Source organism: Pelodiscus sinensis, chromosome Z, assembly GCF_052426305.1.
Source record: "Pelodiscus sinensis isolate ZL-2025 chromosome Z, ASM5242630v1, whole genome shotgun sequence".
NCBI lineage: Eukaryota > Metazoa > Chordata > Testudines > Trionychidae > Pelodiscus > Pelodiscus sinensis.
This window is the reverse complement of record NC_143085.1, coordinates 12,078,544-12,202,462: the sequence shown is the minus strand read 5'-3', so window position 1 is coordinate 12,202,462 and position 123,919 is coordinate 12,078,544. Positions and strand designations below refer to the sequence as shown.

General features: G+C 48.0%; 1 protein-coding gene across 3 annotated transcripts; it reads left to right on the top strand.

The window, feature by feature from the left end:
* The first annotated feature begins 8,253 nt into the window (after window positions 1–8,253).
* SCARF2 (scavenger receptor class F member 2) lies at window positions 8,254–109,380 on the top strand. Of its 3 annotated transcripts, none has more exons than XM_075898217.2 (11): window positions 8,258–8,511; window positions 32,523–32,581; window positions 36,310–36,411; window positions 39,910–40,429; window positions 44,029–44,247; window positions 47,763–47,891; window positions 63,400–63,503; window positions 68,400–68,517; window positions 84,097–84,218; window positions 105,426–105,578; window positions 107,102–109,380. In XM_075898217.2, the coding sequence occupies exons 1-11, from the start codon at window positions 8,390–8,392 to the stop codon at window positions 108,340–108,342; spliced, it is 2,889 nt and encodes a 962-aa protein (XP_075754332.1). In that variant the 5' UTR covers window positions 8,258–8,389; the 3' UTR covers window positions 108,343–109,380. The 3 variants fall into 3 exon arrangements, with proteins under 3 accessions (XP_075754333.1, XP_075754332.1, XP_089631416.1); XM_089775290.1 differs by lacking the exon at window positions 8,258–8,511 and adding an exon at window positions 33,997–34,231; XM_075898218.2 differs by lacking the exon at window positions 105,426–105,578 and having other exon boundaries at window positions 8,254–8,511.
* The last annotated feature ends 14,539 nt before the right edge of the window (window positions 109,381–123,919 follow it).

Below are 123,919 nucleotides of genomic sequence, written 5' to 3'. Positions count from 1 at the left end.
CTTTGCTTTAAGTTAGGGTAAGAGGAAGCTGCACACCAAATTTGGTGCCCCTAGCTCTTACCATTTAGGAAGAAACTTGAACAGACTCACACACAGACAGATGGATGAACTGTCTAAATTATATATAGAGAGATTTGTTCTTCGTGTAGGTACTTACAGAGCGTGACCAATGGTTTGTTGACATGGTGTTTTAGTTCACACCAGAGGGTTTTAAATTTTAACATGTGACTCACTAGCTGGCCTTTCTGGCCCCTGTTAGCAAGCTCTAAAGTTCCCCCAAGGGCACATTAATACAGACCTACAACAATCCTACATTAACGTGCACTGGGGACCTTTTGATGCACACCAGCAGAGTCCACACAGGCCAGTTAATATGCAACAGGCTAGTGCTAACTAAAATTTGCACCCTCTGACACAAATTAAAGCACAGTATAAATACGTCCAAGCCATATCGTAACTCTTTCTTTGTTAACCTAAATAGTGTTTGTTCCCAGAGTCAATCACTGTACATCAGGTTTTCTAACCCTTTGATCATTCTCATGGCTCTTCTCTGAATCCTCTCCAATTTATTAACCTTCTTCTTCAGAACATAAGAACGGCCAGACTGGGTCAGACCAAAGGTCCATCTAGCTCAGTGTCCTGTCTGCCGACAGCGGCCACTGCCAGATATCACAGAGGGAATGAACAGAATAAGTAATCATCAAATGATCCATCCCTGTCGCCCATTTCCCAGCTTCTGACAGAGGCTAGGGACACTATTCCTACCCGTCCTGGCTAATAGCCATTGATGGACCTAACTTCCATGAATCTATCTAGTTCCTTTTTTAATTCTATTCAAGTCCTGGTCTTCACAATATTCTCTGGCAAGGAGTTCCACAGGATGACTGTGCATTGTGTGAAGAAATTCTTCCTTTTTTTTTTAACCTGCGACCTGTTAATTTCATTGGCTGACCCCTAATTTTTGTGTTATGGGAGCAAGTAAATACATTTCCTTTTTTTACTTTATCCACACCAGTCATGATTTTGTAAACCTATATCATATCTCCCCTTAGTCTCCTCTTTTCTAACGTTTTGTTTGCTTTTTTGACTGCTGCTGCACATTGAGTGGATGTTTTCAGAGAACTATCCACAACAACTCCAAGATCTCTCTCTTGAGTGGTAATAGCTAATTTAGTCCTCATCACATTATATATATAGTTGGGATTACATTTTCCAATATGCATTACTTTTCATTTATCAACTTTAACATTTATCTCCCATTTTGTTGCCCGGTTTTGCAAGAGTTCCTTGAACTATGGGCACCAGAATGGACAGTTTTCCAGCAGCAGTCACACCAGTGTTAAATATAGAGGTAAAATAACCTCTCTGCTCCTTGAAATTCCCATTTATACACCCAAAGATTGCATTAGCGCTTTTGGATACAGCATTGGCCTGTGAGCTCATGTTCAGTTAATTATTACTACAACTCCAAATTTTTTTCAAACTCACTGCTTTCCAGGAGAAGTCCCCCATCCTTTAAGTATGGCTTGCATTCTTTGTTCCAGATGTATATTAATTTGGATTAATTAAAATGCATATTGTTTGTTTACACCCATCTTACCAAACCATCTACATTGGGCATGTCCTCTTTCTTATTTACCATTCCCCTTATCTTTGTGTCATCTGCAAACATCAGTAATGATTTTATGTTTTTTCTAGGTCACTGATAAAAATGTTAAACAGTGTAGGGGCAAGAACTGAATCCTGAAGGATGCAATAGAAATACACCTGCTTGGTAATGATTCCTCATTTACAATTACACCCTGAGACCATCAATTTTTAATCCATGTCTGCCATGTTAATTTTGTATTGTTCTAGGTGTTTTAATCAAAATGTTGTGCAATATCTAGTTAAATCCCTTACAGAGATTTAAGCGGGGGGGGGGGGAGAAAAACTCTAATCTCTGATTGTGACCTCGCAGTCTTAGGCATGTATACACACATCTCCTGTTACCTTCCAGGACACAAGAATCAAATCATAGTCTTAAATATGTGATTTTATTAACAAAACAAAAAGATATCCTTGGTAAAGCAAACTTGGTTGCTAAGTCTTACAAAGCAACTGAGAAAAAATAGATTAAAGCACAGAGGATTGCTTCCCTGGGATTCAGCTTTAGTTACAGCCTATGGGCTTAGCAAAGGAGTTTAACTAAATGACAAAACAAGGAAAATAACCTGATTGTGTCTAATTAAATATTCCCTATCTATTCATATATCTGTACTTCCAAGGTCCAGTCCAGTTCTAGGCACAGCTCTATTCACACAGCTAAATAACAAAGTTGGAGTTTGTAGTAGAACTTTGCTACCTATTTATTTTCACAAATACAGCCACAGTGAGCTTGGAAAATAACTTGGCTACTACATTCTATATTTTCTTGATGACAAACATCCAGAGTCAGATTCTGGCCCAAATGAAGTCAATGTGAGTTCAAGCAAGTCAAGATTTCACCACAAATCTCCAAGCTCAGCATGACCCAATGTTCTTTAGAAACATCCACATGTCACTGGGAACACTGACTATTCTGCCTATAACTACAGCTGTTGGGGGTGTTCTTTTTCCTCCCTTGCTTGCCTGAAAAACTTCTTCTGCACTATAATGATTAAGGACTGCTTGGCCATGTCAGACCTAGGAAAAAAGATAAATTTGAACATGTATTAAACTAACACATATTAAAACTCTAACATCATGGACAAGGCAAACTTTACTGTTAGAACTATAGCTGGTCAAGGGAACCCCTTGTTTAATCTACACTAGGATTTGAACAGGTACTTGAAAACTCACTTTTTTTTCCCCAGGGAAGACAAAATTCATTACTCTGAAGGCCAGAAGGAATCATGATGATTGTCTAATCTGACATGCATAGGAGCAGAACAAGCCAGAGAATCTCACCCAATAAATTCTGCATTAAACCAGGGGTTCTCAAACTTTGTGGTATTGCAACCTCCTAAAATGCTAAATGAATTTGTGTGACTCCACCCTCACTGCTCCATGAGTAAAGCTAATCATTTTATTGGGATTAGGATTGGACAAGAAATAAATATGCCAATAACTTTTGATAACTAAATTTCTATTGGAAATAGACAAAAAAAATCAAATTTGGAATCATATTGTTTAATGTGAAGGATGAGCTTGTTTATTGTTTCATAATTTTTGAAATCTGGTTTTCATTGTTGAGATAGCCACTCTCATTTCTCGTTCCACATTTACTTTTGATCAATATTTGCTTTTTATAGCAGCAACTGCAGAAAACTCTGACTCCGACAAATAAGATGTTGCAAATGGGATCAGTATGTTCATAGCCTTTTCGCTTAATTCTTTGTATTTATTTTGCACACTGATCCAAAATTCAGATAGACATTGTTGAGAATTTTATTTTTAAAGCAGTGTCGGAAGAGATATCAATGATTTGCTCCTTCTCAGTAATAGTGAGTGTACCAGCTATTAATTTAGTGTTGTATGGATTCCTTATCCAATCAAATTTTTCAATATCCATATCTGAGAAATAGTTCTTAAAGTGAAATTTTAAAGAAGAAAGGTGATTTAAAATACATACTTTCAGCAGATAGCATTTTCTGACAAATAACATATTAAGGCTATTCCAGTAACAAAAACACTCATGAAACCAAAAGATATGTAACTTTCATTATACTTTCTTGATTTAGGCCTATTTTTATCCTCAATAACGGTAGATTTGTCATCAGCTTTTCACTTAGCACCCAATAAAAACCTTTCCATGTTGTAAGGCTAAAAATTTAAAATAACAGATAAAAGTGTTTATAAATGTATAATAATTGATAAAATAATGGAACTTCACATACACTCCAAGGACTATTAAAGACGTTGTACTAATAAATATTACACAGAACCGGCAGAGATACTGGAGACACACGAATATTTGCAAAAGAAGCCGAACCCGACCATCTGAGATCATGGGATTAGCATTTAGATCATCAGTGGAGACATTGGAGACACGCGAACATTTGCAAGAGAAGCCAAGCCCAACTATCAGTAATCATGTGATCAGTGTCAATGGATTGCCAGTTGAGATGCCAGAGACACACAAATTTTTGCAAGAGAAAACCTGAATCCAGCTGTGACCCCCTTTTAACTTGCTCATGACCCCCCAAAGGGCTGGGACCCACAGTCTGAGAAACGCAGCATTAAACCAAGATTTAACACACAAAAAAAAAAAGCAAGAGTAAGGAACCTTTTTTGGATCAGGGTTGCCACTGACTCACAGAAATATCAGTCTGGGGCCGCAAACTAGTGAGAAGAAAAAAAAATCCAAACTCCTACTGGTGTGGCCCCCAACTGAAGAGAAAGACACTCCCCACATTCCCCTCACATACCAGAGCCGGGGAGAGAGGGGGTCAGCCTAGTAGATTTTGTGTGCTCCAGCCCAATGGGGGACAGCAGGGGAGCTAGAGAACCAGCATGGGCTTCCCAGCGCGGGGGCGGGGGAGATCCGTGCCTCAAGGGCCAGATCCAGGCAAGCTAGGGGTTGCATCTGGCCCCTGGGCCTTAGGATCCCCACCCCTGTTGTAAAGTGATAAGCTCATTGAGCTCCATGTATTTAGGTTAACTAAGAGAATATTAAGTCATGTCTTGAGTAGTCTCTAAGGGTATGTCTAGACTGCATCCCTCTGTTGGCTTAGGGATGCAGATTAGGCAGGTCGACATTGCAAATGAAGTGGGGATTTAAATATCCCATGCTTAATTTGCATGAAAATTGTGCCGTTTTTGCCAACTCAGCACTTTGTCAGCAAAAAGAGGCAGTCTAGAGGGAGATCTGTTGAGAAAAAAAGCCTTTTTTGACAGATCTTGTAACCCTTCCTGCCGTTAGCTACAACCTGCCCTGTCTCCATATCCCCAGCCAAGTTTTGTCGATGTAATGTTTTGTTGATGGCGGTAAACCTGATTCTACGAGGAATAACACCTTTTGTCAACAGAGTTCTGTCAACAGAAGGTGTTATTTCATCTACACTGTCCATTGCGTCTACACTCTCATGTTGACAAAGCGGCTTGCTTTGTCGACAGAACAGGATGTAGTCTAGACCAGTGGTCCCCAACATGGTGCCCACTGGCGCCATGGCATTTGTGTGCACCCGCCAAATGCTCAGGCTGGCCCTGCCCTGGGCACGTGGCGCATGCGCAGTGCCGGAGCCAGCCCCGGGCGCATGGCTCACAGGGAGCACTGGCCCCGGGAGCGCGGCAAATTGACCGCTTGTGCCCCAGGTGCGCAGTTATGGGGGGCACCAGCCCTGGGAGCGTAGCAAATTGGCATGCCCGCCCCCAGGCATGCAGCTATGGGGCGGGTGCCGGCTTTGGGCACACGGCTATGGGGGGTGCTGGCCCTGGGCGCGCGGCTCTGCAGCACGCTGGCCCCAGGCTTGCTGCAAATGGGCGGCCACATGGCGCATAGGGTTCCTGGCCCCAGGAACGTGGCTCATGGGGGTGTGGCATATGCGCGGCCCCGCCCCTGGGTGCACGAGTGTCCCCACCCTCTGGGGCACGGCAGGTGAACAGCCACACCCCCTGGTGCCCGGTAGCATCAAATGGTTGGGCACCACTGGTCTAGACGCTCTTTGTCGACAGAAGCTTTGTCAACAGTATCTGTCAACAAAGCCTCTGTCAACACAAGCCTGTAGTCTAGATGTTCCCTAAGTGCCTACATAAGGAACAAACATTTAATAATAGGCTCTTTAAAGTAGCTGAGAAAATTATAACATGACCCAATAACTGGCAGCTGACTTTAGACTCATTCAGACTGAAAATAAGGCATACGTTTTTAAAGGTGAAAGTAATTAACCATTGGGACAACTTACCAAGGTTTAGTGGATTCCTCATCACTATTTGGAAATTCAGATTGGTTATATTCTTAAAAGCTCTGTATCACACACACACATGCTTTATGAAAATTGGCTTCTAAATAATTGGCATAACCCAGAAATGCTTTAGACAAAATACCTCATGTAAATATCAATTTTAAAATTACAACCTGCTGAATCTGTGTATCCTATGTTTGTACATTTATCATTCTTGTATGTGAAGTTAGAAATATGACGTGGATATCTGTTTATAATTCTAAATGTGACAATGGGGGCCATTACTGATGCTCCAGAAAATGAATGGCTCAATGATTAAGCCAATCCCCTCTGAATGATTGTATTCTTCCTGGAAACCCAAATGGGCCACCTGATGTTGAATCCCATTTTGGAATTTGTACTTTTCCACTCAAGGTGAGAAATGTTTGAACTGAACACAAAGAATTCCCACACTGAGCAAAAGGAATATGGTGGGGGCAGGAACCAAACAATAGGTGCAGTTGCAAGAGGCAGAAGACCCTCCCCAGCTTATCACCTAAGATGCCTGCTGGAAACATCTAAGACTGAACAGAGGGAAGGATCCGTCCCAAACTAGGAGGCTGCTTAGCTCGCAAAAAAGATGTTTAGAACAATTGCTTAGGGTAAGAACTTTCACAAAACAAGTTTCTTAGTGAATTAGGATGAGCTGGCATTTTTTATTTTAACTTAGTACTCACTTTGATCTGTTTTCACTTGCAACCATTTAAATCCTACTTTTTGTACTTAATAAAATACTTTTGTTTATTATCAAGCCCAGTGTAAATAATTGTTACCTGGCGGGAGTAACCTCTGTGCATAGTGCCCTTTCACTGATAAAGTGTCTGAGCTTAGGAGCTTTCTATGTAAAACTTTTACACAGGATAAGATGGATTTATCTGGGGTCTTGGGGAGCAGCTGGGGTGAGGCGAGGGTGGGAGACATGGCAACAGAGGGGGAAAGGGAGATATTTATAAAATATTTATATTTATCAATAACTTGGTTACCAAAGTGGTCCAGAGCAGAACACACACACATCAATACTGGTGCACAAGCCCAAACTCACTCTGCTCATGGATGGAAAATATTAGACGAAACACTGTTGCTGATCCCTTGGTTCTTTATCTGTGTTGCTCTGTGCCTTGGCAGGGGGATACCAGAACTTCTGGAACAGCAGGGCAGGGTGGTGGGGAGTCCCAGAGGGCAGGAAAGTAGGTGTCAGAGGCTCGATCAGTGCTCCGGAGAACTTTCCCAAGTGGATTTCTGTGATCCAACCCCTCAGGATCAGCTCTAGGAAAGACTGGCCTGCACTAGAGAGGAGGTCAGACTGGGTCAAAAGGTCCTTTCTGCCTTTGGAAACTCTGAGCTTCTTTGATCTCTCACGGCAAGGCAGATTCCCACCCAGGCTCCTGGCATTCATATAGCTCTGTTCTGAGCCCTTTCCAGCTTTTCAACATCTTTTTCTGATGTGTGGACCGGAGAACTGAACGATGATTCCCGGCTTACACATCCAAGGAGGGGATGTTTGCCCTTTTAGCTACAGCACCACAATGGGGGATCCCCTACCCTGCCCCTTAGTCATTTCCAGAGCTTTTGCTTTCCAGGTCCCTCTTGGTATGGCTTAGCTTTGATGCCGAAGCAGACAAAAGTTCCTGCGATTCTCTCTCAGAGAGATGCAGCTAATTTGCTCATTTGCATGTTGTCTTGCGCTCCTCCCACTTTCTGCTGTGGGCAGCGACCTCCCAACTCTGTTCCCGGGGTTCAGGCAGTTGCAGCGCTCCGCGACTAGCCCAATCGCATACACACAAAGCACCTCGTCCCGCTTTCTGAGCACGACCCCCTCCACGGGCTCCCGGGTACGCTCGGGTCCCAGCTCCTTCGGCTTCCCACCCTCGCAGCTACCCGCACAGGCTGTCTCTGCTTAGTCTAGCGCTCTCTCCTCCCCAGGGCTGCAGCGAGAGCCTTCTCCGCAGAAACTGACCGGCAGCCTCCCTGTGTCTCTCCCCGGCAGCTTCGGACATGGGCTGCCAAGGTGCTTTGCCCGCTCTGGGTCACTCTCCAAGGCATTTGGCCCCGGGCACACCCCGCACAACAGCAAAGGCTGCCTAGCGAGCGGGGACCGCTCCTGCCCAGCGACCCTACAATAACATCAGGGGGGCACGTTCCCCGCGCCCCAGGGAAGGGGACAGGGCCGCGGCGGGGCGAGGCGCTGCAGCCTGGCCGGGCACAGCGCGGGGAGGCCCTGGGGCGGGCGGGAGGCGGCGGCTCCGCGTCCCCCAGCGCCTGGCCCGGGATCAGGGGAACCAATGTGGAATTTCCTGGCTGGCCGGGCGCCCTCCCGCTGCTGCCGAGAGGGGCGCGGAGGAGGCGGCGGCGGCGGGGCAGCTCGGCGCTCGCACGCAGCTTCCGGCCGGGACCCCGCAGGCAGCCGCCGCCGGGGAGCCAGGGGCTGCCGCGCTCGAGCCGGAGAGCGGACCGCGCTGGACCCGCTGCGAGCGCGCGAGACGCCGATGGAGGCGCCCGGGGGCCCGGCTGCCGCGCGGCGGCTGCTGCTGCTGCTGCTACTGCTGCTGAGCTGGGGAGCTGCCCAGGAGCTGAGTCCCGGCGGGAGGAATGTGTGCAGAGCGCCCGGGTAGGAGCCGCCCGGGACTCGCTGCCCTGGGGGCGAGCTGCCTCTGGCAGCCTCCTCCCGCCGCAGAGGGGCCCTGCCTTGCGCCCCCTGCCCCCGAGGGGCTGCTGGGGGCAAGGGTGGCCCTGCCCCCCTTCGGGAAGGGGGCTGGTGCCGATCCCCGCTGCTGCAGAGCCCGGTGCTGGGGGCACTGGCAGCGGGGAGCCAGCTCCTCGGATGGAGGTTTTGGGCGGCTGGGGATATGGAGACGGGGCAGGTTGCCGCTCACGGTCTCTGCGGGTCGGAACCGCGCCAGCCGGGCGGACAGGCAGGCAGGCACCTGGCAGGGCGGGCTCTGTGTGCGCCTCCACGTCCGTGCACTGCTGCCCTGGGGCGGGAAGGGGACGCTTCACCGAGAGGGTCACCTGAATCGCCCCCCTGTGCCACGCTCGGACTGGCCGAGCCTTTAACTTTAGTCGCACGTTTCTGGTCCCTGCATGGAGTGCCAGCTCGGAGCTCAATGCCTTTGGCTTCTCCGCTCTCCTTCCAGGGGGCGCCGCTTTCTGGAGAATTAACCCCGTGGTGGGCTAAGCTTCCCGGGATGCTGCAGCTCCCTTCTCCCCCCTCCCTCCCCCCCAGCCAAGCCTCAAGCCCACCAGGAATCCTGCACCGCTGGCCCCAGCTCCAGGGTGGGCATTTCTGGGGCAATTCCATACAACAGGTGTCCCCCCTTCTGCGAGGTTCGGAGGGGGAACACACAGCTCAAGTGTAACCTAAAACCCAGTGGCAAGGAGCGCTCCATCTGCTTTGGATTTAAACTCTTGCAAACAAACCCTCCTAGACAAGAGGACTTTCCAATTCTGTGGAATTTCTTCACAAGGTCCCCCCACCCCCACCCTAGGAAGCGTCTGGTCTGTTTTTCTTGCAAGACAAAGTCATTCTTGTGTGGTACTGTGGGACAGTGGGGTCTGACAGCACCATGCTCTGGTAGGGGGGCTAATCAAGGCCTGGGGAGGGGGGGGTAGCATGAGGAGCTGGGGTCCATGATACCTAACATACCGTGGAAAGGAAACGGTGGGAGCAATTGTGTGTGTGTTTGTAATTAGGGCTGGAAGGGAACAAGTCCTGACCTCACCTCTGTGCAAGGCGATTGGTGCTGGGCCTGGGAAGGGGCAGTATGAGAGGCATTATCATCTCTGGGCAGTTTGTGGGCAGCAGCAATATAGAATCAGGAAGAGTTTAATTTTGGTTCCAAATGTCCTGGCTCTCCTAGTCACCAAATGAGCTGCCGTTTTAATCTTCCACAGCCACTGCCTTGCCAGAGTCTCTGACTCCACTAGCAGGGCTCAGGAACTCCAGGGAGTTGCTAGTGTCCCTGCCTCACACTCCAAACAGCTGCTTAGAGGCCACCACTTCCTCCCATTTGAATGTATGCCTGACACTGCAGATTTGTTTTCACAAGCTCAACTGCTCCACAGCACTGGATCTGGAGCAACATCTCGTTTTCAGCATGGCTGGAGTGGGAGGAGGGAAGGGGGGTCAGAAGAACTGCCAACAAACCCAACATTCAAAGCAGCTAGTTGGTCTGTGGAGCTGAAGCCGAGACCTGCTCTCTGCGGGAGGCAAGAGCCCCTCTCTCTTTTAGGCCCCTGCCTGTGCTAAGGGTGGGCTCCTACTTGAGGACAGTGCATATATTCACCTTTTGTATCACAACTTGTGAGGTCAAGTGAGTCCACAGGCTGCAGGAACAACACACACCTTTCATGGGCTCTGGAGGGGCTTGGATAATGAGCTCATTGAGCAAAACTTGTGAGCTCTAGTGCCCTCTCCTCAAATTACAGGCTGCCTTTTCTAATGAGACAGTTTATGAACCTGAACGGGCTTCAGAATCCCAGCCATATGCTCACTTAGAGGCTGGCATTCTTGCTGCAGGGGGGGAATGGAGAGATTCATATTTGCTGTTCAGAGGGGAAACCTGCCATTTTCTGCAAAATCTACCAACTAGCCCCCACCTTCATTCTCAAAAAGCAGTGAGAGCCAGCAGAGAGACCACATACAGGCTGCCTCCCACCCCCATTGTGTTTTCCAGATGCACTCAAAAGGAGGAACTTGCCTGGAGCCTGGCTCTAGGTGCAGCAATAGAATCATAGAACTGGAAGGGACCTTAAGGGGTGGTCATGTCCAGTCCCTTGCACTTGTGGCAGGACCAAGTACTATCTAGAGCAGTGATCTCCAACCCTTTAACAACAAGCTTACTTTTTCAATTTAAGTGCAATGTAAGATCTACCTCAAACCCAAATACCCCTGTGCCACTTCCTTCTTGCCCCTTCTTTGAGGCCCTGCATCTGTTCCCCCCACTTCTCTGAAGCCTCACCCTGCTCACTCCATCTCCTTTCCTCCCCCATCCTCACTCACTTTCACCAGGCTGGGGTAGGGAGTTGGGATGCAAGCTCTGGTCCTGGACCAAGGGGTTTGGTGTGTGGGCAGGGCTCCAAGCTTAGCCCAGGGTTGGGGATTGGGGTCCAGGAGGGGTTTCAGGGCGCAAGGTCTGGGGAAGAGTTTGGGTGCAGGGGGACTCGTGTGGGGCAGGAGGTTGGGTGCAGGAGAAATTTCAGGGCTGGAACAGGGTTCAGGATGCAGGCTCTGGCACCATTTAACTGAGCACCATTTAACTGAGATGGCTTCTGAGTGGTTGGGCAGTGGGGTTAAGGCAAGTTTACTCCTGCCCTGGTCCTGCACCACTCCTGAAAGCAGCTGGTATGTACAGCAATGGCTCCATGGCGCCATGTGCTGCCCCTCATCTACAGGCACTGAGCCCACAGCTTCTACTGGCCACGATTCCCCGTTATTAATCAATGGGAGCTGCAGAAGTGGTGTCTCAGGCAAGAACAGCGTGTGGAGCCCCACTGCTCTGCCTCTTTCAGGGCTGCAGGAACACGCCAGCCACTTCCAAGAGCAGCAGTTCGCACAGGGATAATTACTGTAGCCACGACAGGTTCAGCATTTTAGAACTGACTGCTCAAAGAATTAAATGTAAGCATAAGAGAGAAATGAAAATTATGACGTGCACAGACTAGTCAAAAACCAAAACCAACCCCCTCTTCAAGCAGTGACAGAAGTAACATACATGGGGGGTTGTTGTGTTGGGTCAGGAGATGAGAATGAAGGACAGTGTGTGTGTTTATGAGAGTGACAGAGATTTGCATTGCCAACCTCTCTCCTCCTTCTCTCTGTGTGGAGATGGGGTACAGAAATGGGGAAAAGAGGAACACCCTAACATCAGCACCCCCCTTTCTCCTCCCACACCCATTAAGCCTGTTGCTATTCTCAGAGGCCAAGGAGAATAATTTTTCTTCCTCCTTGTAACACCCTTTTAGGTACTTGAAAACTTCTATCATGTCCCCCCTCAGTGTTCTCTTTTCCAGTCTAAACAAACCCAGTTATTTCAATTTTCCCACATGGATCATGTTTTCTAGACCTTTAATAATTGTTGTTGCTCTTCTCTGGATGTTTTCCAGTTTCTCCACATCTTTCTTGAAATGTGGTACCCAGAACTGGACGCAATACTCCAACTGCACCCTAATCAGTGCAGAGTAGAGCGGAAGAGTTACTACTTGTGTCTTGCTCACAACACTCCTGTTAATGCCTCCTAGAATCATGTTTGCTTTTTGTGCAACAGTGTCACACTGTTGACTCCTATTTAACTTGTGGTCCTCTAGTCTGTTTCACACATACAGAATGGGAAGCAGCTGTCTAGGAAGAAGTACTCAGAAAGGGGTCTAGGAGTCATAGTGGACTACCAGCTAAATATGAGGTTCTTTTAGATGGTTGTCCTTGTGGGTGCTTCACTAACCCTTCTTCCTCTCCTTTGTCTTGAAACCATCCATTTCTGGGGCTGTGCACTCCTATGCTAGTATAAGTGGTCTGGCTGACCCCACGTCCTCTCAGTTCGTTCTTACCACCGGCGATAGTCATTGGAACTGTTCTTGTTTTACCTGTACTCGGTGGTCTTCATTTTACTCATTTTTTTCTGTTTTCATTCTACCCCAGTTGTTTATTTCTGACTTGGACAATTGTTAGTTTGTTATACACGGCTGCTTGGTGCTTCTTGCTGTGTTAGTGGGGTTTCATCTGCTCCCAGTACTGGGGCATGCCTCAGTCTCTGGGCTTCAAGCCCCATGCCTCCAGTAGCAAGGCTATGCCTGTGGCTGACCTGCTTTCTAGTTGCCTCTGGTGCTTGGGTAAAACTACTGTGGGAGATCATTGTCCGCTCCACTATCAATTCAAATTGTGGGGCCTGGAGGCCAAGGTGAAGTTCATCCTGATGGAGGTGGGGATCCAACCCTCTTCAGAGCCAAGCCAGTTGGACTCAGCACTGAGTCCCTTGGAGTCAGTGCTCTTCCCACTGTGGCAGACTCTAACCACCATTCCCTTTCACCCATGCAGAGCAAGAGACAGAAACAGCAGATGGTCAAGAGGAAGGCCAAGCATGGGGAGCTTCGTCTGGGTAGTACTATTGACTCTGTCCTATATACAGGCTCCATTGAGTCCAGTCCCCATCATTAACATTGGAGGGGCAGATCAGCATCAGTATAATTGTGGCACTGTGCACCCCAGAGGTGTTTGTTGCAGCCTGAGACTTGCTGGTGCTTTTGGCACCACCATTGCTGTGATGGTGGTGCTGGTTTTGCACAAAGTATTTTCAGCTCTGGGAGCTCCGAACAAGTGAGTGGATCACTTTTGCAGCACTTTTCCATGAGTGGTCCCTCTAGACTAATGCACTAAGGGTAATTTTCCAGCAGGCTGGGACTCCCCACGTATTTTTGTAACCAAACAGAACAGGAAATGTCACCAACTTTGCTTCTGCAAGGCCACAGCCTGGTCTCACTCATGGATTCTTTTCAGGTCCCTTAGACATGGCACCTGATCTGCGCCTTCCCTCCCATCCCTCTTGTGCATAAGGCTCTGGCAAAAATCAAGCAGGACAAAACACAGACTATTCTCATAGCCCCATCATAGCCACACTAGAACTGGTGCACCACACTGCTAAGTTTTTAAGTAGTGACCCTAATGACACACCCTCACTTCCTGGATCTGATCTCACAGGACCTCATAGTCTCCTAGGGCTGGAAGAGACCTCAGGATGTCATCATGTCCAGCCCCCAGCTCAAATCAAGTCCAACCCCAACAAAATCATCCCATCCAGGGCTTTGTCAAACCAGGACTTAAAAACCTCTAGAGATGGAGATTCCACCACCTCCCTAGGTAACCCATTGCAGTGCTTCACCACCCTCCCAGGGAAATAGTTTTTCCTAATATCCAACCTAGACCTCCCCCCCCCCCCTGAAACTTGAGACTATTGCTCCTCGTTCTGCCATCTGTCACTAATGAGAACAGCCTCTCTCCATCCTCTTTGGAACCCCCCTTCAGGTAGTTGAAGGCTGCTATTAAATCCCTTCCACCTTCACTCTTCTCTTCTGTAGACTAAATAAACCCAAATCCCTCAGCCTCTCCTTGTAAGTCATGTGCTCCAGCCCCAGAATATTTTTTATTGCCCTGAGCTGGACTCTCTCCAGTGCATCCACATCCTTTCTGTAATGGGGTCCTCAGAATTGGACACAGTACTCCCGATGTAGCCTCACCGGTACCAGATAAAAGGGAATAATCACTTCCCTAGCTCTGCAGGCCATGCTCCTCCTAATGCACCCTAATATGCCATTAGCCTTCTTGATTACAAGGGCTCCCTGTTGACTTCTATCCAGCTTCTCGTCCACTGTAATCCCCAGGTCCTTTTCTGCTGAATTGCTACTTAGCCACAGTCAAACCATGGTCAAATGCTCGACCCAGATCTCAGCACCCTGCACTTTAACAGCTTGGAAGCACCAGGGTTAAATCCTCAGGAGCTGGCTTGCTAAAAGCAAGTCTGCCAGGTGCTGCTATATAGCAGGAAGCCCTCTACCACAGCGACAGACCTCTCCAAGTGGAAGCTTTTTTCCATTTGGTCTTCCCAGCAATATCTCTCACCCACCTGGCTAGCGCTGCAGACCACAAAGGCTTGGCAATCCCACCATTTAAAGTGAACCTGGCATTGGTTTTGGCATTCCATACCATGGTGGATGATTGATTGTTTTTCTCACATTACATATCCATTCATTTCATGAAGGGCCTAGAAAGACTATACCCATAGATATGGGATCCCATTGCCCCATGGAACCTAACCTGGTCTTAGCAAAATTCACAGGCTCCTTGTTAGAGCCATTAGCAACATACACCTTGTCTTACCTTTCTTACACTTTTTTGGTGGCTGTTACTTCAGCGAGATGGGTCTCAGAAATCCAGACCCTTACGTTAGAACCCCTGAACCCAATCTTCTTTAAAACTGAGGTACAGCGTTGCCCTCACCCCATGTTCTGCCAAGGTGAGATCACAGTTTCACAGTAATCAGGCTATTTTTCTGTTGATTTTCTTCCCAAAGCCACATGCGAGCCAAAGTGCTGCCAAAGCCACTGACACTTGCCTTCTTGCTCTTTGGGGCTTCTGACCACCCTGTCCTGCTGGGCCAGCTCAGCTAGTTTCCCCCAGCCACGGCATAGAGTTGAGATCCTCCCCCCACCTTGCCCCTCCTGCTCCTGAGGAGCAGTGCAGACACTGAAACTCTTCAGCTCCAAGGAAAATGAAGTTTTAGATCCAGCTTCCTTGGAAACCACTCCCCAAATGGGATCAGAGCCCCAAATGAATTATTTAGGTAAGCCCCCTTTAACAATGAAAGGATGTACACATTGGTTGCTCCCCCATGTACCAATTATTTACACTGGGCTGGATAGTAAATAAAAGTGATTTTATTAAGTACAAGAAGTAGGATTTAAGTGGTTGTAAGTGAGAGCAGGCAGGGCAAAGTAGATTATGAATTTGAAATAACAGAAAACGCTTAGCTAATTCTACCACTGAAACTGCTGTGCAAACTTACTCTAAAACTGTTCTTATTTCAGCTAAACCTCAAGGCCAAGTAAAATCCTTCTCCCTGGGGTCTTTGGTTCATCCTCTTGGGTGTGCCATGCCAGCCAAAGACCCAGAAATTGCTTGCTTCCCATTGTTTTATAGGTTCCCATTTTGGGTAGGAATTCTGTTTTTTGATTTCATCTTTACATGGAAAATCACAGCTGGTCAGAACCTGCCAGTTGGTAGCGGGGCAGGGTGGGCGGGGGCTCACATGACTTCTTAGGCCCAACCAGTGCTAAGACTTAAAGAACAACGAAGGCTGTTTACAGGTCACCTAGACATTGAGGGTAATATCCTTGGTGGCTTTCATTTGCACATATAAAACCATAAAGCATTCCATAATCCATATATTTAACTTTACACACCAGAATACCAAAATAAGATATACAGACCCAGAGGATTAAGACATGAAGACTGATAGTTTACATGAGGTAATTTGTCCAAAGTATCTCTGAGCTATGCATATTTGTGACTATAAGTCCATTTCATAAAGCCGGGGGAGGGGGGGGGAATTCTGTCACATTCGACATGCCCTGCCTTTCTATATTGAGCAGACAAGACCATGTTATAGATCAGTGGTCTCCAACCTTTTTAAGCATGAGATCACTTTTTGAATTGAAGTGCAATCTAAGATCTACCTCCAGTATAAATGCTCTTGCCCCGCCTCCTTCCCTCCCCTTCTCTGAGGCCCCGCCCCTGCTCACTCCCTCCTCCCTTTCTTGCCCATCCTCACTCACTTTCATCAGGCTGGGGCAGAGAGTTTGGGGTGCAGGCTCTGGTCTTGGATTAAGGGATCTGGAGTGTGAGAGGGCTCTGAGCTGCTCTTGGGGCAGGCAGTTGAGATGTAGGAGGGGGTTCTAGGTGAGGCTCTGGGATGGTGTTTGGATGCAGGGGTGCTTTGGGGTGCAGGAGGGGGTTCATGATTGGGGTAGGAGTTTGGGATGTGGGCTGTGCTTTCTTCAGATGGCTCATGGGTGGTAGAGCAGTGGGGCTAAGGCAGGCTCACCCCTGCCCTGGCCCTGACCTACTCCCTAAAGCAGCCAACAAACTCCATCCCAAGTCCTGTTGTGCCCCCGCTCTACTCTGTGGAGAAAGGATACAGAGTGGGAGACTGGGCACCTTGACATCAGCACCCTCCTCCTCCTCCCCTGCCCTGCCCTGCACAGAAAGCAGAAGGCTCCTCATGGGGAGGGGCAGGTCCAAGGCAAAATTCAGGAGATGAGCAGCAGTGAGGGGAGGGGCAGCTGAAATGCTGGCATTTGATAGCCTCTTGGCCAAACCAGTCAGGAGCATCTGTCAGAGGCTCCAACATCTACCAGTAGATCCTGATCGACTGGTTGGTGACCACTGTTGTAGATCCACACAGCTCTTTGTGGGGTTACTGGACAGGATAAGAAGTCCATTTCAGCTTAGAAGATTTCAACCTGGATCACATCGTGCATCCGCGCATATTACAAGCAGCCAGGTAACAGCCCATTTTACAAGAGCACAATCTTCCTCAATGGCCTTCCTGACCCAGGTCCCAATCCATGATTTCTGCAGAGCATCGATTTGGACATTGGTATAAATGGTTTTGTCCCTCTACATCATTACCCAGCAAACTAGAGACGACACTGAGCTTCTGCAATCACCAAGTCCATGAACTCTAATCCTAGTACCTATGGCACTGCTTGGTAGTCACTTAGGGTGTGTCTTAACTACATGGCTCCGTTGATGGAGTCATGTAGATTAGGCTGATCAGCAGAGGGAAATGAAGCGACGCTCCCACGCCGACCTGAAAGCCCTTTATCGACCTCCCCGTTATGCCTCGTAGGATGAGGTTTACCGGGGAGGTCAATAAAGGGCTTTCATGTCGACGGGGGAGCGTCCAGACTGCCCCAATCTGCCAACAAGCAGCTGATCGGCAGAGCAGGGCAGCCATTTAAATTTAAATGAAGCCGCAATGATTTAAATTGCAGCTTCATTTCCCTTTGCCGAACAAACAAATCTACATGGCTCCGTCGACAGAGCCATGTAGTCTAGACGTACCCTTAACGTGGAATGGATATAGGTAAGCACTTGGAGAAGAAAAAATGCTCACTAACCTTTCTGTAACTGCTGGTCAACCAGATGTGTTGTGCGTGTCAATTCCATGACCAACTTTCCTTCCCCTCTGTCGGAGTTGGCTGGCAAGAGGGGTGTGCGTGGATATTGGGTTGGCCAGACAGCTCACACTGGTACATGAGCACACGGTAGCAGAGGGAGCTACAACGAACTTGACGGTTACTACAGAGGGGAAAATTTCTGGTGCTCATGCTTGAGTGCATGCACATCTAATCTGGAATTGACATGTGCAATGCATCTCGAAGAACAAGAGTTACAGAAGGTGAGTAACTGTTGCTTCTAACTGGAGCAGGTGCAGAGAAGAATTACGAGGCTGCTCAGGGGAATGGCGGACTTTTGACAGGAGACTTGAACAAGAACAACTGAGGATCAACAGGCCATGAATAGATTCCAGGCTGGATATTAGAAGAAGGTTTCTCACCACCCGAACAGTGAGGATTGGGAACAGCCCCCAAGAGGAATTGTGTGGGGAGACAACTTAATTAGTTTTAAGATGACAGCTGCACAGATTTATCAGTGAGTTGTAGGATGGGCCTGATGAAGTGGAGAAACTGTGTTTGCTTTCTTCACTTTGTTATGTTGCAAGTGAGTTCTGCTGTCCTGTAGTAACTCTGTGTGTGGGCCTCAGTTTCCCTGGGCACTGCACCGATAGTGAGATGGTGGTGGGCATTTACGAGTGACATCCTTCCCCGTGTACACAAAGGCTGATGCTTTCTATAACCTGAGCCTGAGCGAGGTGTGTGACCAGGCAACACTTTTTGCCACAGAAGCAGAACAAAGGCAGGAAGTGAGGTTGACTGTAGGGGGAGATGTGCTGCTGAGTGTGTGAATGACTTTTGCTTGCTTGGGGGACAGAGATAGGGGACAGGGCTGTGGGCTCCCCCCCCCCCCCCCCAAGATGGATTGTACTGACTGATTCTGGTTCCTGTGCTGACAAGTCTGTTCTACTCTGTGTCCCTGTGAACTAATAAACCTTCAGTTCTAGCTATTGGCTGAGTCTCACACCTGCCTGTGGATGGGAATGCAGGGCCTGGTGGCTTCTCACACCTCGGCGTCATGGGGTTGCTTGTGATGGTGGGGAACAGGGCTCAACAGCCTTGGCGCTCACTTCCAGTGTGTGTCTTGTAATCTTAAAGCTCATGTTTCAGGGCTTCAGTCAGTCCCCTGTAGGGGTCAGGAAGGGAATCTGCCTCCCACATGTATATTGTTTTAATCTCTTTCCTTTGAAGCATCAGGAGTAGCCATAGCTGGACAGGGAGGGGCCACTGGACAGGGAAAGTCAGGGCTGTGAGGTGGTGATACAGAGCATGCTCTTTTTTAGTGTTGCAATGTGCACAGCCATATTCCTCCCTTCCTTTCCTTCTTCCTGGTGACTGTATTTCAGTGGGTAATGTATGTAGTTTGTATTATAGCTTTAGGTTAATGAAATCCTTGGAAGCAGCACACAACATAAATACAAAATGTAATCTTTGTCTACTCCTTATGATTAGAACTCCTTCTCCCATACCTGGATTTTCTGGAACATTTATTTGAAGTGGGTGATTTTACTGTTTTAAGAACAAGTTCTATTTTTCTACTGGCATTAGAGTCCCATTTTCATTATTACAAAATAAGATTAATTTTGAGAAAATGCAGCTAATAATCAGGAGGGGAGAAGGCAGTGGAAATTAATCCTAACCCTCAAATCCTCCATGGGAGGAAGACAGCTGAGTGACTACATGTAGCAAGTTAAGCACCACAGAGCAGGTGCTGTTTTACAAATTAAAGGGGGGCATAACAAGAAGAAGTGGGAAAGAGAGAGTAAATTTAGTCTGATCCTCAGGATAACCCTCTTCTCAGACTGGGATGTTGCCTGCCTGGGGTCATGGTAGGGATCCTGTCCTTGGGAATATTGCAAACTGGATTGATCACAATGGGGTATCCTGTAAGATCGAGTCCCCTATACACCATGGTTTGGCAGTTGAGTTAGTAGAAAGCTTTTCACCTTTTCCTCGCCACACACTCCCGTGAGAGCCCTGCATTCCCCTCACAGCAGGAAATAATCTCTTGTGTTGGGCTATGTCTGCTCCCCTATAATAGAAGAGGGCCAAGTTGTCCAGATCAGTTAGCCTTACTTCACGACAAGGAAAACAGGCTGAAATGATCATTAAAAGTAGAATTACAAAACATCTGCATGACCACGGTATGGCAAGTACAACAAAGCGCCTCCTTAACCTTGGTGGATCCCGTGCTTTCAGGTGGATTACTCATCTCAGTCACTCACAGCAGCTCTCAGTTCAGACACCAGCCTGCTGTTTGTTGAGCTACTCTCATCATTGGCCAGCATGGGAAAAAGAGGGGAAACAAACTTCATAATCTTTGTGGCCCCTCCCAGTGGTAAGAGAAAGCCTTGTACCAAAACCAGTCTCTTTCTAGTACTGAAATGGGGAGCTGGGGGGAGGGAGCAGGAACCCAGACCTACCCTCTACTCTACTTGCCCCTTCTATGGCATGAGGGAGATCCTTGTGCATTTCTACCTTGAGTGCACAAGGTTACAGCCCCTCTAGAAGCTCTTCTCCCCTCACCCATTGATTTATGTGCATCCCATCTGAGGCCCCACAAAGTCCAGGGACCTCCTTGTAAGACTTAGGGATGTAAAATTACAATTATTTTTCTAATCAAATAGTCGACACAATTTGCATCGACTATTCAATTAGTCGATAAGGGTGCTTCTGCCTTTGCAGAGTAGCAACAGCCCCAGGGCTGTTGTTACACTTCAAAGGCAAAAGCGTTGCAGGGCATGCAGGGCTAGTGTGGGACTCAAGTAGTCCTCCACTGGCCCTGTGCTCCTGCACTGTTTCAAAGTGGCAGTGCTGCATGGAGCCTGGGGTAATGAGTCCCCAGCTGATCTGGGCTCTGTGCGGTACTGCCTCATTGAAATGCTGTGGGGAGCCCGGCGTCAGGCTCCACGCGGCGTTTCAAAGCACCAGCACCACGTGGCACCCAGGATCAGCTGACCCTGGGCTCCACATGGTGTTGCTGACCCTGGGCTCCACATGGTGTTGCCGCTTCGACAATGCTGCGTGCAGCCCAGGCTCCCAGCTGGCCTTGGCTCCATGCAGAATTTCAAAGCGGCAGCGCTGCGTGGAGCCCAGGGTCTGGCCCCAGGCTCCATGTGATGCTGCCACTTTGAAGCACCACATTTTCTTCCCTCTCCCTCCCCCCCACTGTCTCTTTCTGATAGCCAGCACTCCTCCATCCCCTCTTAAAGAAACAGAGCTTTTTTGTGTTGCAATGGTTTTGGGGTTTTTTTCTTCTCAACAAATCGCGCCGGGGGCCTTTGCAAATAGCTTCTTTCACACTGACAGGCATGAACACAAAGATTAAGGCAAGACTGCACAACATACAGGCCTCATTTAAGTCAGTTCTGCCGATATTAATAAAATGCAACATTTACACAATTTCCACCCTTATGACAGCACTTTTACTGAGCAAAGACAGCCCAGGAATGTAACTACTAAAACACACATCAACAGAAGACCATTATATTATTGACAACTTTTTTGTTTTAGCTCCCACCTGTGGGCCTCAAACAAGTGGGCTGGGCCGCGTTTTGAGTAGCCCTGTTGTACATTGTCAATGATGCGCTGAAAAGGTTTAAGTTGCGGGCTGTAGGCAATGACATCCTGTTGACATCGAAAGCTAAGTATAGGACACTTCCAACCCACTCAATTCACCTCATTAACACCAGGACTACAATATTTTTCTCCCTTTCCCTGCTTATTTCTGAGAATCCCATTTTTTTTCCTCCACTCAAGATCATCTTATCTGAGGAAGTGGGTTTTGCCCAAAAAAAGCTCATGCTACTAAATATATGTTTGTTAGTCTCTCAGGTGACTGCTCGTTGTTTTACAGGTATTTAGGCTCAGCGTCACAGAGCCTAACTTTTAGGTGCTTAGAAAATCACAGGAACACATTATGATTCACAAAGCCAGTCAGATGCCTGAGCTCATGTACAATGAATTGGGGAGAAAAGTATTTTAGAACTAGAACTGTTGCAGAACATGCCCAGGAATGGGTGATAATGATAATAAGAGTCTGGGGAAAACTTCTGTATGAAAGGAGAGTGAAAAGCAACTACCCTGCTCCAAGCAGGGACTGATCCTGAAAAGGAAGAAGAACTGAAACTCCATGAAATCCATTTGATTCTTTAATTATTGCTGTTCATTTTTAGAGTCTGTGGTGATAAGTATCAGGACCTTAAGAGAGTGACATAAATGATTGTGACTGTGTAGTTAGGAGATGAATAAGAGGGAACATATTAGGGGCATATGAAATGATGAAAATCCAGACAAAGGGAGGTTCAGTGTAATCAAAAGGCATCAAATTTAACACTGGCTATTCATGATTGACCATTGAAACTCACCACCACACGATGCTGCTGAAGCCAGGAGCGGAGCAAGAATCCAAAGTGGATTAACATTAACATTGTTCCTGCAAGCATCCACTGAGATGCTGGACAGACTACAAATAGGGTTACAAACCCTCATCAGCATGAACTAACCACTGTTTCACAGTGATAGGGAGAAAGTTCAGTATTACCCACTAGGGGTTTCTTGCCCTTTCCTCTAGAGCAGCATGTACTGGCGTCTGTCAGAGCTGAGCCACTGTCAGATCCAGTCTGGCAGTGTTCGTATTTCATCTACTGTTACTGTCTTGCCCATCCTATACTTAACTCCTCCAGCAGCATTGAAGGCTTGAGCACCTGCCTCTGTTTCTGCTACACATGGTGCTTTGGCAATTGGAGCAGGTAGGAAGCTGACACAAGTCACTTCAGATTCCTGCTGCTGCTGTAGAGATGTTGGCACCAAGGAGTCCAATCTGATAAGCAAAGTCCATGCAATGTTAATGATGAGATGTAGAGAACAGATGCTAGGCTGCAGCTGGCTTAGTTTTCCCTTCCTGTGCCTTATATGAGGCTTCATACAGATCCAGCCCAGATGGGTCTTTCAGCTGATCCTGAGGTTTTGGTGTGGGCTGGAGAAATTCCTCTTGTCATGAGGAATGCAGTGGTTATGGGAGCTCACTTAGGACCCTGCACTTGTGTATTGTGTTTGGGGGAACAGGGAGCCTGGTGCTTCAGTTACTGCATTTCAAAGAGACCAAATTAGAACTGACTTGACATGTTCTTGTCAACATGTTTTTAACTGAAAAAAAAAAAAAGAAAATTGATGTTTTTGTTAAGATGTTCAGTTTCTGGTAAAATGCTGAGATTTTGGAAACTGGGAATATTTTGAGTTGGGTTTCTGTAGAAAAACTGAGGAAATGTGCATGACGAATTTAGAAAAAATGCATTTAAAAGTCTTTCCTCTGAGAGAAAATTTCAAACCAGCTTGAGATGGGCTCCTGATGCCACTGAAGACTGTGCTTCTTCCCACCTCCAAACCACGGCAAAGGAGGGGAGAGGGAATGCAGACACTTCCCAGTTGTCTCTAACTCAGTAACATATTTCTGTTCTGTATTTGGAGGCTTCTCTTTGACATGCACGATTCTGGCCTTTCACTTTGATGCATGCAGGTGTGCATAAAAAATGTTTGGCATTCCATGTGGGGGAACTCTATGTTAGCCCTTGGCTTGATGGATAAAAAGGAACTGATCACAGAACTAAAAATTTATAGCAGCCTAGGTACAAGTGATCATGACTTGATCATATATTTAGCATGCAAACAGAGTAAAGCCCAGACTAGTAATTTTAATGGTGCTTTAAAAGGACCAATTTCACAAATCTGAAAACAATTATGAGTCAGATCAACTGGGAGGAGGAATTTAATCAGAAAAACATGAATGATATCTGGGAATGGTTTAAGATCAGTTTATTAGATGTCCATGAGCAGGAGAGGGCAATAATTTTAAAGGGGAGCTACTTCACAAATGTTTGAAGTGGCCCTGAGCTGCCCTGGGAGGGGCGGGGCCTTGGGCAGAAGAGGCCGGGCCAGAGCACTTCCATGTAAACCTGCCCATGGAACCTGATTGGCCTGGGGGTGGGAGAGTGTGTGAAGTCTCTCGCTCCCTGCCCCCGCCCTGCAAGGGGCTTATGGCACTTAGATTGAACTGCCAGCTGGTGATTCACTCTAAGCACTGTGCGCCCCAGGCGGCAGAGGAGACTTTGCGCAATCCCCTGTCCTCAGGCCTTACTGGGATGGATCAACCCATTTGGAGGGCTGAATCCAGCGCATGGAGGATCTCTTTCCCCCCCCCCCCCACCCAAGAGCCATAATTGAGGAGGTTCATATTGGTTAAAATACCCTGGTTGAGAGGGGACGTGAAGTGTGTATATGTGAAAGGAACTTAAATTTCTTACTGGTACTGTTGTACCACAGGGGGTGAGGGAGTGTGGTGAGCTGTAAGAAATTTAAAATCTTACCTGTACAAAATTTAAATGTAGGGTGTTCAGGGCATAGGCTTCTGGCGTGGGGGTGCAGGAGTCAAGGTTGGGGTGTGTGAGGAGGGGCTCAGGGCAGGGAGCTGGGATATGTGTGGATGCAGGGGGGCAAGGTTGCTATTTAGGAAGGATAGGGGGAACTCAAGGCCCCTTCCCCTCATACCAGGAGGCTGCTTGCTCTTCCCTTTCATCATTCTCAGGGGGTGAAAGGGGAGCTAATAACGTGGGTCACTCACTTCTCTGCCCCCTCCCCTCCTTTCCCAGCCAGGAGAGGGAGGAATGAACACTTGCTACGCGCTTTGTTCTTGCTCCCAGGTGGGAATGGGAGCAGCAAGCAGCATCTCTGTATAAATCTCAGAGGGTGGAGGCTCTTCTGCCTCCTCTAAATGGTGCCGGGGGGGGGGGGTGTTGGGGCAGCTCCAGACCAGTAGGGAAGTGCATCCCCAGATGGCCCCTTCAACTTACCTGGCTGCTGCTTAATAGGAAGCCCTGGGAGCCCAGCTAGTAGTGCACCCTAACTCCTGCAGCTGAGTGCCCAGCTGGCTCTTTCTTACTGAAAGCACATCGGCTTTTTTTCACCTCTGTGTGTATATATGAACGTGTATGTGTATTTAGAAAAATGGATGGAAGGAAGGGAATGTTGAAGGCAGCTTTCTCTCTTGGGAAGTTGACAGGGAATGAATATAGATCAGAAGCTTGTAGAAAATTGATAAGGGAATACAAAAAGAAATTATGACCAACAGAGTTAAGGACAATAAGAAGTCATTTTAAAAGTATATTAGGAACAAAAAGAATCCTGATGGTACAGGTCTGTTATTAGGTAGAGATAGCAAAATATCAATAATAATACAGAAAATGCAGAAATGTCCATTAAATATTTCTGTTCTGTATTTGGGTGAAAACAGATGATGTAATCATACCATATGATAACACTTTTCCTAATCCACAAATATTTCAGGAGGACGTTAAACAGCAGCTCCTAAATTTAAGAAATCTCAGATCAGTAGGTCCAAGACCAAGTAGGTCCCCATTAACTTACATCCAAGAGTTCTAAAATAGCTCACTGAGGAGCTCAACCATTAACGCTGACTTTTACTAAGTCTTGAAGTGCCAGGGAAGTTAAAGACGACTAAAAGAAAGCTCATGATATGCCATTATTTAAAAGGATAAATGGACCTGAGTATTGAAGGCATGATGGTCTGATGTTGATCCCATGATAAAAAAAATGGCTTGGCTGTTGCAGGACTCAATTAGTGAAAATTTCATGGAGGGCAACATGGGTTTATAGAAAATTGATCCTGTCAAACTATCTTGATATCTTTTTCAATGAGATTACAAGTCTGATTGATAAAGGTAAGAGTGTCAATGTGAAATTCTGACATTTGACTTGGTATCACTTGACGTTCTGATTAAAAATCCAGAAAGATCTAAAATAAGCATGGCACATATTAAACAGGTTAAAATTGAGCTTGACGGGTCTTAAAATGTAACTCTAAATGGGGAATCATTATTGGATGGATATGTTTCTAGTGGGGTCCCTTTTTATGAATGACCAAGAAGACAATCTATTTACTGATAAAGTTTGCAGATGGCATAAAAATTGGGGGAATGGTTAAAAAATAAAGAGGAGAGTTCACTGATACAGTGTGATCTGTATTGCTTGGTGATCTAGGTGCAAGCAAACAGTATGCATTTTAATATGGTTAAATGTAACTGCATACATCTAGGAACTAAGAATGTAGGTGTACTTACAGGTTGGGAGACTCAATCCTGGGAAGCAGTGACTCTGGAAAAGACTTAGGGCTTATGGTGAATATCCAGCTGAACACAAGCACCCAGTGTAATGCTGTGACCAAAAAGGCTAGAGTAATGCTGGGCTGCATGAACATGGAAATCTCTAATATGAGTGTAGAGGCCATTTCGCCTCTGTATTTGGCATTGATGTGACCGCTGCTGGAATCCTGTGCTCAGATCTGGTGTTCAGAGTTTAAGATGGTTGAAAAACTGGAGTGGGTTTTGAGAAGAGTCACAAGAATTAGTAAAAGATTAGAAACCCTACCTTATAGGGACTCAAGAAGTTCCACCTATTTAGCTCAACAAAGAGGTGGGTAAGTGGCGACTTGATTACGTCTGTACCTACATGAACAGGGACGGATGAGAGTTTTGCGGGACCCAGGGCTGCACAATTTCGTGGGGCCCCCCTTTGGAGAAAAAATAGAAAAAAGGCGTCAAATGCGCACATTGAAAGCTATTTTCATATTAAATGTGAATTGGGTAAATTTGATAAAAACTTAATGTAGTTGGATAATTTTTATTTTAATTATATTGTAATTCATTCTTAAACACAATTCTGCATTAATAATTAAAAATTATCATTTGTATTTAAGTCTATTATATCTGTCTAGCTCTTTTGGCAGCACATTCTTCAATGATGTCACTACAGTCCATTTCTTTACACAGGTCGTTTTCAATGGATATAATCGAAAGACCTACAAAACGCTCCTGGGTCACAGTAGATTCTCTTTGGCTGCCCATGGCTGGTATTTGCCAGGCAGCATTGGGTGTTCGGCAGCCAGGCAGCATTGGGACTTGTGGGGGCCAGGTGTAGTGTGGGTGTTGAGACTTGGGGAGGGAAGGGGGCATGTGGGTGTTGAGACTTGTGGGGATGTGGGTGTTGGGACTTGGGGGGGCAGGCGGTGTTGGGGGGAGGCAGCATGTGGCTGTTGGGTGTTGAGGGGCCAGGCAGCATTAGGTGTTGGGATTTGGGGGGCAGGCAGCATATGGGTGTTGGGACTTATGGGGCAAAGCAGCATATGGGTGCTGGGTTTAGGAGGCAGGCAGCAGGTAGGTGTGGGATGGGTAGGCAGGGTGTGGCCACGTGGAGGATGGCGCACAGATGGGCCATAGGGAGGACCAGCAGGCAGGGGTGTCTGACTCATCAGACAGGCCAAAATGACCATTTCAGCCTCTCAAACAGCTCCTGGCTGGGCAGGGGCAGCTGGCTACTCCCCCTGCTCCCAGGGACGTGTGTGTGTGTGGGGGGGGGGAGCTCTGTCTGTGGAGCTGGGTCGCGCTGCGCCCACGAGTGGGGGGAGGTGGGGATTGGCCGGGGGAGACGGGGTCTTCCTGGCGGGCGGGTTGCTCTGCCCCCGGGCATGGTGGGAAAGGGGTCTGCGCTCCCCGTAGGGGAAAGATCGCGCCACCCCCAGCCTCTCTCTGGGCGGGGCAGGAGGGTGGAGGAGCGGGATACCCGGGCGCCATGGCCAGGCGTCGCCCTTCGCCTCCATGGCAATGAGCTGCTGCCGTGCACGCCACTGGCTAACGGAGCCGCTCGTGGACTCGCAGTGAAGGGCAGCAGCAGAGGAGGCTCCAGCAGATAAGGGCAGCAGCGGCAGATATACGGCAGGGCGAGCGGGGCTGGCGCGGGGCCTATTGAAACGTGGGGTCCAGGGCAGCTGCCCCACTCGCCTGCCCTATATCTGCCGATGTACATGGGGAACAAATATTTAAGAGAAACATTCACCATGAACTGTGGTAGATTCTCCATCATTGACAGTTTCTGAGTGACTCTCTTTGGCACAAACTCACGTGCACAAACAATGAAAGCTGTGACTAGGCTGCCAAATATGTCACAGGAGATATCTCACACAGGGTCTGCAGGGTAGAGCTTTGCCTGAGAGCAACACATGAGCAACTGCCCAGCACTTCCCTGTGAGTCTCAGAGGGGGAACCTACAGTTTAGTACTAGCAAGCTGCTTTGAACTGGTCTGATTGAAGGAAGCTGAGCTTGGATTGTTGCAGAAGCTCCCTTTTCAGCTTCTTCATCTTAGATGTCAAGTTTGGGCAAAGGAGGAACCAGGAGATTGTTGGAGGGTCATACTGGGAGACTAGGGACCAGACAGAATAACTGGCTGGCTCAGCTGCTCCCTTGTAGCTGTTTGCAGCTCCCAAGTGCTCTTGTACATGGGCTTGAAGCAGTGAGTTCAGTGCTCCCAGAGCAGTTACTGTAACAGGAAGTGGAAGCTGCAAGTGACATTTGGGCCACAGGTTGTAATAGTTCAGTTTAGTTCAGTGTCATCTTGGTAATGAAGGTCTGGGTCACTATCTTATGGTCTAACCCAGGGCTACCCACCATGTGGCACATGGCCCATTTGTTTACAGTCCATGGTGCAGTTTGGGTTTACACGGGGTTCAACACACATGGCCTACGGGTGGGATCCTTTGAACATGGCCTCCACTAGGAACCCACTCCACAACAGCGAGTCAATATAATGGTCTTCTGTCGATATGTGTTTTAGTAGTTAAATTCCTGGACGGTCATTGCTCATTAAAAGTGCTGTCATATGGGTGGAAATTGGGTAAATATTGCATTTTATTAATATCCGCAGAACTGAAGTAAAGGGGGCCTGCGTGTTGTGTAGTCTTGCCTTAATCTTTGTATTCATGCCCGTCAGTGTGAAGGAAGCTATTTGCATATATTTGAATATATATTTGCATGGATATGCAACCACATTTAAGTTGTGGCCCTCAGCATGTGCTGTGAATATCATTGTGGCTCTGAGGATTTCAAAGTTGAGTAGCCGTGCTCTACCCAAAAGTGACTGTCCCCTCTTATGATGTAGGGATTTAGAGGGCAGATCTACACAGCCATAACACCTACAGATAGCATGGGTCAGCAGACTTGGGTTTGGACTGTGGGGCTATAAAATTGCAGTGAAGACATTTGGGCCCAGGCTGGATCCCAAACACTGAGGGTATGTCTACACTACAAAGTTAGTTCGAACTAACGGACGTTAGTTCGAACTAACTTTCCTAGGCGCTACACTAGCGCTCCATTAGTTCGAACTTAATTCGAACTAACGGAGCGCTTAGTTCGAACTAGGTAAACCTCATTTTACGAGGACTAACGCCTAGTTCAAACTAGCTAGTTCGAACTAAGGGCTGTGTAGCCCTTTAGTTCGAACTAGTGGGAGGCTAGCCCTCCCCAGGTTTCCCTGGTGGCCACTCTGGCCAACACCAGGGAAACTCTATGCCCCCCTCCTGGCCCCGGACCCCATAAAGGGGCACGGGCTGGCTACAGTGCCCGTGCCAGGTGCAAGCCTGCCAGCACCCAGCTAGCAGACCCTGCACCTGGCACGGCACAGAGCCACCCACCCAATGCCCCCCAGCCCACCCCCTCTTGCCGGGACCAGGCTGGCGGCTCCCGGGAGCTTGCCCTGGACCGCAAGAGGCGGGCACCTTCCTGGGCTAGTGCGGACATCGTGGACCTCGTCCACGATCTCCGCACTAGGCACAGGAAAGTGGCCGTCTAGGGCAGGAGAGCTGCCAGCCTGGCCACCCAGGAGCAGGTGTGCATGAAAATCAAGGGGGTCCACTGAGACCCCCGACCCTGAGCCCTGAGCTTACAATGGCCGTCCTGGGTCAGACCAAAGGTCCATCTAGCCCAGTAGCCTGTGTGCCGACAGCGGCCAACCCTAGGGACCCTGGAGGGGATGGACCGAAGACAGTGACCAAGCCATTTGTCTCGTGCCATCCCTCTCCAGCCTTCCACAAACTTTGGGCAGGGACACCACTCCTACCCCCTGGCTAATACCACTCCATGGACCCAACCTCCATGACTTGATCTCACTTCCCTTTCAACTCTGTTCTAGTTGTAGCCTTCACAGCCTCCTGCAGCAAGGAGTTCCGCAGGTTAACTATTTGCTTTGTCAAGAACAACAACTTTCTCTTACTAGTTTGAAGCCTGCTACCCATTCCTTTCCTTTGGTGTCCTCTAGTCCTTCTTTATGGGAACTCAGGAAGAACTTTTCTGAATGCACCCTCTCCACCCAACCCTTGCTTTTAGAGACCTCTATCCTGTCCCCCCTCCGTCTCCTCTTTTCTAAGCTGAAAAGTCCCAGTCCCTTTAGCCTCTCTTCATATGGGACCTGTTCCCAACCCTGATCATTGTAGTTGCCCTTCCCTCTCCCAGCCTCTCTCTTCCCCTCTCCCACCTCCTTTTCCCAGTCTCCCCAAGTTTTGTTCAATAAAGACAGATTCCATTTTTGAACACAATTGTCCTTTATTTTGTACATCAAGAAGAGGGGCTAGGGAAGGGTAAGTGGAAGGAGGTGAGGGAGGAATGGGGTACGAGCCCCCGATGGGGAGGACTAGGCTGGCTCTGCGGGCTTCTGGGGGTGGAAGCTCTCCTGCAGCCCCCCGATTGCCCCCTCTCTCCAGATGGCAGCCTGCGGCAAGTGCAGCCGGGCTGATGGCCGAGTGGTGTGATGTGCCCAGTGTGGGTACTCCGGGCACTCCAAGCCAGAACTTCTTTGCAAGCGGGGCACCCCTTAGAACTGTGTGTCCGGGGTGGGGGTCGGGACCCTTTAAGCGCAGCCCTCGGCTAGCCTGAGACAGCATCTCCATGCTCTAAGTCCTCCTTTTATGCCCTGCCGGCACTGCTTCCGGCCATCCTTAAGCCCTGTTCAGAGTCCACTCAATGTGGACTTGCTAGTTCGAATTAGCAAAACGCTAATTCGAACTAGTTTTTAGTTCTAGACGCGTTAGTTCGAATTAGCTTAGTTCGAATTAACTAATTCGAACTAAGTTAGTTCGAACTAGCGCTGTAGTGTAGCCGTACCCTGAGATCCTGTAAGGTTGAGGGCGGGGGGAGGGGGGGGTCTCAGAGACTGGGTTGCAGCCTAAGCCTCAGGATCTATGCTGCACATTTCTAGCTCCACATCCCAAGCCTTTGAGCCTGAGTCAACTGGTGTGAGACAGCTGCAGGTGTGTTATTGAAATGTAGACCCACCCGAGAGGCTCTCTCCATGGCAGCCAGAGCTCTCGCTTCACAGACAGAAAGGAGGGACCCTTTCCCCTTCCCGCTGGCAGACCAGAGCTGGTCAAGGAACAGGAGCATTGTATGGATCTGGGTGAGGTGAAGACATTTTGGCTCCCTGTGCTGGTATTGGACACCTGGATAGCCCAGTATTTGCGGCATGTGTCTGGTAAAAAACCCCACAGAAAATACCGGACATGTAAAATGTCCAGTATTTTCTGTTTTTCTCCAACGGAAGGCCATTTGGGACATTCTTCCCGTGCCATGTCTGGTGGGGGCAGGAAGAGTGTGTGGGAATTGAAAGGGGTTGTGACTTTTTTTTTTTTTGGTGCATTTTTTTTTTTCCTCAACAACTTCTTTTCCCCCCGTCAACCAATTTTTTCCCCCACTATGTTCGGTATTTTTTGTGAAACTATTTGGCAACCCTAGTTCCACAAAGCACCAATATTTTGGTTTTGTGAAATTCTGGTAGAAATAAATGTATCTCTTTTTCAAAAGCAGGCATGCTGGAAACTAGATGCTTTGGTTTAGAAAGGATGTGATTGAGTTAGCCAATCGGAATGGGCCAGGCAGGAAAATGAGAACTCACTCTGGGTTTTGTTGGGAAAGGCACCAGATGGCATTTCTTCTGAAGGTTCCATTGACTATTTTTCATAATGGACATTTTTGAAGAAACAAAACCGGTATTGTAAATCCATTTTGAAATGGGAATGTGGGGTGATAAAGATTTCCAATGAAGAATGTGGCCCCACTGTCGCTGTGAGCCCCCAACCTTGCAGCACTTCAGACTTGTCTGGATGGGCCCTTTGCCAGCAGATACATGGTGGTGTGTTCCATTCCATTGCACCAGCTGGGTCAGATGAGACTGCAGCATAGGTGTGAGGGATGGTCGCTTATTGAAAGCATCATCTCTTGCTAATCTTCTGACCAGCTTTATAGGCTACATCTACACTGCAAGGAAGTAGCACAGAGCCCAGGTCAAGGGACATAAGGGACAACGTTGGAAGCTCCTTCCCTGGAGATTTTAAAGAGGAGCCTGGACAGCTGGCTGTCTTGGATGTTTTTGACCCAACAAATCCTGCATCTTGACAGGGTGTTTGAAGACTCTTGCAGTCCCTTGTAGACCTGGGCTTGCGAGGCTTGCACTCTAGGGCTAAAATTAGCAATGTGTGTGTTCTTGCTTGGGCTAGAGCCTGTGATCTGAAACCCGGGGAAGGGAATGGTCTTGGAGCCTAGACCCCAACTCAAGCAGAAATGTGCACAGGCTGCTCTTTTTAGCTCATAAGGCAAGCCAAAGTCTGTTGACTCAGACTCTGAGACTCCCTGCGGCTGTGTTCTTTTGTTTGGTTTGTATTGTAGCCATCAGCACCCTGCATTGGACAGTCCTGGAGGAGGAGAATTGCCCCAAAATACTCTCCAAGGTGGGGGAGGGGAGGGGAACAGAACAGCCCAGGAGGGACTGCTCCAGCCCCTGTGAGGGCCAGGACTCGCAGCCAGTGATACTTGAGACATTTGTCTGCCTGCCTACTGGGTTTTAAAGTGGAGCCCTGGACTTTCTGGCTCATTCCAAGCCGTTGGGGTGGAGTGGCTCAGAGCTGTGGAACCCAGTTCTTTCCAGAAGAAGAGGAAGCCTTTGGCAGAGGGACCGAGGCACATGAGAATTGTAAACAGACTTGTGTGTTTTTCTTTGTGCAGCTTCTCTGGGTCTGTGTGCTGCCCAGGATGGAGGCAACAAGGCGTTGAGTGTTTGATAGGTAAGCACCAGCAAACCTTCTTTAGACACTGCTTCTTTCTCCTTCCTCAGAGCCACCTCTCCTCCCATCCCTGAAGGCCGTTCCCAGCACTACTGTATCTGAGTGCAGCTCTCCCAGCACCTGCCTGGCTCAGAACTCCATGTCCAGGTGGTTCCTTTGGGAGGTCCCTGCCTTTCCTTCCGTGGTCAGCGCTAACCCTGGGGCAAGACTGGGACCAGAAAACAGCAGATTTCTGCAGTGCAGTGCAGTGAGAGCACCCAGGGCGGCAGGCATATACCCTGACTCCTGTTGGCCAAGCGGCATTGCAACCAGGCAGGCTGGAGGTCAGTCTGTCCTGTGCTGGGTTCCCCTCAGACAGCTATTCACAGCTGACGTCCCTTCCCATTACAATGCCAGCTGCCTCCGTGAGACAGCAAAGTTCAGACATCAGTTCCAAAAGCAGTGTCTGGCTTTCCCTAGTCCCTGCCCTTCTGCCCTGATTTGGAGGTCTCTTTGCTGTTACTACTGACAGCTGTTTACATCCATAGCAAAGCCTTGTGAAGCTGAGCCAAGAGAGCCACGTACACTCAGGGGAAGAAGTCTACAGCAGTTTTTCCTGCATGAATCATTTTGAAGTGTTCCTCATTTAGGGTCCTTGTCACACACTTGGTTCTTCATTTGGGTCTTGGAGGAAGAATGGGCAGACCATTTACTCTGAATGCAAGTAGTCAGGGGTACTTTGGAGACAGTCCTTTCTGGCCCCGGGCACCTCCCCCGACTCTGGATCCACCATGTTTAGAATGTCATGGGAGTAAATCAAAGGGTTTCAGAGTGTACTTCACAGCCCCCCAGAAAGATGACGTAGCTAACCAGAGAGGCCTCGTCTCTGAGGTGGGGAAGGAAAAGAGAAGTGAAGGAGGGGGCATAGAGTCAGGAGGCGGAGAGAAGGAAAGGCTATGTGGCTGGCAGGTGAAGAGCTTCAATGAATGTAGCTAGAGCTCTAATGCTTGATGTTTGGCCTGACCCTGTCTGCAGCTAGTGGAATTAGCAAGTGATTGGAGTTTGGGGGTCTTACGAAGACCACTGTGGAAGGCAAGATCGTTAACATAAGGCACATTTTAGATACGGCAGGATAACAGTGGGCAATCCAAAGCATGCTCTTCATTACTGCAAAGAGAGCTGTGGCCAGGACTGCTCCAGGGCATAGTCATCGGAAGGTGCAGTTACAATCACCTATGTCAGTGGTTCTGAGCTCCAGGATAAACTCCCCCTGAGGGTTGACGCTTGGCTTTTAGCATCTCATAATAGAGGGCTTTGCCGAGTTCAGTTCTGCAGGAGTGTGTTGGGGATTGAGTGTTCTTGGAGCCTGCATTCCCAGAGTGCGACTGTGAAACGTTTTGGAGGCTATTTTAGGATTCCTGTATAACTTCCCGCAGCTCCAGCTGGCCCCAGTATCCCTGACTTCCTGTTGTGTGGTATGGCTCCTCGCTGCTCAGCGGCTGCGTGTTAGTGCTGGAGGAAAGGCTTCCTGCGTATGTGTGTTCTGTGCACAGCCTCATTCGAACACACCGTTCAGGCTGAGCATGTGTCATACAACTCCAGGGAATTCAGAGGTTACAGTTCCTGCAGGAGAACTGAGTGAGCTCCTTTGCATCTCCTGCATATGCAGAGGTAATGATTGCATAAAAGCCGATACCTCAAAGTTTGCATTTAACACTAATAATAATTATAATAATACTTTGCATGTATTTAGTGCCTTTTTTGATGCTTTTTAAATGCTTCATGCATTGGGGGATTAATTAACCTCTTACTGTCTCCATCTGGAAGTCTCATACCAGCTCAGTGTCAGTCAGGAAGACAATGCAGGTTTCCTCAGCTCCAGGCCTGTTCTCACACTACCTCCTTCAGTGTGGTGTATATAATGCAGCTGTATCTTTGAGGGCTTTCAATAGTATCCATCACCATAGCATTTTGGAGCTTCCCAGTTCTAGAACAACCTGACCTCCAGAATGATTTCCACCCCCAGCCTCCCTACAGCTCTCTTGGGCTTTGCCTGGGACTTGTGAACTGTACTATTTATAGCTATTGATTGTGGGTGCAGATGCTGTTGCTGAGGTAGCTGGAAGCTGGTCTCTTGCTAGCTTTACAGATTGGGACCCAGGCTGTGGACTGGGAGCCAGTGGAAGGAGCTGATGTGTGCATGGCAGCCTAGCCCATTAAAGAGCTGTTACCCTCTGTTCAGGCTGCAACGCCTGCATTGCATCTGCACTCAACCCAATGCACAGCCTGCAGGTTACCACGGCCCGTGCGGGAGAAGGGTGGGGGTGGCTAGTGAGGCATACACAGACTAGAGAGCTCCCTGGTGTCATGCTGCACTGTTCTGCGAGGGTGGCTCAGCTGCTCCTGCACCAGTGAGGTTCTACCCCTATGGGTGAGCTGTGGCAGGGAAAGGGAGGGAGAGCTGCAGCCATGCCGCTGTGGGAGAACAGGAACTAGCACAGCATCAAGCAGGGTTGGGAGAGCACTGAACAGGCTGCCTGTGCTGCTTCCAGCCAGAGCTGTCCTCAGCCTCGGCCTAGCCCCGAGCAGGGCCACTACCTCCTTGTGGAAGGGCAGCCAACACGTTGCTGCTGGCTGTCAGGATGGAGGAGGAGGAGGAGGAGGAGGTTCTCCCCAGAGCAGAAGGATCAGAGTCAGCGTAGGCACGGAGCAGCCACCAGCAAGGGATATGGTTCCAGTTTGGTCCTGAAGAGTCTTTTGCTGACCCTTCCAGTTTTTGCTGGGGCCAAGTGGCAAAGGAGAGGTGCCTGACCCACACCCTGCCCCCTGGGCCATGCTCCAGCAGAGTCCAGGTGGTGTGCTGTTGCCACGGTGATGGGAGCTCCATGAGAGGTGAGGCCTCCTGGAGGTTCATGTCTGTGACAAGGGAATCAGGCATCCTTCCTCTCCTTGGCCTGCAAATGCCCCCAGGAGTCTGAGTGGCTTCTCCCTGTGCTGCCAGCTGCTGTCTTAGCTGTGGCTGCCACAGGCTGCCTGCCTTGAGACGACGGCTGGCTGATTCTCCTTTTGCCATTTAGGTTTGTAACAGGACTGGCCCTTTCTACCTGTAGCTGCCATGTTCCATCCCAGGTTTTGCAGGAGACTTCCTCCCTTATGCTCTTGCAGCAATGCCGCTTACCCAGAGCCAGTGCAGGGCCTCCCTCACAACTTGATATCCTTCCCCGCACCCCCATCCCACAGACCTCCTGCCAGATGGCAGACAGCCATGGCACCCCCTTCTTGCAGGCAGCCAAGCCCTTGCTGTGGGGTTTAGCCATTGTCAGACTCTGTGGCAAGGAGAGGCTAAGGGGGAACAGCCCCCTTCTGTTTGACTGGAACCATACCAGACTGGACTTTTGCCTTCTCCCTCCACGGTGTCCTTCATCTTCTATCCAAAGTACCTGATTAGATGGCCAGAAGGCAGCAGTCCAAGATGCACTAATTGCTGTTCTGCTGCTGTATCCTGGCATTCAGGATCTCTCCCCTCCCCTCTCCACTCCACCAGGCATTTGCATGGATGTCAGTAACTTCCTGAGGGAGCTCTCTTGTTGGGAAGAAGAGCAATGGTGCTGCCTAGTGCCTGTTTTCCCAAAATGCTGGAGGATTTCCTCCCTTCCCTTCGCTAGCAGGCAGTGCTAAGCTCTGGCCTTGCCTTACCTTACCTTACCTTACCCTGCCCCTGGACAATGTCTCTTCCTTTCTCTCCGCAGCTGTGTGTGAGGGGAATTTCACCTGCAAGGAGAATGAGGTGTGCGTGAGACCCAGTGAGTGCCGCTGTCGCCATGGATACTTTGGGGCCAACTGTGACACCAGTGAGTATCAGGCATCTGTTGGAGTTGTGGCGCAGCAGCTCTTTCCTCTGTCCTGGCATCACCCCCTAGCAGTGACACAGTCCTGCCTAGCTCTGGGTCGTTAACCCTGGGTTAGTTCATAAGCAGTAAAGTCAGAGTGCAAAAGCTCTGCTCTGGCAGTGTTTCTGGCAAAAGAATCCAGGGAGCACAGGGTTAACTTACCATGCTGCATACCACACCAGAGATGTGAGTGTTTAATGGGGTGCTGGGCCTTTTGCATGTTGTGCTATGATTCCGAAAGTGCAGTAGGGAGTTTACTTGGAGTAGATACTCACTGACCCCTTTGCTGGGGTTCCAGGCTGAGGTGCTACAGGGTGCTTTTAGGGGGGCTCCGCTGCAAATTGATTGGCTTGCTCCTTGGCTAGAAGATAACATTTCCTATCTGGCTTACATCTTCAAAGAGAAGAGAGAGTGGAGCAGAGAGGTCTCTGTAGACTCTGGGAGCCTGGGGTGGGTTCTGCAAGGACCATGCTGGTGTGTGGGTGATGGTCACACTGCTCCAGCTGCTTAGTTACATGCTTCTCTGAGTTACAAGCATTACGCTGGAGCCTCCACGGAGTCAGGTAGGCAAATTCTGTGCCCATAAGTGATCATCCCTACAAACCCATCCCTGGATCTGTCGGTGGCAGGGCTAGAAGTAGCTATTAGATAAAACTTTACCCTTCAGAATCCTTGCTCCCATTCCAGCAGTGCTGCTTTCCAAGGTGCAGGCTCACAACAGTTTTTGCAAATCTTCAGAACTGTGTTTTTTCCAAAACCAGTCTATTGGACACTTTGCATAGCAGGCTCACCTCCTCCAATGACTGTTCCCCTCCCCTCCCTTCCAATCCCCATCCCCACCTCTCTTCCTGGGCCTGATCTCAGTAGCAGAGAGGCACTGAATACAGAATGAAAACTCTGTTTGGAAATGACAGCATTCTCTAAGTGAACTACAGAGCAGAAGCAAAATATTCCTCGGAGGCAGAAGTGCCTGAGGCCTTCCCCCAAATTCCCTCCCCCCCATCTCCTTCAGGCTGGCACCAGGAATGGAAAGTTTCAAGCCACAAAGGGGATTTCTGGGAAAGCAAACTGAGATGTTGTAGCTGGCTGCGGAATAACAAGCTTCTCTTTTTTCTTGTGCGTACCCCAGATAAAACATGAGAGGAAGACATGACGTGACATTGTTGACCCCCACAGCCTCTTGGGAGGGGGGGTCTTCATTTTATTTACCTGCTTCAGGACTGAGCAAAGCCTGACATGCTGCAGTAAGAGAGAGATGTCTGGCAAACCTTGGGGAAAGGTTGGGGCCAAAACGTTTTTGTTCGTTTAGTGTGGCCAGGAAAGAAATACTAATGGGCCTGTCCTATTCCTCAAATCAGCTTCCATTGGATTCAGTCATGCCAGTGATGTTAAATAGGCTTTGATTCCTCCTTACTCCATTTATCCCTATGGAGCCAGCCTAGCCCAGGCCAGAGAAGAGGCAGCTGGAGTCTGGCAGCTGGCTATGTATTCTAATGTTGATGTACTTACATTGTGCTAGCACAGTTCAGCCTGCAGAGCCAGGAGGGCTGACAAGAATACCCCTTCACACATGACACTTGCATCCCATGGGACTTGCAGCACTTGCATAGACAAATCACGTCCACTGAACAAACTCAGTCTAACCTGGGAGACACAATGAACAGGGCACCTCATAGCCACATTTTTAAAGAGCTGAGAGGGGCCGGTCATTACAGGGTGCATTTATTGCTTTCTGAAAGAGAGGAGAAGGTGTGAATCAGAACCCAGAATCAGGAGAAAAGTCCATGTGTCTCAGAACCATCCCATGCTGACTTGCTCCTGGCGGTGGCTGTAGTTCTTAATCTGTTCTAGGGCGTGGCAGTGCATAGCCCTGGGCTTACCACATCAGTTATGAAAGTAACAAAATTGCACCTCTTTTGTTACAAGGAATAGCGAACACACCAGACTAAGGATGTTGAGTATCGGGTAATTGACTGATTGAATAGTTGATGCATTTTGCATTAACTATTCGATTAGTCAGTAGGGCGCCTCCGCCTATGAAGTGCAGCAAGTGTTGCTACACTTCAAAGGCAAAAGCACCGTGTGGGGCCCAGGATCAGCTGGGGACTCCCCCACTGACGCTGGACTCTGTGTGGCACTGACACTTAAAAATACCATGAGGAATCTGATGCCAGGCTCCCCGTGGTGGCGGTGCACAGAGCCCTGGGACAGGTGGGGAGTCCTCAGCTGATCCTAGGCTCCATGTGGCGCTGCCACTTTGAAATGCCACATGCAGCCTGGGGACACCCCAGTTGGCCTTGAGCTGCATGTGGCTTCTTAAAGCGGCAGTGCTGCATGATGCCCTGGGTCTGGCCCCAGGCTTCAAGCTATCCTGCTGCTTTGAAGTACCTCCACTTCTTCCTCCCTCATTTAGGAAAAGGGCTGAGGCCGCAAGGGGAGAGAAGCAACTAGCTGCCTATCCTGTCGACTATCTGATAAGCATTTGCCACTGGTCCTTCACATGCCTACACCAGATCTCTCTCTCTGCTACCTCCTTATCTAGGCAGGCCATCTCCTCCACACCCCCAGGTAGCTGGAGATCAGACTCCCTCTCAGGCATAGGAGAAGGTGTGCTCAATTGATGGACCAGAGATTGCTTTTATGATGAAGCTACATGTGCAAGATGAAGCAGCTAAGCAGTAAGGAGGATAGAAATCATCCAGCACAACAAACATGTTCTCCTAAAAATAGTAACAAACGTCTACCAAGGGGAAAAGGCCCTTTGCAGTGGGAGAAGGGCAGTGAGAGCGCAGGCTTCGCCTGGAAGCCCTTGAGGTCAGCCAGATGGCTCCAGGAATTGTTGCTTTTGGAATCTGCACCAGGGCTGGGCCTCAGCCCTTTTTCCTGGGGCCTGCCCAGGCCTATGGTTTACAGGGTGCTTTTAGGGTTTTCTGCTGAAAATTGTTTGGCTTTCTCTTTCGTTGGGAGTTTACATAGTTTCCAAACGTACGCAGCTAGAGGTGCTGGCAAGGCTGCAGCTGCTTGTCTTCCTGGCCCCCTCTTCTTAGAATCCCATGTTTAGTGGCAGCCGGTGGGCACTGTAGGCTCTCGTGGGTCACTTAACTTGCTGGGGAAGAGCAATGTGCAGATGCAAAGCCAGTGCGCCATGTGCTGGGGAATTGCGTCTGCCAACAATGCACAGTTGCTGTTACTGACTGACATTCAAATACCCTGCACAACTCTTGGCATTGAACCAGGGCTATATCAGTCAGCATATGAGTGTGCTGGAGGGGGCTCCTTGAAACTTCGGTGGGGTGTGAGTGTGCATGTGTGTGTGCAGTCCTCTAAGGAGTTGCAGCTTGTATTTGAGCTGGGAAGATGGTGGCAGAAGGAGCCTGGTGACTGATCCAGGAACCCCTGCTCTCTCATCTTGGGTTTGGTGGCTGCTCAGCATGTGTTGGCATGTTGCTTGTTTTGCAGAATGTCCCCGCCAGTTCTGGGGTCCCGACTGCAAGGAAATGTGCAGCTGCCACCCCAATGGCCAGTGCGAGGATGTCACAGGCCAGTGCACATGCAACCCCAATCGCTGGGGGCCCAAATGTGAGAACGCCTGTCTCTGCAAGCATGGCAAATGTGACCAGAAGACGGGCAAGTGCACCTGTGAGCCCAATTGGTGGGGTCCCCAGTGCTCCAGCTCTTGCTACTGCAGTCTCAACTCCCAGTGTGACCAGCAGACAGGCACGTGCGTCTGCCAGCCTGGCTGGTGGGGCCGGGGTTGCAACAACCAGTGCTCCTGCAACAATTCGCCGTGTGAGCAGTTCACTGGGCGCTGCCAGTGCCGGGAGCGAATGTTTGGCCCGCGCTGTGACCGCTACTGTCAGTGCTACAAGGGGAAGTGTAACCAGGTGGATGGTACCTGCACCTGTGAGCCGGGCTATCGGGGCAAGTACTGCCGGGAGCCCTGCCCAGCTGGCTTCTATGGACAAGGCTGCAGGAAGCGGTAAGTGTGCAGGGCCTTGGGTAGGTATGGGCCCCCATTCTGCACTTGGCTCTGGCCTTCCAGTGCTCTTGCAAGTTGAATGCAGTCCCTGCTGCACTTGCCTTGTGCAATCATGGCTTGGTCTAAGAGCCAGTGATCCTGATGACAGTGGGATGGAGGAAGGGAGCCAAGACGAGTAAGGCGATGTTCAAATGATGGGTTGTGTCAAATGTTCTGAGTTGGGGGTCAAATTACAAAGCATCAATATAGGCAAATAATGCAAGGATGTAGGGGCAGGATTAGAAAGGCGAACACACAAAACAAGCTCAGTCTAGTTGGATAACTAGCTGGATAACCATTCTGAGAGAGCAGTTATTAATGTTCCACAGTCGTGCTACAAGGGCATAACAAGTGGGGTTCCACAGGGTTCAGTTTTGGGACCGGCTCTGTTCAATAGCTTCATCAATGGTTTAGACATTGGCATAGAGTGAACAAACTGGAGAAATGGTCTGAAGTAAATAAGATGAAGTTTAATAAGGACAAATGCAAAGTATTCCACTTAGGAAGGATCAATCCATTTCACAGATACAGAATGGGAAACAACTGTCAAGGAAGGAGTACTGTAGAAAGGGATCTAGGGGTCACAGTGGACCACAAGCTAAATATGAGTCAATAGTGTGACACTGTTACAAAAAAAGCAAATATTTCTGGGGTGCATTTAACAGGGCTGTTGTGAGCGAGACACAAAAAGTCATTCTTCCACTCTACTCTGCACTGATTAGTCCTCAATTGGAGTATTGTGTCCAGTTTTCGGTACCACATTTCAAGAAAGATGTGGAGAAATTGAAGAAAATCCAGAGAAGAGCAATAAAAATGATTCAAGGTCTAGAAAACTTGACCTATGAGGGAAGGATGAAAGAATTGGGTTTGTTTAGTTTAGAAAACAGAAGACTGAGGGGGGATATGATGGATGTTTAAATATCTAAAAAGGTGTTATAAGGAGGAGAGAGAAAAATTGTTCTCCTTGACCTCTGATGATAGGACAAGGAATGGGCTTAAACTGCAGCAAGGGAGGTTTAGGTTGGACATTAGGAAAAACTTCTACCTGTCAGGGTGGTGAAACACTGGAATAAATTGCCTAGGGAGGTTGTAGAATCTCCATCACTGGAGATATTTAAGAGCAGGTTAGACAGACACTTGTAAGGGATAATTTAGATTAGGGCTACTCAACACGCAGCCTGAGGCCTGTTTATTTGCAGCCCCCGGCCTGTTTATCTGTGGCCCATGGTGCTGTTTGGGTTTACATGGGGCTTAACATGTGGCCCACAGATTGGAGCCAAAACAAAAAAGTAATCAATATAATGGTCTTCTGTTGATGTGCATTTTAGTAGTTAAATTCCTGGACTGTCATTGCTCATTGACGGTATGTCTACACTACAAAGTTAATTCGAACTAACGAATGTTAGTTCGAATTAACTTTGATAGGCGCTACACCAGCGCTCCGCTAGTTCGAACTTAATTCGAACTAGCGGAGCGCTTAGTTCGAACTAGGTAAACCTCATTCTACGAGGACTAAGCCTAGTTCGAACTTACTAGTTCGAATTAAGGGGTGTGTAGCCCCTTAATTCGAACTAGTGGGAGGCTAGCCCTCCCCAGCTTTCCCTGGTGGCCACTCTGGCCAACACCAGGAAAACTCTATTGCCCTCTTCTCGACCCTGGACCCCTTAAAGGGGCACAGGCTGGCTACAGTGCCTGTGCCAGGTGCAAGCCTGCAAGCACCCAGCTAGCAGACCCTGCACCTGGCACGGCTCGAGCCAGCCACCCGATGCCCCCCAGCCCTCCCCCTCTTCCCGGGACCAGGCTGGCAGCTCCCGGGAGCTTGCCTGGGACCGCAAGAGGCGGGCACCCGCCTGGTCTAGTGCGGACATCGTGGACCTCGTCCACGACCTCCGCACTAGGCACAGGAAAGTGGCCGTCTAGGGCAGGAGAGCTGCCAGCCTGGCCACCCAGGAGCAGGTGTGCATGAAAATCAAGGTGGTCCACTGAGACCCCCGACCCTGAGCCCTGAGCTTACAATGGCCGTACTGGGTCAGACCAAAGGTCCATCTAGCCCAGTAGCCTGTCTGCCGACAGCGGCCAACCCTAGGGATCCTGGAGGGGATGGACCGACGACAGTGACCAAGCCATTTGTCCTGTGCCATCCCTCTCCAGCCTTCCACAAACTTTGGGCAGGGACACTACTCCTACCCCCTGGCTAATACCACTCCATGGACCCAACCTCCATCACTTTATCTCACTTCTCTTTAAACTCTGATCTAGTTCTAGCCTTCACAGCCTCCTGCAGCAAGGAGTTCCACAGGTTGACTCTTTGCTTTGTGAAGAACAACTTTCTGTTATTCATTTGAAGCCTGCTACCCATTCCTTTCCTTTGGTGTCCTCTAGTCCTTCTATTATGGGAACTAATGAAGAACTTTTCTTGATGCACCCTCTCCACCCCACTCATGCTTTTATAGACCTCTATCCTATCCCCCCTCAGTCTCCTCTTAAAGTCCCAGTCTGTTTAGCCTCTCTTCATATGGGACCTCTTCCAAACCTCTGATCATATTAGTTGCCCTCCCCTCTCCCACCTTCTCTCTTCCCCTCTCCCACCTCCTTTTCCCAGTCTCCCCGAGTTTTCTTCAATAAAGAGAGTTTCTATTTTTGACCACACGTTTTCTTTATTTTGTACATCAGGAAGGGGAGCTAAAGAAGGGTAAGTGGAAGGAGGTGAGGGAGGAATGGGGAACGAGCCCCCGATGGGGACGACTGAGCTGGCTCTGCGGGATTCTGGGGGTGGAAGCTCTCCTGCAGCCCCCCAATTGCTCCCTCTCCCCAGATGGCAGCCTGCGGCAAGTGCAGCCGCTCTGATGGTCTAGTGCTGTGATGTGCCCATCACTCAGGGCACTCCAAGCCAGGACTGCTTTGCAAGCGGGGCACCCCTGAGAACTGTCTGTCCGGGGTGGGGGTGGGGTCCCTTTAAGCACAGCCCGCGGCTAGCCTGAGGCAGCAGCTCCACGCTCTAAGTCCTCCTCTGATGCCCTGCCGGCACTGCTTCCGGCCATCCTTAACCTCGGTTCAGGGTCCACTCTGTGTGGACATGCTAGTTCGAATTAGCAAAATGCTAATTTGAACTAGTTTTTAAGTCTAGCTGCGCTAATTCGAATTAGCTTAGTTCGAATTAACTAATTTGAACTAAGTTAGTTCAAATTAGCGTTGTAGTGTAGACATACCCTAAAAGTGTTGTCATATGGGTGGAAATGCGGTAAATCTTGCATTTTATTAATATCAGCAGAACTGACTTAAATGGGGCCTCTTTGTTTTGTAGTCTTGCCTTAAACTTTGTATTGATGCCCATCAGGGTGAAAGAAGCTATTTGCATAAATATGCTACCACACTTAAGTTGCGGCCCTCGGCATGTGCTGTGAGCATCATTGTGGCCCCCGGGGCTTCCAAAGTTGAGTAGTCCTGGTCTAGATGGTGTTTGGTTCTACCATGGGGACAGGAGACTGGACTTGATAGTTTCTCAAGGTCCCTTCTAGTGCTCTATGATTGAATTAGTGATTGATTCTATGTGTCTGTAGATGTGGGCAATGCAAAGGGCTGCAGCCCTGCACCATTGTGGATGGCCGCTGCCTGGCCTGTGAAGCTGGCTGGAATGGCACCAAGTGCGATCAGGCTTGCTTGTCGGGCTTCTACGGAGATGGCTGTGAGAAAATCTGCCCCCTGTGCAAAGACGGCCACACCTGCAACCACATCAATGGCAAGTGCTCACACTGCAATCCCGGCTGGATAGGAGACAGGTGAGTGGAGGCTGGGAGGCTGCTTTGTGACAATCCGGACTGCATGCTCTTGTGCTCTTCTGTTGGCCAAAGTGGCGCAGGCTACACAGGACATTTGGGCACTACTTATATTAGACCCATAGTCCCCTGACACCTGTCCTTTGCCTTAACCACTAGGTAATGCTTTCCTCTGAAAGCCCTCTTCTAGGGGCGGCTCTCTCCTCCTCCCAACGGCATCCAACACGCTGGCACCTTCTGTAGCGCTCAGTCAGCATGCCCCAATCCTGTCACGGAGCCACCCTGCTGGAGACTCTGGTCAGTCATACACGGACGTTGTCCTGGCCAGTGTGATTGTTCTGGCCCTCACCAGCTTCTTGCAAGGGCAGGGAGTGCAAAAGGTTTCCTACAGTCCCTGAAAGCCACCAACCTCACCCGTTTGCTCCCCGCTCCCAGGTGTGAGCCCATGGGACACAGAACCCAAGGGAGATGCATGTAGCTCCAAGAGGAGCACACAGCACAGGTTGCAACATCGGAGACCAGTAGAACAGAAACTCCTCACAAAACCATGTCTCTGTTGCCCATAGCATGTTCCTCCTACAATGGAGCCTGGCCTACTTCAGCCTGCAGTGAAACAGAGCCCTAGCGCCCTCAGCCAGACACTCTGATTGACCAAGAGAGAGAATGGCAGCCCCTTCCTCTATGCCCAGAAGTTGCCTGCAGAGGACAGAGCTGTGGCCTCTTGCCTGGCATTGCAGAGGCTGTGGTGAGCATTGCCTAGCTCTGGTGACTCACTACTCCAGGGCAGTGCTCACCCCTGGGGCTGTCCCAGCCTGCTGCAGTGTACCCAGTGCTTGCTGCTATGCTGAAGCAGGTGGCAGCTCTGGGCAGTGATGTGGAGATGGGAGGATGCTCAGACAGACCCTCTTTTTCATCCCGTGTTGTCACTTCTGGAGTTTACCAGGAGTTTGTAAGCCCAGCAAATGGAAGGATTGTTAGCAGGGCAATGAGCTCACCGGATTGTTGTCTGTCCAGATGGATTACTCTCTATCATGTTGGCAGGATATAAGAACATGAGAATGGCCATATAGGGTCAGACCAAAGGTCCATCTACCCGTTGTCCTATCTGCCGGCAGTGGCCAATGCCCGTGCCCCAGAGGGAGTGAACAGAACAGAAAGTCATCAAGTGATCCCTCTCCTTTCACCCATTCCAAACTTCTGGCAAAAGAGGCTAGGGACCCCATTCCTACCCATCCTGGTTAAGAGCCATTGATGGACCTAACCGCCTTGAATTTATCTAGCTCTTGTTTTAACCTGTGGTGTCCTGTCGCAGCTCTAATCCTGGCAGAAAGTGCCATACTAGTAGCTCCTGCTCTATGTTCTGTCCACAGGCATTTATTGCTCATCTTGGGTTCCAGATAGAACCCAGTCTAAAAGCAAAGTGTGGCTAGTGGCCTGTAAAGACTAAGGATGTTAAGAACTAATGGACTAGTCGACTATCCAATAAGCAAGGGTATGTCTACACTACCACCCTAGTTCGAACTAGGGTGGTAGTGTAGGCAACCGGAGTTGCAAATGAAGCCCGGGATTTGAATTTCCCGGGCTTCATTTGCATAAAGCCAGGCGCCGCCATTTTTAAATGTCCGCTAGTGCAGACTCCGTGCCGCGCAGCTACACGCGGCACGGAATCCGCACTAGTGGACATTTAAAATGGCGGCGCCCGGCTTTATGCAAATGAAGCCCGGGAAATTCAAATCCTGGGCTTCATTTGCAACTCCGGTTGCCTACACTACCACCCTAGTTCGAACTAGGGTGGTAGTGTAGACATACCCCAAATGCTTATCGGATAGTCAGTCGAATAGTCAACTAGTTGCTTCCCTCCTCCCTCTTACTGCCGAAGAGGCATTCAAAGGGGCAGTGCCCTGGAGTCCAGGGTCAGCTGGGGACTCCTCAACTGACCCAGGTTCCTTGCAGCACCTCCCCAAAAGGATCCCGGTTTCCACAGCAATGCTTCATGGAGCCTGGGATCAGGTGGGGAGTCCTCAGCTGACTCCGGACTCTCCGGTGCTGTGCCTTTGAAACACTGAGGTGGCATTTCAAACGGGCAGCCACCATACCACTGATCCTGGGATCAGCTGTGCGATGGCTGCCTCTTTGAAACACTGAAGGGATGTTCAAAGAGGCAGTGCCGCACAGCTGATCCACGGATCAGCTGTGCAGCGGCTGCCCCTTTGAAATGCCACCTCAGTGTTTCAAAGAGGCAGCACCGTGGAGCCTCCCCAGCTGATCCCGGGCTCTGTGCGGCATTTCAGTGGAACCCGGGATCAGCTGGGGAGTCCCCAGCTGACCCTGGGTTCTGGGGGAAGTGCTGGGTTCTGGGGGAAGTGCTGGGTCAGTTGGGGAGTCCCCCACTGACCCTGGTCTCCATGGCTTTGAAATACACAAGAGTCCCCACTGGGGACTCTTGAACATTTCAAAGCTGGCACGCACGTGCAGCCCAGAGTCAGCGGGACTTCCCGCTCGCTCCGGGTAGCACATGTAGTTCTGCATTCCTCCTTTGAAATGTACAAGAGCTCCATCAGGGGCTCTTGTACGTTTCAAAGGAGGAATGCAGAGGTGCCTATCGACTAGTCGAGTAGTTGATGGAAATTTAACATCCTTAGTAGGGACATCCCAGGGGCCAGGTCTCAGAGCAAAGCATCCCAGGGTTTGGTCTTGGAGCAGGAGCAAATGGGGATGTTCCAGAGGAAGGGGAGGGGGGCTAGTCTTGAAGCCAAGTTTGTGCAGTGGCCAGTGGAGCTGTCCCAGGGGAGCCAGGCTGATGGTGGAGAAAGATGTCTCAGGTTAGTGAGATGAAAAGAGGAGAATGGACCAGGGTGGTGGCAGAGGCCCTGCTGACTCATGTCTGTGCTTTGGGGGCCACCTGACTTTTGACCATCCTGTCCCGGGGAGGCGGGACTTGAACGCACAACCCTGTCCTCCCCAGGTGAGCACCCTGTCCCCTAGGCCACACAGGATTCTGCCTCACCACCTTACTCTCTGCTGCAAACCCAGTTTCCCCTTGCCAGATATGCTGTAATCCAGTGGCAAGGGTGTCAGTGCAGCACTAACCCTGCCTCTCCAATGGCCACAGTTCCCGCCAGTGATCATGGCATCCGCACTCACGATCTGGAGCTCCCAGAGTGTTTGTGGTGACTCTGTTGTTTGAATCCTCTCTAGGACTGCACCAAGGGCCTAGAAAGGGCTCCATATGCTGTAAGAGGCAGCAGAATTTTTCTTCGTGTTTCCTATGTACCTAGTGGAAAATGGCCTGGCAGCTCCCTGCACCTAAATCCAGTCTTTGTACCTGCTGGCCTCTCCACTTGGGACAGGGAGGGACCACACCAGAGCAGTGGCTTTCCAGCACACAAATATGTTTATATGGTGTGTCCGGCACCCCCACAAAGCTGCCTGATGCTGCCAGAGTAGTTATGCCTGCACCCAGAGAGGGATTTCCTCTTGTCCTCTTCCTGTAACCTGCTCCTTTGGCCTTTTCCTAGGTGTGAAGCGAAATGTCGCAATGGGACGTATGGCGAGAATTGCGCCTTTGTGTGCAGTGACTGCTTCAATGGAGAATGCCACTTTGAGACGGGCAGATGCCTCTGCCGGGCAGGCTCTCACGGCACCTAGTAAGTGACTCTTGTGTCTTGTTCCCTGTGCAGCTGGTACTCCGGTTGCACAGGCTGCTGTGGCCATTGCAGAGCTGTCTGGATACACAAACATGGATTTGGGCACATGGGTAGGATCCCCAAGAGAGGAGGATGGAGGGAAGAGCCCAGAAAAGTAAGGTAATAATCAGAGCTTACTTTGTAATGAAAGAGGAGCCAGAGCTCAAGCAATTTACTTTAATAACTGACATGTCAATCCCAAAGGCGCTAGGTCTCTGAACTGCCACACCTAGAGCCCTGGCATGTCCCAGCAGAAAATAAGCACCGACAGCATCCCCTAAATAATCTCTTTGGAGCCTGAAAGAATGCATAGTGCTTGGAGGTGGAGCCAATTGATTACTGTTTGTTTTTGTCCGAGCTGGGGTTGCAATTGAGGGGGGCTTCACATGTCTCAGATCAAGTGACCGCTCAATTATTAGTGCAAAGTTATCCTTATTTCTTCATTCCTGCCTTCACCTGCATCGACCCTATCAATGAAAATATTGTGGGCATTGGGTCTGTTTCCTACTTTCAGTTGCAGTACTGTCTTTTTGAATTTTCATCAATCACCCCTTTCAGGCTGCCCAGTGTTCATCCAGACTCTCAAGCAGAATTTTCTGAAGAATACACCTGAATTTTGTGAGATATTTTGCTTTTGCTGTTATGCTGGTTTTCACTGTCAGATCCCCAAATAGAGGGACAAGCTGAATAGAATTATTCCTACAAGAGATAATTGCTAGTAAAGCAGTATCTTACTTCTCAGGCCTTTGTCACCATTCCAGAGACAACTCAGTATTGTTGCACATTTATTGCCCTTCACACGCTTTCACACACAAACACTTGTAAATGTACACCAGAAAAGGCCCAGAGTACACCAGTGCCACTTTTGTTCCACTCAGTCGAGAGAGCTTCTTGTGATTTTCACCAATCAAAAACTAGTCAAGAGACAAAACCAACATCACAACCCCACTGAGAAACTCAGGTCAAAACAAATAAACAGACCTCTCAGAAGATTTTTTTTAAATGGAACAGAAAACATATCATGTGTTACTCATATCACATGCCTATTTATCCCTCAAATATCTCATTCAGTGCAAGAAACCTGCAGTGTTGGGAAGAAAGCACAAAAAGCCAGGAATCTGTTGGTGTTCTTGGTTTGTAATTAGATTGAGCCAAATTTCTGCTGACAGTGGTGTCAGGAGTCTTCCAGGTCCCACCTGAAGTACCTTGAATTGCCTAAGGAAACCTCTCTGTAGCATCCCTTCCTGTGGAAAATGTCTGTTGTTGTCTTGCTCAAATTCCTTTTGGTGATAACTGGTTGGTAATATAGAGATATGCTTTTCCTGAGAATTAAACCAAAGGTCACTGAGAATTTTTCTTGTCCAGTTAAGCATCCGGGAGACTGATAGTGATTGCCGAAGAATTCATGAACAACAATGTACTTTAGCAGAGTACTTAGTTTGTTTGTTCGATGCATGGAATTTGATGCATGTTTGTTTGTTTGTTTGTTTGATGAACCTGTGCATTCTGTCATCTCCTTTGTTATATTTCCATTGTCAGCCCTTCTGGTGGATACAATTCCCTTGGGAACAATTCATGGTCACCATCCTTTGCTAATAATAACACACTGTATGTTTGAATTGTAGGCAGTAACCGCTCTAGCCAAGACTCCTAGGGGAGGATTAATTCATTAGTTGAAATTATCTTTTGTAGTTTACCGAGCCTGAAGATTAGTTGGAACTTCAGGTCTCATTTTCAATAAATGTGTATGGTCTGTGACTTGGAGAGGCTTATCTTGTACTCTGGGAATATTCTCTCTTCTTGAATGGGAGCAGATAGTGTTTGGAGGAAGGGTTATGAATTGTTGCATATAACAGAGAGAGGGAGAAAGCCTCTCTATTTCTTGTTGTGTGGGAAAGAAGGATTTAATTGTTATGAAAATGATAAAAAAATTGGGTAAGTGCTAAATAAATGTTGAAGAGGACTGGTCAGTAATGATTGGGATCACTTGGTAAAGTAGGCACAAGCAAACTGTGCATTTTAGTACAGCTATCTACCAATGTATATATCTAGGAACAAAAATGTAGGATAAAATATTTAGAAAACCTGATCTATGAAGAAAGATGACAACAACTGGGCATGTTTAGTCAGAAGTAGACTGAGACTGTACCTGATAAGTCTTCAGACCTATTACTTACAGCAGTGGTCACCAACCCGTAGATCAGGATCTACCAGTAGATCTTGGAGCCTCTGACAGGGAATCCTGACTGGTTTAGCTGGGAAGCTATCAAGTGCTGGCACTTCAGTTGCCCCTCCCTCTACTATCATGCTGCTCCTGCCCCTTGGGAGCCTCCTGCTTGCTGTGCAAGGTGTGGGAGGGAAAAGAGGGAGGTGCTGAAGTCAGGGTGTCTCTCCTCCCTCCACTCCCTCACACAAAGAGAGGAGGATGGATGGAGCTTGACAATGCAAATCTGTCACTCTCACAGTGTGTGTGTCTCTGTCATTCTCACAAACACACACTGTCCTTCCCTCTCATCTCCTGACCCAACACACATGTGGGGTTAGTTACAACTTTTGTTGCTTGCAAAGTGGGTTAATTTTGGTTTTTGACTGGTCTGTGCATTTCATAATTTCCATTTCTCTCTTTTGCTTAAATGTAATTCTTTGAGGAGTGAGTTCTAAAATGCCGAACCTGTCATGGCTGGAGTCATTGTCATTGTGGTAATTGTGCTCCTGGAAGTGGCAGGCATGCCACCTTCAGGGCATCCCTTATCCTGCCTTCCTGCCTGTGTTGGCTGTCTGGCCACTCCCAGGGTGGGTGGAGGGAGAGATTGGACTTGAGGCTACTACCCTGCACTCCGAGGCAAATGCTGTATCCTCTTGGCCACTCCAGAGTCCACCCCACCTCCCTACCCACACTCCGAACCCCTTGGCCCAAGACCAGAGCCTGCACCCCCACACCCTTCCCCAGCCTGGTGAAAGTGAATGAAATTCAGGGAGGAAGGGGGATGGAGGGAGCAGGGAGAGGCCTCAGAGAAGGAGTGGAGCAGGAGCAGGGCCTCAGAGAAGCGGGGAAGGAAGCCAGGCAAGGGTATTTGGGTTTGAGGTAGATTTTACATTGCTCTTAAATTGAAAAAGTGAGCTTGTGTTAAAAACGTTGGATACCACTGCCTTAGGTGTTTATTTTCCTCTAGGATTTTACAAATGATTATTTAATAATTTTCCCAGTATCTTTCCATCTGAAAAACTTTAAGTGACCGGTATATAAATAGAGCCCTGCAAGTCAATGGATATCCTCCTTATATCTGCAGGTATCTGCATCTGTGGATATGGAAATCTGCAGCTCATTTTTGCAGATTGGATATGAATACAAATTTTCTACCTAGAACCCTGCAAATTTGCAGATATCCACTTTATATATCTGTGGGTGTCTATGGATGTCAGTGCGGATATCTGCGACTCATTTTTTGGATACAAATTTTGTATCTACATAGGGCTTTATCCCTAGGATCTCTTTGTTCCCCCTTTTAAAGACAGGGATTAAGTATGCTTTTCTTCAGTCCACTGAGAAATCACCCATTCTCCATGAGTTCTTGAAGGTAGTTGCTAACAGTTTCAACATTGCTTCAGCAAGTTCCTGAATTTCATCAGGCCCTGCTAACTTAAATATATCTAACATATCTAAATATTCTCTAACCTATTTCTTTGCCTATTTTGGCTTGTGTTCCTTATTGTTAATATTGTGTTAAGTATATGTTGAACTTTAACCTTCTTATTGAAGACTGAACCAAAATAGGCATTAAACACTCAGCTGTCTTCATATCATTAGTTCTTAACTCCCCTTCGACACTACGAAGAAAATTTATGTTTTCCTTCGTCTTTCTCGTTTCAGTGTATTAAAAGAACCTCTTCTTATTGCCAGTTATATCCCTTGTAGGTGTAATTTTTTTGTTCCTTTGTCTTTCTTATTTCATTCCTACTTGCTTGTGCTTTTCTTTTGTTCCTTTGCAATTCATCTGTTTCCAGTTTTTGCGGGATTCCTTTTTGATATACATGTTATTAAAGTGATAGAAATGTAGCCGTGTTAGTATTAAAGAGCTCTTGATGGAGCCATATTAGCATATTACTATAAGGATAGTTTGCAGTTACGTGTTTAATATTGTCTCCTTGAGAAACTACCAGCTCTCCTGGACTTTTTTATCCCATGGATTCTCTTCCCACTGGACTTTACTGCTTAGTTTTCTGAGTGTGTTAAGTGGCTTTTTTGAAATCCATTGTTCTTATTCTGCGGCTGTCACTCCATCCTTTCCTTAGAATCATGAAATCTATCATTTCATAATCACTTTCACCCAAAACACCTTCACATTTGAAACCAATTCCTTCCTGTTGGTCAGATTGAAATGTAAAGTGGCTGTCCCCTCTTCCCTCCCTCTCCCCCCCCCCCCCGTTAGTTCCTTCTCTTTCTGGGTCAAAAAATTATTCCCAATACATTCCACATACTGTGAGTGGGTTTATTTTACTTATTTGAAATTCGACACACAAAAAAGTCATCTGAAAATTTCCAGTTTTGAAATATTTATTTCAGGGGTTTTGCTTACTCCCCCAACCACCTGCCATTATAGTTCACATATTGTCTCTGCCTTCCCCCCCTCGGCTTTCCCTCTTTTTCCTTCCTTTTTTCCATTTTCCTGCCGGGAAAGATGACAAAAAGGAAAACAACACACTTAAAAAACAAAACAGTACTGAAAACCCATACTTAATTTTCACCATTCTTCTGGTTTTATCAACAAAGAACATACTTCAAAAATTAAAAACTTTCATGAAAAATGTTATGGAGAGATCATTTATTCATGGAAACTACTTTTTTTGTTCAAAAGATGTCCACCAGCTTCAATCAAACCCTGGAGGGGACTCAGGTGAAAACCTGACAGACTCTGAAAGTTGGGAGAGGCTCCCTTTCAGATCCTCAGGTCCAGGTAGCTGGGGGCTGTTCTGTTTCCAAATGTTGAAAAGATTTTTATGTCTTCAGAAATTGTCCCTCATCTTGACGCCTCAAAGATGCTGTTCACATGATACGAAGTAGCTGCACAAGATGTTTCCTTTCCACCTATGACTAGGGTTGCCACATGGTTTAACCAAAAATATCGAACACCCTCTCCCTCCCCCCCCCAAAAAAAAAACACCAGGAAAAAAATTCTGTTGAGAAAAAAAGGGGGTTGGAGACCAAAGTTTGAGCAAAAAAAAAAAAAATCATCATGGCCCCTTTAAGAAGAGGCTTTTTTGCTGGTGGCCATTTTGTTTTTCTCTTCCAGCCACAAAACAAGCCCCTGTGGAACCACGTAATGGGGGGCGGGGGGAGCTGGTTGCTGAGTGTGTTGTAGAGTTGCCAGGTGTCTAGTATTTTTGCCTCCTGGCAGAGGAAAAAAATCAGAAAATACCGGACATTTTAGGTATTCGGTATTTTCTGATTTTTTTTTACCAGACAGGAGGTGAAAATGCCAGACTGTCTGAGTCAATACTGGACACCTGGCAACCCTGCCTATGACCAGAGATGAAACAATTCCCCCGTCCCTCAGAACCAAACCTGAGCATAGCATCACTTCGGTGCCCTCCTGGCAGAGGTGTTGGAACTCCCTTTGCCTAGCCATGTCTTGATGCTCCCTTTAGTCTGCTTGCATCAGCTGTTCAACTCAACTGCTGAGACAGAGGCCCTCATTGCCCAGGTCTCTGCATAAAACACCAGCTCAAACACAAAAGCTATGCTTGTTTTCAAGGCCCCAGATACCCCAGAGAGCTCCTCTCTTCAGAGCTGTGGCACCGTGAGCTTTCTGGGTGGTTCTCTGAGTGTAGGAGAATAACTTTGGCCATAGCAGAGCCCTTTACTGAGCATGAATCCAGCCATGAGAGTAACCCTGCTAAACATTTGCACAGCTGCCACCAAACCAGCTGGGAGAGAGAAGAAAAGGGAGAGTTGTTGGGAGGAGAGAGATGGAAATACATTTTTGCAAAACCCCAATCCCTTTCATCTCCTCCCTCCATCCAGGGAAGGAGAAGGGCTCATTAGACTACTGGCTTGGCCTCTTGTGAATGTGGTGACTGCTGGTTCAAGGGCCCTGAGACATCAGACAAGGAGCCAGAAGAAAGAGGGAGCCACTTGTTTGCTACAGCTGCTGCTAAGCCTATAGGGGACCTGAAGAAACCCTAGTGAAGTTGGTGACATTCTTGTCAGGGTAACTCTTGGCTCAGACACTGTATTGGGGCCTGAAAGATGGGGCCTGAAACACTTCTTCTGTGGTCTGAGTTTTGGGGAGATTTTAAACAAAGCAAACTCTAATTACTGTAATTCTTAAGGCTGGGACAGCTCCCTGAGCTGCTCAGATTGACACATTCATTAATGTGGGGCTTTTCAGTGAAAAACAAATACAGAGGACAGAAAATCACTGTAATGGGGTAACTTTACATGCATTTGATGTCCTGTATCAAACAAACAGTGAGAGATAGTGGCCCGAAATTGCTTCAGAGGTACAGCCACCAATAATAGAATAGCCTGTTAGTATATTGGATTTTTTTTCCCCTGAGACAGTGTGAGGAATCTGTAGCTAACCTCTACAGAAATATCCATTCTGGTAAAATCAGTCCGACAAAACGATATCAGCTTGAAACAGTGGTTCCCAGCCTTTGTTTTATACCATGGACTGGCAAAGCCATTCACAAGCCTTTGGAGAACTGGTATCATTTCATTAGCATATTTGCATATTCATTATGTGCATTCATTTGCATATTTGCATAACATCAAAACCCTGGCCCCCAAAGCCACCGCAAACAGCCGGCTTCAGCTCCAGCAGCCGCCAGCCACATGCCTGGGGTATACCACAGCCTCGGTCCTGAAGCAGCCGGCAACCAGCAGAGTTTGCCATGGCCTGGCAGCCAGCAGTCCCCGGCCCGGCACCAGTCTTCAGCCTGGCGATTGGGAGCCACTGGCTTGAAATACAAAGCCTTTCAAAAGTGCTCTCCAAGTCTATATGCCAGTTTCTGGGTTGTACCAGTCAGTGTTCCTTCCCCAGTCCTACCTTCACCCACCACCCATGTGTGAAAAGAACAGGCAAAATGTTCTCAGAGAGGAGTGAGCTGTTTCTGTAGGACATGGCACATAATAAAAATTCTTCTGTAGAAAAGCTTTAGTCCAGTGGAGTTAGTTGTGCCTGGCATACTATGTTCAGACATGCTCTCTGGAGTTGTGTAGCTCCAATACAGCACAGTGTGAAAGGGAGCTTACAGCACTTGCCCTGTGGATTGGTACATTTGCTCAGATCCTGGGACAGTTCTCTCCTTCCCTGTCAAAACTGGCCGAGGAAGTGCTTTCCATTCAGTCTAGCTGAGTGAATTTCTTGTGTTTCTTGTGCTCACCCTCTCGAGTGAGTTCTGTCTTGAAATCACAACTCCATCGCTCAGGCTGCAAGCAAAAAAGCCTGGGGCCAGATTAGATTGTTGCACTTTTCCTGGAGATTTTGTTTTAGCAGAAAATGAGCATTCTCATGTGTAAGTCTGTGGCCTTACCTATGTACCGCATAGGTGAGTGTTGTGACAATGTATCTTGCTTATCCATCTCACTGCTTATTCAGCGGTGCCTGTAGTAAAATCACTAGTTTATGTCAACTCTTCATTTTCTAAAAGGCCTATCAGTAATTGATGGAACCTCTGATTTGAGGGCAGTGTTTTCCCCAGGAACTGAAATTAAGGGAAGTGTTCAAATGTACAGTGGGGTGTCAGAGCCAATGAGGGGTGAGACTGTAAGAGTGATGGTGGGCTGCATGATAAATTGTAGATGATTCTCTGAAAATGTCCACTCAAAGGCCGTGTCCAGACTCAGGGTTTTTTTCGGGAAAAGTAGCCTTTTCCCGAAAAAACTTCCCCTGCATCCAGACTCAAGCCGCGTTCTTTCGAAATAATTTCGAAAGAACGCGGCTTTTCTTTCGATGGCGGTAAACCTCAATTTACGAGGAAGAATGCCTTCTTTTGAAAGTTCCTCTTTCGAAAGAAGGCGTTCTTCAATGTAAAGAGGCCGTCTTCGAAAGAGAGCATCCAGACTCGCTGGGTGCTCTCTTTCGAAAAAGCGGATTTCTCTTTCGAAAGATCCGCCTGCAGTCTAGACGCGATCTTTCGAAAGAGGCTCTTTCAAAAGATGCTTTCGAAAGAGCCTCTTTCGAAAGAAGCCTGCAGTCTAGACATAGCCAAAGTGTGCAGCAACGGTCAAAAAAGCTACTAAAATGATTAGGGGCATGAAATAGTAATAGAGATTAAAATGACTCAGATTTTTCAGTTGGGAAAAGAGACAACGAAGTGGGGATATGATAGAGGTCTATAAAATCTTGATTGAAAGTTAATAAGAAAATGTTATTTAATCTATCACATAGCACAAGAATGAGAATGAAATTAATAAGCTGCAGATTTAAAAAATAAACAAACAAAAGGAAGTACTTCTCACAACATGCAGTCAGCCCATGGAATTCTTTGCCAGGGGAATGCTGTGAAGGCCAAAACTATAATAGGGTTAAGAAAAGAACTAGATAATTTCCTGGAGGAAAAGTCCATCAATGGCTATTAGACAGCATGAACAGGGCAACACCATGCTCTCTTTGTTCCTAGCCACTGTCAGAAGTTGGGGCTGGACGACAGGGGATGGATTGCTTGATCATTGCCTATTCTGTTCATTCCCGTTCCTTCTGAAGCACCTAGCACTGGCTACTGCTGGAAGACAGGATACTGAGCTAGATGGACTGTTAGTATGAGCCAGTATGGACATTCTTATGTAAAAAATTACTATAATAATAAAAATGTTTAGTATAGAAACTCCACAAGATAATGGCCTCTCAAAATAGCAACCATGTGAGGTAACGACCTTGGCATTTTAAATATCTTAGCCTACTAGGAAACATGTATTTAGATAAGTTTCCCAGTCACAAGTCGAGCGTTCTGGAGCAGAGTTGCTAAAACATAGTCCAACAAAGAAATGCTCCTTTAACAGGCTCCTGACTTTTCCCTCCACCACACTCCATGCACTGTTGTCCTGGGGTCAGTGGAGACTGAGTTCAGAGATGCTTTCATGTGATTTCACCCCCCAGAAAGGGAGTGGTGGGGGAAAGGCACCTTGCTTAAATTTCCAGCTGCTCACAACTCGCTTTGGCCACTGTTGTTCATTGGGCCACTGTTCACTCCACCACCCTGTTGCCAAAGGCACTGTGTTGTCACCTTCTGCTGCCACCTGCCACTATGACCTCTGCACATTTGTCTCGGAAGGTTCCATGAGAGAGCCAGCTAGTGCATGCTGGGCTGTCTTTTCCATAGAAACTCTATCCCTGAGCAGATCTAAGCATTTAGATCTGAGTATCAGTGATGTCAGCTCTACCAAAACAAAAGACTCTCTGGAATCTTGTCAGCTCTGACTTTAGAAACCGTGCAAAGGGGAGGGTCAAATGATGCTTGAGATTCTGACGAAGACCATCAAGTAAAGCACCTGTCCCCACCCTTTCTCTCTCCTGGGATCTGGTGTGTGAACCCCTTTTTAGCCAGTGCATTTTAATTGAAGAAGACAGGCTAAATACAGTTCTGCTGCTCTTTACTCGTACAATAAAGATAACATTTTGTGATGTCCACATTCAATACTAAAGAGATTTGTAAGCCAACACCAGCCAACATTGATCACAATGGCAGCAGAGCTCTTACTGCTGAATATGTAGGCAGAAGAGGTGACTTCCCATAAATAGATCCAGAAGTGCCCCCCCTCCCGCCCTGGCTCATCACTAGCTATCAATAACATAGGAACAGCCATACTGAGTCAGACCAATGGTCCATCTAGCCCAGTATCTTGTCTGCCAACATTGGCCGATACCAGATGCCCCAGAAGGAGGGAACACAACAGGTAATCCTCAGGTGATCCCTCCCCTGTCACCCATTTCCAGAGAAACAGAGGCTAGGGACACCATTCCTACCCATCCTGGCTAATAGACAATGATGGACCGAATCTCCATGAATCTCTCTAGCTCTTTTTTGAACCCTGTTAAAGTCCTAGCCTTCACCACATCCTCTGGCAAGGAGTTCCACTGTGCACTGAGTGAAGAAAAACTTCCTTTTGTTTGTTTTAAACCTGCTGCCTATTAATTTCATTTGGTGACCCCTAGTTCTTCTATTGTGGGAATAAGTAAATAACTTTTCCTTATTCACTTTTTCTACACCAGTCATGATTTTATAGACGTCTATCATATCCCCTCTTTGTCTTCTCTTTTCTAAGCTGAAAAGTCCAAGTGTTTTTAATCTCTCTTCATATGGGACCTGTTCCAATCCCCTAATCATTTGAGTTGCCCTTTTCTGAACCTTTTCCAATGCCAATATATCTTTTTTGAGATGAGGCAACCACATCTGTACGCAGTGTTCAACATATGGTTGTACCTTGGTTTTATACAGAGACAATAAGATTTTTTTGTCTTATTCTCTATCCCTTTTTTAATGACTCCTAACATTCTATTTGCTTTTTGGACTGCCGTGCACACTGAGTGGATGATTTCAGAGAACTATCCACAATGACTCCAAGATCTCTCTCTTGAGTAGTTGTAGCCAGATTAGCCCCCATCATATTGTATATATAGTTGAGATTATTTTTTCCAATGTGCGTTACTTTACATTTATCAACATTAAACTTCATTTGCCATTTTATAAGAAAGCTAGTCCTTGTTCATATTTTTCAAATCTCTGATACTTTTTCAGGTAGATGTATTTGATCATATTCTGAATATGCTTTTAAAGTGTATATTAATGTTTCAATTTCAATCCAAATTTCCAACCAATGACTATAATTGGCAACATTGCATATAATTTAGTTGACCATTGGTTGGGGGGTGCTGGGGAAATTCAGAATGGGTGGTTACACCTGCATTGGGGGGTGCAGGAAAATCCCTGCTTGGTGGAAATTTGGTCTTTGACTAATCACTGTGTGCTTCACTGCTTTGCTTTGTTTCCTCAAAACTACACATCTGTGATTAATTATGGACAGTCAGGGTTCCTGTGCTAAACAACTCTTGTTGGCCTGTATTAAACAGAGTTGTGCATGCGTCTCCCTCTGAGGATTTTATCAGTCAGGCCTGGAGATTCTGTACCAAACTCAGAAATAGCAGCCAGGACAGAGAGCACCTCTCCTCATCGCAGCAGGTACCAGAGATCGGGGCAGAAACTGAAATACTGTGGATTGCAGCAGTGTCTCATCTCTGAAATGGAGGCTAAGAACTCAGGGCTCTGTCAAGGCTTTAGCCACTTTCCTGGATGGGAATTAGTGGGTGCACTTGCATGCACACCAATGCTGCATCTCCACATCTCCCTTTCTGATTCTCTTGACATTCGAGGTGTATGATCCAGTCTTGGGGCTGGGACCTAGACACTCCTGGCTTTTCATATATCCTGCTGGGATCTGCATCAGGGATGTTAAATATTGGTTAATTGAATAGTCGATTAACCTAATGAATTCTTATTGGTTAGTTGACTAGTCTATAGTTCCCAGGGGCAGGGCTGCAGCCACAGTGTGCTCTGGCCTCACTCCTGAGGAGTCCCCTGTTACTTCACACTGCTGCCTCTGTATCAGAGGCAGATGTCTGGAGCATCATGCAGGAACTGGTCCACGAGGAGAACCAGTTTAAAAACCAGCTCCCCTCACGGACTGGCTGCCTGTCACCCCATGCTGCTGCTTCTCATACAGAGGCAGCAGTGTGGGGTGGCAGCAGCCTCTATCCAGGGAAGGCTGAACTCCTGGACCCAACACAACCTGGAACTGAGCTGGACTGCCTGCCCACCCAGCTTCTAATACATTTTCAATGCAGAGCTGCAGCAGAGGTAGGTACCAGACCTGGCACAAGCCAGGACTGAGACAGGCTGCTGGCCAGTCTGCTAAAAAATTTACTGGCAAGAGGTGTGGGGAAATGTGTGTAGTCTATAGCATTAACCTATAAGCTTTGCTTATCGGTTAATTGGTTAGTCAATTACACTGTTACATCCCTAGTCTGCATTCCCATATGCCGGATGAAAACCAGGCTGGCAGTGGGGGACAGCTAGCTTACACATTGAAGGAGGGCTTTGGTGGTTTCCTTAGGGAGCTGGACAGTAGTTTTGTGATTGACTGGCTGAGTCCAGCCTTTTGCTCCTGCTACTTTGTTCAGTGAAAGAAAAGCAGTGGTGTTTTTATGCCAGTGCCCCCTTCACTGTCACCCACCCCAAAGATTCAGGCCTCCAAAATAATGAAATTGGCTTAAAAAGTGGGAGATTTAAAAACATGTTTTTAGTTTATTTGCCTTCTGGACTTAAGTCTTGAGGATTCACATTTCCTAGATGGAGTTCCGTGATGAAAATCACTCTCTAAGTCAAGAATTAGTTTTCTTGCTGCTGAGTACAGACTCACCTGGGCTCTGGCTCTCACGGACTAAGTTTTCTCTGATGTTACCTGTGGGAGCGTCGGCCTTCTAATTACAGAAGCACTTTAGGTCTGTATTTCTAGTCAGGGGGAGCAGATGTCCTGTGTGCGTGTGTCATGTTCAGGGCTCTGGTATCTGAACTTGACTTCCTAAGAGCTATCCCCTCCAGAAGGCTTTGTCAGCGGTTTAATGCCTGCAGACGAGTGAAACAGAACTTTGGTCAGATGTTACTCATTGCCCCACCTTACAGACAGACTTCTGTGGCATGGCTTTGCTCAGGATAGAAAGCTTTGTGGTCATTTTCCCAAACAGTATGTGGGAATTTCTCCGCAAAGCACCCGGTGACATCAATGAGAAGCAAACCTGCATTTACTGCTGACAGAAGCACCACTAATTACAAGAAGGGAAGGAAGCTGAACAGCTGGAGACTGTTCCACTATCATGATCCCCCAGGAACTGCAAAGCAGAGTCTTTGGGCAAGAGTAATACCAAGCTTACTGCAGGAGGCCTCAATCACATCTGTTTAAGCAGTTCCATGGAGTATAAATAATTCAGCATTGCAGCTGGGGAGTCTAGACTCAGGGTGTCCCATTCGCCATGCAATGCATATACAGTGGGTCACAGAGTCATTTGCTCTCTACGCCAATGAATGTTTAATCCAGAATTAAACAGTTTCAACAGGAGAGAGTGGGGCAGCCCCAGAACAGAGTATCACACGGCCCACTGGCTAGAGGTAGGAGACCCCCCTCTTCAAACTCTTTCCTCCCTCAGATAAAGGGTGGAGTCCCAGGTAAGTACTGTAACTATTGGGCTAAGTTATAAGGAGGACACCATTCCTCAGTCTGAAGACTTTTCAATTTGAAAAGGAGACCACTAAGGAGAGAGAAAATAGAGTTCTATAAAATCATGACTGGAATGGAGAAAGTAAATAAGGAAGTGTTATTTATTCCTTCTCATAATACAAGAACTAGGGATTACCAAATGAAATGAATAAATAGGAGTTTAAACCAATCCTCTCCCGCCCCCCCCCCCCCACACACAATGCAAGTCAGCCTGTTGAATTCCTTGCCAGATAATGTTCTGAAGAACAAGAGAATAACAGGGTTCAAAAAAGAGCTAGGTACATTCATGGTGCAGCAATGGCTATTAGCAGGAATGGTGTCTCTAGCCTCTGTTTGTCAGAGCTGGGAATGAGCAACAGAAGATGAATCACTTGATTAACCTGTTCTGTTCATTCCCTTTGGGACACTCTACATTAGCCACTGTCCGAAGACAAAAAACAGGGCTAGATCAATCTTTGGCCTGAACTAGTTTGGCCATTTTTATGTTCTTATTTTCTTGTACTGTATATGGGTTTGTGTTTTAATGTATCTCAAATTTCACTTCAGCTTCCAGGACTAACTCAGAAAGTAAGTCTGTCTGTCTGTCTGTCTAATCTATCTAATCTATCTATCTCTGTGTGAGTCTGTTCAAAACTCCTCCTAAATGGTAAGAGCTATGCCCATGAAATTTGGTATGCAGCTTCCTCTTACCCTAGCTTAACGCTACATCAGGATTTAGTTGTGGCAGGAAAATGGGAAGTGCCAGGAATGGGACTGCTTTCCAGAACATGGAAAGGGAGGGGGCTGCTGTTCTCACGGACGTGATAAGTGCAGAGTGACCATTGGGGGCGGCAAGCACAGGAGAGAGCTATACTGAAGAGTGACCACTGGGGGCAGCTGCACCAAGAGAGTGTCCAGCAGGGCTGGGGTTTGCCATCTTGCCTGCCACCAGATCAGATAAGTAGCCTCCCTGCCCCAAATCCTTTGCCTCCACTGGCTGTGGGGAGGGAGAGAACCCCACTGGATAGGACTCCTGCCCTGAGCCCTTCCTTAACCCCAACCCTCACTTTCACATGCTCCCAGCCTCTGGCCCTGCCCTGAATCCTGCACTCTCCCCTCCCAGCACCAGTCCCCTCCCCTGAAGGACCCTGGTAATGCTGGGTAAGTTTTCTAGTGTTAATATGAAAGTAATTTTAACTTTATCTTTTGTGCATTTTAAAAAAAATGAATATATATATATATATATATATATATAAAAAGTAGTTGGAATCTGGAATAAATACAGTTCTATTAATTTTCATTGTATTATGATTGATGGCACTGACAAACTTTGAACTTGCTTAAAATACTAAATATTTCAGTAAAACCTTGTGCTCTGTTGATATGGACATATATTGTGGCTTGGGCAACTAAAGTTCAACATTTAATTTTAATCATGTATAACCCACAGTGGTGTACTGTTCCATCTAATGGCACTGAGACCACTTCATGCATCATGCTAGAGATTGATGTTCTGGCATTTGATTTAGCGGGTCTACAATAGAGCCGCTAAATCAAATGCTGAGGGCAGCTCTGGCCAGCATCTGTACTCCTCACAGTAAGGGAAGCCGACTGGGAAAGTTTTCTCTCATCAACCTCCTGCAGTGGGGCAGCACCTAGCTCAGCTTAAGGTTAGCGGATTCCATCTATGTTGCATACCTTAAGCTGACCTTCCAGGTCTCGTGTAGGCCTGGCCATACCGTCTTACAGAGAGAATAATGAGTATGCACTATGGCTTTAGCTACTAGGCAGCTGGCTTTTAGTTCATGAGGTAGGGTGTTACACATGGAAAATGCAGATTTTAATTTTGTTTTAAATCAGAGAATTTGGTTATTGTGGAAAACTAGGATCTCTGTTGATCGTGACCTGGCCTCCTCAGGGATGTGATGACCTAGGACCAAGCATTGGAAACACCCTGAGGAACCACACAGTCCCAGGACCTGGAGAGTGATTCTTTCTCTCTCGTTTCTGGTTTATTGCCCGTGTTTCCCTTCTAGTACCAGCAGCATGGTCCATCAGGGTAAGGGAGTTCCCTCCCAGCTCAGTTCCACCACCAGACAGAGATCCAGGGTAGGTGCTGTGGTTCCAGGGGCTCTGGGGTCTGAATCCACAGAGAGGACTGTGGGGAGTCAGTGAGGTGCTCGAGTCCACTGATGTGAGATTCTCTCTCCTCTCCAGCTGTAACCTGACATGCCCGGTTGGTCAGTACGGAGTCAACTGTGCTAAGTCCTGCAGCTGCCATGACGACACTTGTGACCCCCTGACTGGAGCCTGCCACATGGGTAAGTGCAGCCATTGTGTCTGGGTGTGGAGTAGGATGGGGGGAGGGGAGCAGGGCCCCTTTCTGCTATGTTATTTAGAAAATAGGCGCTATGGAGGGGTGGGGGCTTCCAGCTGTCTGGGTGCTTCTCTCCCCAGGTGCTCCAGCCCCTCCTACCCAGTGCACCCAGTCCTGTTACTAAGAGGAGCCAGGCTCACTTGCCCCTCCCCCAATTGAGATGTTCCCCAGTTCCTCCGGCACTCACTGTCCAGGAGAATCCCCCATGCTTCCCATTGCTGGTTGGCGTAGATCAGGTCCTTGCACCAGATGTGCATCTTAGAGCCACGACTTCCACGCCTACGTTCCGGAATAGCTAGGGAAGCTAGGCATTGCAGAACGCTCTCCAGAGGTCAGCACAACGCTCTTCCATCACCTGATTTACTGCCTGCAAAGCTGCCTCATCATCACAGGGCAGGGAGGAAATCAGAACAAGTTGGAGCATGGGAGCAGTGGCTCTGAGTGAGCCAGAGAGTCACCTCTTGAGCCTAGTACAGTATTTACAATCAGGCAGGCTAGGAAGCAGGTGCAACGATGGATTCCTGAATGTATTTAGTGTGTTAGAATCTCTTTCCCACTGATGCAACTGCTCTGTAAAGGCCAGCAACAGTGAAGATGGACACCGGAGAGTGCAAAGAACTATCGATAGAGCCTTTATATCTATGGCTATGTGTTAGTGTTGGCCCAAGAACAAATGGAGATAAACTGGCTGTGGGTAAACTGAGGCTGGAAATTAGATGAAGGTTTCCAACCATGGCAGGAGTGAGGTTCTGGAACAGCCTCCCATTGGAAGGGATGGAGTAAATAGACTGACTTGGTTTTAAGCTGGGGCTTGATGAGTTAATGAATGGGAGTCTGTGATGGGCTCCTTCCCAGTCTTGCAACCCCAGTCTGCACTGTCCATCACATAGTGGCTAAGTTTTAACTAGGGGGCTCTTCATTTGTGCAATCTGTAGCACTGTGCCTGCCATCAGCACTGAGCCATGAGGAGTGTGATAGGCTGGAGCATCTCTGGCAGGAGGGGACTTCCTGGCCTCTATCCCTCTGCACAGCGAGCTGGGCTGGACTCTCCAGAACCCGCCCTGTGTCAGATTCTAGCACCTTTGGAAAAGACTAACTTGCTGGGGTGGTGACTTCTCTGCTCTGCTTGGCAGATGCTGCAGCTGCACCAAGCTCTGCGCTGTTCCCTTTCATTCTCTCCGGGAAGCAGGATGAGGCATGCAGCCTGCCTGAGCCACCACATCCAGCTGTGAATTCTGTGCACAGTTCTGAGAGATGGGGGCTGCCCGGAGCCAGTAGGCCATGGCTCCTGTTTCAGGACAGCTTGGACAGGGCATGTGTGGGCAAGTGCTGCTGGGCTGTCCTAGAGACTTGCAGATCAGGGCTGAGCTTGGTGTTTGTCTCTACTTTTCCAGAGTCTCCAGGTTCAGTTTAGTGACTCCATTGGCCTTGTAGTTTGTGGGGCCCTGTGCTTCTCTGCAGGGTGTGCAGCAAATGCCCTGCTCACCCCCTCGCTCTCGCTAGCAGATTCACATCTCTTGAGATAGCAGCTCTGTTTACTGACTCTGCCTGGGGACTCTGCGTAGTCCCAGTGGTTCCATCTGGAATTTGCAGAGTGGGTACTTGCACAGGAAAGAACAGGAGGGGAATCTGGAGAATTCTCACTGTTGGTCAGCTGAGCTCTCTGGCTCCAGCTCCTAGCTTTGATCTGCTTTTCTCTCAAGCCCCATGTCAAAGTGCCTTTGAAGCCTGAAAGACACTCCTGTTGGACTGAGCTGTGTTGGGCCAGAATACTCCAGATCTCACATTTTTTCAGTCTGGAGAAAGCAGTGCAGAGACCCCTGGGAATGAGGGTATAGGGATTCTGTGGTGTTCAGACATGAAATGCATGGAAGGCTCCAGTTGAAATCCTGCAGGGTCAGGAATTCCAGTCTGTACAATGAAGACAACAGCTCTAGCCTCACTGCCCAGCAGGAGAACTGCTCCTTCTTGCATTTCTGGTTACACAGATGGTTTAACTGCTACCCTGTCTCCTTTCTGTCTTTAATCTCCAAAGCTCATTGAACCTGCCATCTGCAACTGCTGACTGGAGTTCCTCTCTTCCCATGTCACTAAAGATCCTCTCCATTCCAGCATCTTCTCTCTGTGTGCCACTGAAACAGCTCTCACCAGAGTGTCCTCTCTCTGGCCATACCCAGGGCTCCATCCTCCCCAATTATCCAGCCACCTCCCATGCCATCAACCATGTTGTCCTTCTTGGAATGATATCCCCCCACCTTGGGTTCAGAACCTTTTTCCTCTCTAAGGTCTCCTCCCTTTCTCATCATTCTGTCAGGGTATATCTACACTAACTCCCTAGTTCAAACTAGGGAGGCTAATGTAGGCATTCGAAGTTGCAAATGAAGCCCGGGATTTAAATATCCCGGGCTTCATTTGCATCTTCCTGGGCGCCGCCATTTTTAAATGTCCCTTAGTCCGAACTCCGTGCCCGTGGCTACACGCGGCACGGAGTAAGTACAGGCAGTCCCTGGGTTACATGGATCCGACTTACATCGGATCCCTACTTACAAATGGGGTGAGGCAACCCCGCACTAGCTGCTTTTCCCCCCAGCAGACCAGGGAGACACGAAGCTAGTGCCCCACCCAGCAGACCAGGGAGACGTGGAGCGGCTTTTCTCAGCAGACACCTCAGCTTGAGAATAAAGGACTGAGGGAAGTGAGGTGTGGGAGAATAAAACTGAGCTCTGGAGAAATGTTTGGCTAGAGTTTCCCCTACAATATGTACCAGTTCCGACTTACATACAAATTCAACTTAAGAACAAACCTACAGTCCCTATCTTGTACGTAACCCGGGGACTGCCTGTAGTTTGAATTAGGATCTCTAATTCGAACTACTGGTACACCTCGTTCCACAGGAGTAACGGTAGTTCGAATTAGATATCCTAATTCGAACTACCTACTCCATGCTGCATGTAGCTGCTGGCACAGAGTTCGGACTAAGGGACATTTAAAAATGGCGGCGCCCAGGAAGATGCAAATGAAGCCCGGGATATTTAAATCCAGGGCTTCATTTGTAACTTCGAATGCCTACATTAGCCTCCCTAGTTCGAACTAGGGGGGGTAGTGTAGACATACCCTTAGTGTTTCAGATAGAGGATTCTCTTGTTGCATTCTCTTTTCCCTTTAACTTTGTTTGAACAATCTCATACAAAAACATGTGTTGCCCTTATGTGAACATCCTCCAGATTTTAAGGGCAGCCCTATGAACTCTTGGGGAAGATTGGGCAAGAGCAGGGAGGTGACATCAATCCTGCGCAAAATAATGGAGCAGCTGCCACAGAACTCAATTAATAACAACAAAGGGGTGTAATATAATTAATTAATGCCAATCAAGGTGTATTTATGGAAAATAGATGCTGTCAGGGACTGTGGGTGTTGAACGCTGATCCACAATGCTCTTAAAAGCCAATAAATTCTGATCTGCCACCTTGTGTCCTCCTAACAACCTCAGAACACTGACAGAGTCCAATTCTGGGATTTGCTTGGTGGAACTCCAGCATTTCCATTTGGTCCCCTGCTTCTGTTTAAACCAAGCCGGGGAACAGTAAGTTTTCTGTGCAATGGGGATTCTCCTGCTGAAGATGCCCATTCCCCTGTGTTACTGCCTCCTATTATCTGACTCTAGTCTCCTGATAACATGACCCTGCCTGCCTTGTGACACCTGATTCTCTACCTGCTATCTGGCCTGTCTCAAACTATGATCTCCTGGTATACACCTAGCCTGGCCCTGCCTCAATTGCAACTGTTACCTCAGACTACTCACATGCTGGTCATGACACAAGCTAATTTGAGATTTTCTTTGGATGAGATGACAAGTGTGGTTGATATAGTGTCGGTGTCATATATTTAGGGTTCTGTAAGGTGTTTGACTTGGTGCCCCTAGAAATATGTAAAATTAACATGGCACATATTAGATGGATTAAAAAATGGCTAATTGAATAATCTCAGATTAACTATAAACAGGGAATTGTCATTGAATGGATGTGTATCCAGTGGGGTGCCACAAGGATCAGGTCTTGCCCCTACACTACTTAGCAGCTTTATAAGTTCTCTGGAAGAAAAGTATAAAATCCTCACTGATAAGGTTTGCAAATGGTACCAATTTGGGGAGAGGTAACAAAAAACTGGCCACTGATTCAGAGCAATCTGGATCTGTTGGGAAACTGAGCTAAGCAAACAATATGCATTTTAATGTGGTTAAATGTAAATGTATACGGACAAAGAACATAGGCCATACTTTACAGGATGAAGGACTCGAGGGTAGTGATGGATTTTTTTCTAGAAGCTCTGCTCTGGGCATTATTTTGGGGCAGTTACCTGGCCCATCTGAAACAAGAAATTGGACTAAATGATTGTAAGGGATGCTTGTGGACTCTCTGAACTATCTGTGTGACAAAAGCAGAACAAGATCTCACAGGTGGAAGTTGCAGATGGCACAAATCAGACTAGAAATAAGTGACCTATTTTTAACAGTGAGGATATCTAGAGATGTAGTGGATTATCTATCACTTGGAAACTTTAACTGGGATTTTTCAAAGGATGTCAGTGCCTGAGTTACAGTCGGTACCAGGCATCTAACCTTCTAGATGGATTCTCTGGCGGTCAGGCTAGATGATCACAATGGTCCCCCTTTCCCAGGATTTAAAATGTATTAAATTAATATTTTTTGCATCCACTCAGGATGCAGCTGGCTCATCGCTTTGGCTGTGCTACTCCTCTTTGTGCGTCTTTCCTTGGGAGTGGGATGGGCAACTGGCTCCCCAGGGCAGTGTGTTAATGGGTATCTCATGTCCCTTTTCAGAGGCCAATCAGCGGATGGGAGTGATCGCAGCGGGGGCCCTGCTGGCTTTGCTACTCATCCTCCTCCTCTCGCTACTCTGCTGCTGCTGTGTCTGTCGCAAGAAGGAGGAAGCTCAGGGGTAAGTGTCTGTGCCTTTGCTTCCACACTGAAAGCCCAGCATGTGGCCTTCCTGGGCCACTGTTGTCTAAGCTGCCAGGTGCCTTATCACTTGCCTTAGGCACTGGCCACTCCACCTCAAATGCCAGCTCTGGCTGCCGGGGGAGGCTCTGTCCCATGTGGTCAAAGTGCAGCACTGGGGATCAGGAGTTGCAGGGGCTAAATCTTGGCCCAGTGCTGACTCCATGCCCTTAGACAGGTCTCACCCAGTGCTGGAGTGGGGGAAAAAAAGTGGAGAAATCAGCCTAAACAAAACTCCACTTTCCAAGGAAGATAAGCTGTTTATCCTGGTCTATGCCAGTGGTCTCATTGATGTTCTGTGTCTCAGCATCACCATCTGCAGGCTGGGCGGGGTAGAAGGGGAGTCTGTTCAGGTGGCTGTAAAGGGTTTTGAGATCCTCCCTATACGAGCGCGCTCAGCCTCTGGCTCATGCCCCTAGGTGCGTGGTGCATTTTTTGGAGCAGGAAGGGGAAAATACAGCATTGCCAGCAGAAGCAAGATCCCTTTAACTAGATCAGGTTGTTCCCTGACGTATTGGGAAATGGCACCATTCAAAGTGCCAAGGGAGTGAGTGTGCCTGTTCCTAAACTAACTCTCAAAGCAGCCAGCCATAGAGGGCACAGAACCAGATCAATGAGAAATCTGCATGGGAGGACTGTGCAATGTGCTTGCCAAATGCTCAGAGATCAGTCCCGTGGCCAGTTCGCACAGAGAGAAGGGAGCTGGCATTAATCCGGCAGATAGGGCAGAGTGGGATCTGATGGCTGGTAGCTCATGCTAGGCAAATCCAGAACTGAAACACGGCACAGTGAGGGGAAGTGAACATTGAAACAATTACCCAGTTACGAGGGCCTGTGTGTAACTGGGAGCCCTTCCATCAGGACTGGGGGTTTCTTTCTAAAGATCTGCTGTGGTTCAAACAGAGGTTCTTGGGCTGGACAGAAGAATCCCTGGGTGGGTTCTCTGGCCTATAAACCCAGAAGGCCAGACAGGATGATCAGGATGGGCACTTCTGGCCTTGAAATCTGTGAATCCATGAAAAAAGAATCCTGTTTGAATAGGAGCATGTTCACTCAGCCAGGACGCTAGCCCCTTCACCCCTCCTCTTCCCATCTGCTGCTCAGCCAGGGCCCCCACTTGGCGCATTCCCTCCCACCCATCTCTAAAGCTGTTTAAAATCAATGTAAAATGTTTCCACAGCAGGGGAGTATATTCTTCCTCATTCTCTGCTATGACTGAACTACTTTTGCAGACACTTTCCAAACATTTTCAACCTCAGACACAGACAGCCTGGAAAATTTCAACCAAAAAGGTGAAGACTTCTGAAAACTCTGGGTAATTGCAAACAGGTTTATAATAATGGCCACTTTTAGCAGACTTCACTCCACTGGCTTAGTCCCATCCTCCAGGACTTTTCTGTTTGCCAGTGCATGTGTCCTCCAATTCAGGGTGACTAGGGGCAGGGGGAGAGGAGGTGCAGCCACCTCTGGGCAGAATGTCCCTCTAACAATGCACTGCAAAGAGGCTTGGGAGCCAGGGATAGCACTGCTAAGAGGAAGCGTAGAGCAGTGTTGGGTGAGTGGAAGACTGCGTTCCACATACATCAAATTTGAGTAAGACTCTGGGGTAAAACTCATGCTGTTACAAGATGTGCCATGATGCTCACAAGGGATCAGGCATGAATTTCCCCAAGAGGCATAGCAGCAGAGTGGAGGAAAATGTAAGTACTGGTGCCATTGCACCCTCTGCTTCCCCTAGGGGCCTTTATGATAAAATGCTGATCTCCTGGTTAAATAGCTGCCTGAATCCATGCTCCGGTGGGCAGATAGGCTGATCCTTGGGTAGCTAGCCCCAGCTGCTGCTCAACCTCTACTGCCAAAGTGCTATTTTTAGCATGCTAGCTCACCTCTGTGTACATCTCGCTAAGTGGGGAATCACACCTGCTGTTTGCTGTGTCCTAGACGGTGAGTGTAGAGATGGAGTGAAAGTGTAAAGGACACCGCAGACAGGGAACAAATAGCTCACTAAGAGAAAAATTAAAGAGTGTCTGACTGTTTGGATAAGTTGGGTATGTTGGGCAGTCCAATAAAAGACTGGCCACTTGTACTGAGAGACTACAGTGGCCTATATGTCATGGCAGGACATGGGTGGTCATGCCTAATGGCTAGAGCAGGAGTCATGCCTGGTGGTTGGAGCAGGACTTCAGAGCTAGGAACTCAAGTCGAGGAACTCATAGCTGGAGTAAGGAGCCAGGAGTCACACCGAGGTCAGAGATGGAGTCACAAGGAAGCGGGACTGGAACCAAGTAGAGTTGAACAGGAACAAGGCTGGAGCAAGGTGGGCACAGGCGTGATTGCGGCTGCAGAGATAATCATTGAGTAGCCAGCAATCTGCTGATGCTGAGCTCAGGAGGAGGCCTGTTGGTTCTCTCCAGCCAGCCAATCAGACTGTCCTACCGCATCCCAGCGGAGCTCATTAATCTGCCTGGAGGCTAGGCTGGCTAACCATCAGTGTCAACGGAAGAATCTCAGTCCTGACGGTGCCCTCTGTAGTAAGATGAAGGTCTGTAACATAAAATAACATATCACAGGCCTGAAAATAATGAGCAAAACTTTTGCTCAGTGAAACTGCAAGCAGGAAATAGACCTGGCTAACAGGAAATAGTGCCAACAGGGTCAAGCATAAAGAACGCCAAAGGGTGTCAGGCATTGACTGTAAAACACATTCCATGGGGGTCGTAACAGAATACTTGGTTAAGAAACACTTTGGAACCAACTGCCTCCCCACAAACACCCATCTGGGTTCTGGACAGGGTCTGAATTGACAGCATGATGGATAGTAATTGAGCCCCTCCCCTTGTGTGAGGTGGTAACTAGGCAACAGAGGGCAACAACCTGATACGTCAGGAGTGATGTGTAACATGTTTGTACCTGTGTATAAAAGTGCACCCCAAAGAACTGTCTTTGTCTAGCCAAGGGGACAATACTGGATCCATAGTATTGACTGAGCTATCCCATTGTCACAGGGTGCATATGCCTAAGGGCTTAGCAGTGAGTCTGTTTGCTAACAATTGTGACTGTACTTCACTTGACAATAAACCTTGTCTGATGCCTTTGATCCTTATCTGATTTTGTGGTCTTTTGGGGGCTCTCTTGGAGTCTGTCTTGATCACTAATTGTGTATAGTTAACATGGTAGATGGGGAGCACACACACGTATGCACGCAGCTGAAAGTTTATCATTGACAGAGCAGAACATCTGTCAGGAACCCATCGGGAATGTCTGACTGGTGATACACTCCTTTCAAAGGTTTCTTCCAGAGGCCTAGGTTTCTCTGGATGAATTCAGTGGAATGCCATGGTAGAGCTGGTCACATAGTAGAGATTCTCTACTGGCTCACGGGGTAGTAAGTCCACCTCAGACTGTGCAAAAAATAGTGACCAGGAGATTTGACACTGTTTTAAGTTTTGAGTCATACAGAAATATTCCAAGTTCTTGTGATCAGGAGGGACCTGATCAGGTGACACCCCTCGCCAAAGGCTGCTTTAATTACCAAATGTTGTCATGCCCTTCTGCAGAAGCTGGCTTGTGTGAATAAAAGCACGAGTGGAGTTGATTATGTGACCCATTTGTTGTGACAGCGTGGCTCCAATGGTGAAATCAGATGCCTTGGCCTCCACAGTGAAATTACCTGGGATCTGGATGGACAAGGATGGCAAGCCATAGTGAAAGCCCTCTTTAGTTTGTCAAAGGCACATTGAGCCTCAGGAGAACAGACAAATAGTTTTTCCTTCTGGAAGAGCACCCAGATAGGCTGTGTCTACACTACATGCCTCTGTCGGCAGAGGCATGTAGATTAGGGTTGTAGGCAAAGGTAAATGAAGCCGCGATTTAAATGATCGCGGCTTCATTTACATTTACATAGCTGCCGCGCTGAGCCGACAAACAGCTGATCAGCTGTTTGTCGGCTCACCGCTAGTCTGGACGTTCCCCCATCGACATCAAAGCCCGTTGTCGGCAGCCCCGTTATTCCTCGTGGAATGAGGTTTACCGGGGCTGCCGACAACGGGCTTTGATGTCGACAGGGGGAACGTCCAGACTAGCGGCGAGCCGACAAACAGCTGATCAGCTGTTTGTCGGCTCAGCGCGGCAGCCATGTAAATGTAAATGAAGCCGCGATCATTTAAATCGCGGCTTCATTTACCTTTGCTGAATAAACAAATCTACATGCCTCTGCCGACAGAGGCATGTAGTGTAGATGTACCCATAGAGGCTACTAGGTGGAAATACCCCCTTGTTAAAGCATTGGCAAAAATTGGTAAAAATCAAGGAATTGTTATACCTCTCACTTATTCCTTGGAACTTCCCACTTGGAGGTGGCAAATACCTCACATGGTTCCATAGTCAGCCCTTCAGGCAAAATGGTGTACCCTAAGAGCTAGGGATGTGAACAGTAATCTGTTACCTGTTGAGCATCATCCTACACTTACCCACCTGCAGCCTGCACACTGCAAGCCCACCCCACGTGACTGGGGCTGGGAGTCGGGAGCCAGCAGCCCACCCTGCCCCACTAGGTGGGAGCCGCAAGTGGCAGCTAAACTCACTTGGCTAGGGATCGGGGGCAGCAGGTGGCAGACAGTACAACACGGCAGAGGCCAGGAGCTATCCCTGTGAGGCCAGTCTAGGGCTGGGAACAGAAACCCCACAGGCTGGGGACTGCTGCAACTGGACTAGAGCAGTCCCCCACCCGGGATCCTGCTTAGCTGATTAACTGGTTACACATTATACTATCCTAACTCTTAACCAGTTAATGGATTAATCCGGATTTTACATCGCTACTAAGAACTTGATTGTGCTCTAGTCAAATTCAGACTTCTCTAGTTTAGTATAAAGGTGCATGTCTTGGTTGTGGAAGATCTGGTTTTCAGAAAAGATGAGAATAACATCAGAGTAGATCACAATGGTCTGATCCAATGTGTCAGTAAACGTAGCCTGGATTAAACATTGCAGGGGCAGTGCACAAAGCAAAGGGCATTACCCCCGTGTTCCAAGTGCACATACTGGATGTGGAAGGCACTCTTCCACTCACCCTATTCCTGAATACAGACCAGGTTATAAGCAATGTGGTCTGATCCAGCTTCTTAAAGATCTTACTAGAGTGAAATGTTTCAAAGAGCAGTAGGAGGTTATTGATTCCAGATGTTGATCTTATTCAAGGCTTTATAGTCTATGCAGGGTTTCAGAGAGCTACCTTTTTCACTACAAAGACAATCAGAGCTTCGGCCAGAGATGTGGCTATGCAGATGAATGCCTCTTCCAGATCCTTGGAGAGGCATTTTCAGCCCACATGGGGCTCAGACTCTCATATGGAATAGGTATGTCCACAAGGAACCTTGGCTCCTGTTTGACATCTGATGGGGCAATAATAGTGGCACTACATTAGCTTCCTTGTTATCAACCACCTCTGCCAGATCCCTGTACTTCCATAGTATAGCTGGGACTACTGGGGGAGTTATAGGTGTTGATGGAGGTTCTGCTGATATGATTCCCTTTGTTCCTGAATTATGGGGGATGACAGGGTTTATTAGTTTTAAACTACTGATGGTCTCTGGCAAGGAACTGGGTTTGAGCAGACAAGACTGCCAGGAAAATAGAGAGCAAAACCAAAACATAATTGCCTTCCCACCCCCCTGCCTCTCGTGAATATGCAGACAATGCATATTGAGCCAGGAGATGCCAAGAATGACTAGGAAACACAGGGAATAAGCGAGGCTGAACTGCAGGGGGTTTGCAGTGGTTCTGAAAGGCTGTGAATTCCAAGGGCTGTGAATTCCAAGGACATGACTGGGTCCAGTGATAGGACAGACCTATCAACGTCTTGCATGAGGTAGATACTGGTCTCGTGCTGTTTTGGAAATCCCATATGCCCAAATGAGTTTCCAGCCCATAAAGGTAGTAGAGACTCCAGAATGGACCTACTCTTTTTGAGTGGCCTTTTGTGGCAGGGTACCACAGACGAAGTAGAAGGTGGAAAAATGTTGGCTGCCGGTTAGTCACTGCAAAAACGCTGGTCAACAGATGTGGCCCAGCTCAGACCCCTCTGCTGGGACTGAAGCATTTCATTATTGAGGTGTGGATCAGGCCTCACATGGGTAGGATGAAGCAAAATGCCCAGGTTGTCCACACTACAGAGATCTTCTGCCCAATGTTGAGCCTTCTCCCCTTTAGAAAGGGGGTCCAAGTCTGGGCCATATCAGTCTGCATGGGTTTGGATTGTACTATGGGCACATGAGTTTGACTGGCAAGGGCAATCATAGCCAGCATGACTCCTTCCTTGGCAGTGTTTGGATAGTTGGTTGTCAGTGTGAATGCCCTGATCAATAAAATCATCTAGGCCAGCCATAGGCTCTATCCTGCTACTGTGAGGGAGTGCAGAGGGGACTAGCAGATCCTTTCCAGCTAAAATCGCTGTGGAAAAAAGTCTCCCGGCAGTGTGGCTGCATCTCATACTGTCAGCTGCTGCCGGAAGCCTCCATTTGGCTGCAGTGCCAATTAAATTCCAAAACAGCACATGTGGTTTGGGGAACATGTGGTCTGCATAGAATTACTGAGTAGATAAAAGAAGCCACTTCGCAAACACAGACTCGTTTTCAGAAGTATTCCTTTGGAAAAGACTTGAAATAGTTTCCTTCATCCATAGCTTGTTGGACTCTCTGGCTCTTTGTGGCTGTGCTGGCTCATTGCAGGATGGGGTTAGCTCTGGAAAAGCATAGGCTGCTGCTTTCCCAGCACAGAGCTCCTGGAGGGAATGGCTGTGTCCCAGCTAGCAGCACTGGAATGGCGGAATCTTTTCACAGTGGGTGGGGACAGTTCTGGTTGTAGGTCATTCTAAACTTCGGCAGGTCTGCTCCACGTACTGTGCCAAATCCTTGATCGGTGTTCCCCAAACTTTTCACCTCATGCTTCTCTTCCCCCTGCCTGTGCCCCCGACAGCCAGGAGTGGGGGATGCAGACAGGTGTAAGAGAGCTGAGACTGGAGCCACAGATGGGGATGGGTTGTGAGCAGGAGCAGCCAAAGCCAGCAGCCAGGACTCCAGGTGCAGGGCCAGAAGATGAAGCTGAGAGCAGAGCCCCAGGCGTGGCACCCAGGCCAAGACCTCTGGAGTGTGGCCGGGAGCAGATCCTTGAGGGTGGGATTGGCAGGCAGGGCTCTGGGCACACGTTCCCCAGTGCTTTGTGAACCTCTGTGGCCCTGACAGGCTGAACAGGAGTAGTGAGAGCAGGTAATGTGCCTGTTCACAATGAACCCAAGGAGCCTTCTGTTGCCTTGGAAAATTGAAACGTGGAAGTAGTCATCTTCTACTGAGGGCACTGTACCAATCCCCAGGGAAGGGATAATGGAAGCCCGCAGACCACGCAAAACTTTAGAGCAGGTGTCTCAAACTCAGTTTATCTTAGGGCCAGTACCAGTCCTCAAATTCTCATAGCAGGCCAGGAGGCACCCTCTTGTGGCAGGGCTGGGAGGGGAGGGGGAGGACAGGGGTCTCTGTGTGGTTGCTTCCCCTCCATGCGTCTCCTGGCCCCTCTTGCAGGCCCGTCCCCTTCCACACATCCCATGGCCCTGCCTGCTGCCCCCAGGTGATTTAAAACCTGTCGGGGGCCCGTCACCATCACTGGCAGCGCTGCAGGGATAGAGTGGCTTCATGCTGCCAGCTCATCCTTGTGGCCTGGAGGGTGCGTGCAGCACTGTCCCATCTGTAGGCGGGAGCTGTGACACTATTAACTCATTTTGTGAAACTCACTAGGTATCAGCCATGTCAGCTCTCCTGATCTGATCACAGGCTTCCTAATAATTGAAGGGGGGGTGTTCTGGAAAGCCCCAGCCTCATTATTAGAATTAAGCCACATCAGCATAAGCCTGCCCCTCCCCCAGCTCCCTGAGCCGGCAGTCATGCGTACCTGATTAAGTAACTTTTCAGAATATTTCATGGGCCCAGCTGGGGAAGTGCTCAGGCTGCAGATGGCCCCCAGGCCAGGAGTTAGAGACCCCTGCTTTAGTTTGTTGAGGTCGCCGTTGAGCAAGCGTCTATAATAGGTCTGAGAGCACCCTTGGCTTTTGTAATTAGGAAATAGCAGGAGTAAAATCCCTCACCTCTTAAATCCCATAGAACATCTTCCACAGCTCCCACCCAGAGGATAGCTTGCACCTCCTGGACTAGAAGTTGCTTGTGAGATAGGTCCCTGAAGAGGGATGAGGGGAGAGAGTGGGGGTGAGTAGAAATAAATTGGTGTGTATAACCTGCTTCTACTATGCTCAGCACCTACTGGCCTGTGCAGATATGGGACCATGCCATGATGAAATAGAACAGGTGGCCCAAAATAAAGGGAAAGCAGAAGGGAGAAGGGGGCCGTTAGCAGCAGACGACCCTCCTCCTCCCCTTCTGCACCAATGGGGTCCCATCGAGCTGGTCCATGAAGCTTGATGCTGAGCTCAGTATTAGAGAGTGGATCGGGTGCTGCCCAATGGGATGCAGGTACCCTTTCAGATACAGCTGAATAGGAGCAACTGGAATGGGGCCATGACATCGGGGGAAACGCCCATGAGTCCCAAAGTAGCCCCTAGCATAGGCCAGTGAGCACCGTACCAAGCGCTCAGGAGCATTCCTCTGCCAGGAGATCTCATTGCCCTGGCCTGGGCATCAGGACTCATAACATTTTCCTTCAAGTCAATAGGACTCCTTGCTCTGCAGGAGAAGGAGTCTGTCTTTCCCTTCCTGCTGCACCCAGGTGTTTGTCTGAATACTCTGGGACAATAACTTGACTTATCTCGGATAGAGGCAAGGGGAATCCATCCTCCACCCTGCTTTCCCCAGTGACTCCTTTTGCATGTTGTCTAACACAGTTCCTCACAAGTCTGGGGCTAACTGAGGACATTGGGTTACCCCTTCTGCTTTCAAAGCTGGAACATCATTTCCCAAACACAGAGGATATGGAATGCCTGACAGCGCTCCTGCACCAAGCACCCCAGTCCTTCCTGGATCCGCCTCAAAATCCAGGTTGTCAACAGGATGCAGTCACTCCTAGAACTGTGACATAGAAGAGAAAGGGGTTTTTCTACACACAACCAGAATGTAGAATGATGATGATTTATTACTGCTATAATGTCTAGAGGGGAATGCCCCTCCCGCTCTGAGGAGGGATGCTACATCCCCAAGTAAAACAAAGACAGTTGTCATGGCATGAGCCAGTGAGGGGCTGTGTTGCTGCCTGCACTGCAACCTTGGCTTGTCCAACAATGTTTTACAAACAGCCAAACAATATGCAGATCATACTCTGAATGTCTGTGCATAGTTGGAATCCTGGGTCAACAAATCTGACTGCAACAAGCTGCCAGCCACACTGCAGACAAACACTGGCTTCTACCAGCTAGAATTAGTTTGAGCAGGATGATGCACACAGCACATTCAAAGTCCTGAATTTTCTCCAATATGTGGGTTCTGCACTTTCCAGCCCTTTCCCGGAAAGTTAGATATTAAAGATCCATTGCCCTTGTTTTGGGGTCAATATTTAACGGTGTGTACTTTAACTGTAGTGACAAAACAGTTCAATGTAAATACAACACTGGTTTCCATTACAAATAAAAAAAGTTGCTTTTAAGTGTGTACAAGTTTAAGGTATGAAAGTCAGAAGTGGTTACAAGATAAATAAAGATAAAATCCTTCCTAGCAGCTAAAACTTAACAAGCAGACTTGGTTCATGATAAAATCCTTAGCACAGGATCCCAGCAACATGGCTGGCCAAATTCTCAAGTAGAAGTAGTACTAGCTATTGAGGAATATTTGCCTCTAATAGTAATTATACAAGTATTGAATTATAATAAAATTGTTTAATTTATTAAAATAAAAAGCAAATGGGAGAGGGGGCATTGAGCGGCTTGGGTCCATAAGTAATCGCTTAGTCCACTTATGCCTAGCACCGGCTCTGTTCTCAGGTCACCAGCTCTGTTCTCTCCTCCCAAAGTCAAAGTGCTGGTTCTATTGTCAACTTAGGTGAAAAAGAAAGAAAGAACATGGGGGTTTTGCTCCTTGTTTTTATGGTTCTGTCACTCATTGAAATGGATTTTCCTGGTGGTTACCTTATGATAATATTCATTCCAGTTGTGATGTCTAGTGGTGAAAGAGATTCTGTGTTATTTGTTAAAATGTAGATGGATCTGTGCAATAGTGGAGGTTCTGGAGGCTCAAAGCATCAATTTAGGATGAATTGCTTAGAGACAGGTCCACTTACAACTCAAGACTGGGGGTGCTCCACTGTAAGGCACACCAAACGAGTCACAAAGAGCACTTCTGTTCACCACACTGGCTGGCAAGAAGTCATACAATTTCCTTTAGACATTCTAGCTCTTGTGTCACCATCAGTACCACACCTATGATACCCTCCCCCCAGTGCTTTGTCAAAATTGGCTTATAAAGGTACATAACTCAAAGATTCTTTATGCAAAACAGCCCAAGTAATATGTCAATTTTATAGTTACAATCTGCTGGATCTGTATATGCTGTTTTTATTCATGTGTCGTTATTGGATGTGAAGTTAGAAATTTGAAGCATGGCTGTATTTATAGTTCTAAATGTGCTAATGAGTGCCATTACTGATGTCCTGGAAACGTAATGACCTGGTGATCAAATCAGTGACTTGTGAATAGTCTTGTTGGGCCTAGAAAAATATAAGACCATACCACCCAGTACTGGATTCCATTTTAAACCTGGTATTTTTCCATGGGTTCCTGCCCTTGGAAAAAGCTATATAAGCATTAGGAAGCCATCTGCCTTTTGTCTTCAGTTTTTAAACTGTCTGGCAAACCCTAAGAGGATACAAAGAACTTTGAAGAAGCTATAGACCCAAGTCAGAGTAAAAGGTCAGCTCTGATTTGAAGCTTTAACCTGAGATTAAAATATCTGTTTAGGGTAAGAATTTGCATGTAACAAGTTTCTTATTGGATTAGAACTAGCTAAGCATGTTTTGTTGATTTTAATTCAGTAACTTACTTTGACCTGTTTTTACTTGAATCCACTTAAATCCTACTGTTTGAACTTAATAAAAACATTTTTGTTTATAAACAGGCACAGTGTAAATAATTGTTATCAGGGAGGGGGAGGAACATACATATTTCTCTTTCATTGATAAAGGGGCAGACCTTATAAGCTTTCTGTTTATAAAAATTTTACAGAGAGATGGATTTATTTGGGGCTTTAGTCCTGTTTGTGGGTTGGTTTTCTGAGGACTGAGCTTCTAGAAATGAGCCCTTCCAGAGATGAGCTGGTTCAGTGTCAGCAAGGGAACAGTAACCCAACCCTGTGCCTTGTCTGGCAGAGACCAGAGGATCTAGTCCAGCAGGTCTGGGTGGTGGAGAAACCCAGAGAGCAAGAAGGTGGGTGTCAGCAGCATGATCAGCATACCAGGGGACAACCCCAAGGAGATATCTGTCAAATACACAACCTATCACAACACCTTATACAGATGAGACGTTATGAAAAATAAGATCACCAAATCAAAAAGGGTTCTTCTGAGCCCAAAGGATCAGCCATGTTCCCAGGTCAATTTATAATTCCTATTTTACCCCCAAAACATGCTGTTAGCCAGTCCTTTAGAATGTAAAGGGTTATTCATAGAAAGAAAGGGTGAGACTTAAAACTGTTAAAGGAATCAGATTACATAAACCAATTGCAAAGTTTTGGGTGCAGGTTTGTAGCAGAGGTGAAATAATCTGCTGTCCTAAATCAAGTCTCTGGAATACATCCACTGTTAGGATAGGTCATAAGTCCTTTGCTAAGAATTGAAATGTGAACAAAGATCCTCCAGAAATGAGAAGCTGAACTGAAGACAAAATGGAGGAAATGTCAGGGCCTTTTTATATCCTTGGCTATGTAGAGGGACTCCCATTGTTGTCTGGAAAAATACAGCTACAAAACGGAGTTTGTCTCATGAGCAAGTCAGCTGTCCATGCACAACTCAGTTCTTTACAGGTGGATGCCACTGCTCCCATGCCAGTAATGGAAAAGCTCATCCATCTGATGAGGATTGGCACCTCCCAAGGACACTTGTTAGTCACGTACTTTGGTCCTTTCAAATAGGCTGGCCAAGCCTGCTGTTTATATCTCTCAGAAGCAAACATTTGAAATACAAATACAGAGCGATACTCATAACTTCAAATACAAAAATGACTAGTATAAACAGAATCAGTAAATCCTAAGCTTTAATAGACATCTCACTTGGCACATTGTGCAAGATTTCATGCATACATATAACCAGGGCTCAACAAATAATGCAATCTACTTGCCCAGGGTGAGTAGATTGCAACCCGGAAGAGCCGCGTTCGGGCGATCTGAGCATGCAGAGAACGATCTGTGCATGCACAGATTGCCAGACAGCGCGGCTGGCGAGCAGGGCTCACCGCGGTTCAGCGAGCCCTGAATATAACAGTGGTTGCAGCAATAATTTGTAGGTTCATGACATAATCCAATAACATCACAATTTGTTCCTGCCAAAGAATGGCCATGTGGCAGATGATTGCCAGTCAACTTTAATGATACCTGGCTATAGATATTGACTTGTCCTATATCTCTGAGAAACCAGATTGCCCCTGCCTGAGACTTTGTATAAATACATTGTAACCATGATTTCAGTTTATGTTCATCACTCTTAATATGCATTTCATACATACATGACACAAGCATATTGATGATTGGGGTATTATTAGTTTTTGGTGACACTGCTCAAGATGTATTTTTTGCTAAAATAATTAGAATAGTGTGTAGAGTGTAAATACAAGGGTGCTTATGGTCCCAGTGATGACACAGCATGCAGAGGAGGGAGACGGTAAAGGCAATGCACTGGCATAAATGTACAATCTCAGCAGCCACAGGTGATCCCCACTGAAGCAATTTCAAGTGGTGGGATTTGTGCTTCCACACAAAGCACTGCCAGGAGTTAAGGAGAGGCCTGAAAGGTGATAAGAGAACATGATTTAGACATCCACCAAAAGCATGAATGTTGGAGGGTTTTTCCCATGTTCAAAGGGTGGAATGGAAGACTACATGAGTTTGTGGGAGAAGCAGCTATCAAGGCTGGTGTAGCTGAGGCAGTCAGCGAAGTAATAAATAATTCACTTACTTGCTATTGTACCTTTGCATGTGATTTGTGAACCCTGCCAGTATTGGAGCATAAAGCCTGGAGGCCTCATGTGAGGTCGGGGTGGTGGATAATGAGAGGGGATAGGGTAACAGAAAGAAACAGGTGGGAAGACCCGTCAGCAGAATACTCTCTGAAGATTAGTCAACATAGATTCACCACGGGCAAGTCATGCATGACCTACCTGATTGCCTTCTATGACAAGGTAACTGGCTTGGTGGATATGGGGAAAGTGGTAGATGTGATATACCTTGACTTTAGCAAAGCTTTTTATGTGGTCTCCCATAGCATTTTTGCTAGCAGGTTAAGGAAGTATGGATTAGATAAATGCACTGTCAGGTGGATAGAAAGCTGTGAGATTGTCGGGCACAACAAATCAACAGCTCCATGTCTGATTGTGGATTGGTATCAAGCAGAGTGCCCAACAGTTGGTTCTGGGGCCGGTTTTGTTCAAAATCTTTATTAATGACCTGGATGGGGGGATGGGTTTAACCGTCAGCAAGTTTGCAGATAACACTAAGCTAGGGGGAGAGGTAGATACACGGGAAGGTGAGGATAGGGTTCAGAGTGATCGAGACAAAAGAAATCTGATGAGGTTCAACAGAATCCTGAACCTGGGACGGAAGAATCCCAAGCACTGATACAGGCTGGGGACCAACTGGCTAAACAAGTCTGCAGAAAAGGACCTGGGGATTACAGTGGGTGAAAAGCTGGATATGAATCAGCAGTGTGCCCATGTAGCCACAGTTAATGGCATATTATTAGGGTGCATTAGTAGGAGCATTGCCAGCAGAGTTAGAGAAGTGATTATTCCACTTTATTCAGCACTGTTGAAGACATATCTGGAATATTGCAGCCAATTCTGGGGGCCCCATTACAGAAAGGATGTGGACGCATTGGAGAGGGTCCAGTGGAGGGCAGCCAGAATGATTAGGGAGCTGGAACACGAGTTACAATTTGAGGCTGAGGGATTTGGGCTCATTTAGGGTACGTCTACACTACATGCCTCTGTCGGCAGAGGCATGTAGATTTGTTTGTTCAGCAAAGGTAAATGAAGTTGCGATTTAAATGATCGCAGCTTCATTTACATTTACATGGCTGCCGCACTGAGCCGACAAACAGCTGATCAGCTGTTTGTCGGCTCGCCGCTAGTCTGGACGTTCCCCCTGTCGACATCAAAGCCCTTTGTCGGCAACCCCGGTAAACCTCATTCCACGAGGAATAACGGGGCTGCCGACAAAGGGCTTTGATGTCGACAGTGGGAACCTCCAGACTAGCGGTGAGCCGACAAACAGCTGATCAGCTGTTTGTCGGCTCAGCGCGGCAGCTATGTAAATGTAAATGAAGCCGCGATCATTTAAAATCGCGGCTTCATTTACCTTTGCTGATCTGTCTAATCTACATGCCTCTGCCGACAGAGGCATGTAGTCTAGACACAGCCTTAGTCTGCAGAAGAGAAGAGTGAGGGGGGATTTGATAGAAGCCTTTAACTACCTGAAGGGGGGTTCCAAATAGGATGGAGAGAGGCTGTTCTCAGAAGTGACGGATGGTAGAATGAGGAGCAATGGTCTCAGATTACAGTGGGGGAGGTCTAGATTGGATATTAGGAAAAACTATTTCCCTAGGAGGGTGGTGAAGCACTGGAATGGGTTACCTAGGGAAGAGGTAAAATCTCTATCCCTAGAGGTTTTTAAGTCCCAGTTTGACAAAGCCCTGGCTGGGATGATTGAATTATGGTTGGTCCTGCTTTGAGCAGGGAGTTGGACTTGATGGCCTCTTGAGATCTCTTCCACCCCGTGATTCAGTCATACAGGTGCTAGTGCCATTAACAAAATTTGTAGAGGCCAGAAAATTACTGAGTGTGAGATGCCTAGCAGATCAGAATCACACACGAGAATGGATTTACTGAGCTGCAGTGAGTGCAGATGTCAACACACATGTCTCCTGTACAGGCCCAGACCTGCTCTTCTCTATAAGCCATGTTTTGCTGCTCATGCCCAAAAGCATAAACCTGTGCCTAAGCTGGCACCTCATTAATTGATTAATCCCCCCTGAAGACTCTGCCCTAGGCTGAGGTAGTGCCTCTTTGCTGGCTCACAAAATTCCAATTCTGTGCTAGTGATGGTCTTGCTCACCTCTCTGGAGACCTAGGGCCTTCTCTGGACAAATGAAACTACCTTCAACATGAGTTTTGCTGTATGCCCCTGGCTTGGCCATTCTGAAATGTGTCTAGAAAAGCGCTTGTGTTGGGGCCCCTGCATTTTGCTGGTGTGCTCTCTGTGCCAGCCTGATGCAGCCGCACCCGCTCATGCTCTACCGGCTCTTTGACTGACCCACAGTATTTTTCTTGCAGTGCGAACCAGGACCCAGCAGCAAGCAAGAAATCTCCTGGGCACCTGTGTGGCCGGTTCACTCGAATTAGCATGAAACTCCCTCGAATTCCGTTGCATCGCCAGAAACTGCCTAAAGTCGTTGGTAAGGTGGTAGGGCTCATTAACTGCTCTGGTGTGTGCTCCAGAATCTAACACAGCTGTGGAAGGAGCAGAAGGTTCTAATCTAGACAACACACTAACCCCGAGGCTGGCGGCATTCAACACCCAGTCCCAATTCTGTTGCCAGCTGCTCAAAGTACTCTCTCCCTGTCCTGCACAGGACACCCATGCATCTGGTGCAAGGGGTCCAAATATGCACTATGTGCCCTTTTGAATGCCTGATTACGTTGTGCTTGCTGTTGTGATGTTTGAATGCATGGTATGTTTATGCTGAAGGAGGTGTACTTTGTGTGTGTTGTGGTAGGGGATAAAAAGATTGTGTAGTATGTGGTGCTGGATGTAAGGTATGTATGTGTTACGTTTTATGATTGTGTTGTGCTGTGTATGGTAGTAGGTGTTCTGGAGTACTCTGTTTCTGCACTCTGCGAAGTCCCAGCTGCTCTTCTTCAGTCTGTAGAGGAGAGTGCAGGGCTGGGTGTAACAATGAGAGCAGTGAGCTTTGCAGTAGGTTTGCAGCGCCATGTTTGTAGCAACATGAGGAGTTTTCACCATCTTCAATTTCTTCTTGAAGGTTGCTTGTGTAACCCACACACCTACTGGGTGTGGTTCAATGTCCCATGTAGTTACACTTAGAGCACGTGCAGAGAGAGAGAGAATGAGTGTGCTCTGCAGCCTTAGCTCAGAGCTAACTGGCTTTTAGCTCAAGTGTAGAGGCTCATGTACAAAGCTCCCCAGGTTCCATTCCGCCTATCAGCACTACACTTGCTGACGCCTTAGGTGTTCTCTTAGGTTGTGCTGGTGGGTGAGAACCCTCCTGCTGTCAAGTTGTGATGGGCCATTTATGAATCTCCTACTTTCCCCATCAAGAATTGTACTGAGAGAGACACAAGAAGGGCAAATGGTACCCTGGAAGGTGCTGTTCTTTGGCACCAGTGAGATCTTGTTTAGATTTAAATTCTCCAAATACAGACTCTGGGTTGGCAGCAAAACACCTTGTTCAAATTATAGACGGAGCTCCTGCTGAGCTATGGTTGTGGGTGGGGAGGTCCCTGCTGCAGGTAATTATGCTAGTCTTGCCCAATCACAAATCTGGAGCTGGAAAGACAGCAGAAGCTTTACACCCAGCATGTAGTGTGCAAGAATCACGAGATGGGCTTGGAAATCCCTGGATTTTTAAAAATAAATATTGGGTCTGTTTCTTTGGCTTCTGGTGTTTGAGCCTTGAAGATTCAGATGTTCTGTTTTTTCTCTGCAACTGCCACATTACATCTTGCTGATTAAATATGTGTATAATGAGCAATGCAAGTCGATGCTCCCAGATGCTGTCCTAAATGCCAACTTGCATGGTGTAAGATTGTCCTGTAGTCACTGAACTCCAGGAGCTAGGGCTTTTAGAAAAATACTGACTCTGAAGTACCTGACTTTCTGGATGCTTTTAGTAATGCTGCCAGCTATTGCAATTTTCTTGTGCATCTCAATCACACATTGTAGGAATCTCAGCACCTACCCAAATGCTCACTCGATACCTCCCAGATTCCTCCACCTGCAAATCATGCCCTCACCTCCCCCACGATCTCCCAGACACATCAGCACCCACCCAAGTATCCCACTAGACCCTCTCCAGCACCGATGTTCCTTCTAATCTTTTCCATTCACTGGGAGATTTTTTCCATCCATGTGCAGAATCATTTTTTTATGTGCACGGAGGTATGTGTGAATGTGCACCACCAGCAGAAACACAAACCAAGCTGTGGGCACCCTGCTCATCAGCTGGGTGGCACTGGAATCTCTTCAGAGCAGCTGCACAAGTGCCTAGTTTACAGGGAGCCCTAGCCAGCATACACTTACTTCCCCCACGTGCAGCTGCCACAATATGTGCAACTCAAGGGCGTGTCTCTGTCACTCCTTGCAAGTTTATGGTCACCTGCAAGTTATTTGGCAGTCTGTGAAAGAGCTCACTTAATAATTTGCACTGCGTGACTCATGAAGCTGCTGCAGCTTGGCAGCTAGATATTATCTGGGAACAACAGGGGTGATGCTTGTGCAAGGGGTCAGAACACCTTTCTGGTCCTTTGCACTGCTCCTGATACCCAAGGTCCATCCACAGTCTGTCCCTAGAACTTCCTTTAAGGGGCCATATTTCTTGTCATCCCAGCACTGTGCAAGGGAGCTAGAGTGAGAAGGTGGCGTGTGGTGGGGATAGGCTGGCAGTGATGTGAGGCTTACAGCACTCTTACACACACTGCATTTGGCCTGGTTTGTAATAACTGAGGCTATGTCTACACTACAAGGTTATTTTGAATTAACTCCCGTAAAAACTATTTCGAAATAACACGTACATACTACGAATCCCCATCGAAACAGCACAGCTCTATATCAAAATAGTGCGTCTACACTTATTGGAGCATGAATCACATTTAAGGCCCCCCGAAAACATTCTGGGCCAGCTCAGACTGGGGTACCACCTCACCCCAGCCTGGTGCTCCTGCTACCCCACAGTGCCTCCCTCCGTCCTCCCCAGCACTTCCTGGAGCTGCTGCCTGAGGCTAGCTGAGGCGTGTGCTTAAAGAGCCTCCACTGTACAGCCGTGTCTCAGAGCCTTCTCCATTGCCTACCTCCTCGAGGGACAGCAGATTCTCCCTGCGTGCTCTGGTTGCCCTTGCGGATGCCACAGCACTTCTGCCATGGAGCTGGAACTGCTGCAAAGCAGTGTCAAGCTCTTAGCCCTCCTGCTGGGCTTCGTGATGCAGTTAACGTAGGCCACCCTCATGGCCCTGCAGGACCAAGACGGCCAGCTCAGACTGGGGCACCAGCTTACCCTGGCCTGGTGCTCCTACTACCCCACAGTGCCTTCCTCCGTCCTCCCCAGCACACTGTGCACTGCCGCTTTTGGCGCCAGGAGACAAGTTCCGACTGGTGGGAGTGGAGGTAGGACCAGCAATGGCTCCAGAACTTCTGCATGCGGAAGGACACCTTCCTGGAGCTCTCTGGGTAGCTCACCCCTGCTCTGCAGCAATGGGACACCCACATGCGACCCGCTATCCCCCTCCAGAAGTGGGTCGCCATTGAACTTTGGAAGCTACCACACCAGACAGCTACCGCTCTGTGCAGAACCAGTTTGGCGTGGGAACATCGACTGTTGAGGCTGTGCCCCTGCAGGTATGACTCTCTTGCTATTGTCGTAGAAAGGGGGTGAAGCAGTGCAATGGGTTCCCTGTGGTGGGGGGGGGGAGGATCCCTGTCCCTAGAGGTTTTGCAGTCCTGACTTCACAAGCCCCTGCCGGGGAGGTGGTAGTGAGGTTTGTGGCTGCTGTGGGAAGGGGCTTGGGAACCTCCCAAGGGCTCCTGAAACCCTATGATTCTGTGTTTCTATGTTTTTACAGATGGTGAGGGCCATCAACGCCATCCTGCTGTGCAGGGTCATCACCCTGGGCGACGCATGATCAGTGGCTTTACTGCCATGGGCTTCCCCGGCTGCAGGGGAGCCACTGATGGCACCCACATCCCCATCCTGACCCCCAACCACAGGACCTGACTGCGTTTCAGGGGTCTTGCGGGCCCTTATGGGCCACCAGGGCTTCTTCACAGACATTAACATTGGCTGGTTGGGGAAGGCGTACAACACCCGTATATTCTAGAACTCCAGCCTGTTCCCAAGGATGCACACCAGCCCCATCAGGGTTGGGGATGTGGATGTGCCCGTCTGCATTGTGGGTGATGCAGCCTACCCCTTGCTCCTCTGGCTTATGAAGCCCTGCACAGGACACCTAGACCACATCAAAGAATGGTACAATGCCAAGCTTAGCATGTGCTGCGTTGTTGAGGAGGGCGCCTTTGGCCGCCTTAAAGGGAGATTCTGCTGTCTCCTCACCCACCTGGACTTCAACGAATGGAACATCCCCCAAGTGGTGGTGGCCTGCTGTGTTCTCCACAACCTGTGCAAGAACAAGGGGAAGACGTTCCTGCCAGGGTGGGGGGAGGGGGCAGAGGCTAGGCTTTTGAATGGTCATGCACTGCTGCCATCCGGCAAGCCCATCAGCCGGCTATCCATATCTAGGAAGCCTTGAGGGAGAGTTTCAGACAACTCTTCCCCCTGGACTCCCCACAAAGGGCTTCTACATTGCCCCCTGTGCCTTTTCTCCCCCCTCCCTCCCTTCCCCTGTCCTTCCTTCCCCACTCCCCTGCAGAAAAAATAAACCAGACACTTTGTTTTGGAACAATGAACTCAGTGATTTTTATTTGGGGAATATATCACTGGGGAGGGACTTGTGAAAGAACCTGGTGTGGGGAGGAGAGGGAGAGCAGGGGTTAGAAGGGTTTAAGGATGTGGCTGTGATTGGCACCTGCTTTGGGCACCTCAGATCACCTCAGCTGCCCAAGAGTTTGCACCGCCTTGCATGCATGGCCCTCCACCTGCAGGGTGCTAGGAGGAGAAGCCGGGGGGCGGGTGTTAGTTCTGAAGGGATTGGGGAGGAGCAGGTGCTGGAGGGTGACCACTGGAGTGCTCTATGGCAGCAAGCAGGCACTCCACAGTACTGTGTAATGCAGCGCACAGCATCTCATGCTGCCGAGATAGCTGCTCCCAGATGGTGTGGCACAGCTCCTGATCAGCACAGCGGTCCTCCAGGTCGGTGAGCCACCTCTGGTCCTCCCACTTGAAACTCCATTGGCAGGCATGCAAGCACTCAAGATATTCCCTTGCAAGGTCGTCCTGCGGTCGCTTCTGCCTGCAGCTCTTGCAGGATCATGCTGATGGTGCAGGAGGTGAAGGATGCACCATAGTCGCAGGTGGTCCAACTGTGAAGAAAAGTGAGAAGGGCAGTCATCTCAGGAGACACTGTGCATGAAGCCCTGACCTAGTACCTAAGCCAACCCTGAAGGCGTCCGGTCAGACAGTGGTGATGTGCTTCAAGCAAGGCCATCTGTGGCCTACCCCATTTTTAATATGGTCAACCTTTTTTAATTCGCGATCCCCAGGGCTAGGAAAATTTTGGTTGAGAAAAAAAATAAAGTGTCGGGAACATTTTGTTGCGGACCCTTTAATTTAAAGTGCCAGTCTGCTCCCCTGCCATTCCCCCGGCCTCCACTGGGTGCAGAGCTGGGAAAATAAAATGGCAGCCAGCCTGGTGCTGCGACCCCCCAGGAAGACAGCTGCAACCCCCAGCATACTGCTGGCCTACACAACAGGAACTGTCCTGCAGGGGCACAGATGTCCCAGGGGAGCCTCACCACCCCCGTGTCCCAAGACAAGCAGGCATGAGAGGATGCCAGCCAGGCCAGGAGCCTGTGGGCAGCAGTGGGGGGACAAGGCGGCTCGGCTTCCCTCTGTGCCACACACAGGTCCAGCAGTGGTGATGTCCCGCAGAGGGAGAACTTCTATCCCTGCTTGCTGGAGGAGAGGGAGGATAGTGTTGGGGGAGGTGTGTGTGAGCAGGGCCGGACCGAGCCATTCCGGCGCCCTGGGCAGACAGGTTAATTGCGCCCCCGAGTTGGGGGAGGGCGTATGCACGGCCCTATGCTGACGCGTGGGGGAGGGCACGCGGAGCTGGCAGCGGCAGGACGCATGGGCCCGGCCCGGCGCAGCCTTTCTTCCACCGCTGGTGCGCAGCCCGGGGCCACCCGTGGCAGGCCGAGCCTGGCCGTGCAGGGCCCCGCGGCCGTGGGAGGAAGGGTGCTGCTGGTCGGCACTGTGGGGGTTAACATGGTCCCCACCCCGGGCGGCCGCTACAGGGTGGCCACTGGGAGCTGCTGCAGCCCGCGATCTGGGAGCGTGGCGCCTGATGGCAGCTAGAAGGGGTGCTGCACACCCCTTACAGCTGCCATCAGGCACCCCCCATGAGTTGGCATCCCGGGCAGCTGCCCGGCTAACCCATGCCTTAATCCAGCCCTGTGTGTGAGGCAAAGTCCTCTTTCCAGAGAGAGTGCTACTGGGGTTCCCTCCTCTTGCCCCCCCCCCCCCAGCAGGCTCCCTTGCAGGGGGATCGGTGTCCTCCTCCTCCCACACTTTACTGGGAGCGGATGCTGCATGAGCCTGTGCCGGGAGGGGCTCTGCTGTGTGTTTCCATGACCCCATCCTCCTTAGTGGTGGTTTGCGGTGGGAAGGCATCCCACCATGGAGTCGGGAGCAGGCCTCTCCAGGAACCTTGTGAGAAGGAATGATGGATTCCTGTGTAGCCTCATGGGGCTGTGTACTGTGGACTAGTGCTCCATGTGCACAGGCTGTTGTGAGATCCCTAGGCCAGGAAGGCTGAGCAAGGAGCATTCAGCCCCTCACAGCCTCCCCCAACATGCGTCTAAGGGTGAGTCTAGACTACCTAGTTTTGTCGACAAAACTATACCAGCATCTACACTACCTCTGAGTTCTGTTGACATAACGTCGACAGAACTCAGCAGTTTTGTCGACGCTGGTAAACCTCATTTTACGAGGCATAACACCTTTTGTCGACAGACGGTGTTATTGCCTGTAGGGTTGCATCCAGACTACGGAGTTCTGTTGACAAAGCAGCTTGCTTTGTCGACAGAACTCAATGTGTCTGGACGCTCTTTGTCGACGGAAGTTTTGTCGACAGATACTGTTGACAAAACTTCCGTCGACAAAACCCGGTAGTCTAGACGTACCCTAAGAGAAGTAATGGAACTCACCTGAAGTGCCTTTCCCCAGCCATATCTGAGCCCTGGGAGATATTCTGGGAGTGTGAGACCAGCTCCAGGCTGATGACCACTTCCTGGTTGCTGGGCATCATGTCCAGGCTGGCCTGCTTTTCCTCTTTGTCCTGGTCCATAGTCCCACCCTCCTGGAGGCTGCGGAGGACAAGGGGGAGAAGGGACCGCCCCCCACCTCTGCTCCAGGATGTCATCCAGATGCTGGTAAAAGCGGCAGGTCTCGGGTGCCTCTCTAGATCGGGAACTTTGTTCCCTGGCTTTGGTGTAGGCCTGACACAGTTCATTTATTTTCAACCGCACCTGCTCCTGGGTGCAGGGGTGGCCCTTCTGGGGCAGGCTTGCGGACAGCTGGCCATAGATGTCTGTATTGCAGCAGCTGATGCAGTGATCCTGGAGATTCAACTCCTCACCCCAGACCTCTATGAGATCCAGGATCTCTGCACCAGTGCATGACGGGTCCCTCTTCCACCCCTGACCAGGTGCTTCTGAGGTGGCTGCTGATGTGCTTGCAGCCATCGGTTGCTCGGAAGGAGCACTGGGCTCTGCCATGGCAGCAGGGAAGGCTGTGCAGGGTTCTGCTGTGTGGCACAATGTGAGCAGGGCCAGTGTCATACCACAAGCCTTTTTCCTTCTGCCTGCGGGGGAAGGGAAGCCATAGAGCTCTGAGGGGTGTGGACAGAGTGGGCACCAGGGCAGCTGTGAGAAGCCCTGGGGCCAATTGAAATAAACACAGCTGCGCTGTTATAGGCATTATTCCTTGTGAAATGAGGGTTTATAATTTCGGATTAAGAAGCTCGTTATTTTTAAATAATTTTGAAATAACGCACTTGCTGTGTGGACACTCGCCTGGTTATTTCGAAATAACTCTATAGTGTAGACATGCCCTGAGTGGCTACGGGCTGTGCTGCAGTTGGGGGTGTAACTTCCACCCTTGGCCTTGCACTGCACAAGAGCTGAGCTGCCTCATTCCCATCCCACACTCAAGTCCCCCAAAGCCCAGGGCACTCAGGTGCCCGCTCTCAATAAGAGCCAGCAGCACATGAGCACAGCCATGGCCCATCTCTACAGGAGGCTGTACTGAGTGATTGCTGTCTTCCCGGAGATGCTGCTTTCTCTGGGTGTAATTCTAGCCCTAGGGCTGTGGCTGGGAACCCAGGGAACCAACGTATGAGGAACGTTACTCTGAAGTGATAACAAATGCTGTGTTTGTGGTAGCTAGTCAAGCAGGCCTTCCAGAAAAAGAGGAGGTTCCAGTGGGGCAGGATGGATGGAGCTGTGTGCACTTCTGGAGCAGGCTGCAAATCAGATCACTGTATAAACAAGGAGAGAGAGAGAGAAGTCCCATTGGCCCTGGCTGCTCCATATGTCTGAGCCCCTGAGCATCTTTTGCCCCTTCAGCAGGCTGGCTGGAATAGCTCCTCCCCTCAAGGGCAGAGTCCCCACTATCTAGCTGGCAGGCCTTGCGGGAACCAGGGAGGCTAGTGGTCTTTAATTATTAGTTGCAATGCACCATCACAGGAAGGCTCCTCCGCCCGAGAATGTGGATGCCTCTGCAGAGCAATAAGCCAAGGAGCCGTGGTCGGCTCTCACACACACCCTCCTGCAAAGGCAGGCAGCCGCAGAAACTCTTATTTCATTGCAATGAAATGCTTTGGTCACAGGCTGCTGTGTTTGCTTTGGCTTGCAGACCTTGCCATGTGGTCTTATTATTATCGTGGATTTAGAGTCGGCTGGAGGCTGATCCCCTCCCACAGCTCCTCAGCAGGAGGAAACGGAAGTGCCTAGAGAAGTGCAGCCTGTTGGGAGAAAGGGGCAAAGACACCCTCCCATATGGGAGTCTGGCTCCAGCCCTTTTAGGAACTGGGCAGAAACACACAGAAACTAGTCTGAGGTTTGGGGAGAGATTGGGCACCAAAAACCAGCCATGTCTCCCAATGTGCCAGAGTGCTAGACTCTCCTATTGTGGGGACAGTGGCATTTTACAGCTGTTCTGCATTGGAGTGAATGAGTCTACAGGGCAGAATATAGCGATTCCAGCAGGGCAGGAGTTAGCGAACAGGAGCAGCACACAGGAGTTTTGCAAGTTAGTTCTCCAGGTGAAGGAGGTGCAACTAAGTGACCCTTGGAGTGAGTTTGTTGTCTGCTAGCATACTTGCCAAGGGCCTGAGTGATTAAAGTTTATAGTATGGTCTGTTTGGGTGAGCTGTGTGCTGAGCCAAGGGACCTGCTGGGCAAGACTATGCGCTTCCTGACCAGGCTGTAGTCTGCTTTCTTTGATCCCTACCTCCTATGAAATCCTGGACAAAGAGGTGGGGCTAACTCAGAGAAAACGAAGGTTTAAAAAGTCACCTCATATGTGACAAGAGCAGCTAGCAAATAAGAGCTGCAAACAGTGGAGTTCTGCCTGAGCATGGGAGAGTGTAAGAATGTTTATGCCTAATAAACATTCTCTAAACTTAGGCCAATAGCTCCAGACTCTTAAGAAACACATGCAGAGACCTAACAAACAAACAACCCAACAGGAGTAAAAATAACACGGGCAGTTGTCCAGCAGCAGAGTGGGGGCAATTGCATTCAGAGCAATAAACTGGATAGCCCCCACTCTGCCGCTGTGTGAGCTGCATGTCGCATTCATTCAGTGCAAGCAGCTGTTGGCCCTCAGACACGGTGTGGGTTCCAAAGACCAAAGTGGCTGAGTTGGAGGAGCTAAGGAAGGCAGAGATGTACACAGATGAGAATTTCCAGCACACAACACCCTTTCCTGGCTGTTGAGGAGGATGAAAGTCTCACGGAAAGAGAACATTAACCTGGAGCGGAGGGAAATGATTCCATAGGTGGGACCCTCCTTCTGGATGACATCATGGTGTCGTCTCACATTGCAAATACCTCTCTGAGGGAGGGGACCCCAATTTTGAGGAAGAGACAAGTTATACTAATGGGGGATTTGATTATTATACACATAAATAGACGGAATTGTGATAACCAGGAGAAACACAAGGTGAACTGTCTGCAAAGATTGCAGACTCGTCAAGACATCTAGACAGATTTATGTGAGGTACTGGGGAGAAGCCCGTAGTTGTAGAATATGTAGGTGCCAATGACATAGGGAAAAGTAGGAGAGAGGTCCTGGAGGCCAAATTTAGGTTGCTAGGTAAGATTAAAGTCTAGCATTGTCTGAAAATGTTCTGGTTGCATGTGCAGGGCCAGTTAGACAAGCAGAACAGCAGGGTCTCAATCTGTAGATGAGATGATTGTGTAGGGAGGAGGGTTAGGTTAATCAGGAATTGTAAGCTTTTGGGAAAGGAGGACCTAAATAGGAAGGAGGGGATCCATCTAAACCAAAATAAAACCAGATTGCTGGCATGTCAAATTAAAAAAATTATAGAGGAGCTTTTAAACTAAGGGCTCATTTAGAGGGTGTACAGGGGAGTGTACAGGAGAGAGAGGGAACAGGGGCATACACAGCAGGTGCACCCACTGAAGTGGCCGATGGGTACATTATGAGGGGGTGAGCAGCCACAGTGTGCTAGTGAATTTGGGCCTGGAAGTTGCAATAAATACAACTCAAGATCGACACTTCAGATAATCACAACATTAAAATAAACTCTGGGGACATTCTGTGGGAGTTTTTTGTTTGATGGATGAAATTGTATAATAAAAGAATCACAGAATCCTAGAGCTGGTAGAAACCTCAGGAGGTCATCAAGTCCAGCCCAAAGTAGGACCAATCCTAACTAAATAAACCCAGCCAGTGCTTTGTCAAGCCAAGACTTAAAAACCTCTAGATATGGAGATTCCACCACCTCCCTAGGTAACCCATTCTAGTGCTTCACCACTCTCCTAGTGAAATAGTTTTTCTTCATATCCAACATAGACCTCCCCCACTGTAACTTGAGACCATTGCTTCTGGTTCTGCCATCTGTCACCACTGAGAACAGCCTCTCTCCATCCTCTTTGGAACCCCCCTTCAGGTAGTTAAAGTCTTCTATCAAATCCCCCCTCACTCTTCACTTCTGTAGACTAAATAAACCCAAATCCCTCAGCCTCAAATTGTAAGTCAAATGCCCAACCCCTAATCATTCTGGTTGCCCTCCACTGGACCCTCTCCAATGTGTCCACATCCTTTCTGTAATGGGGGCCCCAGAATTGGATGCAATATTCCAGATATGTCTTCACCAGAGCCAAATAAAGGAGAATAATCACTTTTCTAACTCTGCTGGCAATGCTCCTACTAATGCACCCTAATATGCCATTAGCCTTCTTGGCTACAAGGGCACACTGTTGACTCATCTCCAGCTTCTCATCCACTGTAACCCCCAGGTCCTTTTCTGCAGAACTGCTGCTTAGCCAGTCGGTCTCCAGCCTGTAACAATGCTCGGGATTCTTCCATCCCAAATGCAGGATTCTGCATTTGTCCTTGGTGAACCTCATCAGATTTCTTTTGGCCCAACTCTCTAATATGTCTAGATCACTCCGGACCCTATCCCTACCCCTATCCCTTAGTGCAGCGGTGAGCAATAACTTCTGATGCGGGGGGGGGGGGGGGGGGAGGCATGACAAGATTTTGGAAAGTGGTTGAGAGCTGCACTTTTCCATATTAATGGAGGAAATGCAGAGTCTGGAATGGTGGTTGGGTGCAGAGGGGAGCTTGGGGTAAGGGATTGGGGTACAGGAGGGAGACTGGCATCTGGGAAGGAGTTTGGGTGAAGGAGTCAATTGTGACCTAGGGCAGGGGACTGGAGTGAAGGGGTTTGGAATGTAACCTAGTGTAGGAGGAGGTTATGATGTGAGGCAGGAGATTGGGATGTCAGATCTGGGAGGGGGTTTGAGTGTAAGAGGGGGCAGAGGGTTTGAGTATGTTGAGTGTGGGGGCAGAGAGTTGGGGCAGGAAAGGATTGGTGTACCAGAAGCAGGCAGTGGCCAAGAGACTTACTTGTCAGCTGCCAAACTAGCCTGCCTGCCTGCCTGCCTGCAGAGCTTAAAATGTTTCCCAGCCAGCCTACCTGCCTGGCCATGTGCTTCATGAATAACTGAGCCCAGGAGAGGGGGCGTGATTCTTCATAGCTGCCTGTTATTCTAACAGACAGCTCTCACTGGCTGGTTTCTGCCCAAAATTGGCCAATGAGAATGTGCTGGAGGCAGCTCCAAAAACTTCTCCCCTCCCCTCCAGTTTCAAAACAGAAATGGAGCCCTGCAGCCGTGTTTCTGTACAGCACGCAGGGCTGTGGGGCAAGCAGGGGAGCCTGCCTGGGGCTCCCTGATGCTTCCGTGGGCCAGATCCGGTGGCTTGGCAGGTCAGATCTGGCCCATGGGCCGTATTTTGCCCAGGCCTGCCGTAGTGTCATCTGCAAACTTGCTGAGGGTGCAATTCACGCCCTCATTCAGATCATTAATAAAGATGCTGAACAAAACCAGCCCTAGAACTGATCCTTGGGGCACTCTGCTTCAAACCAACTGCCAACCTGACACCATCGAACCGTTGATTACTATCCATTGAGCTAAACAATCTAGCACCTTTCTATCCACCTTACAGTCCACTTATCCAATGCATACTTTTTTAACTTGCTGGCAAGAATACTTTGGGAGACAGTATTAAAAGCTTTGCTAAAGCCAAGACATACCCCCTTCCCCATGTCCACAGAGCCAGTCACCTTGTCATAGAAGACAATCAGGTTTGTCAGGCATGACTTGCCCTTGGTGAACCTATGTTCCCGATCACTTTCCTCTCTTCCAAGTGCTTCAAAATGGATTCCTCGAGGATCCCCACCATGATTTTTCCAGGGACTGAAGTGAAAATGACTGGTCTGTAGTTCCCTGGATTGTCTTTCTAATCTTTTTTAAAGATGGGCACTACATTTGCCTTTTTCCAGTCATCCGGGATCTCCCCTGATCGCTAGGAGTTTTCAAAAATAATGGCTAATGGCTCTGCAATCGCATTAGCCAACTCCCTCGGCACCCTCAGATGCATTAGATCTGGCCCCATGGATTTGTGCATGTTCAACTTTTCTAAATAGTTCTTCACCTGTTCTTTCTCCACCAAGGGCTGCCCACCTCCTTCCCATACTGTGTTGCCTAGTGCTGCAGTCTGGGAGCTGACCTTGTCTGTGAAGACAAAGGCAAAATAAGCATTGAGTACTTTAGCTTTTCCCACATCATTTGTCACTAGAATACCACCCTCATCCAGTATGGGCCCTACATGTTCCCTGACCACCCTCTTATTGCTAACATGCCTGTAGAAACCCTTCTTGCTACCCTTCACGTCCCTTGCTAGCTGCAATTCCAATTGCACTTTGGCCTTCCTGATTACTGCCCTACTTGCTCGAGCAATATATTTATACTCCTCCCTAGTCATGTGTCCAAGTTTCCACTTGTAAGCTTCCTTTTTGTGTTTAAGCTCACCAAGGATTTCACTGTTAAGCCAAGCTTATCACCAACCATATTTGCTTTTTATTGCACATGGTTTGTTCCTCTGCCTTAAGTAAGGCTTCTTTAAAATAAAGCCAACTCCCTTGGACTCCTTTCCCCTTCATATTAGTGTCTCAGGGGATTCTGCCCCTCAGTTTCCTGAGAGAGTCAAAGGCTGCTTTTCTGAAGTCCAGGGTCTGTGTTTTGCTGCTCTTCTTTCTTCCCTCATCAGAATCCTGAAATTGACTATCTCATGATCATTGCTGCCCAGGCTGCCTCCCACATCTACTTCCCCAGCTAATTCCTCCATTTGTGAGCAGCAGGTCAAGCTGCAGGGCCCCTGGCTGGTTCCTTCAGCACTTGTACCAGGAAGTTATCCCCAACATTCTCCAAAAACTTCCTGGATTCTCTGTGTGCTGATGTATTGGTCTCCCAACAGATGTCAGGGTGATCAAAGTCTCCCATGAGACCCAGAGCCTGTGATCTCAAGGCCTAGTCTACCTCATCCAACCTCATCTGGTGGTCTATAACATATGCCCACCATGAGATCACTCTTGTTGCTCCCTCCTCTAGACTTAACCCAAAGGCTCTCAACAGGCTTTTCTCCTGCTTTATACTGGAGCTCTGAGCAATCATACTGCTCTCCTACATACAGTGCAACTCCTCCACCTTTTCCCTCACACCTGTCCTTCCTGAATGGTTTATACCAGAGATGGGCGAGAGAGCTTCCATGAGCTGGATCCTGCCTGCCACGCAAAGACTCCTCCCTTGCCAGGGGCGTGTGGTACCAGCTGTTCAAAACAGCTAGAGGTTCACTCTAGGCTCCTCTGCGCCTCTGGGCAGTGGGCAAAGACTTCATACACTCCCCGCCCCCAGACCCTGACTGGCCGGGGGGTGAGGGAAGCACATTAAGTCTCCTTCCGCTACTATGGGTGCATGGCACATAGAGGAAACCATCAGGTGTTTTAAAGAGCTAGCAGTTCCCTACAGGCACCAGGGTGAGGGGAGGCAAGACTTCACAGGCTTCTCCAGTGCCCTGCCCCTTCTGCCTGAGGTCCCACCCATTCTGGGGTAGCCTGGGGCCACATCAGAAATTTGTGAACTGATCCCCCCTTCAAAAATGATTGCCCTGATTTATACCCTTCCATGGCAGTGCTCCAATCATGTGAGTCTTCCCATCAAGACTCCATTATTCTGATCAAATCATAGTTCTTTGACTGTCCCAGGACTTCCAATTCTTCCTGCTTGTTTCCCAGGCTTCTTGTGTTTGTGTACAGATACCTTAGATAACTAGCTGACTTCCCTCCCTTTTCAGTACAAATTAGGAGCCCTCTTCTGTTGCACCTTCCCTCCTTGGCTACGTCTACACTGCAGCCTTTTGTCAGCAGAGACAATGCAAATGAAGCACTCATTAGCATTTGTTGCACTCTCATTTGCATATTCTCTGTATATGCTTTTTGCAGAAGAGTTTTTTGCACAAAAACAAGCAATGTAGACGGGACCGTTTTGAGCAAAAAAAAAAACAAACCCTTTTGTGCAAGATCCCTTATGCCTCAAAAAATGCCCTGTTTCAAAAGATCATTTCGAAAGAGGAATACAGGATCTTTCGAAATGGGGCATTTCTGTCAAAAATGCCCCATCTAAACTGGCGTGTTTTTTTTTAAAAGCCCTGTTTCGAAAAAAAGCAGCAGCCGCCATTATGCAAATGAAGTGCAGGATATTTAAATCCTGGCTTCATTTGCACTTTCGATGTGTTTAATTTACATCCCTCTGCCGAAAGAGTGGTGTAGTTTAGACACACCCTTAGTTAGATGGAGCCCATCTCTTCTTAGCAATCCTTGTGTCTGGAACAGCATCCAATGGTTGAAGAATCCAAAGCCCTTATTCTGACACCATCTATGCAACCATACATTTACTTCCACAATATGACCATTTCTACCTGGGCCTTTTCCTTCAATAGGGAAGATGGATGTGAAAACACAACTTGCACCTCAAACTCCTTGATTCTTCTTCCCCAGTTCTACATAATCTGCAGTCACTCACTCAAGGTCACTCTTGACAGTATCATTGGTTCCTATATGGAGAAGTAAGACGGGGTAGCAGTCTGAAGGCTTGATCAGTCTCGGAAGACTCTTGGTCATATCCTGAATTCTAGCTCCAGGCAAGCAGAACACTTCTTGAATTTCCCAGTCTGGGAACCCATGGAAATTTTCAGAAAAAAAAAAATGTTAAGAGGCATTAGGATGAAACTCCATGTCAGTAAGTTAGGGTAATATACAGTACGGGGATATTGTGCTAATCCTCAAAACAAGCCTTATAAACCCAGGAAAATAAAAATGCCAAACATTTTGGCTGTGTCTAGACTGGCCAGTTTTTCCGGAAAATCAGCCACTTTTCCGGAAAAACTTGCCAGCTGTCTACACTGGCCGATGAATTTCCGCAAAAGCACTGACTTCCTACTGTAAGAAATCAGTGCTTTCTGCGGAAATACTATGCTGCTCTCGTTCAGGCAAAAGTCCCTTTTGCGCAAAAGGGCCAGTGTAGACAGCTGAGATTTGTTTTCCGCAAAAAAGCCCCGATCGCGAAAATGGCGATCGGGGCTTTTTTGCGCAAAAGTGCGTCTAGATTGGCCACGGACACTTTTCCACAAAAAAGCATTTCCGTTAAAAGCATTTCCGGAAAATCATGCCAGTCTAGATATAGCCTTTAAGATAAGCAAGGCAGAGTAAGGGCCAGTCACTGGGCAGAAAGGGTAAGTATTTGCTACAGAAAAAGTTGACTAGATACTAGAAAGTGAAAGAGTGAGCACGACAGTTTACAAAGTGAAATGCTCTTTGGGTTCGTCTAGACAATCATTTATAAGTTAGCAATCACATGCTTTTAAACACCATCCAGTAGTTGGTGCAGATGGAGAGAGTGATGTCTCAAAATGTGTTATGTGGTTGTGATCAATCCAGGAGTCTGTCCAAAACACACACACCCTAATTACAACCTCAGCAAATGCTCAGTGCTGAGAAATGTGCAGCGTCCAGGTTCCAGTGGGCTCCGTGTTGGCGGAGGAGTGTGACATCATCACTAAAAATCGTGCCAAGCTGGAAGGGGACTAATGCATGGTGTGTGGTGGGATTCCTTAGCAGTTGAAGAACCATGGGAAGAGATGGTGTCTGGCTGCTGGCGGAAATGTACCATGTGGCCATTAGGGTCTGTCCCATAGCTTACAATTCACTTGCTTCTACAGGGTTCACTGGAGGATGTTGCACTTACTGAAGCTTACTCTTTGCTATACTAAGTGTTCATGACACTTCCTGGGATTTTGATACGGCAACGCATGAGGGTCTGGGGGAGGCATGGAAGCGAGACAAGAATTCCCCTCTGGTGTAGAGTTACGGGGTAGCAGGAATGTCTGAGATGCAGGGGCAGGTGAAAGACTGTGGTGGGGAGCCTGGCCTCTACCCTCTTTGACTTCTAGAAAATGGCGCGTGAGCCTGCTAAACGCCACAGCTGCTGCACGAGAGAAGCCGCAGCTCCGCAGAGCACAGATGCCTCACCTTAAACTTGCAGCTCCTCTCTCTAGGGTGCCCCACCCACAACCCCTCAGTTCAACTGTCCCTTGGGGTATAAAATGTCTCCACCCAGCCCTCCAGGGTCCTACATTGGAGCTGTACCAGCTGGTGAGGAATCCCCATCTAAACGCTCTTGTCTCAGGGGAAGGTGGCTAGTGTGGGAGAATGCAAGTTCAAATCCCACCTCTTCTTCACTACTCCTCAGCATGTGTTCATTTCATAAATAACCATTACTCCCCAAGTTAACTAGGGCCTGTTTTGGCTTGGTTCTCCTCACACAGGCTCCCCCTCACTGGTTGGATCTGAAATCTCTGGACATGTAAATAACAATGAAGGGATAATTATTTCCATCACTTTCCAGGGGGAAAAGGAATGATCTGAAAAAAGCTGGGAGCCAAGAATAATCAAGGGCTGCTGAACTCTTGCCCTCTCAGGTGCATCCCAGGCTTCCTGTCTGTGGGACTGCCTCTGCTTGGAGGTGACTGGCTTCTACCTGAGCATAACCTCAGCTTTGAGGATGTTTGGTTGTAAGCAAGTCTTTGTTCACCCAGCTACTGGGAAAATTATTTTGCATCCCTGGGTCATCCACCAGCCATTCAGCCTGCTAGGCTGATGCAACGGGACTCTTGGGAACTTAGCCACAGATGCATCTTCATTCCCGGGGAGACATGGAGTTTCCATGTGCGGCAAGGAATGCAAAGGAGGAACAGAAGCTGGGCTGCCCTCTACTCAAATGGAGCCTGATTCATGCAAGAGCCTGATGCTGGCCTGGATTGGCATCTATGCAGCCTGGTTATGTAGTTCAGGCAAAATGGGCTGTAACTCCATAAGCACTAAGGGAAATCCCAGCAAAGCTATCCCCTCACTGCCCTCCTTGTGCCCCATAACAGCTACCCAGCCTTGGAAACTAATAGCAATACTCAGCATTAAAAAAAGGGAGCATTCAACAAATTATACCCTTTTCTCCCCAGCACATGACACTCTGATGTCCCCTTCCCAGACCTGATTCACCCTGCCCCCTCCAAACTCAACTCAGGTATCTATCTTCTCATGTGGAAATGTGCCAAACGCAGCTTTGTGTCCTTACTCCTCTGGCATGTCCCACCTGAAGATCTTAAAGTGCTCTATAAACATTAATTCCATCCTCACATGGACATGGGATGAGAGGTTGTGAGACTGAATGAAGAAATATATCGCAATCACTTCACCTGCCACTAATATGCAACCACCCCAGGAGTGGGACTCGGCAGCTATGTTGCACTACACACTCATTTAGGAGTGGAAATAAAGGCAAATGCCACAGTCTAATTGCTATTGCAGGGGAAATTTACAAAGGCTGGGTGGAATTGCCTGAACTGGAACTTGGCCAAGAGACTGGGCATGGCACCCTGGCTCTTACTGGCATTTGAACAGGATCACAGTCTTTGTTCTCTGTATTTTGCAAAATTATGCCATTTTGGGCTGAGCATGGAAGCTTTTCTGGGCTGTATTGTCGTCCCATGTTTGCAGAATGGATTATGTTCAGGTAAAACCTACAGCACTTCCTGAGAACTACGGCAGAAATGCCAGATATCAGCCTCAGGGCAGTGGGGAAGCTGCAGTGCTGTTGTACTCTTTGAGCCTAGGCAGGAATTCAGCCTGCATTTAGTGACTGAACCTCCAGCAGTGTGGAAAGAGCTCATAGGAAGTGGCTGGCTTTCAGCCTGTGATTTATTGGCCAAGTCATCCAGAGCCAGATGTGCAAGCCAAACAGCTACAGGAAATGCTGTTCCTTGGGAGTTTGTTCTGCACGGCAATCTTCTATTCTAGTGCTGGCACTGCAGAGCCTGACAGCTCACTCCCTGGGCAGGGCCCAGTGCTTAGCTGCAGTGTACGTTCTATCCGTGAGACATTTACTCTGGTCAGCTGCTTTCTACAGCCATTCTCTCTTCATAGAGGAGGTGAGAGCTGTTCTGCTGCTTCAGAGGCAATGGAAAGAATGCAATTGTGGACTACTCCTCCTCACCCCGTCAGTTAGGGATAGGTAATGCTCTGACGCTGGAGGAACTGTATTTCCTCCAAAGCTCTTGGGCATTGTGTTTCTTTGGTTTTACTCATTCTATTATCATTCTGGATGTTCTGGACATCTATAAATATCCATTCCTTTTGTGAATCCTGTTGGCCTCACTGATACCTTGTGGCAATAAGTTACACAGGGTAACTGTGTGGAAAAAGTGTTGCCTTTCACCAGTTTGAAATGTTTGCCTGTTAGCTTCCCTTCTTTTTACCTACCTTCTTTTTTTTATTTGTATATTTTATCACATCTCATCTTCCAAACAATCCCAATTGTTTTAATCTCTCCTTATCTGGAACTTTTTCCTGCTTCTAATCATTCTTGTCTCTGAACCGCCTCTATTTCTACCATATCCTTTTAGAGCTGCAGTGTCTAGAACTGAGCACAGTATTCTATGTGAGATCATACCACTGAATATCTATGCTGGCATGCTGGAATTTTCCTGACCTTGTGCACCGAAACATTTTGTTTTACTGATGACTCTTGCACATGAAGCCGAGGTCTCCACAGCAATGTCCAGGTCCTCTTCTAGGGGTTATTTACCTGTTTACTTAGCACTGGTGTCCAGTTTTGAGGCCCATAATTCAAAAAGATATGAATTGGAGAGAGTTCAAAGAAGACATAAGAATGATTAAGAATTAGAAAACATGCCTGATAGTGATAGACTCAAAAGAGATCAATCTGATCAGCTTAACAAAGAGAAGGTGAATGGGTGACTTGATCACAGTTTATAAGTATCTGTGGGGGAACAAATATTTAATAATGGGCTCTTCAGTCTAGCAGAGAAAGGTCTAATGCAATCCAATTACTAGAAGTTGAAGCTGGACAAATTCAAACTGTAAATAAGGTGTACATTTTTAATTGTGAGAGCAGTTAAACACTGGAACAATTTACCAAGGACTGTGGTGAAGTCTCCATCAAAATCGAGGTTTAAATCAAGATTGGATATTTTTCCTAAAAGCTTTGCTCTATTAATTACTTTTGGGAAATTCTCTGGTTTTGTGAATCAAGGATCCATTGAGATGTAGGAGTGTTTTGAATTATTTCTCCATAGGTGTATTACAAAATGGTTAAAGACCTAGAGAACATGATCTATGAAGGAAGACTGAAAGATTTGGGCTTGTTTAGTTTAGAAAAGAAAAGACTGAGAGGAATACTTGATGTTTTCAAGTATCTAAAAGGATGTCACAAGGAGGAGGGAAAAAAATTGTTCTCTTTGGATAGGACAAGAAGCAATGGGCTTAAATTGCAGCAAGGGAGTTTTAGGTTGGACATTAAGAAAAACTTCCTAACTGTCAGAGTGGTCAAACACTGGAATAAATTGCCTAAGGAGGTTGTGGAATCTCCATCACTGGAGATATTTAAGAGCAGGTTAGACAGACATCTATCAGGGATCATCAGATGGTTCCTGGTCCTCCTGTAAGGACAGGGGACTGGACTCAATGACCTCTTGAGGTCCCTTCCAGTTCTAGTATTCTGCAATTCTATACCTTGCATTTCAATTCGTATTTGTTAAAAATAGTCAAATGAAATATTGTTCTGATTTAAATTATTTTTAAAGGAAACAATTTCAACATTTAAAACATGTTTACATAGTTGTTTCTCTCCTTTTTGAACAGCTCTAGCTATTGTCCATACTCTGGTAAACCATTAACACTGGGTCTCTGGCTGCAACTCAGTGATGTCCAGTATAGCTCAATGCAAAGTACATTTTGCACAGCTGTTTCATTTTCCTGTATCAAATGGCAGCTTGTTCTTCCCTCACAGTTCCAAGCTGGGTGAAAGGGTATGCATTTTAATTATAATATATAGGGTTTCATTGCATATATCTATGGGGGAAGACAGAGCATTCAGTATATAAATTCATTAACATCATTAATAGTCACAATTGTTCTCTCATGACTAACCTAAATAATTTTGCATAGTCTGCAAATTTTGCCACCACTGTGCTGCTCTTCTCCACTTCCAGATCGTTAATATTTCTATTAAATAACACTGTATAAAGCCTTGGGCCATTCCTTCTCTTTGCTTTCTGTCTTTATACTCATTTCTGCCCCACAATTATATTTCAACTTTCAGCTCATGACAGCTTAGTTTCCTTAAAACTTTCATACAAGAGATTTTGTCAAAGGCTTTTTGAAAGTCCTTTTAATAAGATCAATCAGGGTCTCCCTCTACCAGCTATGACAGTGACACATTCAAAACATTGTAATAGATAGGGGAGGTCTGTGTTTCTGTTTTAGAGACCACCCCGGTTTGTTCAGATCATACTATGACCAGCTAGATGTTTTACTATTTTATTTTTAATTATTGTTTCAATCAGTAGTCCCTACTGGCAGTACTAAAATGGCTCTGGATGGAGGAAATTGTGCTCCCTAGAAAATGAACTGACTCTCCAGGTATGGGAATTTCTCTCCCCACTGAGGTTGTACAAGGAAGATTAGAACTCACGTGGGAGGTTTATGTCAGAGCACTGCTCTAAACTCTCCACTCTCTCCCATTGCAGTGGCTCACCATGACCTGGAGAATACCATGAACTGCAGTTTCATTGAGCCACCATCGGTAGTGGAGCAGCCATCTCCCTCCTGGTCCTCCCGGGGCTCCTTCTCCTCCTTTGACACCACAGATGAGGGACCAGTGTACTGTGTACCCCATGAGGGTGAGTGGACATTGGGCAAGGTGGGCACAGCCAGGAGCCTGATGGGGCTGCTGGATAGAGTGATCCCCACTGCCACTGCTAAATCAGTTTGGGCTCTCTCCCCTGTGAGGCAGGGAGGTTATATAGCCTCACAAGAGGGGAGTGAGATGGAATGTCTGCCAGTGCACATTGGGATTGGCAATACCCCACCCATCTGCTAAAGGGCAGTCTTGCCCATCAGAGGGGAGCTCAGCAGTGGAGCTGCCCAGCCTGCCCACACCTGCACTCTCCTCCTCCATCTAGCTGATGTCTTAGGGGTACGTCTAGACTACATGCCTCTGTCGCCAGAGGCATGTAGATTAGGCTACCAGACATAGGAAAATGAAGCGGCGATTTAAATAGTCGCCGCTTCATTTAAATTTACATGGCTGCCGCGCTGAGCAGACAAACAGCTGATCAGCTGTTTGTCGGCTCAGCGCGATAGTCTGGATGCGCGGGTGTCGACATCAAAGGTATTTGTCGACCACCCAGGTAAACCTCATCCCAGGAGGCATACCTGGGTGGTCGACAAATACCTTTGATGTCGACACCCGCACATCGCGCTGAGCCAACAAACAGCTGATTAGCTGTTTGTCGGCTCAGTGCGGCAGCCATGTAAATTTAAATGAAGTGGCGATTATTTAAATCACTGCTTCATTTTACTATGTCTGGTAGCCTAATCTACATGCCTCTGGCGACAGAGGCATGTAGTCTAGACATACCCTTAGAGACACGCCGCCCAGGCTCCTATTGCAGGTTCTTCTGCTCTTGAAGCTGCCCAAAATATGTTCAGTGTTTTGTGTGGTTCTCCCAAGCAAATGGGATGATTCTTTCTCCTACAAAAATAAAGCAGCCAAACCAACACTCCTACCGCACCAAAGCAGCTCTAAAATAAAACCCAGGATTAATTTGACAACCGTGAGAACAAATGTCTCTGCTCAGAATGGACACTCTTCTTGTGGATGCTCACTCTGGGACAGAAAGCCAAGGATTCCTGGATGCTGCACCAAACTTTAGGAGGACTAACCACTTTACCTCTTGGCAATCCATGTCTCAGCAGGCTCTTGGCCCAGGAATAGAAGTTTTTGGATTACAGTTGTAGATTGGCAGACTCCAACATGTGGCTTTTTTATTATCCAGAGGGGGTTTGAGCTGCATATTGGCAGCTCTATTGCCCTCTGTTGTCTGACCAATCCCTCCAAGAAAGCCAACCCCAACATAAAAATGAGACTGAGGGGGTGTGCGGTGGGAAGAGGTGGGTATATGGCCTGTGGGACAATGAATATGAGGGTGGGGTATAACAAGACTATTGCAAGGGATATAAGGTCCATAGGGCAGTGAACAGCAGAAAGAAAAGGGCCATGGGAGTGGTATAAAGCCTTGCCTGAGTTTAGCTTGTGCCCCAAACTTCTCTTCCCACCCTTTTGTTGTGGAGCCCTCGTGCCCCATACGGTCTCTTTTGTATCGTGTCAAAGTGTAAAGTATCCATGCTTTCTCTTTTGCAGAGAGCCCGGGTGAAAGCAAAGAGAGAGGCCCTGCCTGCAGCCTGGTGGAGAAGCTGGCACCCCCAATCAGTGCAGAGGAGGCCGGGGAGTATACCTTCTTGAAAGAAACAGGCTCTGTCAAGGCCTTCCAAACAGACAGCAGTGAAACTCCCCTTCTCAAATCCTCGGACAGCGAAAGGTCATCCTGTGGCTCTGGCTCCACCAGTGCAGCCCTCTATGCCAAAATTGCCCGCCTCTCCAAGCAGTCCAAGGATGAAGATGAGAACACAATGGACGCCAAAAGCTCTGGGGTGAATGGTAAATCCCCCTCCCCAGAGAGAACCAAGCCTCCTCCCCCTGATCCCTCCACCAAGCCTAAAGTGTCCTGGATACATGGGAAGTACAACTCCAATCAGTCCAACTCGCTCCCTGCTCCCAGCAGGTCCCCTGAGAGAGCAACCTTGCAGCCTGATGGCTCCGAACACATGCAGGGATTGGCCAAGAGAAAGAGAAGCCCGAGTGAGACCTCAGCTGGGCTCCATGGAAAAGCCGATGACAAGGGCAGCATGAGGAGCAAAGAGAAGGCGCTGAAACATCTCAAAGAGCTGAGCTTCCCAGATGGCAAAGCCACTTTCTCTGGGGAGCTCCAGTCACCATCCAAGCCCAAGCAGAAAACCAAGGCCAGTTCGGAGCAGATGGAGAACATCAATGGGGCTGTCCAAAATGCTCTGAAAAAAATGGGAAACTACCATCCAGATAAGAAAGGAGGGGAAGGCAAGGAGGCCCCCCAGAGTCCTAGTCATAGAAAGTCACGGTCTGAGGCCGTCCACCCCCATTTGTCTTTGGAGGCAGCCACTTTACTGGCTGCTCAACTGAAGGAAAAGACTCAAAGCCTTAACAAGGGTGATGGCAGCACCCGACAAAATGGGGTGAGCCCCTTGCAGCCCCAGAGGGAGAAGCCTACCCCTCCACAGAAAGCCAAGCGCTCTGTGGCCACCAGCAGCAGCCAGAAAGCCAGCAAGCCTGCACTGCAAACTTCCCCCAACCTGCAGAAACTGATCAGCCCCATGTCGGAGACTCCGGTCAATGAGGCCAAAAGGGCAGAGAAGCAAAATTCCAGCAGCAGCAACCAAGAGCATGCTCTTCTCAGTGACCAGACCAGCAAAAAAACACCCATTAAAAAGCCCCCTAGGAAGAAGAGCAGAGAAGCCACCTTGGAGCAGCCCAAAGCAGCCATAGTGCCTCCTCAGACAGTGCAGTAGACAAGAACTGTGGGCCCCAGATGCCAGCCTGGTACTGCACCAGAGAAGTGCTGATGGGCAGAGAAAGCCTCTCTTGTCTCAGCAAGTCTGCAGGAAGGGTCAGTGGAAATGCACATCTGAACTGAGAAGTGGGCTCTGGAGAATCTGTCCTGCACTGGGGCCTTGGACTCTGCCCGTCACAGACGCCCTCCTCCAAGCTGCAATGTGCCCTCTGCCATGCATCTTCTCCTCAAAGGGGCTGGAGCAGCTTGCGCCCCCTGTTTCTTTTGCAGGGAGAAGGACAACATGGAGCTCCCCTGATACGGAAGGGTTGGCAGGGGTGCATTGCCCTGTCCTGAGTTCTAAGGAGTTGCATGAATAGGGCCCTTGTCCTATCCTTTTGTAGCAGTATTATTGGTTGCATAAACAATGCTTGTTTACTAGAAATCCCCGTGTTGTATTCTGCAGTCACGGATTAGCTTGCTTCCTGTATCCTAGTCCGGTCTGTCGCATTCACATTGGCGAATGGCAGCCAGAGGCCAAGGCTCATGCTCCGTGTATTAGAGGGGCAGACAAGGCCTTTGCTAGCCTTCCCTTGTTGCTAACCACATTCCTCAGGCCAAGAAAAGGCTTGGGTCCCTGCATCATCCATCCTGCAGGTGGCTGAGGCAGAAAGGAGCTGGTGGTGGAGCCTGCGTGACTCCGAGCAGTGGACCAACGTTGTTCTCTGTTTAGTTTGTGTTTCTTCCTTGCCATTTAGCTTTTTTTAATGTTCTGGCATTGTAAACTCCTCTGGATGTCCCCTTCCTCTGCAGGCATGCTGCTTTGGTCAGCCTGGGTCGAGCTGGTTTCGACTGCTGCCCCCTGTAGTGTCCCAGGATGTTGCTGCTGTGGGTGGCTGTGAAGAAATTACTATTTATGGCCTGGCACCCGGACACCGTTCAGAGAGGCTGTCCTAGTAAAGGGGGGCCATTCACTGGAGTTGTGTGGCATGACTGGTACGACAGAATTGGGCGCGTCTGCAGAAAGCTTTCCTAATAAAAGTGTATTTCTTCTCTACTTTTGGTGCTCTCTCCTCCCATGTCCTTGCCAATCAGCGCCCACCGCCTGGCTGCATTAAGGCTTGCACTGGACTCCTTTTGTTTTATTGTAATGCTAAGTGGTGTCTGCACCCTGCGTCTGGACCCAGCTAAGGAGATGTGAAGTTCCTTGCGGATTACGGGGGGAGGCATGCACCTTCTGAAGAGACTTAAAATCCAAACTCCTCAATGACACAAACCAAGTTTCTGGCCAGCACCCCTGTCAGGGCATTCTGTATTAAATGGCTGCCTTCCTACACCCCTGAGGCAGCTGCCTTTCAGAGGGACATACCTATGGAAATGGTATCATGAGCTATTAGCATTGTCCTTCATTTGATCTGTCACCTCATTCTCAGGGCCTAGGAGCTGCTTGGATTGAACCTGAAGCTGCTTGCTCTGCCTGCTCAAGCCAGAGCTTAGCCACTGATAATTCCTTTATGCAGTGGATCTAGTGTACTAAGATTTCCAGAAAGCCTTTGACAAGGTCCCTCACCAAAGGCTCTTAAGTAAAGTAAGTTGTCATGGGATAAGAGGGAAGATCCTCTCATGGATTGATAACTGTTTAAAAGACAGGAAACAAAGGGTAGGAATAAACGGTCAGTATTCAGAATGGAGAGAAGCAGTGCTTTTTTTGTTTAAAAAAAAAAGGTGCTGGTACTCCAGGGGAAAAGTTGCTGAGCTCTGAATGGAGGTGCTGGTACTGGATACCCGGTAGTGCCGTCACAAAAAAAGCACTGGAGGGAAGTAACTAGTGGTGTTCCCTAAGGGTCTGTTCTAGGACCAATCCTATTTGTAAGTGATCTGAAGGAAGGGGTAAACCATGACGTGGCAAAATGTGTGGATGCCCAGCTGGCAGTGGAGGAAGTAGAGGCTAGCAGTCATGGTCTCCTGATTTCTGTCTCAGTACTTCTACTCCTAGGTAGCCAGGTATTTTGCTCATGCCTTGTTTCCCCCACATTATTGATGAAAGCTCCTGCAGCAGGGGCTAGAATCACAACACTGCAAGAGTTAGCAACTCTTCGAAGCTCTCCTGAGGTACAGTGGGAAAGTTGTAGCCCTAGTATAAGAGCAGCAGCAAGAGGAATTCCAGAGCTTCCAGCCACCTTCCCACCAGAACACAGAGTAAGATTTTGCCATTCCTCCATGCACACTCTCCTCAGCTTCACCAGCTCCATGAGGCAAATGAACCAGAAAGGTGTGATCTGGGCTAGGTTGGTCAGTTTGCCTTAACTTCTCTGGGTATGTCTCACTCTGATGAAGGCAGCAGAGCCTGAACTAGCCCCCACACTGTTCTGCAGGCAGAACAGGTAAAAAGGCCCATGCCCTGCTTCAGGGAAGGGCCACAAGCAATTCGGCAGCTCAAGCTAGGACTCAGGCTGAACCTTTAAACAGTCAGTGCACCCAGGCCTCGTTCAGGCAAGGGCAGAAAAAAGTTCAGGAGTTTAGGCCTATGCTCAGGCTGAGCAAACAGTAAATACACCCAGGCCCCAGCTCAGGATGGGACAACAAACAGGTCTCCTAACTCTGGCTGAGAGCCAACAAGCACAAACATTTTGCTCAGGAACAGGGGGAGACTGCCACCCATGGATTAGGTAGCAGAGGGGATACAGGCCAGGCCCCTAACCAGACCAGGCCCCTAACAGGGGCAGATGAGGCTGCTAGTGGATCAGCCGAGATCCTGACCACAACATGCTGATTCCTTCACTGGCAGTGTTTCAGCCAGACCAGGGTTGGCTACCAGTGAGCTACTTCCCAACTCCCCCTCTGGGCGTACCTAGCTTGGTGGTGGGTTCTTTAGGGAATGGGTCCCTGGGTCTTAGGAGAATGGAACCTTCCTCACAGCTTGCAGTTTAAGTCTCGGTTTATCAGTGGTCCTGGCCAGGCCTCTGCTTCCTTGAGGTGCATAGCAATTTACCACTTCCAAAGTTCAAGGCAGGCATCTGGCACCTCTTGTGGCTGGGCCCCAACTGAGCTCTCACAGCTCAGGCCTTTTTACTTCCATCCCCACCCCTTTGCTTCTGGGGGCAGGACAAGATTAATCTGGGCCTGCCCACCCAGGTTGATTGGGATGGCCTTCCCCTTCTGGGTTTGAGGGGAGCTAACCCACTACGCTATAGTTTCCCACAGTAGTCTTGTCAACAAGTTAAAGAAGTATGGCCTCGATGAATGGACTATAAGGTGGATCAAAAGCTGGCTAGATCATCCACTCAAGGAGTAATGATCAACGGCTTGATGTCAAGTTGAGAGCCAGTATAAAGCAAGTGTCCCGGGGTTTGTCCTGGGGCTGGTTTTGTTCTGCATCTTCATTAATGATCTGAATACAGCTGGGTTGGTTTGCACTCTCACGGATGACACTAAGCTGGGGGGAAAGGTAAATATACTGGAGGGCAGAGATAGGGTCCAGAGTGACCTACACAAATTGGAGGATTAGGCCAAAAGAAATCTGATGATGTTCAAGGATAAATGCAGAGTGCTACACTTAGGATAGAAGAATCCCAAGCATTGCTACAGGCTGGAGACTCACTGGTTAAACGGCAGTTCTGCAGAAAAGAATCTAGTAATTACAGTAGACAAGAAGCTGGATATGAGTCAACAGTGTGCCCCTGTTGCCAAGAAGACTAACAGCATATTGGGCTGCATTAATAGGAGTATTGCCAGCAGGTAGAGGGAAATAATTGTTCCCCTCTATTTAGCATTGGTGAGGCCACATCTGGAGCATTGCATTAGTTTTGAGCCACCCCCCACTCCACTACAGAAAGGATGTAAGTCCAACAGAGAGCAATGAAAATGATTAGGGGGCTGAGGCACATGACATACGAGGAGAGGCTGAGGGATTTGGGCTTATTTAGTCTGCAGAAAAATGAGGGGGGATTTGATAACAGCCTTCAACTACCTGAAGTTCCATTCTAAAGAGGAAGGAATCAGGCTAGTTGTGGCAAAACAAGGAGCAATGGTCTCAAGTTGCAATGGGGAGATGTAGGTGGCATACTAGGAAAAACTGTTACACTAGGAGGGCGGTACAGCATTGGAAAGGGCTGCCTAGGGAGGTGGTAGAATCAAAGCCCTGGCTGGAATGATTTAGTTGTGGTTGGTCCTGCTTTGAGCAGGGGTTGGACTAAATGATCATCTGAGCTACCTTCCGCTCCTTATCTTCTATGAAGAAAGGGATTCACACTTGTGGGCAAGCAGGGAGCTTGCTAGCTCATAGGACAGGGGTGGCCAACCCGCAGGCGGCTCCTGATGGAACCGGGATGGAACCTGGAACCACTCAGGTCAGCCGCTGTCATGGCCCACGCTGTTCCGCTCATGGCCCCCAGCACACTATGTCATATTCTGCACATGCCGGCCAGGTCGCACACAGAGTCCCAGCCTGCACATGCTAGCAGCCTGCTGCTGAGCGCAGGCAGTGACAGTGGCTCTGGGTGCAGCAGCGGCGCCAGCAGCAGCTCTGGGACCTGGGCATAAGGTTAATGAGAGGGAGGGATTGGGTTAGAGTGGGGAGGGGAGGTGTCTGGCTCTGGGGAAAGGGAAGAGAAAGGGCTTAGGGTGGGGGTGAGCACAGAATGCTGGCCACTCAGCGCACGCACCCCAGCGCCTGGAGGGAGACGCACGCACGGCTGCAACGGCGGCGGCTCTGGGACCTGAAAATTAGAGTGGGGGGAGGTGCCTGGCTCTAGTCTGGGGGAGGAAAGAAAGGGGGATTGGGTACGGGGGGGGGGGGGTGCACACAGCGTTCCAGCCAGCACATCTCAAGGCCAGATGTTCAGCACATGCACCCCAGCGCCTGGAGGGAGACTCATGTGGCTATAGTGGCAGCTCCACCTCCGGGACCCAAGAATTAGGTTGGGAGGGAGGGGGATTGGTATAGAGGGGGTTCGGTGCCTGGCTCTGGGGGGAATTGGGTTGGGGGGGGTGTGCCTGGCTCTGGGGAAGGAGAGGGGGACAGGTTTAGAACAGGGGAGGTGCCTGGGGGACAGGAGGAGAGGGAAAGAGCAGCCAGTGCACTTCCTGAGACCTGAGATCCCCAGGTACTAGCCCCAGCTGTCTCTGTCCCCTCCTCCTGGCCAGACTCCCCCCATGAATACCCTGCCCCAGCACCCACCAGCACCCTGCCCCAGCACCCTGTCCCCTGCCCCCACCAGCACAGCTGGGGCCACATTAGTGAGGCTTGTGGGGGGGGGGGTTGGTTGGAGTGGCTGTTTTTTTGCATCTCACTTATGTGGCCCCCTGATTCAAAACAGGTTCCCTGCCCCTCTCATAAATAAAGACAATGCTTAAACATTTTGTGTTTGATGTAATATTTTATCTAAAAATGAATCCTGGCCAACAAGCCCCCAATTGGGGCCAAATCCCCATCTGGCTGCAGCATCATAACACTCCTGCACCCCCGACCCCAAACCTGAGCCTATCATACACTGGAACTCCCTGTCCTGAGCCTCTCACATCCCCAAACTCCTGCATACCCAGTCTTCTCCCACAACACTCCTGCACCATTCACACACTGCAAATCTGTGTCCTGAGCCCATCATATTCCCAGCCTCCCTGCCCTGAGCCCCTCATGCATCCCAGCCCAAACTCCTGCAGCCTCACAGCCAGAAGCCTGCAGCTTGCTCAGCATCCCAACCCTCCATCTGACCCCAACACTCTCCAGCCTGGAGCCCCCTCCCTGAGCCAGCATCATCTTCTCTATGTCCTCCTGCATCCAAATTCCCAATGCTTTTTTTGTGAGCTACAATAGCAGTGGAGACAGTGTGAATAGCTGGGCCAAAGTTGTTGAGCCCCTCCCCTCTCCCCCGCCCAAAAAAAGGCAGGACCACAAAGTCCCGGGGAATAGTTAACAACCCCCCCCCCCCCCCAAAAAAAGCTGTACTCTGGGACGGATGTACTAGCACCTATTTTCTCTCAGCGCAGTGTTGTTGCTTTTTTATTTTATTTTTTTGCTCAACAACTTTTCCCCGGCTCTTCACGCTGTCTCCATTGCTATTGTGGCTCTTCATCTGGAACAGGTTCACCACCCCTGCTCTAGACAATTTATTCCAGTGTTTAAGTTTTTCCTAATGTCCAACCTAAATGCCCCTTGCTGCAGTTTAAGCCCATTGCTTCTTGTCCTATCCTCAGAGGCCAAGGAAAACAATTTTTCTCCCTCCTCCCTGTAACAACCTTTTAGATACTTGGAAAACCACTATCATGTCCCCTCTTTGTCTTCTCTTTTCTAAATAAACAAGCCCAATTCTTTTAGTCTTCCCGCATAGGTCATGGTTTCTAGACCTTTAATCATTCTTGTTGCTCTTCTCTGGATCTTCTCCAATTTCTCCACATCTTTCTTGAAATGTGGTGCCCAGAACTGGACACAATACTCCAACTGAGGCCTAATCGGCGCAGAATGACTTATCATGAAATGCATCTACCTTTTGCTCTATTCGGCTCACACCTTGTGGATCTTGTTAGACTCAGAGACTGCTCATGGCTGAACACACACAACAGCAATGCCTGGAATGCCTTGTCTAATGTTTGCTTGGTGAGAAGGGTAGCTCATCTCCTTTCAAATATAGAGATGTCGCTACAATTACAGTTGCTTAGGCCTTTGTCATCCCATGTTTAGACCCATAGAAAACATACAATATGAAAGTACCTGGTAGCCAAAGTTAATGAAGAATGTGGCTACCCAATTATACAGCTGTGAGGCATGCAGAGAACACATTATCATGTACTCCAGAATCTGCACTGGTTGCCGGGAACCTTCTGGTTAGTATTTCAAGAGTTAGTTTTAAACGTTAAAGCTCTAAGTGGTCTGTCCCACTTACCGGGGATCCTAGTTTTCCATGATGAATCTCCTAAAATTCTATATTTAAAAAAACATAAAAATCCACATATTTCTGTAATTAAAAAGAAATGCTGAACTTTAGTTTCCCTAACATTCCAGAGTTGGGTGTCCAAACAGCAGTGTCTGCTGGCTGGGCGCCAGGCTCTAAAAACAGCACCACTGCTCTCCACCCCGCCTTCAGAGCTGGCCACCCAGCCGGAAGCCGCTGCTCCCAACTCGGTTTTCAGCCAGAGTTAAAACTCAAGAGTCTCTGTAAAAGCCACAAATTCTAAACTTTTCTGCACTTACAGGATCCCTGCTGATTACCTGAGAGACCTGCCTCTCTCTGGAGCTGTTCTACCCCCAGATACTATCAGCACAGATACTTCAGCTGACATGGATAGAGGCAGCTGCATGCACATTCTCTAAGAAGCATCCTTGATCTGGAACATGTTCACTCCTCAGTCTTTTTGTTTCATTTGTTTGTTGTTGTGTATTTTATCACTGTTAATGCTGTAGGAGTTAAGCTTTGTAAAGTATTTAAATCTGGGATTGGCATTAGAAATAATAAATACATAAAAAACTGAGTTCTTCCTCTGGAAATGAAATAAGTGTCTTCTGTTTGATGAACTGGTGAAGCATTTGTGGAACAGAGACACTTCACCCAGGTGATTCTCAGAGAATGCATGACTGCAATCCTTGGATCAGCAGTCTTCACATGAAGATGCTGGAGCCCAGTCTGGCATTCATGAAGCTACCTTGTCTGTTGTTCACAAATATTCAGACAATAACCACATAATTAATGAAAATGGTCAGCAATCACAAAGACGTCAAGGGTGGGCACATTCCATATCAGACAATGCAGAAGTCATTATTCATTTATCTCCTATTTTAAAAGTTCCAATCATCCAATGGGGGGGGGGAGGGAACCACAATACTGCATGACTTAGATGACAATTCATACTTCATCTGTAATGGAGCAACCAAAGTAAAGAGTTCACAAACACCTCAGGGACTGAAAGTTGTTTACATCACTGTTCTGCCAACACTTACAAGAAACCAATAGATTAAATATAATTTTGGGCCTGTAAACAGACACCAGAGGCGGAATTCTTTGCAGTCCTGTAAAATATAGGGTAGAAAAGACATTTTGCTCAATATTTGCATGATCTGCATTTGCCTCTCATACACCAACCCACACTGCTGAGAAAGGACAATTAGAAAGACACATGCTGAGGCAGACAGTAAGTGTTGGTGTCCCCTCTCCTGATTTATATTTGCATCTGTGCTCTCCTGGCTATAGCACAACATACAAAGCTCCTTTGCTTGTTTAGTCTGCATGGAAGCACCAATCACAGCACTATGTCATCACTCCTCTCTTCAGGGTCTGGATTTCATTAGGAGCCACATGATCAGCTTGAGCTGCTGCTAGGCCTGGACCTCTCTCGCTCTCCAGAGAGCAAATATTCTGCACAGGATACAGGGGCAAAAGAGCCCCACACACGACCCTGCCTGTGAGAGAGCAGTGAATGGACTCCTTGTCCTCAAGTGAAAATCAGCAGTGGCTCCCCTGACTCCAGCGCCACGCTTGGTTGATTTAAACTCCCAGAGTTGCAGGAGTAGAAGTGCAAAGGGTTACATTGCAGGCACTGGAGGCTCGTCTCTTTGGGGGATGGGCAAGGCTGGTAAGCCAATGGAGTTCTGTCCGTTTACATCAACAGAGAATTGGGCCCACTCTACTTACTGTTGTATTCTCAAAGAAGCAGGGAGTCTCCAGTTTCAGGGAAATGTTTGCATTTAACTGTTACATCACAGTATAAAATATGAAACCAGACACAAAGAATCCTTATGCTATCTGAGCCTGATTCCCAGTTACACTAAGGCCAGTGTAAAGAGGCCTTAAAATGGGTGTAAACAATCCCCTGAAAATTCTTCCACTGGTGCTGAGCTGGGTTACAGCTCAATACATCTCCTGATTCCAACCCCTGGCATATAAGAATGGACCATCTAGCCCAGTATCCTGTCTTCTAACAGTGACCAATGCCAGGTGTCCCCAGAGGGAGTGAATAGAACAGGTAATCAAGTGATCCCTCCTCTGTCACCCATTCCCAGCCTCTGACAGAAGCAAGGGACACCATTTCTACCATCCTGACTAATAGCCATTGATGGACCTGGCCTCCATGAAAGTCCACTTTCTTTTTTGAACCCTGTTATGGTCTTGGTCCTCACAATGTCCCCTGGCAAGGAGTTCCGCAGTTTAACTGTGCATTGTGTGTGTGTGGGGGGGGGGGGAGCTTCCTTTGTTTGGTTTGAGCCTGCACCTATTAATTTCATTTGGTGATCACTGGTTCTTTGTTTTATGAGGAGTAAATAATACTTCTTTATTTACTTTCTCCACACTAGTCATGATTTTATAGACCTCTGTCACATTGCCCCTTAGTTGTCTCCTTTCCAAGCTGACAACATCTGGCATGCATTATTCAAGATGTGGGCATATCATGGATGTATATAGAGGTGATATGATATTTTCTGTCTTATTCTCTCTTTCTTAATTATTCCCAAAATTCTGTTTGTTTTTATGACTGTCACTGCAAGGGGGTGGCGTGAGCTGGAGATGTAGTGGGTGTGTGGCCAGTGGTTATTCTCTGCTTCCCAAAAATCACAGGAGCATGGAAAGAAAAATGTAGGTTTGAGTAGTTTGTGAGGCTGCTTTAACTTACAATGGGGGCTGGGAAGATACTCACACAGTCCAAGAAAACAGAATATAAAAGAGGCTTGAAACCAATCTAGCACCACCCCACCTCCTTCATCCCTCCCTCAAGCATAGGGCTGGGATAACTGAAAACAATGCACTATATAACTTCTTGTTGCTCCAGCCCAGTTGTGGGCAGCCTGTGGCCCAAAGGGCACATGTGGCCCATTGAGGTTCTGTGTGTGGCTCACAAAACATTTTGTTTACTATAATCCATGTACTTGTTTTTTGTCAGCAGAGTTTTTTTCCCAGCCAGTATTACAAAAGTGACACACACTTAAAGCAAGGGTGCATGAGGAAAGGGGTATGCTGATTGCACACAACATTGTGAGATCCATGTGCTCCATGTGCATCCAGTCAAAATGTTGCTACAATTCAGTTGGCACACTCTGCAAACTCTAGGTATGCAAGCACAGTTAACAAAAATGTCCTATCCTGCAGCAAAACCATCTTGGTTAAGACAATCTTGCAGCCCACTGAGATGAAGGAGGGTCACTCATGTGAGCCACTCAGGCTATGTCTGCACTACGAGGTTTTTGTGCAAAAACCGATGGAGCGTCCACACCTCAAGCACCTTTTTGCACAAGAAAATCAACAGAAGAGAGGGCTTTTGCCAGTAGAATTATTCCTCTCCCCACGAGAAATAATTCCTTTTTGCACTACAGCTCTTGCACAAAAAGGCATGTGTGGACGCTCCGGAAGGGTTTTGTGCAAGAGCTGTGGAGCACATCAGAGATTTCTTGCGGAAGAGTGTCCATGCAGCGTGGATACTCTCTTGTGCAAAAGCACATCGTTTTTGCAATGTGCTTTAAAGTGTGGACATGCAAGAAGTTTTTGCATAAGAACTCTTCTGCAAAAGGCTTCTTGTGCAAAAACCCTGCAGTGTAGACAGAGCAACCAACTTCTGTTGAGAAGAGAGACAAACTTTTGAGTGACACAGAGCTCTTCTTCAGGTCTGGATGAAGACCTCTGTGTAAGCTTATCTCTCTCTCCATAAAAACTGGTCCAATAAAGATATCACTTCCCTCATCTTACCTCTCTAATTCTTACCTATTCAGCCACATTGCCTTTCCAACTAAATGCATTATCCTGTCTCTCACTATTGCCACCCAATCCCCTCCTCAGCTAGGGATAAAGCCCAGGACTCCGTTCAGCTCTCTAGCACAGTGTTTCTCAACCAGTGATACAAGTACCCTCAGGGGTACTTGAGAGAAGTCTGGGGGGGAGGAGGGTACGTCAACACAACTGAAATTTGGAGAAAAATGAATGTTTGCTTTAAGTTTTACAGCACTTTATTATTTTTGTACTTTTTACACCCAAAAATTTCATTGCCTGCCCAGCTATGATTAAGTCATTTAAACAAATGTGCTTCAATGGTAGAAAAAAATGTCTAAAACCAGTACGTACTGGAGGTACTTGTAATTTTTTTTAAGAAAAGGAATACTTTATAAAAAAAGGTTGAGAAACACTGATCTAGCAAACATTTTTTAATGCACTGATAAAATGTGTGTGACATCCCCCTCTAGTGGCTGACTGACACAGAGGATAGCAGTTACTCAGAGCTAGAGCTCTGCATGGATACAAAATTTCTATCCACATCTGCATCTGTATCTGCAAAAATGAACTGTGGATATCTGCATCCACATCCAAAGACACAGGTACCTGTGAATTTAAAGCAGATATTCACAAATTTGCAGGTTTCTAGAGACAAAATTTGTATCCGCCTCCAGAGCCACAAAAATGAGCCACAGATATCTGCATCCACATCAGCAGATGAGGATACCCATGGATATAAAGTAGATATCCGTGGATTTGCAGGGCTCTACTCATAGTTCAAGGGGTAAATGTTGCTGCTACAGCTCCAAAAATCCAGATGATGGCTAGTGCGGGTAGCTGCATATGGAAATGTTTTTTTTTTTCAAATTTCTTTTTTTAAAACAAATTTATTTTATACAATTAGAAAATATACTGCAATCATGGCCTCTGTCAGTTGTAGTACTGACACACAACAAAACATGAGTGCTCCACACTTTGGACATTTGTCACACATTCTGATTGCTATGTCACAACTGGTCAGATCTGGAAGATGAGAGATACATTGCCAACTCTGATGGAGGGTTCCTTTATTTTTATAGCATATTCACTTAACGTACCTCACTACATGTTGTCTTTTGAACATGAAGACATTCTTCAACAAGAGCTAATAGTATTATTTACAATGGTAAAATCTGTATTTTGGACGTTGTGATGAAACTCCGGCCAGGCCCCGTGAGTCCTGCACTTCGAGGCAGTTATTGTATGCCCCAGAGGCTTGCTGTGACACTCCAACCTGCCTCTTACCTTTTCCAGAAGCCAGGATCACACCTTAGTGAGCCATTCTCATCACTGGCTAAGTTAAGGATTGGGGTAAAATCACCTCATAACCCTCACCTCCCTTTCCAGGAGCAAACCTTTTAGTGGTGTGGGGAGGGTTGGGATGGGGGAAACCCAGGCCTGCCACTATTCCAGGTACCTGCCCAGGGACCATAGGTAGTGACAACTCATGTGGTTTTTCCTGTAGGTCCAATACAGAAGCCTTTTCCCTGGGCCAGTTCTCCAAACACTCCCCTAGTAGCTAAGTGAATCTTGCCTATACGAGCAGAAAAACACTTTCCTCTCTCAGCAATGCACTTCCTCCTCTTAGTCCTGCATTCTTCTCCTTCCCCATTCCTTACTTGAGGGGAAACCTTTTAAAGTAACCCAGCAGGCCTTAATTGGATGCAGGTGTCTGATTAGTCAGCTGCATCAAAAAAGTACTTAATTAGCCTTCTGTGTCTGCCTGCCTTGATTATGTGGCAGCAATCTCTGGCAGTTTATTCAGGAAACAGAAAAGCATTCACCCAGCTCACAGTCTGTCTATCCTCCACCAGACTACTGTAGTTAGCTGCCCTGGGTCTGTCACATATCCTCTCCCCTACTCACCACCAAAGAGTTGGGCAACTTGAGGTGCCATCGGCACTGCTGTGGAAGCTTCCTGCTCTATGTTGCACCTGGAACTGGAATGGCTGGAGATATCAAAAGCACCTGGTCACTCTTGAATTCTTCTCCTTGTTCTGCTGCATTCATTGAAGAGGGGCATGGTCCATCCTGAAGACAAACTTGCGTCCAAGCAGATAGTATCACAAGGTTTCCATGGCCCATTTGATAGGTATCAGGTTTAAAACAAATAACAGTAAGTTTTTCTTCACACAGCGCACGGTCAACCTGTGGAACTCCTTGCCAGAGGATGTTGTGAAGACCAGGACTTTCCCAGGGTTCAAGAAAGAACTAGATAAATCCATGGAGGTTAGGTCTATCCTTACATATTAGCCAAAATGGGCAGAAATGGTGTCCCTAGCCTCTGTTTGACGGGCTGGAAAGGAATGACAGGAGAAGAGATCACTTGATGATTACCTGTTTCTGTTCACTACCTCCGGGGGCATTTGGCATTGCCACTGTCAGAAGACAGGCTACTGGGCTAGATGGACCTTTTGTTTGACCCAGTATGGCTGTTCTTATGATGGTGAGGCATTCTCCCTCAACAATTGCATATTCATGCTTCCTTGGGAGGAGTTTCCTATGACAGAACAGGATGGTACGCTCCTCTCCCCTGACCACTTGAGATAAGACAGCTCCTAAACCTTCATCGGAGGTATCAGTCTGTAGAATGAACTCTTTCATGAAGTCCAGAGCTGTTAAGATGGGGTTACTGCAGAGGGCCATTCATAGGTCCAAAAATGCCTTTTCTGCTGCATCAGACCACCTAACCCGATCAGGTCCACGGGCCTTCACTAAGTCCATTAGAGGACTGGCCCATGTGGCAAAATGAGGAATAAACCTCTGATAGTACCCCTAAGAATGCCTGAACTGGCTTCTTCAGACTTGGCTGGGGCCAGTGTTGGATGACTTCCATCTTATTCAGCTGCGGTTTTATTAGGCCTTTCCTCACCCCATACCAAAGATATTTGGCTTCTGAGACTCTACGGCGCACTTGGCAAGATTCACCATCAAGCCAGCATATTGGAAATTCTCAAAACCACTCTACCTTTTCCAGGTGCATTTCCGAGTCTGGGAATGGATGATCACATTATCCAGGTAGGCAGCAGCATAATTGGAATGGGGACAGAATAGCTTATCTACAAGTGCTGAAAGGTAGCAGGAGGCCCATGTAGGCCAAAAGGGAGGATCTTGTATTGGAATAGTACCTCTGGCATTGAGAGTGCTATTTTCTCCCTCTGGGAGATCTGCCAGTACCCCCTCATCAAGTCTAGGGTCATCAAATATCGCGCATTGCCCAAATGGTCTACCAATTCATCTACGCAGGGGATTGGGTATGTGTTGAACTGGGATATTTCCTTTAACCAATGGAAGTCACTGCAGAACCATACAGTGCTGTCTGGTTTTGGTCTAGCACTGTTGGGCTGGACCACTGACTGTGGGACTCTTCAATTGTCCCCATCTCCAGCATTTTCTTTATTTCTGTTTTTATTTCCTCCCTTTTTGCCGCTGGTACCTGATAGGGTCTCATTGTTACTCTGGCACCGGGGTTTGTGACAATTTGGTGATATGTTGCAGTACTAGGTTTAATGCTAGGTATTTCATAGGATGAAGGCCTTATTTGCATTCTGTTTGAAGCAAGGATCTGTCTACAAACTCTGAAGCCATGTGTTAATGTGAACTGGGGCTTCTTGTCTTTGAGTTGGTGACATACACAATGTGAAAGTTTCAAACCAGGAAAACTTTTATCTTTTTTTCAGGTCTCTCTTTTATTTGCATAGCATGGATCTTAAAAATTCATTTAAAATACCCATAACCAACCACCTGATGTTTTACTCCCTTTTGTATTTTCAGGGTTCTCAGTTGTTTGTGGCTTTGTTTACTGTTTGTGTTGTTTTATTACTTATTTTTACTCTTCTGTTTGTGCATATTAATCAAATTAAGAGTTGACATTCCAGAAAACTCTGTAAACGTGAGTGAATGCTTTTTACTTTTCTTTCCAAGTGTCAGTAAACTTTGTATTAATATTTGCAAGGAGAGCATGACTATTCCTAGTTGTCTCATAGATTTGTTTAAGTGAGCTATGTGTGGATAATGCAAGAGGGATAGTTTTGTGAACTGCATCAGTTTGTCAAAAACACTGTTTTAGCAGATGCTTCATTTTCTGAGAGAAGCTTTAGTGGACATTTTGAAGCTTTAGTGATCTATGGAAGCAGGTTATTAAATTAGGGCTCTGGTACATATTTTCTGTGCTTTTATTTAATGGCCATGTCTTTGATTTATTAATGGCTGTTTTCACTGTTCTGTATTTTGATGTTTTTACTAGCTTGATTTGTTAAAGGATGATAATATACATACTCCAAGGGTAGTGTTAATTTTTGTTTTAAAATTTCATTTTAAATGAATATCTTAATCGCTATTCCTTAATTATCCCTTGTTTTAATTTTTTCTTCTTCTCCAATACCTATGAACTGTTTTTAAATATATATTTATACCTAGGTCTTTTGTTTGTACTGGTGGGCTACGTCTAGACTGGCCCCTTCTTCGGAAGAGGCATGCTAATTTCGAACTTTGGAATAGGGAAATCCGCGGGGGATTTAAATAAACATGGCCGCCGCTTTTTTTCCGGCTTGGGGAAAAGCTGGAAAAGAGCGTCCAGACTGGCGCAATCCTCCGGAATAAAGCCCTATTCCAGAGGATCTCTTATTCGTACTTTGAAGGAATAGGGCTTTATTCCGGAGGATCGCGCCAGTCTGGACACTCTTTTCCGGCTTTTCCCCAAGCCGGAAAAAAAGCGGCGGCCATGTTTATTTAAATCCCGCGGGGGATATTTAAATCCCCCGCGGATTTCCCTATTCCAAAGTTCGAAATTAGCATGCCTCTTCCGAAGAAGGGGCCAGTCTAGACGTAGCCGTGGTGTATATCCATACACAACTTCAATAACTGTGT

Bases quoted from the DNA above. Each gene is read 5' to 3' on its own strand.
- SCARF2 (XM_075898217.2), top strand. From the start codon at position 8,390: ATGGAGGCGCCCGGGGGCCCGGCTGCCGCGCGGCGGCTGCTGCTGCTG. The intron at 47,892-63,399 runs GTAAGTGACTCT...TCTCCTCTCCAG, and splicing joins GCAGGCTCTCACGGCACCTA to CTGTAACCTGACATGCCCGG. The intron at 68,518-84,096 runs GTAAGTGTCTGT...TTTTTCTTGCAG, and splicing joins AAGAAGGAGGAAGCTCAGGG to TGCGAACCAGGACCCAGCAG.